This window comes from Heterodontus francisci, chromosome 32 (assembly GCF_036365525.1).
Source record: "Heterodontus francisci isolate sHetFra1 chromosome 32, sHetFra1.hap1, whole genome shotgun sequence".
Taxonomy (NCBI): domain Eukaryota; kingdom Metazoa; phylum Chordata; class Chondrichthyes; order Heterodontiformes; family Heterodontidae; genus Heterodontus; species Heterodontus francisci.
The window spans coordinates 62324600-62468778 of NC_090402.1; positions in this window are offsets into that span (position 1 = coordinate 62324600).

The window sequence follows — 144179 nt, forward strand, 5'->3', positions numbered from 1 at the left end:
CACTCAGTGCACAGATATCTCCCTGAGAGACAGGGACTGAGAGACACCACTCAGTGTACAGATATCTCCCTGAGAGACAGGGACTGAGAGACAACAGTAAGTGTACAGATATCTCCCTGAGAGAGAGGGACTGAGAGACACCAATCAGTGTATAGATATCTCCCTGACAGACAGGGACTGAGAGACACCAGTCAGTGTACAGATATCTCCCTGAGATACAGGGACTGAGAGACACCAGTCAGTGTACAGATATCTCCCTGAGAGAGAGGTACTGAGAGACACCACTCAGTGTACAGATATCTCCCTGAGAGACAGGGACTGAGAGACACCAGTCAGTGTACAGATATCTCCCTGAGAGAGAGGGACTGAGAGACACCAGTCAGTGTACATATATCTCCCTGAGAGACAGGGACTGAGAGACACCACTCAGTGTACAGATACCTCCCTGAGAGAGAGGGACTGAGAGGCACCAGTCAGTGTACATATATCTCCCTGAGAGAGAGGGACTGAGGGACACCACTCAGTGTACAGATATCTCCTTGAGAGAGAGGGACTGAGAGACACCACTCAGTGTACATATATCTCCCTGAGAGAGAGGGACTGAGAGACACCACTCAGTGTACAGATATCTCCCTGAGAGACAGGGACTGAGAGACACCACTCAGTGTACAGATATCTCCCTGAGAGACAGGGACTGAGAGACAACAGTCAGTGCACAGATATCTCCCTGAGAGAGAGGGACTGAGAGACACCACTCAGTGTATAGATATCTCCCTGACAGACAGGGACTGAGAGACACCAGTCAGTGTACAGATATCTCCCTGAGAGACAGGGACTGAGAGACACCAGTCAGTGTACAGATTATCCCTGAGAGAGAGGTACTGAGAGACACCACTCAGTGTACAGATATCTCCCTGAGAGAGAGGGACTGAGAGACACCACTCAGTGTACAGATATCTCCCTGAGAGACAGGGACTGAGAGACACCAGTCAGTGTACAGATATCTCCCTGAGAGACAGGGACTGAGAGACACCACTCAGTGTACAGATATCTCCCTGAGAGAGAGGGACTGAGAGACACCAGTCAGTGTACAGATATCTCCCTGAGAGAGAGGGACTGAGAGACACCAGTCAATGTACAGATATCTCCCTGAGAGACAGGGACTGAGAGACACCAGTCATTGTACAGATATCTCCCTGAGAGAGAGGGACTGAGAGACACCAGTCAGTGTACAGATATCTCCCTGAGAGAGAGGGACTGTGAGACACCACTCAGTGTACAGATATCTCCCTGAGAGACAGGGACTGAGAGACACCAGTCAGTGTACAGATATCTCCCTGAGAGAGAGGGACTGAGAGACACCACTCAGTGTACAGATTTCTCCCTGAGAGACAGGGACTGAGAGACACCACTCAGTGTACAGATATCTCCCTGAGAGAGAGGGACTGAGAGAAACCAGTCCGTGTACAGATATCTCCCTGAGAGAGAGGGACTGAGAGACACCACTCAGTGTATAGATATCTCCCTGAGAGAGAGGGACTGAGAGACACCAGTCAGTGTACAGATATCTCCCTGAGAGACAGGGGCTGTGAGACACCACTCAGTGTACAGATATCTCCCTGAGAGAGAGGGACTGAGAGACACCAGTCAGTGTACATATATCTCCCTGAGAGACAGGGACTGAGAGACAGCACTCAGTATACAGATACCTCCCTGAGAGAGAGGGACTGAGAGACACCAGTCAGTGTACATATATCTCACTGAGACACAGGGACTGAGAGACACCACTCAGTGTTCAGATATCTCCCTGAGAGAGAGGGACTCTGAGACACCAGTCAGCGTACAGATATGTTCCTGAGAGAGAGGGACTGTGAGAAACCACTCAGTGTACAGATATCTCCCTGAGAGACAGGGACTGAGAGACACCACTCAGTGTACAGATATCTCCCTGAGAGAGAGGGACTGAGAGACACCAGTTAGTGTACCGATATCTCTCTGAGAGAGAGGGACTGTGAGACACCAGTCAGTGTACAGATATCTCCCTGAGAGAGAGGGACTGAGAGACACCAGTCAGTGTACAGATATCTCCCTGAGAGAGAGGGACTGAGAGACACCAGTCAGTGTACAGATATCTCCCTGAGAGAGAGGTACTGAGAGACACCACTCAGTGTACAGATATCTCCCTGAGAGACAGGGACTGAGAGACACCACTCAGTGTACAGATATCTCCCTGAGAGACAGGGACTGAGAGACACCACTCAGTGTACAGATATCTCCCTGAGAGAGAGGGACTGAGAGACACCCGTCAGTGTCCATATATCTCCCTGAGAGACAGGGACTGAGAGACAACAGTCAGTGCACAGATATCTCCCTGAGAGAGAGGGACTGAGAGACACCACTCAGTGTATAGATATCTCCCTGACAGACAGGGACTGAGAGACACCAGTCAGTGTACAGATATCTCCCTGAGAGACAGCGACTGAGAGACACCAGTCAGTGTACAGATTATCCCTGAGAGAGAGGTACTGAGAGACACCACTCAGTGTACAGATATCTCCCTGAGCGACAGGGACTGAGAGACACCAGTCAGTGTACAGATATCTCCCTGAGAGAGAGGGACTGAGAGACACCAGTCAGTGTACAGATATCTCCCTGAGAGAGAGGGACTGAGAGACACCACTCAGTGTATAGATATCTCCCTGACAGACAGGGACTGAGAGACACCAGTCAGTGTACAGATATCTCCCTGAGAGACAGGGGCTGTGAGACACCACTCAGTGTACAGATATCTCCCTGAGAGAGAGGGACTGAGAGACACCAGTCAGTGTACAGATATCTCCCTGAGAGAGAGGGACTGAGAGACACCAGTCAGTGTACATATATCTCCCTGAGAGACAGGGACTGAGAGACAGCACTCAGTGTACAGATACCTCCCTGAGAGAGAGGGACTGAGAGACACCAGTCAGTGTACATATATCTCCCTGAGACACAGGGACTGAGAGACACCAGTCAGTGTTCAGATATCTCCCTGAGAGAGAGGAACTCTGAGACACCACTCAGTGTACAGATATCTCCCTGAGAGAGAGGGACTGAGAGACACCACTCAGTGTATAGATATCTCCCTGACAGACAGGGACTGAGAGACACCAGTCAGTGTACAGATATCTCCCTGAGAGACAGGGGCTGTGAGACACCACTCAGTGTACAGATATCTCCCTGAGAGAGAGGGACTGAGAGACACCAGTCAGTGTACAGATATCTCCCTGAGAGAGAGGGACTGAGAGACACCAGTCAGTGTACATATATCTCCCTGAGAGACAGGGACTGAGAGACAGCACTCAGTGTACAGATACCTCCCTGAGAGAGAGGGACTGAGAGACACCAGTCAGTGTACATATATCTCCCTGAGACACAGGGACTGAGAGACACCACTCAGTGTTCAGATATCTCCCTGAGAGAGAGGGACTCTGAGACACCACTCAGTGTACAGATATCTCCCTGAGAGAGAGGGACTCTGAGACACCACTCAGTGTACAGATATCTCCCTGAGAGACAGGGACTGAGAGACACCAGTCAGTGTACAGATATCTCCCTGAGAGAGAGGGACTGAGAGACACCACTCAGTGTACAGATATCTCCCTGAGAGAGAGGGACTGAGAGACACCAGTCAGTGTACAGATATCTCTCTGAGAGAGAGGGACTGTGAGACACCAGTCAGTGTACAGATATCTCCCTGAGAGAGAGGGACTGAGAGACACCAGTCAGTGTACAGATATCTCCCTGAGAGAGAGGGACTGAGAGACACCAGTCAGCGTACAGATATGTTCCTGAGAGAGAGGGACTGAGAGACACCAGTCAGTGTACAGATATCTCCCTGAGAGAGAGGGACTGAGAGACACCAGTCAGTGTACATATGTGTCATAGAAACATAGAAAATAGGAGCAGGAGTAGGCCATTCAGCCCTTCAAGCCTGCTCCGCCATTCATTATGATCATGGCTGATCATGGGCTGCAGAGGAACTTGGAGTGGGAGGGGAAAGATCCAGTTGTAGTGGTCCACGTAGGTACCAACGATATAGGTAGAATGAGGATAGAGGTTCTGCTGAGGGAATATGAGCAGCTAGGGGTTAAATTAAAAAGCAGAATTAAAAAGGTAATAATCTCCGGATTACTACCTGAGTCACGAGCAAATTGGCAAAGGATCAATAAGATTAAAGAGGTAAATGCGTGGCTGAAAGATTGGTGTGGGAGAAATGGGTTCGAATTCGTTGGACATTGGCACCAGTACTGGGGAAGGAGGGAACTGTTCTGATGGGACGGGCTCCACCTGAATCATGCTGGGACCAGAGTCCTAGCGAATCATATAACTAGGGCTGTAGATAGGGCTTTAAACTAAATAGTGGGAGGGAGGGTTCAGTTACATGGAAAAACAGGGAGTTAAAGGAGAAGGTAGGAGTGCAGGTTAGTGGTGAGGCTGATTGTTACCAAACTGCAAGAAGTTAACAAACTGGTTAAACCAGAAGAGAGAAATAATAAACAGGTGAATAAAGCATCAGTTCTGAGGGACAGGTTAAGGGGTATAGCCCAAATAAGAGTTCTATATACAAATGCACAGAGTGTAAGGAATAAACTAGATGAACTGCAGGCGTAAATTCAAATGGAAGATTATGATGTGGTGGCCATTGCGGAGACGTGGCTGCAGGATGGTCAGGACTGGGAACTAAATATACCTGGTTATAAAGTTTACAGGAGGGACAGGGAAAATGGCAGAGGGGGTGGAGTAGCCTTACTGATTAGAAATAATATCACCTCATTGGTGAGGGAGGATATAATGAGGGGAAAGCATCCAGAGGAGACCTTATGGGTGGAATTGAGGAACAGAAAAGGATCTAAAACTGTAATAGATGTTGTGTATAGACCCCCTGGCAACAGTTCTGAAGCGTTAGATTGTATAAATGCACAAATTAGGCAAGTGTGTAACAAAGGCAGAGTAGTATTAATGGGGGATTTTAACTTGCACATAGATTGGGAGAGGCAGACTAGCACCTGTCAGAAAGGTAGTGAATTTCTGGAATATGTCCAGGATAGTTTCCTACAGCAATATGTCCTAGATGTAACAAGGGGACAGGCAATATTAGATTTAGTTATGAGTAATGAGCCAAATTTAATTAGTAGCCTAACTGTGCGTGAACATTTATCAAATAGTGATCACAACATGATCGAATTCAAGGTAGTGTTTGAAAGTGAAAAGCACGAATCAGCTACTAGATACTAGTATTTGCTAGTTCCGAAGAAGGGTCACTGACCCAAAACGTTAACTCTGCTTCTCTTTCCACAGATGCTGCCAGACCTGCTGAGTGGTTCCAGCATTTCTTGTTTTTATTTCAGATTTCCAGCATCCTCAGTATTTTGCTTTTATTATACTAGAATTTTAGACTTGGGTAAGGCTGACTTTACCGGGATGAGACAGAGACTGTCCACAGTAAACTGGGTAGATCTGTTAATGGGTCAAATAACTGAAGAACAGTGGAGAATATTTAAAGAAACATTTAATGAAATACAGAGCGAGTATATACCCCTGAGAGGAAAAAGCTCCACTTCACAGAAAAAACAGCCATGGACAACGAAAGAGATTAGGGATAGCATAAAACAAAAAGAAAGGGCTTACAAAAAAGCAAAACGCAGCACAGATCTGGCCTAATGGGATCGATACAAAGACCAGCAAAGGGTCACAAAGCAGCTTATAAGAGCTACTAAAAGAGATTATGAAAGGAAACTTGCAAGGGACATCAAAATCAATAAGAAGAAATGTTATAGTTACATTAAGGGAAAGCAGGTGGTCAAGAACAATGTAGGCCCACTAAAAGCTGGAAATGAAGATATTGTCATTGATAATGGGGAAATGGCAGACATGTTGAACAATTACTTTGTCCCAGTATTTACAGTTGAAAAGGAGGATAACTTGCCGGAAGTCCCGAAAAAATAAATAGCCGATAGGTGGCAGGGACTTAATACAATTAACGTAAGTAAATCATCAGTAACAAAGAAATTAATGGAACTAAAGAGTGAGAAATCCCCAGGACCTGACAGTTTCCATCCCAGGGTGTTAAAGGAAGTAGGGGAGCACATTGTAGATGCCCTAACTTGTAGGCCTAACTAACGCCTTGTAGGGCGGCACAGTGGTTAGCACCGCAGCCTCACAGCTCCAGGGACCCGGGTTCAATTCAGGGTACTGCCTGTGTGGAGTTTGCAAGTTCTCCCTGTGTCTGCGTGGGTTTCCTCCGGGTGCTCCGGTTTCCTCCCACAGGCCAAAAGACTTGCCGGTTGATAGGTAAATTGGCCATTATAAATTGCCCCTAGTATAGGAAGGTGGTAGGGGAATATAGGGACAGGTGGGGATATGGGATTAGTGTAGGATTAGTATAAATGGATGGTTGATGGTCGGCACAGACTCGGTGGGCCGAAGGGCCTGTTTCAGTGCTGTATCTCTAAACTAAACTAAACCAGTCAGTGTACAGATATCTCCCTGAGAGAGAGGTACTGAGAGACACCACTCAGTGTACAGATATCTCCCTGAGAGACAGGGACTGAGAGACACCACTCAGTGTACAGATATCTCCCTGAGAGACAGGGACGGAGAGACACCACTCAGTGTACAGATATCTCCCTGAGAGAGAGGGACTGAGAGACACCAGTCAGTGTCCATATATCTCCCTGAGAGACAGGGACTGAGAGACACCAGTCAGTGTACAGATATCTCCCTGAGAGAGAGGGACTGAGAGACACCAGTCAGTGTACAGATATCTCCCTGAGAGAGAGGGACTGAGAGACACCACTCAGTGTATCGATATCTCCCTGAGAGAGAGGGACTGAGAGACACCAGTCAGGGTACAGATATCTCCCTGAGAGACAGGGGCTGTGAGACACCACTCAGTGTACAGATATCTCCCTGAGAGACAGGGACTGAGAGACACCACTCAGTGTACAGATATCTCCCTGAGAGACAGGGACGGAGAGACACCACTCAGTGTACAGATATCTCCCTGAGAGAGAGGGACTGAGAGACACCAGTCAGTGTCCATATATCTCCCTGAGAGACAGGGACTGAGAGACACCAGTCAGTGTACAGATATCTCCCTGAGAGAGAGGGACTGAGAGACACCAGTCAGTGTACAGATATCTCCCTGAGAGAGAGGGACTGAGAGACACCACTCAGTGTATCGATATCTCCCTGAGAGAGAGGGACTGAGAGACACCAGTCAGGGTACAGATATCTCCCTGAGAGACAGGGGCTGTGAGACACCACTCAGTGTACAGATATCTCCCTGAGAGAGAGGGACTGAGAGACACCAGTCAGTGTACATATATCTCCCTGAGAGACAGGGACTGAGAGACAGCACTCAGTGTACAGATACCTCCCTGAGAGAGAGGGACTGAGAGACACCAGTCAGTGTACATATATCTCCCTGAGACACAGGGACTGAGAGACACCACTCAGTGTTCAGATATCTCCCTGAGAGAGAGGGACTCTGAGACACAACTCAGTGTACAGATATCTCCCTGAGAGAGAGGGACTGAGAGACACCAGTCAGTGTACAGATATCTCCCTGAGAGAGAGGGACTGAGAGACACCAGTCAGTGTACATATATCTCCCTGAGAGACAGGGACTGAGAGACACCACTCAGTGTACAGATACCTCCCTGAGAGAGAGGGACTGAGAGACACCATTCAGTGTACATATATCTCCCTGAGAGACAGGGACTGAGAGACACCACTCAGTGTACAGATATCTCCCTGAGAGAGAGGGACTGAGAGACACCACTCAGTGCACAGATATCTCCCTGAGAGACAGGGACTGAGAGACACCACTCAGTGTACAGATATCTCCCTGAGAGACAGGGACTGAGAGACAACAGTAAGTGTACAGATATCTCCCTGAGAGAGAGGGACTGAGAGACACCAATCAGTGTATAGATATCTCCCTGACAGACAGGGACTGAGAGACACCAGTCAGTGTACAGATATCTCCCTGAGATACAGGGACTGAGAGACACCAGTCAGTGTACAGATATCTCCCTGAGAGAGAGGTACTGAGAGACACCACTCAGTGTACAGATATCTCCCTGAGAGACAGGGACTGAGAGACACCAGTCAGTGTAAAGATATCTCCCTGAGAGAGAGGGACTGAGAGACACCAGTCAGTGTACAGATATCTCCCTGAGAGAGAGGGACTGAGAGACACCAGTCAGTGTACAGATATCTCCCTGAGAGACAGGGGCTGTGAGACACCACTCAGTGTACAGATATCTCCCTGAGAGAGAGGGACTGAGAGACACCAGTCAGTGTACATATATCTCCCTGAGAGACAGGGACTGAGAGACAGCACTCAGTGTACAGATACCTCCCTGAGAGAGAGGGACTGAGAGACACCAGTCAGTGTACATATATCTCCCTGAGACACAGGGACTGAGAGACACCACTCAGTGTTCAGATATCTCCCTGAGAGAGAGGGACTCTGAGACACCAGTCAGCGTACAGATATGTTCCTGAGAGAGAGTGACTGAGAGACACCAGTCAGTGTACAGATATCTCCCTGAGAGAGAGGGACTGTGAGAAACCACTCAGTGTACAGATATCTCCCTGAGAGACAGGGACTGAGAGACACCAGTCAGTGTACAGATATCTCCCTGAGAGAGAGGGACTGAGAGACACCACTCAGTGTACAGATATCTCCCTGAGAGAGAGTGACTGAGAGACACCAGTCAGTGTACAGATATCTCTCTGAGAGAGAGGGACTGTGAGACACCAGTCAGTGTACAGATATCTCCCTGAGAGAGAGGGACTGAGAGACACCAGTCAGTGTACAGATATCTCCCTGAGAGAGAGGGACTGAGAGACACCAGTCAGTGTACAGATATCTCCCTGAGAGAGAGGTACTGAGAGACACCACTCAGTGTACAGATATCTCCCTGAGAGACAGGGACTGAGAGACACCACTCAGTGTACAGATATCTCCCTGAGAGACAGGGACTGAGAGACAGCACTCAGTGTACAGATACCTCCCTGAGAGAGAGGGACTGAGAGACACCAGTCAGTGTACATATATCTCCCTGAGACACAGGGACTGAGAGACACCACTCAGTGTTCAGATATCTCCCTGAGAGAGAGGGACTCTGAGACACCACTCAGTGTACAGATATCTCCCTGAGAGACAGGGACTGAGAGACACCAGTCAGTGTACAGATACCTCCCTGAGAGAGAGGGACCGAGAGACACCAGTCAGTGTACAGATATCTCCCTGAGAGAGAGGGACTGAGAGACACCACTCAGTGTACAGATATCTCCCTGATAGAGAGGGACTGAGAGACACCAGTCAGTGTACAGATATCTCTCTGAGAGAGAAGGACTGTGAGACACCAGTCAGTGTGCAGATATCTCCCTGAGAGAGAGGGACTGAGAGACACCAGTCAGTGTACAGATATCTCCCTGAGAGAGAGGGACTGAGAGACACCAGTCAGTGTACAGATATCTCCCTGAGAGAGAGGTACTGAGAGACACCACTCAGTGTACAGATATCTCCCTGAGAGACAGGGACTGAGAGACACCACTCAGTGTACAGATATCTCCCTGAGAGACAGGGACTGAGAGACACCACTCAGTGTACAGATATCTCCCTGAGAGAGAGGGACTGAGAGACACCAGTCAGTGTCCATATATCTCCCTGAGAGACAGGGACTGAGAGACACCACTCAGTGTACAGATACCTCCCTGAGAGAGAGGGACTGAGAGACACCAGTCAGTGTACATATATCTCCCTGAGAGACAGGGACTGAGAGACACCAGTCAGTGTACAGATATCTCCCTGAGAGAGAGGGACTGAGAGACACCACTCAGTGTACAGATAACTCCCTGAGAGAGAGTGACTGAGAGACACCAGTCAGCGTACAGCTATCTTCCTGAGAGAGAGGGACTGAGAGACACCAGTCAGTGTACAGATATCTCCCTGAGAGAGAGGGACTGTGAGAAACCACTCAGTGTACAGATATCTCCCTGAGAGACAGGGACTGAGAGACACCAGTCAGTGTACAGATATCTCCCTGAGAGAGAGGGACTGAGAGACACCAGTCAGTGTACAGATATCTCCCTGAGAGACAGGGACTGAGAGACACCAGTCAGTGTACATATATCTCCCTGAGAGACAGGGACTGAGAGACACCACTCAGTGTACAGATATCTCCTTGAGAGAGAGGGACTGAGAGACACCACTCAGTGTACAGATATCTCCCTGAGAGAGAGGGACTGAGAGACACCAGTCAGTGTACAGATATCTCTCTGAGAGAGAGGGACTGTGAGACACCAGTCAGTGTACAGATATCTCCCTGAGAGAGAGGGACTGAGAGACACCAGTCAGTGTACAGATATCTCCCTGAGAGACAGGGACTGAGAGACACCAGTCAGTGTACAGATATCTCCCTGAGAGAGAGGTACTGAGAGACACCACTCAGTGCACAGATATCTCCCTGAGAGAGAGGTACTGAGAGACACCACTCAGTGCACAGATATCTCCCTGAGAGACAGGGACTGAGAGACACCACTCAGTGTACAGATATCTCCCTGAGAGACAGGGACTGAGAGACAACAGTCAGTGTACAGATATCTCCCTGAGAGAGAGGGACTGAGAGACACCACTCAGTGTATAGATATCTCCCTGACAGACAGGGACTGAGAGACACCAGTCAGTGTACAGATATCTCCCTGAGAGACAGGGACTGAGAGACACGAGTCAGTGTACAGATATCTCTCTGAGAGAGAGGTACTGAGAGACACCACTCAGTGTACAGATATCTCCCTGAGAGACAGGGACTGAGAGACACCAGTCAGTGTACAGATATCTCCCTGAGAGAGAGGGACTGAGAGACACCACTCAGTGTATAGATATCTCCCTGACAGACAGGGACTGAGAGACACCAGTCAGTGTACAGATATCTCCCTGAGAGACAGGGGCTGTGAGACACCACTCAGTGTACAGATATCTCCCTGAGAGAGAGGGACTGAGAGACACCAGTCAGTGTACATATATCTCCCTGAGAGACAGGGACTGAGAGACAGCACTCAGTGTACAGATACCTCCCTGAGAGAGAGGGACTGAGAGACACCAGTCAGTGTACATATATCTCCCTGAGACACAGGGACTGAGAGACACCACTCAGTGTTCAGATATCTCTCTGAGAGAGAGGGACTCTGAGACACCACTCAGTGTCCAGATATCTCCCTGAGAGACAGGGACTGAGAGACACCTGTCAGTGTACAGATACCTCCCTGAGAGAGAGGGACTGAGAGACACCAGTCAGTGTACATATATCTCCCTGAGAGACAGGGACTGAGAGACACCACTCAGTGTACAGATATCTCCCTGAGAGAGAGGGACTGAGAGACACCACTCAGTGTACAGATATCTCCCTGAGAGAGAGGGACTGAGAGACACCAGTCAGTGTACAGATATCTCCCTGAGAGAGAGGGACTGAGAGACACCACTCAGTGTACAGATATCTCCCTGAGAGAGAGTGACTGAGAGACACCAGTCAGCGTACAGCTATCTTCCTGAGAGAGAGGGACTGAGAGACACCAGTCAGTGTACAGATATCTCCCTGAGAGAGAGGGACTGTGAGAAAACACTCAGTGTACAGATATCTCCCTGAGAGACAGGGACTGAGAGACACCAGTCAGTGTACAGATATCTCCCTGAGAGAGAGGGACTGAGAGACACCAGTCAGTGTACAGATATCTCCCTGAGAGACAGGGACTGAGAGACACCAGTCAGTGTACATATATCTCCCTGAGAGACAGGGACTGAGAGACACCACTCAGTGTACAGATATCTCCTTGAGAGAGAGGGACTGAGAGACACCACTCAGTGTACAGATATCTCCCTGAGAGAGAGGGACTGAGAGACACCAGTCAGTGTACAGATATCTCTCTGAGAGAGAGGGACTGTGAGACACCAGTCAGTGTACAGATATCTCCCTGAGAGAGAGGGACTGAGAGACACCAGTCAGTGTACAGATATCTCCCTGAGAGACAGGGACTGAGAGACACCAGTCAGTGTACAGATATCTCCCTGAGAGAGAGGTACTGAGAGACACCACTCAGTGCACAGATATCTCCCTGAGAGACAGGGACTGAGAGACACCACTCAGTGTACAGATATCTCCCTGAGAGACAGGGACTGAGAGACAACAGTCAGTGTACAGATATCTCCCTGAGAGAGAGGGACTGAGAGACACCACTCAGTGTATAGATATCTCCCTGACAGACAGGGACTGAGAGACACCAGTCAGTGTACAGATATCTCCCTGAGAGACAGGGACTGAGAGACACCAGTCAGTGTACAGATATCTCTCTGAGAGAGAGGGACTCTGAGACACCACTCAGTGTACAGATATCTCCCTGAGAGAGAGTGACTGAGAGACACCAGTCAGCGTACAGCTATCTTCCTGAGAGAGAGGGACTGAGAGACACCAGTCAGTGTACAGATATCTCCCTGAGAGAGAGGGACTGTGAGAAAACACTCAGTGTACAGATATCTCCCTGAGAGACAGGGACTGAGAGACACCAGTCAGTGTACAGATATCTCCCTGAGAGAGAGGGACTGAGAGACACCAGTCAGTGTACAGATATCTCCCTGAGAGACAGGGACTGAGAGACACCAGTCAGTGTACATATATCTCCCTGAGAGACAGGGACTGAGAGACACCACTCAGTGTACAGATATCTCCTTGAGAGAGAGGGACTGAGAGACACCACTCAGTGTACAGATATCTCCCTGAGAGAGAGGGACTGAGAGACACCAGTCAGTGTACAGATATCTCTCTGAGAGAGAGGGACTGTGAGACACCAGTCAGTGTACAGATATCTCCCTGAGAGAGAGGGACTGAGAGACACCAGTCAGTGTACAGATATCTCCCTGAGAGACAGGGACTGAGAGACACCAGTCAGTGTACAGATATCTCCCTGAGAGAGAGGTACTGAGAGACACCACTCAGTGCACTGATATCTCCCTGAGAGACAGGGACTGAGAGACAACAGTCAGTGTACAGATATCTCCCTGACAGACAGGGACTGAGAGACACCAGTCAGTGTACAGATATCTCCCTGAGAGACAGGGACTGAGAGACACCAGTCAGTGTACAGATATCTCTCTGAGAGAGAGGGACTCTGAGACACCACTCAGTGTCCAGATATCTCCCTGAGAGACAGGGACTGAGAGACACCAGTCAGTGTACAGATACCTCCCTGAGAGAGAGGGACTGAGAGACACCAGTCAGTGTACATATATCTCCCTGAGAGACAGGGACTGAGAGACACCACTCAGTGTACAGATATCTCCCTGAGAGACAGGGACTGAGAGACAACAGTAAGTGTACAGATATCTCCCTGAGAGAGAGGGACTGAGAGACACCAATCAGTGTATAGATATCTCCCTGACAGACAGGGACTGAGAGACACCAGTCAGTGTACAGATATCTCCCTGAGATACAGGGACTGAGAGACACCAGTCAGTGTACAGATATCTCCCTGAGAGAGAGGTACTGAGAGACACCACTCAGTGTACAGATATCTCCCTGAGAGAGAGGGACTGAGAGACACCAGTCAGTGTACAGATATCTCCCTGAGAGAGAGGGACTGAGAGACACCAGTCAGTGTACAGATATCTCCCTGAGAGAGAGGGACTGAGAGACACCAGTCAGTGTACAGATATCTCCCTGAGAGACAGGGGCTGTGAGACACCACTCAGTGTACAGATATCTCCCTGAGAGAGAGGGACTGAGAGACACCAGTCAGTGTACATATATCTCCCTGAGAGACAGGGACTGAGAGACAGCACTCAGTGTACAGATACCTCCCTGAGAGAGAGGGACTGAGAGACACCAGTCAGTGTACATATATCTCCCTGAGACACAGGGACTGAGAGACACCACTCAGTGTTCAGATATCTCCCTGAGAGAGAGGGACTCTGAGACACCAGTCAGCGTACAGATATGTTCCTGAGAGAGAGTGACTGAGAGACACCAGTCAGTTTACAGATATCTCCCTGAGAGAGAGGGACTGTGAGAAACCACTCAGTGTACAGATATCTCCCTGAGAGACAGGGACTGAGAGACACCAGTCAGTGTACAGATATCTCCCTGAGAGAGAGGGACTGAGAGACACCACTCAGTGTACAGATATCTCCCTGAGAGAGAGGGACTGAGAGACACCAGTCAGTGTACAGATATCTCTCTGAGAGAGAGGGACTGTGAGACACCAGTCAGTGTACAGATATCTCCCTGAGAGAGAGGGCATGAGAGACACCAGTCAGTGTACAGATATCTCCCTGAGAGAGAGGGACTGAGAGACACCAGTCAGTGTACAGATATCTCCCTGAGAGAGAGGTACTGAGAGACACCACTCAGTGTACAGATATCTCCCTGAGAGACAGGGACTGAGAGACACCACTCAGTGTACAGATATCTCCCTGAGAGACAGGGACTGAGAGACACCACTCAGTGTACAGATATCTCCCTGAGAGAGAGGGACGGAGAGACACCACTCAGTGTACAGATATCTCCCTGAGAGAGAGGGACTGAGAGACACCAGTCTGTGTACATATATCTCCCTGAGAGACAGGGACTGAGAGACACCAGTCAGTGTACAGATATCTCCCTGAGAGAGAGGTACTGAGAGACACCACTCAGTGTACAGATATCTCCCTGAGAGACAGGGACTGAGAGACACCAGTCAGTGTACAGATATCTCCCTGAGAGAGAGGGACTGAGAGACATCAGTCAGTGTACAGATATCTCCCTGAGAGAGAGGGACTGAGAGACACCACTCAGTGTATAGATATCTCCCTGACAGACAGGGACTGAGAGACACCAGTCAGTGTACAGATATCTCCCTGAGAGACAGGGGCTGTGAGACACCACTCAGTGTACAGATATCTCCCTGAGAGAGGGACTGAGAGACACCAGTCAGTGTACAGATATCTCCCTGAGAGAGAGGGACTGAGAGACACCAGTCAGTGTACATATATCTCTCTGAGAGACAGGGACTGAGAGACAGCACTCAGTGTACAGATACCTCCCTGAGAGAGAGGGACTGAGAGACACCAGTCAGTGTACATATATCTCCCTGAGACACAGGGACTGAGAGACACCACTCAGTGTTCAGATATCTCCCTGAGAGAGAGGGACTCTGAGACACCACTCAGTGTACAGATATCTCCCTGAGAGACAGGGACTGAGAGACACCAGTCAGTGTACAGATACCTCCCTGAGAGAGAGGGACCGAGAGACACCAGTCAGTGTACATATATCTCCCTGAGAGACAGGGACTCAGAGACACCACTCAGTGTACAGATATCTCCCTGAGAGAGAGGGACTGAGAGACACCACTCAGTGTACAGATATCTCCCTGAGAGACAGGGACTGAGAGACACCAGTCAGTGTACAGATATCTCTCTGAGAGAGAGGGACTGTGAGACACCAGTCAGTGTGCAGATATCTCCCTGAGAGAGAGGGACTGAGAGACACCAGTCAGTGTACAGATATCTCCCTGAGAGAGAGGGACTGAGAGACACCAGTCAGTGTACAGATATCTCCCTGAGAGAGAGGTACTGAGAGACACCACTCAGTGTACAGATATCTCCCTGAGAGACAGGGACTGAGAGACACCACTCAGTGTACAGATATCTCCCTGAGAGACAGGGACTGAGAGACACCACTCAGTGTACAGATATCTCCCTGAGAGAGAGGGACTGAGAGACACCAGTCAGTGTCCATATATCTCCCTGAGAGACAGGGACTGAGAGACACCACTCAGTGTACAGATACCTCCCTGAGAGACAGGGACTGAGAGACACCAGTCAGTGTACATATATCTCCCTGAGAGACAGGGACTGAGAGACACCAGTCAGTGTACATATATCTCCCTGAGAGACAGGGACTGAGAGACACCAGTCAGTGTACAGATATCTCCCTGAGAGAGAGGGACTGAGAGACACCACTCAGTGTACAGATAACTCCCTGAGAGAGAGTGACTGAGAGACACCAGTCAGCGTACAGCTATCTTCCTGAGAGAGAGGGACTGAGAGACACCAGTCAGTGTACAGATATCTCCCTGAGAGAGAGGGACTGTGAGAAACCACTCAGTGTACAGATATCTCCCTGAGAGACAGGGACTGAGAGACACCAGTCAGTGTACAGATATCTCCCTGAGAGAGAGGGACTGAGAGACACCAGTCAATGTACAGATATCTCCCTGAGAGACAGGGACTGAGAGACACCAGTCAGTGTACATATATCTCCCTGAGAGAGAGGGACTGAGAGACACCACTCAGTGTACAGATATCTCCTTGAGAGAGAGGGACTGAGAGACACCACTCAGTGTACAGATATCTCCCTGAGAGAGAGGGACTGAGAGACACCAGTCAGTGTACAGATATCTCTCTGAGAGAGAGGGACTGTGAGACACCAGTCAGTGTACAGATATCTCCCTGAGAGAGAGGGACTGAGAGACACCAGTCAGTGTACATATATCTCCCTGAGACACAGGGACTGAGAGACACCACTCAGTGTTCAGATATCTCCCTGAGAGAGAGGGACTCTGAGACACCAGTCAGCGTACAGATATGTTCCTGAGAGAGAGTGACTGAGACACACCAGTCAGTGTACAGATATCTCTCTGAGAGAGAGGTACTGAGAGACACCACTCAGTGTACAGATATCTCCCTGAGAGAGAGGGACTGAGAGACACCAGTCAGTGTACAGATATCTCCCTGAGAGAGAGGTACTGAGAGACACCACTCAGTGCACAGATATCTCCCTGAGAGAGAGGTACTGAGAGACACCACTCAGTGCACAGATATCTCCCTGAGAGACAGGGACTGAGAGACACCACTCAGTGTACAGATATCTCCCTGAGAGACAGGGACTGAGAGACAACAGTCAGTGTACAGATATCTCCCTGAGAGAGAGGGACTGAGAGACACCACTCAGTGTATAGATATCTCCCTGACAGACAGGGACTGAGAGACACCAGTCAGTGTACAGATATCTCCCTGAGAGACAGGGACTGAGAGACACCAGTCAGTGTACAGATATCTCTCTGAGAGAGAGGTACTGAGAGACACCAGTCAGTGTACAGATATCTCCCTGAGAGACAGGGACTGAGAGACACCAGTCAGTGTACAGATATCTCCCTGAGAGAGAGGTACTGAGAGACACCACTCAGTGCACAGATATCTCCCTGAGAGAGAGGTACTGAGAGACACCACTCAGTGCACAGATATCTCCCTGAGAGACAGGGACTGAGAGACACCACTCAGTGTACAGATATCTCCCTGAGAGACAGGGACTGAGAGACAACAGTCAGTGTACAGATATCTCCCTGAGAGAGAGGGACTGAGAGACACCACTCAGTGTATAGATATCTCCCTGACAGACAGGGACTGAGAGACACCAGTCAGTGTACAGATATCTCCCTGAGAGACAGGGACTGAGAGACACCAGTCAGTGTACAGATATCTCTCTGAGAGAGAGGTACTGAGAGACACCACTCAGTGTACAGATATCTCCCTGAGAGACAGGGACTGAGAGACACCAGTCAGTGTACAGATATCTCCCTGAGAGAGAGGGACTGAGAGACACCACTCAGTGTATAGATATCTCCCTGACAGACAGGGACTGAGAGACACCAGTCAGTGTACAGATATCTCCCTGAGAGACAGGGGCTGTGAGACACCACTCAGTGTACAGATATCTCCCTGAGAGAGAGGGACTGAGAGACACCAGTCAGTGTACATATATCTCCCTGAGACACAGGGACTGAGAGACACCACTCAGTGTTCAGATATCTCTCTGAGAGAGAGGGACTCTGAGACACCACTCAGTGTCCAGATATCTCCCTGAGAGACAGGGACTGAGAGACACCTGTCAGTGTACAGATACCTCCCTGAGAGAGAGGGACTGAGAGACACCAGTCAGTGTACATATATCTCCCTGAGAGACAGGGACTGAGAGACACCACTCAGTGTACAGATATCTCCCTGAGAGAGAGGGACTGAGAGACACCACTCAGTGTACAGATATCTCCCTGAGAGAGAGGGACTGAGAGACACCAGTCAGTGTACAGATATCTCCCTGAGAGAGAGGGACTGAGAGACACCACTCAGTGTACAGATATCTCCCTGAGAGAGAGTGACTGAGAGACACCAGTCAGCGTACAGCTATCTTCCTGAGAGAGAGGGACTGAGAGACACCAGTCAGTGTACAGATATCTCTCTGAGAGAGAGGGACTGTGAGACACCAGTCAGTGTGCAGATATCTCCCTGAGAGAGAGGGACTGAGAGACACCAGTCAGTGTACAGATATCTCCCTGAGAGAGAGGGACTGAGAGACACCAGTCAGTGTACAGATATCTCCCTGAGAGAGAGGTACTGAGAGACACCACTCAGTGTACAGATATCTCCCTGAGAGACAGGGACTGAGAGACACCACTCAGTGTACAGATATCTCCCTGAGAGACAGGGACTGAGAGACACCACTCAGTGTACAGATATCTCCCTGAGAGAGAGGGACTGAGAGACACCAGTCAGTGTCCATATATCTCCCTGAGAGACAGGGACTGAGAGACACCACTCAGTGTACAGATACCTCCCTGAGAGAGAGGGACTGAGAGACACCAGTCAGTGTACATATATCTCCCTGAGAGACAGGGACTGAGAGACACCAGTCAGTGTACAGATATCTCCCTGAGAGAGAGGGACTGAGAGACACCACTCAGTGTACAGATAACTCCCTGAGAGAGAGTGACTGAGAGACACCAGTCAGCGTACAGCTATCTTCCTGAGAGAGAGGGACTGAGAGACACCAGTCAGTGTACAGATATCTCCCTGAGAGAGAGGGACTGTGAGAAACCACTCAGTGTACAGATATCTCCCTGAGAGACAGGGACTGAGAGACACCAGTCAGTGTACAGATATCTCCCTGAGAGAGAGGGACTGAGAGACACCAGTCAGTGTACAGATATCTCCCTGAGAGACAGGGACTGAGAGACACCAGTCAGTGTACATATATCTCCCTGAGAGAGAGGGACTGAGAGACACCACTCAGTGTACAGATATCTCCTTGAGAGAGAGGGACTGAGAGACACCACTCAGTGTACAGATATCTCCCTGAGAGAGAGGGACTGAGAGACACCAGTCAGTGTACAGATATCTCTCTGAGAGAGAGGGACTGTGAGACACCAGTCAGTGTACAGATATCTCCCTGAGAGAGAGGGACTGAGAGACACCAGTCAGTGTACAGATATCTCCCTGAGAGACAGGGACTGAGAGACACCAGTCAGTGTACAGATATCTCCCTGAGAGAGAGGTACTGAGAGACACCACTCAGTGCACTGATATCTCCCTGAGAGAGAGGTACTGAGAGACACCACTCAGTGCACAGATATCTCCCTGAGAGACAGGGACTGAGAGACACCACTCAGTGTACAGATATCTCCCTGAGAGACAGGGACTGAGAGACAACAGTCAGTGTACAGATATCTCCCTGAGAGAGAGGGACTGAGAGACACCACTCAGTGTATAGATATCTCCCTGACAGACAGGGACTGAGAGACACCAGTCAGTGTACAGATATCTCCCTGAGAGACAGGGACTGAGAGACACCAGTCAGTGTACAGATATCTCTCTGAGAGAGAGGTACTGAGAGACACCACTCAGTGTACAGATATCTCCCTGAGAGACAGGGACTGAGAAACACCAGTCAGTGTACAGATATCTCCCTGAGAGAGAGGGACTGAGAGACACCACTCAGTGTATAGATATCTCCCTGACAGACAGGGACTGAGAGACACCAGTCAGTGTACAGATATCTCCCTGAGAGACAGGGGCTGTGAGACACCACTCAGTGTACAGATATCTCCCTGAGAGAGAGGGACTGAGAGACACCAGTCAGTGTACATATATCTCCCTGAGAGACAGGGACTGAGAGACAGCACTCAGTGTACAGATACCTCCCTGAGAGAGAGGGACTGAGAGACACCAGTCAGTGTACATATATCTCCCTGAGACACAGGGACTGAGAGACACCACTCAGTGTTCAGATATCTCTCTGAGAGAGAGGGACTCTGAGACACCACTCAGTGTCCAGATATCTCCCTGAGAGACAGGGACTGAGAGACACCTGTCAGTGTACAGATACCTCCCTGAGAGAGAGGGACTGAGAGACACCAGTCAGTGTACATATATCTCCCTGAGAGACAGGGACTGAGAGACACCACTCAGTGTACAGATATCTCCCTGAGAGAGAGGGACTGAGAGACACCAGTCAGCGTACAGCTATCTTCCTGAGAGAGAGGGACTGAGAGACACCAGTCAGTGTACAGATATCTCCCTGAGAGAGAGGGACTGTGAGAAACCACTCAGTGTACAGATATCTCCCTGAGAGACAGGGACTGAGAGACACCAGTCAGTGTACAGATATCTCCCTGAGAGAGAGGGACTGAGAGACACCAGTCAGTGTACATATATCTCCCTGAGAGACAGGGGCTGTGAGACACAACTCAGTGTACAGATATCTCCCTGAGAGAGAGGGACTGTGAGAAACCACTCAGTGTACAGATATCTCCCTGAGAGAGAGGGACTGTGAGAAACCACTCAGTGTACAGATATCTCCCTGAGAGACAGGGACTGAGAGACACCAGTCAGTGTACAGATATCTCCCTGAGAGAGAGGGACTGAGAGACACCAGTCAGTGTACATATATCTCCCTGAGAGAGAGGGACTGAGAGACACCAGTCAGTGTACAGATATCTCCCTGAGAGAGAGGGACTGTGAGAAACCACTCAGTGTACAGATATCTCCCTGAGAGACAGGGACTGAGAGACACCAGTCAGTGTACAGATATCTCCCTGAGAGACAGGGACTGAGAGACACCAGTCAGTGTACATATATCTCCCTGAGAGACAGGGGCTGTGAGACACAACTCAGTGTACAGATATCTCCCTGAGAGAGAGGGACTGAGAGACACCAGTCAGTGTACATATATCTCCCTGAGAGAGAGTGACTGAGAGACACTAGTCAGCGTACAGATATCTCCCTGAGAGAGAGGGACTGAGAGACACCAGTCAGTGTACAGATATCTCCCTGAGAGAGAGGGACTGAGAGACACCACTCAGTGTACAGATATCTCCCTGAGAGAGAGGGACTGAGAGAAACCAGTCAGTGTACAGATATCTCCCTGAGAGAGAGGGACTGAGAGACACCAGTCAGTGTACATATATCTCCCAGAGACACAGGGACTGAGAGACACCACTCAGTGTTCAGATATCTCCCTGAGAGAGAGGGACTGAGAGACACCACTCAGTGTACAGATATCTCCCTGAGAGACAGGGACTGAGAGACACCACTCAGTGTACAGATATCTCCCTGAGAGAGAGGGACTGAGAGACACCAGTCAGTGTACATATATCTCCTGAGACACAGGGACTGAGAGACACCACTCAGTGTTCAGATATCTCCCTGAGAGAGAGGGACTGTGAGACACCAGTCAGTGTACAGATATCTCCCTGAGAGACTTGGACTGAGAGACACCACTCAGTGTACATATATCTCCCTGAGAGACCGGGACTGAGAGACACCACTCAGTGTACAGATACCTCCCTGAGAGAGGTACTGAGAGACACCAGTCAGTGTACATATATCTCCCTGAGAGACAGGGACTGAGAGACACCAGTCAGTGTACAGATATCTCCCTGAGAGAGCGGGACTGAGAGACACCAGTCAGTGTACAGATATCTCTCTGAGAGAGAGGGACTGTGAGACACCAGTCAGTGTACATATATCTCCCTGAGAGAGAGGGACTGAGAGACACCAGTCAGTGTACAGATATCTCCCTGAGAGAGAGGGACTGAGAGACACCAGTCAGTGTACAGATATCTCCCTGAGAGAGAGGTACTGAGAGACACCACTCAGTGTACAGATATCTCCCTGAGAGACAGGGACTGAGAGACACAACTCAGTGTACAGATATCTCCCTGAGAGACAGGAACTGAGAGACACCACTCAGTGTACAGATATCTCCCTGAGAGAGAGGGACTGGCAGACACCACTCAGTGTACAGATATCTCCCTGAGAGAGAGAGACTGAGAGACACCACTCAGTGTACAGATATCTCCCTGAGAGACAGGGACTGAGAGACACCACTCAGTGTACAGATATCTCCCTGAGAGAGGGACTGAGAGACACCAGTCATTGTACAGATATCTCCCTGAGAGAGAGGGACTGAGAGACACCAGTCAGTGTACAGATATCTCCCTGAGCGAGAGGGACTGTGAGACACCACTCAGTGTACAGATATCTCCCTGAGAGACAGGGACTGAGAGACACCAGTCAGTGTACAGATATCTCCCTGAGAGAGAGGGACTGAGAGACACCACTCAGTGTACAGATTTCTCCCTGAGAGACAGGGACTGAGAGACACCAGTCAATGTACAGATATCTCCCTGAGAGACAGGGGCTGTGAGACACAACTCAGTGTACAGATATCTCCCTGAGAGAGAAGGACTGAGAGACACCAGTCAGTGTACAGATATCTCCCTGAGAGAGAGGGACTGAGAGACACCAGTCAGTGTACATATATCTCCCTGAGAGACAGGGACTGAGAGACACCACTCAGTGTACAGATAACTCCCTGAGAGAGAGGGACTGAGAGACACCATTCAGTGTACATATATCTCCCTGAGGGACAGGGACTGAGAGACACCACTCAGTGTACAGATATCTCCCTGAGAGAGAGGGACTGAGAGACACCACTCAGTGCACAGATATCTCCCTGAGAGACAGGGACTGAGAGACACCAGTCAGAGTACAGATATCTCCCTGAGAGAGAGGGACTGAGAGACACCATTCAGTCTACAGATGTCTCCCTGAGAGACAGGAACTGAGAGACACCACTCAGTGTACAGATATCTCCCTGAGAGAGAGGGACTGAGAGACACCACTCAGCGTACAGATATCTCCCTGAGAGACAAGGACTGAGAGACACCAGTCAGTGTACATATATCTCCCTGAGAGACAGGGACTGAGAGACACCACTCAGTGTACAGATACCTTCCTGAGAGAGGGACTGAGAGACACCACTCAGTGTACAGATATCTCCCTGAGAGAGAGGGACTGAGAGACACCACTCAGTGTACAGATATCTCCCTGAGAGAGAGGGACTGAGAGACACCAGTCAGTGTACAGATATCTCCCTGAGAGAGAGGGACTGAGAGACACCAATCAGTGTACATATATCTCCCTGAGAGACAGGGACAGAGAGACACCACTCAGTGTGCAGATTCCTCCCTGAGAGAGAGGGACTGAGAGACACCAGTCAGTGTACATATATCTCCCTGAGACACAGGGACTGAGAGACACCACTCAGTGTTCAGATATCTCCCTGAGAGAGAGGGACTGAGAGACACCAGTCAGTGTACAGATATCTCCCTGAGAGAGAGTGACTGAGAGACACTAGTCAGTGTACATATATCTCCCTGAGAGAGAGTGACTGAGAGACACTAGTCAGCGTACAGATATCTCCCTGAGAGAGAGGGACTGAGAGACACCAGTCAGTGTACAGATATCTCCCTGAGAGAGAGGGACTGAGAGACACCAGTCAGTGTACATATATCTCCCTGAGAGACAGGGACTGAGAGACACCACTCAGTGTACAGATATCTCCCTGAGAGAGAGGGACTGAGAGACACCAGTCAGTGTACAGATATCTCCCTGAGAGACAAGGACTGAGAGACACCAGTCAGTGTACATATATCTCCCTGAGAGACAGGGACTGAGAGACACCACTCAGTGTACAGATATCTCCCTGAGAGACAGGGATGAGAGACACCAGTCAGTGTACAGATATCTCCGTGAGAGAGAGGTACTGAGAGACACCACTCAGTGTACAGATATCTCCCTGAGAGACAGGGACTGAGAGACACCACTCAGTGTACAGATATCTCCCTGAGAGACAGGGACTGAGAGACACCACTCAGTGTACAGATATCTCCCTGAGAGAAAGGGACTGAGAGACACCACTCAGTGTACAGATATCTCCCTGAGAGAGAGGGACTGAGAGACACCAGTCAGTGTACATATATCTCCCTGTGAGAGGGACTGAGAGACACCACTCAGTGTACATATATCTCCCTGAGAGACAGGGACTGAGAGACACCACTCAGTGTACAGATATCTCCCTGAGAGACAGGGACTGAGAGACACCACTCAGTGTACAGATATCTCCCTGAGAGAGAGGGACTGAGAGACACCAGTCAGTGTACAGATATCTCCCTGAGAGAGAGGGACTGAGAGACACCAGTCAGTGTCCATATATCTCCCTGAGAGACAGGGACTGAGAGACACCACTCAGTGTACAGATACCTCTCTGAGAGAGAGGGACTGAGAGACACCGGTCAGTGTACAGATATCTCCCTGAGAGAGAGGGACTGAGAGACACCACTCAGTGTACAGATATCTCCTTGAGAGACAGGGACTGAGAGACACCACTCAGTGTACAGATACCTCTCTGAGAGAGAGGGACTGAGAGACACCGGTCAGTGTACATATATCTCCCTGAGAGAGAGGGACTGTGAGACACAACTCAGCGTACAGATATCTCCCTGAGAGACAAGGACTGAGAGACACCAGTCAGTGTACATATATCTCCCTGAGAGGCAGGGACTGAGAGACACCACTCAGTGTACAGATACCTTCCTGAGAGAGGGACTGAGAGACACCAGTCAGTGTACATCTATCTCCCTGAGTGACAGGGACTGAGAGACACCAGTCAGTGCACAGATATCTCCCTGAGATAGAGGGACTGAGATACACCACTCAGTGTACAGATATCTCCCTGAGAGAGAGGGACTGAGAGACACTAGTCAGCGTACAGATATCTCCCTGAGAGAGGGGGACTGAGAGACACCAGTCAGTGTACAGATATCTCCCTGAGAGAGAGGGACTGAGAGACACCACTCAGTGTACAGATATCTCCCTGAGAGAGAGGGACTGAGAGACACCAGTCAGTGTACAGATATCTCCCTGAGAGAGAGGGACTGAGAGACACCAATCAGTGTACATATATCTCCCTGAGAGACAGGGACTGAGAGACACCACTCAGTGTGCAGATACCTCCCTGAGAGAGAGGGACTGAGAGACACCAGTCAGTGTACATATATCTCCCTGAGACACAGGGACTGAGAGACACCACTCAGTGTTCAGATATCTCCCTGAGAGACAGGGACTGAGAGACACCAGTCAGTGTACAGATATCTCCCTGAGAGACAGGGACTGAGAGACACCAGTCAGTGTACAGATATCTCCCTGAGAGACAGGGACTGAGAGACACCACTTCGTGTACAGATATCTCTCTGAGAGAGAGGGACTGCGAGACACCACTCAGTGGACAGATACCTCCCTGAGAGAGAGGGACTGAGAGACACCATTCAGTGTACAGATATCTCCCTGAGAGAGAGGGACTGAGAGACACCACTCAGTGCACAGATATCTCCCTGAGAGACAGGGACTGAGAGACACCAGTCAGAGTACAGATATCTCCCTGAGAGAGAGGGACTGAGAGACACCATTCAGTGTACAGATATCTCCCTGAGAGACAGGAACTGAGAGACGCCACTCAGTGTACAGATATCTCCCTGAGAGAGAGGGACTGAGAGACACCACTCAGTGTACAGATATCTCCCTGAGAGACAAGGACGGAGAGACACCAGTCAGTGTACATATATCTCCCTGAGAGACAGGGACTGAGAGAAACCACTCAGTGTACAGATACCTCCCCGAGAGAGGGACTGAGAGACACCAGTCAGTGTACATATATCTCCCTGAGAGACAGGGACTGAGAGACACCAGTCAGTGTACAGATATCTCCCTGAGAGAGAGGGACTGAGAGACACCACTCAGTGTACAGATATCTCCCTGAGAGAGAGGGACTGAGAGACACTAGTCAGCGTTCAGATATCTCCCTGAGAGAGAGGGACTGAGAGACACCAGTCAGTGTACAGATACCTCCCCGAGAGAGGGACTGAGAGACACCAGTCAGTGTACATATCTCTCCCTGAGAGACAGGGACTGAGAGACACCAGTCAGTGTACAGATATCTCCCTGACAGACAGGGACTGAGAGACACCAGTCAGTGTACAGATATCTCCCTGAGAGAGAGGGGCTGAGAGACACCACTCAGTGTACAGATTTCTCCCTGAGAGACAGGGACTGAGAGACACCAGTCAGTGTACAGATATCTCCCTGAGAGACAGGGGCTGTGAGACACCACTCAGTGTACAGATATCTCCCTGAGAGAGAGGGACTGAGAGACACCAGTCAGTGTACAGATATCTCCCTGAGAGAGAGGGACTGAGAGACACCAGTCAGTGTTCAGATATCTCCCTGAGAGACAGGGACTGAGAGACACCACTCAGTGTACAGATATCTCCCTGAGAGACAGGGACTGAGAGACACCAGTCAGTGTACAGATATCTCCCTGAGAGAGAGGGACTGTGAGACACCACTCAGAGTACAGATATCTCCCTGAGAGACAGGGACTGAGAGACACCAGTCAGTGTACAGATATCTCCCTGAGAGAGAGGGACTGAGAGACACCACTCAGTGTACAGATATCTCCCTGAGAGAGAGGGGCTGAGAGACACCAGTCAGTGTACAGATATCTCGCTGAGAGAGAGGGACTGAGAGACACCACTCAGTGTACAGATATCTCCCTGAGAGAAACCACTCAGTGTACAGATATCTCCCTGAGAGACAGGGACTGAGAGACACCACTCAGTGTACAGATACCTCCCTGAGAGAGAGGGACTGAGAGACACCAGTCAGTGTACAGATATCTCCCTGAGAGAGAGGGACTGAGAGACACCACTCAGTGTACAGATATCTCCCTGAGAGACAGGGACTGAGAGACACCACTCAGTGTACAGATATCTCCCTGAGAGAGAGGGACTGAGAGACACTAGTCAGCGTTCAGATATCTCCCTGAGAGAGAGGGACTGAGAGACACCAGTCAGTGTACAGATACCTCCCCGAGAGAGGGACTGAGAGACACCAGTCAGTGTACATATCTCTCCCTGAGAGACAGGGACTGAGAGACACCAGTCAGTGTACAGATATCTCCCTGACAGACAGGGACTGAGAGACACCAGTCAGTGTACAGATATCTCCCTGAGAGAGAGGGACTGAGAGACACCACTCAGTGTACAGATTTCTCCCTGAGAGACAGGGACTGAGAGACACCAGTCAGTGTACAGATATCTCCCTGAGAGACAGGGGCTGTGAGACACCACTCAGTGTACAGATATCTCCCTGAGAGAGAGGGACTGAGAGACACCAGTCAGTGTACAGATATCTCCCTGAGAGAGAGGGACTGAGAGACACCAGTCAGTGTTCAGATATCTCCCTGAGAGACAGGGACTGAGAGACACCACTCAGTGTACAGATATCTCCCTGAGAGACAGGGACTGAGAGACACCAGTCAGTGTACAGATATCTCCCTGAGAGAGAGGGACTGTGAGACACCACTCAGAGTACAGATATCTCCCTGAGAGACAGGGACTGAGAGACACCAGTCAGTGTACAGATATCTCCCTGAGAGAGAGGGACTGAGAGACACCACTCAGTGTACAGATATCTCCCTGAGAGAGAGGGGCTGAGAGACACCAGTCAGTGTACAGATATCTCGCTGAGAGAGAGGGACTGAGAGACACCACTCAGTGTACAGATATCTCCCTGAGAGAAACCACTCAGTGTACAGATATCTCCCTGAGAGACAGGGACTGAGAGACACCACTCAGTGTACAGATACCTCCCTGAGAGAGAGGGACTGAGAGACACCAGTCAGTGTACAGATATCTCCCTGAGAGAGAGGGACTGAGAGACACCACTCAGTGTACAGATATCTCCCTGAGAGACACAACTCAGTGTACATAAAGCTCCCTGAGAGACAGGGACTGAGAGACACCAGTCAGTGTACAGATATCTCCCTGAGAGACAGGGACTGAGAGACACCAGTCAGTGTACAGATATCTCCCTGAGAGAGAGGGACTGAGAGACACCACTCAGTGTACATATATGTCCCTGAGAGACAGGGACTGAGAGACACCACTCAGTGGACAGATACCTCCCTGAGAGAGAGGGACTGAGAGACACCAGTCAGTGTACAGATATCTCCCTGAGAGAGAGGGACTGAGAGACACCACTCAGTGCACAGATATCTCCCTGAGAGACAGGGACTGAGAGACACCAGTCAGAGTACAGATATCTCCCTGAGAGAGAGGGACTGAGAGACACCATTCAGTGTACAGATATCTCCCTGAGAGACAGGAACTGAGAGACGCCACTCAGTGTACAGATATCTCCCTGAGAGAGAGGGACTGAGAGACACCACTCAGTGTACAGATATCTCCCTGAGAGACAGGGACTGAGAGAAACCACTCAGTGTACAGATACCTCCCCGAGAGAGGGACTGAGAGACACCAGTCAGTGTACATATATCTCCCTGAGAGACAGGGACTGAGAGACACCACTCAGTGTACAGATATCTCCCTGAGAGACAGGGACTGAGAGACACCACTCAGTGTACAGATATCTCCCTGAGAGAGAGGGACTGAGAGACACTAGTCAGCGTTCAGATATCTCCCTGAGAGAGAGGGACTGAGAGACACCAGTCAGTGTACAGATACCTCCCCGAGAGAGGGACTGAGAGACACCAGTCAGTGTACATATCTCTCCCTGAGAGACAGGGACTGAGAGACACCAGTCAGTGTACAGATATCTCCCTGAGAGAGAGGGACTGAGAGACACCACTCAGTGTACAGATATCTCCCTGAGAGACAGGGACTGAGAGACACCAGTCAGTGTACATATATCTCCCTGAGAGACAGGGGCTGAGAGACACCACTCAGTGTACAGATACCTCCCTGAGAGAGAGGGACTGAGAGACACCAGTCAGTGTACATATATCTCCCTGAGAGACAGGGACTGAGAGACACCAGTCAGTGTACAGATATCTCCATGAGAGAGAGGGACTGAGAGACACCACTCAGTGTACAGATATCTCCCTGAGAGAGAGGGACTGAGAGACACCAGTCAGTGTACAGATATCTCCCTGAGAGAGAGGGACTGAGAGACACCACTCAGTGTATAGATATCTCCCTGACAGACAGGGACTGAGAGACACCAGTCAGTGTACAGATATCTCCCTGAGTGACAGGGGCTGTGAGACACCACTCAGTGTACAGATATCTCCCTGAGAGAGAGGGACTGAGAGACACCAGTCAGTGTGCAGATATCTCCCTGAGAGAGAGGGACTGTGAGACACCGCTCAGTGTACAGTTATCTCCCTGAGAGACAGGGACTGAGAGACACCAGTCAGTGTACAGATATCTCCCTGAGAGAGAGGGACTGAGAGACACCACTCAGTGTACAGATATCTCCCTGAGAGACAGGGACTGAGAGACACCAGTCAGTGTACAGATATATCCCTGAGAGAGAGGGACTGTGAGACACCTCTCAGTGTACAGATATCTCCCTGAGAGACAGGGACTGAGAGACACCACTCAGTGTATAGATATCTCCCTGACAGACAGGGACTGAGAGACACCAGTCAGTGTACAGATATCTCCCTGAGAGACAGGGGCTGTGAGACACCACTCAGTGTACAGATATCTCCCTGAGAGAGAGGGACTGAGAGACACCAGTCAGTGTACAGATATCTCCCTGAGAGAGAGGGACTGAGAGACACCAGTCAGTGTACATATATCTCCCTGAGAGACAGGGACTGAGAGACACCACTCAGTGTACATATACCTCCCTGAGGGAGAGGGACTGAGAGACACCAGTCAGTGTACATATATCTCCCTGAGACACAGGGACTGAGAGACACCACTCAGTGTTCAGATATCTCCCTGAGAGAGAGGGACTGAGAGACACCAGTCAGTGTACAGATATCTCCCTGAGAGAGAGGGACTGAGAGACACCAGTCAGTGTACATATATCTCCCTGAGAGACAGGGACTGAGAGACACCACTCCGTGTACAGATACCTCCCTGAGAGAGAGGGACTGAGAGACACCAGTCAGTGTACAGATATCTCCCTGAGAGTCAGGGACTGAGAGACACCAGTCAGTGTACAGATATCTCCCTGAGAGAGAGGGACTGAGAGACACCACTCAGTGTACAGATATCTCCCTGAGAGAGAGGGACTGTGAGACACCACTCAGTGTACAGATATCTCCCTGAGAGACAGGGACTGAGAGGCACCGGTCAGTGTACAGATATCTCCCTGAGAGAGAGGGACTGAGAGACACCACTCAGTGTACAGATTTCTCCCTGAGAGACAGGGACTGAGAGAAACCAGTCAGTGTACAGATATCTCCCTGAGAGACAGGGGCTGTGAGACACCACTCAGTGTACAGATATCTCCCTGAGAGAGAGGGACTGAGAGACACCAGTCAGTGTACAGATATCTCCCTGAGAGAGAGGGACTGAGAGACACCAGTCAGTGTTCAGATATCTCCCTGAGAGACAGGGACTGAGAGACACCACTCAGTGTATAGATATCTGCCTGAGAGACAGGGACTGAGAGACACCAGTCAGTGTACAGATATCTCCCTGAGAGAGAGGGACTGAGAGACACCACTCAGTGTACAGATATCTCCCTGAGAGACAGGGACTGAGAGACACCAGTCAGTGTACAGATATCTCCGAGAGAGAGGGACTGTGAGACACCACTCAGAGTACAGATATCTCCCTGAGAGAGAGGGACTGAGAGACACTAGTCAGCGTTCAGATATCTCCCTGAGAGAGAGGGACTGAGAGACACCAGTCAGTGTACAGATACCTCCCCGAGAGAGGGACTGAGAGACACCAGTCAGTGTACATATCTCTCCCTGAGAGACAGGGACTGAGAGACACCAGTCAGTGTACAGATATCTGCCTGAGAGAGAGGGACTGAGAGACACCACTCAGTGTACAGATATCTCCCTGAGAGACAGGGACTGAGAGACACCAGTCAGTGTACATATATCTCCCTGAGAGACAGGGACTGAGAGACACCACTCAGTGTACAGATACCTCCCTGAGAGAGAGGGACTGAGAGACACCAGTCAGTGTACATATATCTCCCTGAGAGACAGGGACTGAGAGACACCAGTCAGTGTACAGATATCTCCCTGAGAGAGAGGGACTGAGAGACACCACTCAGTGTACAGATATCTCCCTGAGAGAGAGGGACTGAGAGACACCAGTCAGTGTACAGATATCTCCCTGAGAGAGAGGGACTGAGAGACACCACTCAGTGTATAGATATCTCCCTGACAGACAGGGACTGAGAGACACCACTCAGTGTACAGATATCTCCCTGAGTGACAGGGGCTGTGAGACACCACTCAGTGTACAGATATCTCCCTGAGAGAGAGGGACTGAGAGACACCAGTCAGTGTACAGATATCTCCCTGAGAGAGAGGGACTGTGAGCCACCGCTCAGTGTACAGTTATCTCCCTGAGAGACAGGGACTGAGAGACACCAGTCAGTGTACAGATATCTCCCTGAGAGAGAGGGACTGAGAGACACCACTCAGTGTACAGATATCTCCCTGAGAGACAGGGACTGAGAGACACCAGTCAGTGTACAGATATATCCCTGAGAGAGAGGGACTGTGAGACACCACTCAGTGTACAGATATCTCCCTGAGAGACACCACTCAGTGTACATAAAGCTCCCTGAGAGACAGGGACTGAGAGACACCAGTCAGTGTACAGATATCTCCCTGAGAGACAGGGACTGAGAGACACCACTCAGTGTACAGATACCTCCCTGAGAGAGAGGGACTGAGAGACACCAGTCAGTGTACAGATATCTCCTTGAGTGAGAGGGACTGACTGACACCACTATGTGTACAGATATCTCCCTGAGAGACAGGGACTGAGAGACACCAGTCAGAGTACAGATATCTCCCTGAGAGAGAGGGACTGAGAGACACCACTCACTGTACAGATATCTCCCTGAGAGACAGGGACTGAGAGACACCACTCAGTGTACAGGTATCTCCCTGAGAGACAGGGACTGAGAGACACCAGTCAGTGTACAGATATCTCCCTGAGAGACAGGGACTGTGAGACACCACTCAGTGTCCAGATACCTCCCTGAGAGAGAGGGACTGAGAGACACCAGTCAGTGTACATATATCTCCCTGAGAGACAGGGACTGAGAGACACCACTCAGTGTACAGATATCTCCCTGAGAGAGAGGGACTGAGAGACACCACTCAGTGTACAGATATCTCCCTGAGAGAGAGGGACTGAGAGACACCAGTCAGTGTACAGATATCTCTCTGAGAGAGAGGGACTGTGAGACACCAGTCAGTGTACAGATATCTCCCTGAGAGAGAGGGACTGAGAGACACCAGTCAGTGTACAGATATCTCCCTGAGAGAGAGGGACTGAGAGACACCAGTCAGTGTACAGATATCTCCCTGAGAGAGAGGTACTGAGAGACACCACTCAGTGTACAGATATCTCCCTGAGAGACAGGGACTGAGAGACACCAGTCAGTGTACAGATATCTCCCTGAGCAACAGGGACTGAGAGACACCACTCAGTGTACAGATATCTCCCTGAGAGAGAGGGACTGAGAGACACCACTCAGTGTACAGATATCTCCCTGAGAGAGAGGGACTGAGAGACACCAGTCAGTGTACAGATATCTCCCTGAGAGACAGGGGCTGTGAGACACCACTCAGTGTCCAGATACCTCCCTGAGAGAGAGGGACTGAGAGACACCAGTCAGTGTACATATATCTCCCTGAGAGACAGGGACTGAGAGACACCACTCAGTGTACAGATATCTCCCTGAGAGAGAGGGACTGAGAGACACCACTCAGTGTACAGATATCTCCCTGAGAGAGAGGGACTGAGAGACACCAGTCAGTGTACAGATATCTCTCTGAGAGAGAGGGACTGTGAGACACCAGTCAGTGTACAGATATCTCCCTGAGAGAGAGGGACTGAGAGACACCAGTCAGTGTACAGATATCTCCCTGAGAGAGAGGGACTGAGAGACACCAGTCAGCGTTCAGATATCTCCCTGAGAGAGAGGGACTGGGAGACACCAGTCAGTGTACAGATACCTCCCCGAGAGAGGGACTGAGAGACACCAGTCAGTGTACATATCTCTCCCTGAGAGACAGGGACTGAGAGACACCAGTCAGTGTACAGATATCTCCCTGAGAGAGAGGGACTGAGAGACACCACTCAGTGTACAGATATCTCCCTGAGAGACAGGGACTGAGAGACACCAGTCAGTGTACATATATCTCCCTGAGAGACAGGGACTGAGAGACACCACTCAGTGTACAGATACCTCCCTGAGAGAGAGGGACTGAGAGACACCAGTCAGTGTACATATATCTCCCTGAGAGACAGGGACTGAGAGACACCAGTCAGTGTACAGATATCTCCCTGAGAGAGAGGGACTGAGAGACACCACTCAGTGTACAGATATCTCCCTGAGAGAGAGGGACTGAGAGACACCAGTCAGTGTACAGATATCTCCCTGAGAGAGAGGGACTGAGAGACACCACTCAGTGTATAGATATCTCCCTGACAGACAGGGACTGAGAGACACCAGTCAGTGTACAGATATCTCCCTGAGTGACAGGGGCTGTGAGACACCACTCAGTGTACAGATATCTCCCTGAGAGAGAGGGACTGAGAGACACCAGTCAGTGTACAGATATCTCCCTGAGAGAGAGGGACTGTGAGACACCGCTCAGTGTACAGTTATCTCCCTGAGAGACAGGGACTGAGAGACACCAGTCAGTGTACAGATATCTCCCTGAGAGAGAGGGACTGAGAGACACCACTCAGTGTACAGATATCTCCCTGAGAGACAGGGACTGAGAGACACCAGTCAGTGTACAGATATATCCCTGAGAGAGAGGGACTGTGAGACACCACTCAGTGTACAGATATCTCCCTGAGAGACAGGGACTGAGAGACACCAGTCAGTGTACAGATATCTCCCTGAGAGAGAGGGACTGAGAGACACCACTCAGTGTATAGATATCTCCCTGACAGACAGGGACTGAGAGACACCAGTCAGTGTACAGATATCTCCCTGAGAGAGAGGGACTGAGATACACCACTCAGTGTACAGATTTCTCCCTGAGAGACAGGGACTGAGAGACACCAGTCAGTGTACAGATATCTCCCTGAGAGACAGGGGCTGTGAGACACCACTCAGTGTACAGATATCTCCCTGAGAGAGAGGGACTGAGAGACACCAGTCAGTGTACAGATATCTCCCTGAGAGAGAGGGACTGAGAGACACCAGTCAGTGTACAGATATCTCCCTGAGAGACAGGGACTGAGAGACACCACTCAGTGTATAGATATCTCCCTGAGAGACAGGGACTGAGAGACACCAGTCAGTGTACAGATATCTCCCTGAGAGAGAGGGACTGAGAGACACCACTCAGTGTACAGATATCTCCCTGAGAGACGGGGACTGAGAGACACCAGTCAGTGTACAGATATCTCCCTGAGAGAGAGGGACTGTGAGACACCACTCAGAGTACAGATATCTCCCTGAGAGACAGGGACTGAGAGACACCAGTCAGTGTACAGATATCTCCCTGAGAGAGAGGGACTGTGAGACACCACTCAGTGCACAGATATCTGCCTGAGAGAGAGGGGCTGAGAGACACCAGTCAGTGTACAGATATCTCCCTGAGAGAGAGGGACTGAGAGACACCACTCAGTGTACAGATATCTCCCTGAGAGACACCACTCAGTGTACATAAAGCTCCCTGAGAGACAGGGACTGAGAGACACCAGTCAGTGTACAGATATCTCCCTGAGAGACAGGGACTGAGAGACACCAGTCAGTGTACAGATATCTCCCTGAGAGACAGGGACTGAGAGACACCACTCATTGTGCAGATATCTCCCTGAGAGATAGGGACTGAGAGACACCACTCAGTGTACAGATATCTCCCTGAGAGACAGGGACTGAGAGACACCAGTCAGTGTACATATATCTCCCTGAGAGACAGGGACTGAGAGACACCACTCAGTGTACAGATACCTCCCTGAGAGATAGGGACTGAGAGACACCACTCAGTGTACAGATATCTCCCTGAGAGACAGGGACTGAGAGACACCAGTCAGTGTACATATATCTCCCTGAGAGACAGGGACTGAGAGACACCACTCAGTGTACAGATACCTCCCTGAGAGAGAGGGACTGAGAGACACCACTCAGTGTACATATATCTCCCTGAGTGACAGGGACTGAGAGACACCAGTCAGTGCACAGATATCTCCCTGAGAGAGAGGGACTGAGAGACACCACTCAGTGTACAGATATCTCCCTGAGAGAGAGGGACTGAGAGACACTAGTCAGCGTACAGATATCTCCCTGAGAGAGAGGGACTGAGAGACACCAGTCAGTGTACAGATATCTCCCTGAGAGAGAGGGACTGTGAGACACCACTCAGTGTACAGATATCTCCCTGAGAGACAGGGACTGAGAGACACCAGTCAGTGTACAGATATCTCCCTGAGAGAGAGGGACTGAGAGACACCACTCAGTGTACAGATATCTCCCTGAGAGACAGGGACTGAGAGACACCAGTCAGTGTACAGATATCTCCCTGAGAGACAGGGACTGAGAGACACCACTCAGTGTATAGATATCTCCCTGAGAGAGAGGGACTGAGAGACACCAGTCAGTGTACAGATATCTCCCTGAGAGACAGGGGCTGTGAGAAACCACTCAGTGTACAGATATCTCCCTGAGAGAGAGGGACTGAGAGACACCAGTCAGTGTACAGATATCTCCCTGAGAGAAAGGGACTGAGAGACACCACTCAGTGTACATATACCTCCCTGAGAGAGAGGGACTGAGAGAGACCAGTCAGTGTACATATATCTCCCTGAGACACAGGGACTGAGAGACACCACTCAGTGTTCAGATATCTCCCTGAGAGAGAGGGACTCTGAGACACCACTCAGTGTACAGATATCTCCCTGAGAGACAGGGACTGAGAGACACCAGTCAGTGTACAGATATCTCCCTGAGAGAGAGGTACTGAGAGACACCACTCAGTGTACAGATATCTCTCTGAGAGACAGGGACTGAGAGACACCACTCAGTGGACAGATATCTCCCTGAGAGACAGGGACTGAGAGACACCACTCAGTGTACAGATTTCTCCCTGAGAGAGAGGGACTGAGAGACACCACTCAGTGTACAGATATCTCCCTGAGAGAGAGGGACTGAGAGACACCAGTCAGTGTACATATATCTCCCTGAGAGACAGGGACTGAGAGACACCACTCAGTGTACAGATACCTCCCTGAGAGAGAGGGACTGAGAGACACCAGTCAGTGTACATATATCTCCCTGAGAGACAGGGACTGAGAGACACCAGTCAGTGTCCAGATATCTCCCTGAGAGAGAGGGACTGAGAGACACCACTCAGTGTACAGATATCTCCCTGAGAGAGAGGGACTGAGAGACACCAGTCAGCGTACAGATATCTCCCTGAGAGAGAGGGACTGAGAGACACCAGTCAGTGTACAGATATCTCCCTGAGAGAGAGGGACTGTGAGACACCACTCAGTGTACAGATATCTCCCTGAGAGACAGGGACTGAGAGACACCAGTCAGTGTACATATATCTCCCTGAGAGACAGGGACTGAGAGACACCAGTCAGTGTCCAGATATCTCCCTGAGAGAGAGGGACTGAGAGACACCACTCAGTGTACAGATATCTCCCTGAGAGAGAGGGACTGAGAGACACCAGTCAGCGTACAGATATCTCCCTGAGAGAGAGGGACTGAGAGACACCAGTCAGTGTACAGATATCTCCCTGAGAGAGAGGGACTGAGAGACACCAGTCAGTGTACAGATATCTCCTTGAGTGAGAGGGACTGACTGACACCACTATGTGTACAGATATCTCCCTGAGAGACAGGGACTGAGAGACACCAGTCAGAGTACAGATATCTCCCTGAGAGAGAGGGACTGAGAGACACCACTCACTGTACAGATATCTCCCTGAGAGACTGGGACTGAGAGACACCACTCAGTGTACAGGTATCTCCCTGAGAGACAGGGACTGAGAGACACCAGTCAGTGTACAGATATCTCCCTGAGAGACAGGGACTGTGAGACACCACTCAGTGTCCAGATACCTCCCTGAGAGAGAGGGACTGAGAGACACCAGTCAGTGTACATATATCTCCCTGAGAGACAGGGACTGAGAGACACCACTCAGTGTACAGATATCTCCCTGAGAGAGAGGGACTGAGAGACACCACTCAGTGTACAGATATCTCCCTGAGAGAGAGGGACTGAGAGACACCAGTCAGTGTACAGATATCTCTCTGAGAGAGAGGGACTGTGAGACACCAGTCAGTGTACAGATATCTCCCTGAGAGAGAGGGACTGAGAGACACCAGTCAGTGTACAGATATCTCCCTGAGAGAGAGGGACTGAGAGACACCAGTCAGTGTACAGATATCTCCCTGAGAGAGAGGTACTGAGAGACACCACTCAGTGTACAGATATCTCCCTGAGAGACAGGGACTGAGAGACACCAGTCAGTGTACAGATATCTCCCTGAGCAACAGGGACTGAGAGACACCACTCAGTGTACAGATATCTCCCTGAGAGAGAGGGACTGAGAGACACCAGTCAGTGTACAGATATCTCCCTGAGAGAGAGGGACTGAGAGACACCAGTCAGTGTACAGATATCTCCCTGAGAGACAGGGGCTGTGAGACACCACTCAGTGTCCAGATACCTCCCTGAGAGAGAGGGACTGAGAGACACCAGTCAGTGTACATATATCTCCCTGAGAGACAGGGACTGAGAGACACCAGTCAGTGTACAGATATCTCCCTGAGAGAGAGGGACTGAGAGACACCACTCAGTGTACAGATATCTCCCTGAGAGACAGGGACTGAGAGACACCAGTCAGTGTACATATATCTCCCTGAGAGACAGGGACTGAGAGACACCACTCAGTGTACAGATACCTCCCTGAGAGAGAGGGACTGAGAGACACCAGTCAGTGTACATATATCTCCCTGAGAGACAGGGACTGAGAGACACCAGTCAGTGTACAGATATCTCCCTGAGAGAGAGGGACTGAGAGACACCACTCAGTGTACAGATATCTCCCTGAGAGAGAGGGACTGAGAGACACCAGTCAGTGTACAGATATCTCCCTGAGAGAGAGGGACTGAGAGACACCACTCAGTGTATAGATATCTCCCTGACAGACAGGGACTGAGAGACACCAGTCAGTGTACAGATATCTCCCTGAGTGACAGGGGCTGTGAGACACCACTCAGTGTACAGATATCTCCCTGAGAGAGAGGGACTGAGAGACACCAGTCAGTGTACAGATATCTCCCTGAGAGAGAGGGACTGTGAGACACCGCTCAGTGTACAGTTATCTCCCTGAGAGACAGGGACTGAGAGACACCAGTCAGTGTACAGATATCTCCCTGAGAGAGAGGGACTGAGAGACACCACTCAGTGTACAGATATCTCCCTGAGAGACAGGGACTGAGAGACACCAGTCAGTGTACAGATATATCCCTGAGAGAGAGGGACTGTGAGACACCACTCAGTGTACAGATATCTCCCTGATAGACAGGGACTGAGAGACACCAGTCAGTGTACAGATATCTCCCTGAGAGAGAGGGACTGAGAGACACCACTCAGTGTATAGATATCTCCCTGACAGACAGGGACTGAGAGACACCAGTCAGTGTACAGATATCTCCCTGAGAGACAGGGGCTGTGAGACACCACTCAGTGTACAGATATCTCCCTGAGAGAGAGGGACTGAGAGACACCAGTCAGTGTACAGATATCTCCCTGAGAGAGAGGGACTGAGAGACACCAGTCAGTGTACATATACCTCCCTGAGAGAGAGGGACTGAGAGACACCAGTCAGTGTACAGATATCTCCCTGAGAGAGAGGGACTGAGAGACACCAGTCAGCGTACAGATATCTCCCTGAGAGAGAGGGACTGAGAGACACCAGTCAGTGCACAGATATCTCCCTGAGAGAGAGGGACTGTGAGACACCACTCAGTGTACAGATATCTCCCTGAGAGACAGGGACTGAGAGACACCAGTCAGTGTACAGATATCTCCCTGAGAGAGAGGGACTGAGAGACACCACTCAGTGTATAGATATCTCCCTGACAGACAGGGACTGAGAGACACCAGTCAGTGTACAGATATCTCCCTGAGAGAGAGGGACTGAGAGACACCACTCAGTGTACAGATTTCTCCCTGAGAGACAGGGACTGAGAGACACCAGTCAGTGTACAGATATCTCCCTGAGAGACAGGGGCTGTGAGACACCACTCAGTGTACAGATATCTCCCTGAGAGAGAGGGACTGAGAGACACCAGTCAGTGTACAGATATCTCCCTGAGAGAGAGGGACTGAGAGACACCAGTCAGTGTACAGATATCTCCCTGAGAGACAGGGACTGAGAGACACCACTCAGTGTATAGATATCTCCCTGAGAGACAGGGACTGAGAGACACCAGTCAGTGTACAGATATCTCCCTGAGAGAGAGGGACTGAGAGACACCACTCAGTGTACAGATATCTCCCTGAGAGACGGGGACTGAGAGACACCAGTCAGTGTACAGATATCTCCCTGAGAGAGAGGGACTGTGAGACACCACTCAGAGTACAGATATCTCCCTGAGAGACAGGGACTGAGAGACACCAGTCAGTGTACAGATATCTCCCTGAGAGAGAGGGACTGTGAGACACCACTCAGTGCACAGATATCTCCCTGAGAGAGAGGGGCTGAGAGACACCAGTCAGTGTACAGATATCTCCCTGAGAGAGAGGGACTGAGAGACACCACTCAGTGTACAGATATCTCCCTGAGAGACACCACTCAGTGTACATAAAGCTCCCTGAGAGACAGGGACTGAGAGACACCAGTCAGTGTACAGATATCTCCCTGAGAGACAGGGACTGAGAGACACCAGTCAGTGTACAGATATCTCCCTGAGAGACAGGGACTGAGAGACACCACTCATTGTGCAGATATCTCCCTGAGAGATAGGGACTGAGAGACACCACTCAGTGTACAGATATCTCCCTGAGAGACAGGGACTGAGAGACACCAGTCAGTGTACATATATCTCCCTGAGAGACAGGGACTGAGAGACACCACTCAGTGTACAGATACCTCCCTGAGAGATAGGGACTGAGAGACACCACTCAGTGTACAGATATCTCCCTGAGAGACAGGGACTGAGAGACACCAGTCAGTGTACATATATCTCCCTGAGAGACAGGGACTGAGAGACACCACTCAGTGTACAGATACCTCCCTGAGAGAGAGGGACTGAGAGACACCACTCAGTGTACATATATCTCCCTGAGTGACAGGGACTGAGAGACACCAGTCAGTGCACAGATATCTCCCTGAGAGAGAGGGACTGAGAGACACCACTCAGTGTACAGATATCTCCCTGAGAGAGAGGGACTGAGAGACACTAGTCAGCGTACAGATATCTCCCTGAGAGAGAGGGACTGAGAGACACCAGTCAGTGTACAGATATCTCCCTGAGAGAGAGGGACTGTGAGACACCACTCAGTGTACAGATATCTCCCTGAGAGACAGGGACTGAGAGACACCAGTCAGTGTACAGATATCTCCCTGAGAGAGAGGGGCTGAGAGACACCACTCAGTGTACAGATATCTCCCTGAGAGACAGGGACTGAGAGACACCAGTCAGTGTACAGATATCTCCCTGAGAGACAGGGACTGAGAGACACCACTCAGTGTATAGATATCTCCCTGAGAGAGAGGGACTGAGAGACACCAGTCAGTGTACAGATATCTCCCTGAGAGACAGGGGCTGTGAGAAACCACTCAGTGTACAGATATCTCCCTGAGAGAGAGGGACTGAGAGACACCAGTCAGTGTACAGATATCTCCCTGAGAGAAAGGGACTGAGAGACACCACTCAGTGTACATATACCTCCCTGAGAGAGAGGGACTGAGAGAGACCAGTCAGTGTACATATATCTCCCTGAGACACAGGGACTGAGAGACACCACTCAGTGTTCAGATATCTCCCTGAGAGAGAGGGACTCTGAGACACCACTCAGTGTACAGATATCTCCCTGAGAGACAGGGACTGAGAGACACCAGTCAGTGTACAGATATCTCCCTGAGAGAGAGGTACTGAGAGACACCACTCAGTGTACAGATATCTCTCTGAGAGACAGGGACTGAGAGACACCACTCAGTGGACAGATATCTCCCTGAGAGACAGGGACTGAGAGACACCACTCAGTGTACAGATTTCTCCCTGAGAGAGAGGGACTGAGAGACACCACTCAGTGTACAGATATCTCCCTGAGAGAGAGGGACTGAGAGACACCAGTCAGTGTACATATATCTCCCTGAGAGACAGGGACTGAGAGACACCACTCAGTGTACAGATACCTCCCTGAGAGAGAGGGACTGAGAGACACCAGTCAGTGTACATATATCTCCCTGAGAGACAGGGACTGAGAGACACCAGTCAGTGTCCAGATATCTCCCTGAGAGAGAGGGACTGAGAGACACCACTCAGTGTACAGATATCTCCCTGAGAGAGAGGGACTGAGAGACACCAGTCAGCGTACAGATATCTCCCTGAGAGAGAGGGACTGAGAGACACCAGTCAGTGTACAGATATCTCCCTGAGAGAGAGGGACTGTGAGACACCACTCAGTGTACAGATATCTCCCTGAGAGACAGGGACTGAGAGACACCACTCAGTGTACAGATATCTCCCTGAGAGAGAGGGACTGAGAGACACCACTCAGTGTACAGATATCTCCCTGAGAGAGAGGGACTGTGAGACACCACTCAGTGTATAGATATCTCCCTGACAGACAGGGACTGAGAGACACCAGTCAGTGTACAGATATCTCCCTGAGAGAGAGGGACTGAGAGACACCACTCAGTGTACAGATTTCTCCCTGAGAGACAGGGACTGAGAGACACCAGTCAGTGTACAGATATCTCCCTGAGAGACAGGGGCTGTGAGACACCACTCAGTGTACAGATATCTCCCTGAGAGACAGGGACTGAGAGACACCAGTCAGTGTACAGATATCTCCCTGAGAGACACGACTCAGTGTTCATAAAGCTCCCTGAGAGACAGGGACTGAGAGACACCAGTCAGTGTACAGATATCTCCCTGAGAGAGAGGGACTGTGAGACACCACTCAGTGTATAGATATCTCCCTGAGAGACAGGGACTGAGAGACACCAGTCAGTGTACAGATATCTCCCTGAGAGACAGGGGCTGTGAGACACCACTCAGTGTACAGATATCTCCCTGAGAGAGAGGGACTGAGAGACACCAGTCAGAGTACATATATCTCCCTGAGAGACAGGGACTGAGAGACACCACTCAGTGTACAGATATCTCCCTGAGAGAGAGGGACTGAGAGACACCACTCAGTGTACAGATATCTCCCTGAGAGACAGGGACTGAGAGACAGCAGTCAGTATACAGATATCTCCCTGAGAGAGAGGGACTGTGAGACACCACTCAGTGCACAGATATCTCCCTGAGAGAGAGGGGCTGAGAGACACCAGTCAGTGTACAGATATCTCCCTGAGAGAGAGGGACTGAGAGACACCACTCAGTGTACAGATATCTCCCTGAGAGACACCACTCAGTGTACATAAAGCTCCCTGAGAGACAGGGACTGAGAGACACCAGTCAGTGTACAGATATCTCCCTGAGAGACAGGGACTGAGACACCACTCAGTGTACAGATACCTCCCTGAGAGAGAGGGACTGAGAGACACCAGTCAGTGTACAGATATCTCCTTGAGTGAGAGGGACTGACTGACACCACTATGTGTACAGATATCTCCCTGAGAGACAGGGACTGAGAGACACCAGTCAGAGTACAGATATCTCCCTGAGAGAGAGGGACTGAGAGACACCACTCACTGTACAGATATCTCCCTGAGAGACAGGGACTGAGAGACACCACTCAGTGTACAGGTATCTCCCTGAGAGACAGGGACTGAGAGACACCAGTCAGTGTACAGATATCTCCCTGAGAGACAGGGGCTGTGAGACAGCACTCAGTGTCCAGATACCTCCCTGAGAGAGAGGGACTGAGAGACACCAGTCAGTGTACATATATCTCCCTGAGAGACAGGGACTGAGAGACACCACTCAGTGTACAGATATCTCCCTGAGAGAGAGGGACTGAGAGACACCACTCAGTGTACAGATATCTCCCTGAGAGAGAGGGACTGAGAGACACCAGTCAGTGTACAGATATCTCTCTGAGAGAGAGGGACTGTGAGACACCAGTCAGTGTACAGATATCTCCCTGAGAGAGAGGGACTGAGAGACACCAGTCATTGTACAGATATCTCCCTGAGAGAGAGGGACTGAGAGACACCAGTCAGTGTACAGATATCTCCCTGAGAGAGAGGTACTGAGAGACACCACTCAGTGTACAGATATCTCCCTGAGAGACAGGGACTGAGAGACACCAGTCAGTGTACAGATATCTCCCTGAGCAACAGGGACTGAGAGACACCACTCAGTGTACAGATATCTCCCTGAGAGAGAGGGACTGAGCACACCACTCAGTGTACAGATATCTCCCTGAGAGAGAGGGACTGAGAGACACCAGTCAGTGTACATAAATCTCCCTGAGAGACAGGGACTGAGAGACACCACTCAGTGTACAGATACCTCCCTGAGAGAGAGGGACTGAGAGACACCAGTCAGTGTACATATATCTCCCTGAGAGACAGGGACTGAGAGACACCAGTCAGCGTACAGATATCTCCCTGAGAGAGAGGGACTGAGAGACACCAGTCAGTGTACAGATATCTCCCTGAGAGAGAGGGACTGTGAGACACCACTCAGTGTACAGATATCTCCCTGAGAGACAGGGACTGAGAGACACCAGTCAGTGTACAGATATCTCCCTGAGAGAGAGGGACTGAGAGACACCAGTCATTGTACAGATATCTCCCTGAGAGAGAGGGACTGAGAGACACCAGTCAGTGTACAGATATCTCCCTGAGAGAGAGGGACTGTGAGACACCACTCAGTGTACAGATATCTCCCTGAGAGACAGGGACTGAGAGACACCAGTCAGTGTACAGATATCTCCCTGAGAGAGAGGGACTGAGAGACACCAGTCAGTGTACAGATATCTCCATGAGAGAGAGGGACTGTGAGAAACCACTCAGTGTACAGATATCTCCCTGAGAGACAGGGACTGAGAGACACCAGTCAGTGTACAGATATCTCCCTGAGAGAGAGGGACTGAGAGACACCAGTCAGTGTACAGATATCTCCCTGAGAGACAGGGACTGAGAGACACCAGTCATTCGACAGATATCTCCCTGAGAGAGAGGGACTGAGAGACACCAGTCAGTGTACAGATATCTCCCTGAGAGAGAGGGACTGAGAGACACCACTCAGTGTACAGATTTCTCCCTGAGAGACAGGGACTGAGAGACACCAGTCAGTGTACAGATATCTCCCTGAGAGACAGGGGCTGTGAGACACCACTCAGTGTACAGATATCTCCCTGAGAGAGAGGGACTGAGAGACACCAGTCAGTGTACAGATATCTCCCTGAGAGAGAGGGACTGAGAGACACCAGTCAGTGTACATATATCTCCCTGAGAGACATGGACTGAGAGACACCACTCAGTGTACAGATACCTCCCTGAGAGAGAGGGACTGAGAGACACCATTCAGTGTACATAGATCTCCCTGAGAGACAGGGACTGAGAGACACCACTCAGTGTACAGATATCTCCCTGAGAGAGAGGGTCTGTGAGACACCACTCAGTGCACAGGTATCTCCCTGAGAGACAGGGACTGAGAGACACCAGTCAGAGTACAGATATCTCCCTGAGAGAGAGGGACTGAGAGACACCATTCAGTCTACAGATATCTCCCTGAGAGACAGGAACTGAGAGACACCAATCAGTGTACAGATATCTCCCTGAGAGAGAGGGACTGAGAGACACCACTCAGCGTACAGATATCTCCCTGAGAGAGGAACTGAGAGACACCAGTCTGTGTACATATATCTCCCTGAGAGACAGGGACTGAGAGACACCAGTCAGTGTACAGATATCTCCCCGAGAGAGATGGACTGAGAGACACCACTCAGTGTCCAGATATCTCCCTGAGAGAGAGGGACTGAGAGACACTAGTCAGCGTACAGATATCTCCCTGAGAGACAGGGACTGAGAGACACCAGTCAGTGTACAGATATCTCCCTGAGAGACAGGGACTGAGAGACACCACTCAGTGTACAGATATCTCCCTGAGAGAGAGGGACTGAGAGACACCACTCAGTGTACAGATATCTCCCTGAGAGAGAGGGACTGAGAGACACCACTCAGTGTACAGATATCTCCCTGAGAGACAGGGACTGAGAGACACCACTCAGTGTATAGATATCTCCCTGACAGACAGGGGCTGTGAGACACCACTCAGTGTACAGATATCTCCCTGAGAGAGAGGGACTGAGAGACACCAATCAGTGTACAGATATCTCCCTGAGAGACAGGGACTGAGAGACACCAGTCAGTGTACAGATATCTCCCTGAGAGACAGGGGCTGTGAGACACCACTCAGTGTACAGATATCTCCCTGAGAGATAGGGACTGAGAGACACCAGTCAGTGTACAGATATCTCCCTGAGAGAGAGGGACTGAGAGACACCAGTCAGTGTACATATATCTCCCTGAGAGACATGGACTGAGAGACACCACTCAGTGTACAGATACCTCCCTGAGAGAGAGGGACTGAGAGATACCATTCAGTGTACATATATCTCCCTGAGAGACAGGGACTGAGAGACACCACTCAGTGTACAGATATCTCCCTGAGAGAGAGGGACTGAGAGACACCACTCAGTGCACAGGTATCTCCCTGAGAGACAGGGACTGAGAGACACCAGTCAGAGTACAGATATCTCCCTGAGAGAGAGGGACTGAGAGACACCAGTCAGTGTACAGATATCTCCCTGAGAGACAGGGACTGAGAGACACCAGTCATTCTACAGATATCTCCCTGAGAGAGAGGGACTGAGAGACACCAGTCAGTGTACAGATATCTCCCTGAGAGAGAAGGACTGTGAGACACCACTCAGTGTACAGATATCTCCCTGAGAGACAGGGACTGAGAGACACCAGTCAGTGTGCAGATATCTCCCTGAGAGAGAGGGACTGAGAGACAACACTCTGTGTACAGATTTCTCCCTGAGAGACAGGGACTGAGAGACACCAGTCAGTGTACAGATATCTCCCTGAGAGACAGGGGCTGTGAGACACCACTCAGTGTACAGATATCTCCCTGAGAGAGAGGGACTGAGAGACACCAGTCAGTGTACAGATATCTCCCTGAGAGAGAGGGACTGAGAGACACCAGTCAGTGTACATATATCTCCCTGAGAGACATGGACTGAGAGACACCACTCAGTGTACAGATACCTCCCTGAGAGAGAGGGACTGAGAGACACCATTCAGTGTACATATATCTCCCTGAGAGACAGGGACTGAGAGACACCACTCAGTGTACAGATATCTCCCTGAGAGAGAGGGACTGAGAGACACCAGTCAGTGTACAGATACCTCCCTGAGAGAGAGGGACTGAGAGACACCAGTCAGAGTACAGATATCTCCCTGAGAGAGAGGGACTGAGAGACACCATTCAGTCTACAGATATCTCCCTGAGAGACAGGAACTGAGAGACACCACTCAGTGTACAGATATCTCCCTGAGAGAGAGGGACTGAGAGACACCACTCAGCGTACAGATATCTCCCTGAGAGACAAGGACTGAGAGACACCAGTCAGTGTACATATATCTCACTGAGAGACAGGGACTGAGAGACACCACTCAGTGTACAGATACCTTCCTGAGAGAGATGGACTGAGAGACACCACTCAGTGTACAGATATCTCCCTGAGAGAGAGGGACTGAGAGACACTAGTCAGCGGACAGATATCTCCCTGAGAGACAGGGACTGAGAGACACCAGTCAGTGTACAGATATCTCCCTGAGAGACAGGGACTGAGAGACACCACTCAGTGTACCGATATCTCCCTGAGAGAGAGGGACTGAGAGACACCAGTCAGTGTACAGATATCTCCCTGAGAGAGAGGGACTGAGAGACACCAGTCAGTGTACATATATCTCCCTGAGACACAGGGACTGAGAGACACCACTCAGTGTTCAGATATCTCCCTGAGAGAGAAGGACTGAGAGACACCACTCAGTGTACAGATATCTCCCTGAGAGACAGGGACTGAGAGACACCACTCAGTGTATAGATATCTCCCTGACAGACAGCGACTGAGGGACACCAGTCAGTGTACAGATATCTCCCTGAGAGACAGGGGCTGTGAGACACCACTCAGTGTACAGATATCTCCCTGAGAGAGAGGGACTGAGAGACACCAGTCAGTGTACAGATATCTCCCTGAGAGACAGGGACTGAGAGACACCAGTCAGTGTACAGATATCTCCCTGAGAGACAGGGGCTGTGAGACACCACTCAGTGTACAGATATCTCCCTGAGAGAGAGGGACTGAGAGACACCAGTCAGTGTACAGATATCTCCCTGAGAGAGAGGGACTGAGAGACACCAGTCAGTGTACATATATCTCCCTGAGAGACATGGACTGAGAGACACCACTCAGTGTACAGATACCTCCCTGAGAGAGAGGGACTGAGAGACACCATTCAGTGTACATATATCTCCCTGAGAGACAGGGACTGAGAGACACCACTCAGTGTACAGATATCTCCCTGAGAGAGAGGGACTGAGAGACACCACTCAGTGCACAGGTATCTCCCTGAGAGACAGGGACTGAGAGACACCAGTCAGAGTACAGATATCTCCCTGAGAGAGAGGGACTGAGAGACACCATTCAGTCTACAGATATCTCCCTGAGAGACAGGAACTGAGAGACACCACTCAGTGTACAGATATCTCCCTGAGAGAGAGGGACTGAGAGACACCACTCAGTGTACAGATATCTCCCTGAGAGACAGGGACTGAGAGACACCACTCAGTGTATAGATATCTCCCTGACAGACAGCGACTGAGGGACACCAATCAGTGTACAGATATCTCCCTGAGAGAGAGGGACTGAGAGACACCAGTCAGTGTACAGATATCTCCCTGAGAGAGAGGGACTGAGAGACACCAGTCAGTGTACATATATCTCCCTGAGAGACAGGGACTGAGAGACACCACTCAGTGTACAGATACCTCCCTGAGAGAGAGGGACTGAGAGGCACCAGTCAGTGTACATATATCTCCCTGAGAGAGAGGGACTGAGAGACACCACTCAGTGTACAGATATCTCCCTGAGAGAGAGGGACTGAGAGACACCACTCAGTGTACAGATATCTCCCTGAGAGACACCACTCAGTGTACATAAAGCTCCCTGAGAGACAGGGACTGAGAGACACCAGTCAGTGTACAGATATCTCCCTGAGAGACAGGGACTGAGAGACACCACTCACTGTACAGATATCTCCCTGAGAGACAGGGACTGAGAGACACCACTCATTGTGCAGATATCTCCCTGAGAGGGAGGGACTGAGAGACACCACTCAGTGTACAGATATCTCCCTGAGAGACAGGGACTGAGAGACACCAGTCAGTGTACATATATCTCCCTGAGAGACAGGGACTGAGAGACACCACTCAGTGTACAGATACCTCCCTGAGAGAGAGGGACTGAGAGACACCACTCAGTGTACATATATCTCCCTGAGAGACAGGGACTGAGAGACACCAGTCAGTGTACAGATATCTCCCTGAGAGACAGGGACTGAGAGACACCAGTCAGTGTACAGATATCTCCCTGCGAGAGAGGGACTGAGAGACACCAGTCAGTGTACATATATCTCCCTGAGACACAGGGACTGAGAGACACCACTCAGTGTTCACATATCTCCCTGAGAGAGAGGGACTCTGAGACACCACTCAGTGTACAGATATCTCCCTAAGAGACAGGGACTGAGAGACACCAGTCAGTGTACAGATACCTCCCTGAGAGAGAGGGACTGAGAGACACCAGTCAGTGTACAGATATCTCCCTGAGAGACAGGGGCTGTGAGACACCACTCAGTGTACAGATATCTCCCTGAGAGAGAGGGACTGAGAGACACCAGTCAGTGTACAGATATCTCCCTGAGAGAGAGGGACTGAGAGACACCAGTCAGTGTACAGATATCTCCCTGAGAGAGAGGGACTGTGAGACACCACTCAGTGTACAGATATCTCCCTGAGAGACAGGGACTGAGAGACACCAGTCAGTGTACAGATATCTCCCTGAGAGAGAGGGACTGAGAGACACCACTCAGTGTACAGATATCTCCCTGAGAGACAGGGACTGAGACACCAGTCAGTGTACAGATATCTCCCTGAGAGAGAGGGACTGAGAGACACCATTCAGTGTACATAAAGCTCCCCGAGAGACAGGGACTGAGAGACACCAGTCAGTGTACAGATATCTCCCTGAGAGACACCACTCAGTGTACATAAAGCTCCCTGAGAGACAGGGACTGAGAGACACCAGTCAGTGTACAGATATCTCCCTGAGAGAGAGGGACTGTGAGACACCACTCAGTGTATAGATATCTCCCTGAGAGACAGGGACTGAGAGACACCAGTCAGTGTACAGATATCTCCCTGAGAGACAGGGGCTGTGAGACACCACTCAGTGTACAGATATCTCCCTGAGAGAGAGGGACTGAGAGACACCAGTCAGAGTACATATATCTCCCTGAGAGACAGGGACTGAGAGACACCACTCAGTGTACAGATATCTCCCTGAGAGAGAGGGACTGAGAGACACCACTCAGTGTACAGATATCTCCCTGAGAGAGAGGGACTGAGAGACACCAGTCAGTGTCCAGATATCTCCCTGAGAGAGAGCAACTGAGAGACACCACTCAGTGTACAGATATCTCCCTCAGAGACAGGGAGTGAGAGACACCAGTCAGAGTACAGATATCTCCCTGAGAGAGAGGGACTGAGAGACACCACTCAGTGTACAGATATCTCCCTGAGAGACAGGGACTGAGAGACACCAGTCAGTATACAGATATCTCCCTGAGAGAGAGGGACTGTGAGACACCACTCAGTGCACAGATATCTCCCTGAGAGAGAGGGGCTGAGAGACACCAGTCAGTGTACAGATATCTCCCTGAGAGAGAGGGACTAAGAGACACCACTCAGTGTACAGATATCTCCCTGAGAGACACCACTCAGTGTACATAAAGCTCCCTGAGAGACAGGGACTGAGAGACACCAGTCAGAGTACAGATATCTCCCTGAGAGAGAGGGACTGAGAGACACCACTCACTGTACAGATATCTCCCTGAGAGACAGGGACTGAGAGACACCACTCATTGTACAGATATCTCCCTGAGAGAGAGGGACTGAGAGACACCACTCAGTGTACAGATATCTCCCTGAGAGACAGGGACTGAGAGACACCAGTCAGTGTACATATATCTCCCTGAGAGACAGGGACTGAGAGACACCACTCAGTGTACAGATACATCCCTGAGAGAGAGGGACTGAGAGACACCACTCAGTGTACATATATCACCCTGAGAGACAGGGACTGAGAGACACCAGTCAGTGTACAGATATCTCCCTGAGAGACACCACTCAGTGTACAGATATCTCCCTGAGAGAGAGGGACTGAGAGACACTAGTCAGCGTACAGATATCTCCCTGAGAGAGTGGGACTGAGAGACACCAGTCAGTGTACAGATATCTCCCTGAGAGAGAGGGACTGTGAGACACCACTCAGTGTACAGATATCTCCCTGAGAGACAGGGACTGAGAGACACCAGTCAGTGTACAGATATCTGCCTGAGAGAGAGGGACTGAGAGACACCACTCAGTGTACAGATATCTCCCTGAGAGACAGGGACTGAGAGACACCAGTCAGTGTACAGATATCTCCCTGAGAGAGAGGGACTGTGAGACACCACTCAGTGTACAGATATCTCCCTGAGAGACAGGGACTGAGAGACACCAGTCAGTGTACAGATATCTCCCTGAGGGAGAGGGACTGAGAGACACCACTCAGTGTATAGATATCTCCCTGACAGACAGGGACTGAGAGACACCACTCAGTGTCCAGATATCTCCCTGAGAGAGAGGGACTGAGAGACACCAGTCAGTGTACAGATATCTCCCTGAGAGAGAGGGACTGAGAGACACCAGTCAGTGTACATATATCTCCCTGAGAGACAGGGACTGAGAGACAGCACTCAGTGTACAGATACCTCCCTGAGAGAGAGGGACTGAGAGACACCAGTCAGTGTACATATATCTCCCTGAGACACAGGGACTGAGAGACACCACTCAGTATTCAGATATCTCCCTGAGAGAGAGGGACTCTGAGACACCACTCAGTGTACAGATATCTCCCTGAGAGACAGGGACTGAGAGACACCAGTCAGTGTACAGATACCTCCCTGAGAGAGAGGGACTGAGAGACACCAGTCAGTGTACATATATCTCCCTGAGAGACAGGGACTGAGAGACACCACTCAGTGTACAGATATCTCCCTGAGAGAGAGGGACTGAGAGACACCACTCAGTGTACAGATATCTCCCTGAAAGACAGGGACTGAGAGACACCAGTCAGTGTACAGATATCTCCCTGAGCAACAGGGACTGAGAGACACCACTCAGTGTACAGATATCTCCCTGAGAGAGAGGGACTGAGAGACACCAGTCAGTGCACAGATATCTCCCTGAGAGACAGGGACTGAGAGACACCAGTCATTGTACAGATATCTCCCTGAGAGAGAGGGACTGAGAGACACCAGTCAGTGTACAGATATCTCCCTGAGAGAGAAGGACTGTGAGACAGCACTCAGTGTACAAATATCTCCCTGAGAGACAGGGACTGAGAGACACCAGTCAGTGTACAGATATCTCCCTGAGAGAGAGGGACTGAGAGACACCAGTCAGTGTACAGATATCTCCCTGAGAGAGAGGGACTGAGAGACACCAGTCAGTGTACATATATCTCCCTGAGAGACATGGACTGAGAGACACCACTCAGTGTACAGATACCTCCCTGAGAGAGAGGGACTGAGAGACACCATTCAGTGTACATATATCTCCCTGAGCGAAAGGGACTGAGAGACACCACTCAGTGTACAGATATCTCCCTGAGAGAGAGGGACTGAGAGACACCACTCAGTGCACAGGTATCTCCCTGAGAGACAGGGACTGAGAGACACCAGTCAGAGTACAGATATCTCCCTGAGAGAGAGGGACTGAGAGACACCATTCAGTCTACAGATATCTCCCTGAGAGACAGGAACTGAGAGACACCACTCAGTGTACAGATATCTCCCTGAGAGAGAGGGACTGAGAGACACCACTCAGCGTACAGATATCTCCCTGAGAGACAAGGACTGAGAGACACCAGTCTGTGTACATATATCTCCCTGAGAGACAGGGACTGAGAGACACCAGTCAGTGTACAGATATCTCCCCGAGAGAGATGGACTGAGAGACACCACTCAGTGTACAGATATCTCCCTGAGAGAGAGGGACTGAGAGACACTAGTCAGCGTACAGATATCTCCCTGAGAGACAGGGACTGAGAGACACCATTCAGTGTACAGATATCTCCCTGAGAGACAGGGACTGAGAGACACCACTCAGTGTACAGATATCTCCCTGAGAGAGAGGGACTGAGAGACACCAGTCAGTGTACAGATATCTCCCTGAGAGAGAGGGACTGAGAGACACCAGTCAGTGTACATATATCTCCCTGAGACACAGGGACTGAGAGACACCACTCAGTGTTCAGATATCTCCCTGAGAGAGAGGGACTGAGAGACACCACTCAGTGTACAGATATCTCCCTGAGAGACAGGGACTGAGAGACACCACTCAGTGTACAGATATCTCCCTGAGAGACAGGGACTGAGAGACACCAGTCAGTGTACAGATATCTCCCTGAGAGACAGGGGCTGTGAGACACCACTCAGTGTACAGATATCTCCCTGAGAGAGAGGGACTGTGAGAAACCACTCAGTGTACAGATATCTCCCTGAGAGACAGGGACTGAGAGACACCAGTCAGTGTACAGATATCTCCCTGAGAGAGAGGGACTGAGAGACACCAGTCAGTGTACAGATATCTCCCGGAGAGACAGGGACTGAGAGACACCAGTCATTCTACAGATATCTCCCTGAGAGAGAGGGACTGAGAGACACCTGTCAGTGTACAGATATCTCCCTGAGAGACAGGGACTGAGAGACACCAGTCAGAGTACAGATATCTCCCTGAGAGAGAGGGACTGAGAGACACCACTCACTGTACAGATATCTCCCTGAGAGACAGGGACTGAGAGACACCACTCATTGTACAGATATCTCCCTGAGAGAGAGGGACTGAGAGACACCACTAAGTGTACAGATATCTCCCTGAGAGACAGGGACTGAGAGACACCAGTCAGTGTACAGATATCTCCCTGAGGGAGAGGGACTGAGAGACACCACTCAGTGTATAGATATCTCCCTGAGAGAGAGGGACTGAGAGACACTAGTCAGCGTACAGATATCTCCCTGAGAGAGTGGGACTGAGAGACACCAGTCAGTGTACAGATATCTCCCTGAGAGAGAGGGACTGTGAGACACCACTCAGTGTACAGATATCTCCCTGAGAGACAGGGACTGAGAGACACCAGTCAGTGTACAGATATCTCCCTGAGGGAGAGGGACTGAGAGACACCACTCAGTGTATAGATATCTCCCTGACAGACAGGGACTGAGAGACACCAGTCAGTGTACAGATATCTCCCTGAGAGACAGGGGCTGTGAGACACCACTCAGTGTCCAGATATCTCCCTGAGAGAGAGGGACTGAGAGACACCAGTGAGTGTACAGATACCTCCCTGAGAGAGAGGGACTGAGAGACACCAGTCAGTGTACATATATCTCCCTGAGACACAGGGACTGAGAGACACCACTCAGTATTCAGATATCTCCCTGAGAGAGAGGGACTCTGAGACACCACTCAGTGTACAGATATCTCCCTGAGAGACAGGGACTGAGAGACACCAGTCAGTGTACAGATACCTCCCTGAGAGAGAGGGACTGAGAGACACCAGTCAGCGTACAGATATCTCCCTGAGAGACAGGGACTGAGAGACACCAGTCAGTGTACAGATATCTCCCTGAGAGAGAGGGACTGTGAGACACCACTCAGTGTACAGATATCTCCCTGAGAGACAGGGACTGAGAGACACCAGTCAGTGTACAGATATCTCCCTGAGAGAGAGGGACTGAGAGACACCAGTCAGTGCACAGATATCTCCCTGAGAGACAGGGACTGAGAGACACCAGTCATTGTACAGATATCTCCCTGAGAGAGAGGGACTGAGAGACACCAGTCAGTGTACAGATATCTCCCTGAGAGAGAGGGACTGTGAGACACCACTCAGTGTACAGATATCTCCCTGAGAGACAGGGACTGAGAGACACCAGTCAGTGTACAGATATCTCCCTGAGAGAGAGGGACTGAGAGACACCAGTCAGTGTACAGATATCTCCATGAGAGAGAGGGACTGTGAGAAACCACTCAGTGTACAGATACCTCCCTGAGAGAGAGGGACTGAGAGGCACCAGTCAGTGTACATATATCTCCCTGAGAGAGAGGGACTGAGAGACACCACTCAGTGTTCAGATATCTCCCTGAGAGAGAGGGACTGAGAGACACCACTCAGTGTACAGATATCTCCCTGAGAGACAGGGACTGAGAGACACCAGTCAGTGTACAGATACCTCCCTGAGAGAGAGGGACTGAGAGACACCAGTCAGTGTACATATATCTCCCTGAGAGACAGGGACTGAGAGACACCACTCAGTGTACAGATATCTCCCTGAGAGAGAGGGACTGAGAGACACCACTCAGTGTACAGATATCTCCCTGAGAGAGAGGGACTGAGAGACACCACTCAGTGTACAGATATCTCCCTGAGAGAGAGGGACTGAGAGACACCAGTCAGAGTACAGATATCTCCCTGAGAGAGAGGGACTGAGAGACACCAGTCAGTGTACAGATATCTCCCTGAGAGAGAGGGACTGTGAGACACCACTCAGTGTACAGATATCTCCCTGAGAGACAGGGACTGAGAGACACCACTCAGTGTACAGATATCTGCCTGAGAGAGAGGGACTGAGAGACACCACTCAGTGTACAGATATCTCCCTGAGAGAGAGGGACTGAGAGACACCAGTCAGTGTACAGATATCTCCCTGAGAGAGAGGGACTGAGAGACACCAGTCAGTGTACATATATCTCCCTGAGAGACAGGGACTGAGAGACACCAGTCAGTGTACAGATATCTGCCTGAGAGAGAGGGACTGTGAGACACCACTCAGTGTACAGATATCTCCCTGAGAGACAGGGACTGAGAGACACCACTCAGTGTACAGATATCTGCCTGAGAGAGAGGGACTGAGAGACACCACTCAGTGTACAGATATCTCCCTGAGAGAGAGGGACTGAGAGACACCAGTCAGTGTACAGATATCTCCCTGAGAGAGAGGGACTGTGAGACACCACTCAGTGTACAGATATCTCCCTGAGAGACAGGGACTGAGAGACACCAGTCAGTGTACAGATATCTGCCTGAGAGAGAGGGACTGAGAGACACCACTCAGTGTACAGATATCTCCCTGAGAGACAGGGACTGAGAGACACCAGTCAGTGTACAGATATCTCCCTGAGAGAGAGGGACTGTGAGACACCACTCAGTGTACAGATATCTCCCTGAGAGAGAGGGACTGAGAGACACCAGTCAGAGTACATATATCTCCCTGAGAGACAGGGACTGAGAGACACCACTCAGTGTACAGATATCTCCCTGAGAGAGAGGGACTGAGAGACACCACTCAGTGTACAGATATCTCCCTGAGAGAGAGGGACTGAGAGACACCAGTCAGTGTCCAGATATCTCCCTGAGAGAGAGCAACTGAGAGACACCACTCAGTGTACAGATATCTCCCTCAGAGACAGGGAGTGAGAGACACCAGTCAGAGTACAGATATCTCCCTGAGAGAGAGGGACTGAGAGACACCACTCAGTGTACAGATATCTCCCTGAGAGACAGGGACTGAGAGACACCAGTCAGTATACAGATATCTCCCTGAGAGAGAGGGACTGTGAGACACCACTCAGTGCACAGATATCTCCCTGAGAGAGAGGGGCTGAGAGACACCAGTCAGTGTACAGATATCTCCCTGAGAGAGAGGGACTAAGAGACACCACTCAGTGTACAGATATCTCCCTGAGAGACACCACTCAGTGTACATAAAGCTCCCTGAGAGACAGGGACTGAGAGACACCAGTCAGAGTACAGATATCTCCCTGAGAGAGAGGGACTGAGAGACACCACTCACTGTACAGATATCTCCCTGAGAGACAGGGACTGAGAGACACCACTCATTGTACAGATATCTCCCTGAGAGAGAGGGACTGAGAGACACCACTCAGTGTACAGACATCTCCCTGAGAGACAGGGACTGAGAGACACCAGTCAGTGTACATATATCTCCCTGAGAGACAGGGACTGAGAGACACCACTCAGTGTACAGATACATCCCTGAGAGAGAGGGACTGAGAGACACCACTCAGTGTACATATATCACCCTGAGAGACAGGGACTGAGAGACACCAGTCAGTGTACAGATATCTCCCTGAGAGACACCACTCAGTGTACAGATATCTGCCTGAGAGAGAGGGACTGAGAGACACCACTCAGTGTACAGATATCTCCCTGAGAGAGAGGGACTGAGAGACACCAGTCAGTGTACAGATATCTCCCTGAGAGAGAGGGACTGTGAGACACCACTCAGTGTACAGATATCTCCCTGAGAGACAGGGACTGAGAGACACCAGTCAGAGTACAGATATCTCCCTGAGAGAGAGGGACTGAGAGACACCATTCAGTCTACAGATATCTCCCTGAGAGACAGGAACTGAGAGACACCACTCAGTGTACAGATATCTCCCTGAGAGAGAGGGACTGAGAGACACCACTCAGCGTACAGATATCTCCCTGAGAGACAAGGACTGAGAGACACCAGTCTGTGTACATATATCTCCCTGAGAGACAGGGACTGAGAGACACCAGTCAGTGTACAGATATCTCCCCGAGAGAGATGGACTGAGAGACACCACTCAGTGTACAGATATCTCCCTGAGAGAGAGGGACTGAGAGACACTAGTCAGCGTACAGATATCTCCCTGAGAGACAGGGACTGAGAGACACCAGTCAGTGTACAGATATCTCCCTGAGAGACAGGGACTGAGAGACACCACTCAGTGTACAGATATCTCCCTGAGAGAGAGGGACTGAGAGCCACCAGTCAGTGTACAGATATCTCCCTGAGAGAGAGGGACTGAGAGACACCAGTCAGTGTACATATATCTCCCTGAGACACAGGGACTGAGAGACACCACTCAGTGTTCAGATATCTCCCTGAGAGAGAGGGACTGAGAGACACCACTCAGTGTACAGATATCTCCCTGAGAGACAGGGACTGAGAGACACCACTCAGTGTACAGATATCTCCCTGAGAGACAGGGACTGAGAGACACCAGTCAGTGTACAGATATCTCCCTGAGAGACAGGGGCTGTGAGACACCACTCAGTGTACAGATATCTCCCTGAGAGAGAGGGACTGTGAGAAACCACTCAGTGTACAGATATCTCCCTGAGAGACAGGGACTGAGAGACACCAGTCAGTGTACAGATATCTCCCTGAGAGAGAGGGACTGAGAGACACCAGTCAGTGTACAGATATCTCCCGGAGAGACAGGGACTGAGAGACACCAGTCATTCTACAGATATCTCCCTGAGAGAGAGGGACTGAGAGACACCTGTCAGTGTACAGATATCTCCCTGAGAGACAGGGACTGAGAGACACCAGTCAGAGTACAGATATCTCCCTGAGAGAGAGGGACTGAGAGACACCACTCACTGTACAGATATCTCCCTGAGAGACAGGGACTGAGAGACACCACTCATTGTACAGATATCTCCCTGAGAGAGAGGGACTGAGAGACACCACTAAGTGTACAGATATCTCCCTGAGAGACAGGGACTGAGAGACACCAGTCAGTGTACATATATCTCCCTGAGAGACAGGGACTGAGAGACACCACTCAGTGTACAGATACATCCCTGAGAGAGAGGGACTGAGAGACACCACTCAGTGTACATATATCACCCTGAGAGACAGGGACTGAGAGACACCAGTCAGTGTACAGATATCTCCCTGAGAGACACCACTCAGTGTACAGATATCTCCCTGAGAGAGAGGGACTGAGAGACACTAGTCAGCGTACAGATATCTCCCTGAGAGAGTGGGACTGAGAGACACCAGTCAGTGTACAGATATCTCCCTGAGAGAGAGGGACTGTGAGACACCACTCAGTGTACAGATATCTCCCTGAGAGACAGGGACTGAGAGACACCAGTCAGTGTACAGATATCTGCCTGAGAGAGAGGGACTGAGAGACACCACTCAGTGTACAGATATCTCCCTGAGAGACAGGGACTGAGAGACACCAGTCAGTGTACAGATATCTCCCTGAGAGAGAGGGACTGTGAGACACCACTCAGTGTACAGATATCTCCCTGAGAGACAGGGACTGAGAGACACCAGTCAGTGTACAGATATCTCCCTGAGGGAGAGGGACTGAGAGACACCACTCAGTGTATAGATATCTCCCTGACAGACAGGGACTGAGAGACACCTGTCAGCGTACAGATATCTCCCTGAGAGAGAGGGACTGAGAGACACCAGTCAGTGTACAGATATCTCCCTGAGAGAGAGGGACTGAGAGACACCAGTCAGTGTACAGATATCTCCCAGAGAGAGAGGGACTGAGAGACACCAGTCAGTGTACAGATATCTCCATGAGAGAGAGGGACTGAGAGACACCAGTCAGTGTACAGATATCTCCCTGAGAGACAGGGACTGAGAGACACCAGTCATTCTACAGATATCTCCCTGAGAGAGAGGGACTGAGAGACACCAGTCAGTGTACAGATATCTCCCTGAGAGAGAAGGACTGTGAGACACCACTCAGTGTACAGATATCTCCCTGAGAGACAGGGACTGAGAGACACCAGTCAGAGTACAGATATCACCCTGAGAGAGAGGGACTGAGAGACACCACTCACTGTACAGATATCTCCCTGAGAGACAGGGACTGAGAGACACCACTCATTGTACAGATATCTCCCTGAGAGAGAGGGACTGAGAGACACAACTAAGTGTACAGATATCTCCCTGAGAGACAGGGACTGAGAGACACCACTCAGTGTACAGATATCTCCCTGAGAGACAGGGACTGAGAGACACCACTCAGTCTACAGATTTCTCCCTGAGAGACAGGGACTGAGAGACACCAGTCAGAGTACAGATATCTCCCTGAGAGAGAGGGACTGAGAGACACCACTCACTGTACAGATATCTCCCTGAGAGACAGGGACTGAGAGACACCACTCATTGTACAGATATCTCCCTGAGAGAGAGGGACTGAGAGACACCACTAAGTGTACAGATATCTCCCTGAGAGACAGGGACTGAGAGACACCACTCAGTGTACAGATATCTCCCTGAGAGACAGGGACTGAGAGACACCACTCAGTCTACAGATTTCTCCCTGAGAGACAGGGACTGAGAGACACCAGTCAGTGTACAGATATCTCCCTGAGAGACACCACTCAGTGTACAGATATCTCCCTGAGAGAGAGGGACTGAGAGACACTAGTCAGCGTACAGATATCTCCCTGAGAGAGTGGGACTGAGAGACACCAGTCAGTGTACAGATATCTCCCTGAGAGAGAGGGACTGTGAGACACCACTCAGTGTACAGATATCTCCCTGAGAGACAGGGACTGAGAGACACCAGTCAGTGTACAGATATCTGCCTGAGAGAGAGGGACTGAGAGACACCACTCAGTGTACAGATATCTCCCTGAGAGACAGGGACTGAGAGACACCAGTCAGTGTACAGATATCTCCCTGAGGGAGAGGGACTGAGAGACACCACTCAGTGTATAGATATCTCCCTGACAGACAGGGACTGAGAGACACCAGTCAGTGTACAGATATCTCCCTGAGAGACAGGGGCTGTGAGACACCACTCAGTGTCCAGATATCTCCCTGAGAGAGAGGGACTGAGAGACACCAGTGAGTGTACAGATATCTCCCTGAGAGAGAGGGACTGAGAGACACCAGTCAGTGTACATATATCTCCCTGAGACACAGGGACTGAGAGACAGCACTCAGTGTACAGATACCTCCCTGAGAGAGAGGGACTGAGAGACACCAGTCAGTGTACATATATCTCCCTGAGACACAGGGACTGAGAGACACCACTCAGTATTCAGATATCTCCCTGAGAGAGAGGGACTCTGAGACACCACTCAGTGTACAGATATCTCCCTGAGACAGAGGGACTGAGAGACTCCAGTCAGCGTACAGATATCTCCCTGAGAGACAGGGACTGAGAGACACCAGTCAGTGTACAGATATCTCCCTGAGAGAGAGGGACTGTGAGACACCACTCAGTGTACAGATATCTCCCTGAGAGACAGGGACTGAGAGACACCAGTCAGTGTACAGATATCTCCCTGAGAGAGAGGGACTGAGAGACACCAGTCAGTGCACAGATATCTCCCTGAGAGACAGGGACTGAGAGACACCAGTCATTGTACAGATATCTCCCTGAGAGAGAGGGACTGAGAGACACCAGTCAGAGTACAGATATCTCCCTGAGAGAGAGGGACTGAGAGACACCAGTCAGTGTACAGATATCTCCCTGAGAGAGAGGGACTGTGAGACACCACTCAGTGTACAGATATCTCCCTGAGAGACAGGGACTGAGAGACACCAGTCAGTGTACAGATATCTCCCTGAGAGAGAGGGACTGAGAGACACCAGTCAGTGCACAGATATCTCCCTGAGAGACAGGGACTGAGAGACACCAGTCATTGTACAGATATCTCCCTGAGAGAGAGGGACTGAGAGACACCAGTCAGTGTACAGATATCTCCCTGAGAGAGAGGGACTGTGAGACACCACTCAGTGTACAGATATCTCCCTGAGAGACAGGGACTGAGAGACACCAGTCAGTGTACAGATATCTCCCTGAGAGAGAGGGACTGAGAGACACCAGTCAGTGTACAGATATCTCCATGAGAGAGAGGGACTGTGAGAAACCACTCAGTGTACAGATATCTCCCTGAGTGACAGGGACTGAGAGACACCAGTCAGTGTACAGATATCTCCCTGAGAGAGAGGGACTGAGAGACACCAGTCAGTGTACAGATATCTCCCTGAGAGACAGGGACTGAGAGACACCAGTCATTCTACAGATATCTCCCTGAGACAGAGGGACTGAGAGACACCAGTCAGTGTACAGATATCTCCCTGAGAGAGAAGGACTGTGAGACACCACTCAGTGTACAGATATCTCCCTGAGAGACAGGGACTGAGAGACACCAGTCAGAGTACAGATATCTCCCTGAGAGAGAGGGACTGAGAGACTCCACTCACTGTACAGATATCTCCCTGAGAGACAGGGACTGAGAGACACCACTCATTGTACAGATATCTCCCTGAGAGAGAGGGACTGAGAGACACCACTAAGTGTACAGATATCTCCCTGAGAGACAGGGACTGAGAGACACCAGTCAGTGTACATATATCTCCCTGAGAGACAGGGACTGAGAGACACCACTCAGTGTACAGATACATCCCTGAGAGAGAGGGACTGAGAGACACCACTCAGTGTACATATATCACGCTGAGAGACAGGGACTGAGAGACACCAGTCAGTGTACAGATATCTCCCTGAGAGACACCACTCAGTGTACAGATATCTCCCTGAGAGAGAGGGACTGAGAGACACTAGTCAGCGTACAGATATCTCCCTGAGAGAGTGGGACTGAGAGACACCAGTCAGTGTACAGATATCTCCCTGAGAGAGAGGGACTGTGAGACACCACTCAGTGTACAGATATCTCCCTGAGAGACAGGGACTGAGAGACACCAGTCAGTGTACAGATATCTGCCTGAGAGAGAGGGACTGAGAGACACCACTCAGTGTACAGATATCTGCCTGAGAGAGAGGGACTGAGAGACACCACTCAGTGTACAGATATCTCCCTGAGAGACAGGGACTGAGAGACACCAGTCAGTGTACAGATATCTCCCTGAGAGAGAGGGACTGTGAGACACCACTCAGTGTACAGATATCTCCCTGAGAGACAGGGACTGAGAGACACCAGTCAGTGTACAGATATCTCCCTGAGGGAGAGGGACTGAGAGACACCACTCAGTGTATAGATATCTCCCTGACAGACAGGGACTGAGAGACACCAGTCAGTGTACAGATATCTCCCTGAGAGACAGGGGCTGTGAGACACCACTCAGTGTCCAGATATCTCCCTGAGAGAGAGGGACTGAGAGACACCAGTCAGTGTACAGATATCTCCCTGACAGAGAGGGACTGAGAGACACCAGTCAGTGTACATATATCTCCCTGAGAGACAGGGACTGAGAGACAGCACTCAGTGTACAGATACCTCCCTGAGAGAGAGGGACTGAGAGACACCAGTCAGTGTACATATATCTCCCTGAGACACAGGGACTGAGAGACACCACTCAGTATTCAGATATCTCCCTGAGAGAGAGGGACTCTGAGACACCACTCAGTGTACAGATATCTCCCTGAGAGACAGGGACTGAGAGACACCAGTCAGTGTACAGATACCTCCCTGAGAGAGAGGGACTGAGAGACACCACTCAGTGTACAGATACCTCCCTGAGAGAGAGGGACTGAGAGACACCAGTCAGTGTACATATATCTCCCTGAGAGACAGGGACTGAGAGACACCACTCAGTGTACAGATATCTCCCTGAGAGAGGGACTGAGAGACACCACTCAGTGTACAGATATCTCCCTGAGAGAGAGGGACTGAGAGACACCACTCAGTGTACAGATACCTCCCTGAGAGAGAGGGACTGAGAGACACCAGTCAGTGTACATATATCTCCCTGAGAGACAGGGACTGAGAGACACCAGTCAGTGTACAGATATCTCCCTGAGAGAGAGGGACTGAGAGACACCACTCAGTGTACAGATATCTCCCTGAGAGAGAGGGACTGAGAGACAGCAGTCAGCGTACAGATATCTCCCTGAGAGAAAGGGACTGAGAGACACCAGTCAGTGTACAGATATCTCCCTGAGAGAGAGGGACTGTGAGACACCACTCAGTGTACAGATATCTCCCTGAGAGACAGGGACTGAGAGACACCAGTCAGTGTACAGATATCTCCCTGAGAGAGAGGGACTGAGAGACACCAGTCAGTGCACAGATATCTCCCTGAGAGACAGGGACTGAGAGACACCAGTCATTGTACAGATATCTCCCTGAGAGAGAGGGACTGAGAGACACCAGTCAGTGTACAGATATCTCCCTGAGAGAGAGGGACTGTGAGACACCACTCAGTGTACAGATATCTCCCTGAGAGACAGGGACTGAGAGACACCAGTCAGTGTACAGATATCTCCCTGAGAGAGAGGGACTGAGAGACACCAGTCAGTGTACAGATATCTCCATGAGAGAGAGGGACTGTGAGAAACCACTCAGTGTACAGATATCTCCCTGAGAGACACCAGTCAGTGTACAGATATCTCCCTGAGAGAGAGGGACTGAGAGACACCAGTCAGTGTACAGATATCTCCCTGACAGACAGGGACTGAGAGACACCAGTCATTCTACAGATATCTCCCTGAGAGAGAGGGACTGAGAGACACCAGTCAGTGTACAGATATCTCCCTGAGAGAGAAGGACTGTGAGACACCACTCAGTGTACAGATATCTCCCTGAGAGACAGGGACTGAGAGACACCACTCAGTGTACAGATTTCTCCCTGAGAGACAGGGACTGAGAGACACCAGTCAGTGTACAGATATCTCCCTGAGAGACAGGGGCTGTGAGACACCACTCAGTGTACAGATATCTCCCTGAGAGAGAGGGACTGAGAGACACCAGTCAGTGTACAGATATCTCCCTGAGAGAGAGGGACTGAGAGACACCAGTCAGTGTACATATATCTCCCTGAGAGACATGGACTGAGAGACACCACTCAGTGTACAGATACCTCCCTGAGAGAGAGGGACTGAGAGACACCATTCAGTGTACATATATCTCCCTGAGAGACAGGGACTGAGAGACACCACTCAGTGTACAGATATCTCCCTGAGAGAGAGGGACTGAGAGACACCACTCAGTGCACAGGTATCTCCCTGAGAGACAGGGACTGAGAGACACCAGTCAGTGTACAGATATCTCCCTGAGAGAGAGGGACTGAGAGACACCAGTCAGTGTACATATATCTCCCTGAGACACAGGGACTGAGAGACACCACTCAGTGTTCAGATATCTCCCTGAGAGAGAGGGACTGAGAGACACCACTCAGTGTACAGATATCTCCCTGAGAGACAGGGACTGAGAGACACCACTCAGTGTATAGATATCTCCCTGACAGACAGCGACTGAGGGACACCAGTCAGTGTACAGATATCTCCCTGAGAGAGAGGGACTGAGAGACACCACTCAGTGTACAGATTTCTCCCTGAGAGACAGGGACTGAGAGACACCAGTCAGTGTACAGATATCTCCCTGAGAGAGAGGGACTGAGAGACACCAGTCAGTGTACAGATATCTCCCTGAGAGACAGGGACTGAGAGACACCAGTCATTCTACAGATATCTCCCTGAGAGAGAGGGACTGAGAGACACCAGTCAGTGTACAGATATCTCCCTGAGAGAGAAGGACTGTGAGACAACACTCAGTGTACAGATATCTCCCTGAGAGACAGGGACTGAGAGACACCAGTGAGAGTACAGATATCTCCCTGAGAGAGAGGGACTGAGAGACACCACTCACTGTACAGATATCTCCCTGAGAGACAGGGACTGAGAGACAACACTCATTGTACAGATATCTCCCTGAGAGAGAGGGACTGAGAGACACCACTAAGTGTACAGATATCTCCCTGAGAGACAGGGACTGAGAGACACCAGTCAGTGTACATATATCTCCCTGAGAGACAGGGACTGAGAGACACCACTCAGTGTACAGATACATCCCTGAGAGAGAGGGACTGAGAGACACCAGTCAGTGTACATATATCACCCTGAGAGACAGGGACTGAGAGACACCAGTCAGTGTACAGATATCTCCCTGAGAGACACCACTCAGTGTACAGATATCTCCCTGAGAGAGAGGGACTGAGAGACACTAGTCAGCGTACAGATATCTCCCTGAGAGAGTGGGACTGAGAGACACCAGTCAGTGTACAGATATCTCCCTGAGAGAGAGGGACTGTGAGACACCACTCAGTGTACAGATATCTCCCTGAGAGACAGGGACTGAGAGACACCAGTCAGTGTACAGATATCTCCCTGAGAGAGAGGGACTGAGAGACACCACTCAGCGTACAGATATCTCCCTGAGAGACAAGGACTGAGAGACACCAGTCAGTGTACATATATCTCCCTGAGAGACAGGGACTGAGAGACACCACTCAGTGTACAGATACCTTCCTGAGAGAGGGACTGAGAGACACCAGTCTGTGTACATATATCTCCCTGAGAGACAGGGACTGAGAGACACCAGTCAGTGTACAGATATCTCCCCGAGAGAGATGGACTGAGAGACACCACTCAGTGTACAGATATCTCCCTGAGAGAGAGGGACTGAGAGACACTAGTCAGCGTACAGATATCTCCCTGAGAGAGTGGGACTGAGAGACACCAGTCAGTGTACAGATATCTCCCTGAGAGAGAGGGACTGTGAGACACCACTCAGTGTACAGATATCTCCCTGAGAGACAGGGACTGAGAGACACCAGTCAGTGTACAGATATCTGCCTGAGAGAGAGGGACTGAGAGACACCACTCAGTGTACAGATATCTGCCTGAGAGAGAGGGACTGAGAGACACCACTCAGTGTACAGATATCTCCCTGAGAGACAGGGACTGAGAGACACCAGTCAGTGTACAGATATCTCCCTGAGAGAGAGGGACTGTGAGACACCACTCAGTGTACAGATATCTCCCTGAGAGACAGGGACTGAGAGACACCAGTCAGTGTACAGATATCTCCCTGAGGGAGAGGGACTGAGAGACACCACTCAGTGTATAGATATCTCCCTGACAGACAGGGACTGAGAGACACCAGTCAGTGTACAGATATCTCCCTGAGAGACAGGGGCTGTGAGACACCACTCAGTGTCCAGATATCTCCCTGAGAGAGAGGGACTGAGAGACACCAGTCAGTGTACAGATATCTCCCTGAGAGAGAGGGACTGAGAGACACCAGTCAGTGTACATATATCTCCCTGAGAGACAGGGACTGAGAGACAGCACTCAGTGTACAGATACCTCCCTGAGAGAGAGGGACTGAGAGACACCAGTCAGTGTACATATATCTCCCTGAGACACAGGGACTGAGAGACACCACTCAGTATTCAGATATCTCCCTGAGAGAGAGGGACTCTGAGACACCACTCAGTGTACAGATATCTCCCTGAGAGACAGGGACTGAGAGACACCAGTCAGTGTACAGATACCTCCCTGAGAGAGAGGGACTGAGAGACACCACTCAGTGTACAGATACCTCCCTGAGAGAGAGGGACTGAGAGACACCAGTCAGTTTACATATATCTCCCTGAGAGACAGGGACTGAGAGACACCACTCAGTGTACAGATATCTCCCTGAGAGAGGGACTGAGAGACACCACTCAGTGTACAGATATCTCCCTGAGAGAGAGGGACTGAGAGACACCACTCAGTGTACAGATACCTCCCTGAGAGAGAGGGACTGAGAGACACCAGTCAGTGTACATATATCTCCCTGAGAGACAGGGACTGAGAGACACCAGTCAGTGTACAGATATCTCCCTGAGAGAGAGGGACTGAGAGACACCACTCAGTGTACAGATATCTCCCTGAGAGAGAGGGACTGAGAGACAGCAGTCAGCGTACAGATATCTCCCTGAGAGAGAGGGACTGAGAGACACCAGTCAGTGTACAGATATCTCCCTGAGAGAGAGGGACTGTGAGACACCACTCAGTGTACAGATATCTCCCTGAGAGACAGGGACTGAGAGACACCAGTCAGTGTACAGATATCTCCCTGAGAGAGAGGGACTGAGAGACACCAGTCAGTGCACAGATATCTCCCTGAGAGACAGGGACTGAGAGACACCAGTCATTGTACAGATATCTCCCTGAGAGAGAGGGACTGAGAGACACCAGTCAGTGTACAGATATCTCCCTGAGAGAGAGGGACTGTGAGACACCACTCAGTGTACAGATATCTCCCTGAGAGACAGGGACTGAGAGACACCAGTCAGTGTACAGATATCTCCCTGAGAGAGAGGGACTGAGAGACACCAGTCAGTGTACAGATATCTCCATGAGAGAGAGGGACTGTGAGAAACCACTCAGTGTACAGATATCTCCCTGAGAGACAGGGACTGAGAGACACCAGTCAGTGTACAGATATCTCCCTGAGAGAGAGGGACTGAGAGACACCAGTCAGTGTACAGATATCTCCCTGACAGACAGGGACTGAGAGACACCAGTCATTCTACAGATATCTCCCTGAGAGAGAGGGACTGAGAGACACCAGTCAGTGTACAGATATCTCCCTGAGAGAGAAGGACTGTGAGACACCACTCAGTGTACAGATATCTCCCTGAGAGACAGGGACTGAGAGACACCAGTCAGTGTACAGATATCTCCCTGAGAGAGAGGGACTGAGAGAACCACTCAGTGTACAGATTTCTCCCTGAGAGACAGGGACTGAGAGACACCAGTCAGTGTACAGATATCTCCCTGAGAGACAGGGGCTGTGAGACACCACTCAGTGTACAGATATCTCCCTGAGAGAGAGGGACTGAGAGACACCAGTCAGTGTACAGATATCTCGCTGAGAGAGAGGGACTGAGAGACACCAGTCAGTGTACATATATCTCCCTGAGAGACATGGACTGAGAGACACCACTCAGTGTACAGATACCTCCCTGAGAGAGAGGGACTGAGAGACACCATTCAGTGTACATATATCTCCCTGAGAGAGAGGGACTGAGAGACACCACTCAGTGCACAGGTATCTCCCTGAGAGACAGGGACTGAGAGACACCAGTCAGTGTACAGATATCTCCCTGAGAGAGAGGGACTGAGAGACACCAGTCAGTGTACATATATCTCCCTGAGACACAGGGACTGAGAGACACCACTCAGTGTTCAGATATCTGCCTGAGAGAGAGGGACTGAGAGACACCACTCAGTGTACAGATATCTCCCTGAGAGACAGGGACTGAGAGACACCACTCAGTGTATAGATATCTCCCTGACAGACAGCGACTGAGGGACACCAGTCAGTGTACAGATATCTCCCTGAGAGAGAGGGACTGAGAGACACCACTCAGTGTACAGATTTCTCCCTGAGAGACAGGGACTGAGAGACACCAGTCAGTGTACAGATATCTCCCTGAGAGAGAGGGACTGAGAGACACCAGTCAGTGTACAGATATCTCCCTGAGAGACAGGGACTGAGAGACACCAGTCATTCTACAGTTATCTCCCTGAGAGAGAGGGACTGAGAGACACCAATCAGTGTACAGATATCTCCCTGAGAGAGAAGGACTGTGAGACACCACTCAGTGTACAGATATCTCCCTGAGAGACAGGGACTGAGAGACACCAGTCAGAGTACAGATATCTCCCTGAGAGAGAGGGACTGAGAGACACCACTCACTGTACAGATATCTCCCTGAGAGACAGGGACTGAGAGACACCACTCATTGTACAGATATCTCCCTGAGAGAGAGGGACTGAGAGACACCACTAAGTGTACAGATATCTCCCTGAGAGACAGGGACTGAGAGACACCAGTCAGTGTACATATATCTCCCTGAGAGACAGGGACTGAGAGACACCACTCAGTGTACAGATACATCCCTGAGAGAGAGGGACTGAGAGACACCACTCAGTGTACATATATCACCCTGAGAGACAGGGACTGAGAGACACCAGTCAGTGTACAGATATCTCCCTGAGAGACACCACTCAGTGTACAGATATCTCCCTGAGAGAGAGGGACTGAGAGACACTAGTCAGCGTACAGATATCTCCCTGAGAGAGTGGGACTGAGAGACACCAGTCAGTGTACAGATATCTCCCTGAGAGAGAGGGACTGTGAGACACCACTCAGTGTACAGATATCTCCCTGAGAGACAGGGACTGAGAGACACCAGTCAGTGTACAGATATCTCCCTGAGAGAGAGGGACTGAGAGACACCACTCAGCGTACAGATATCTCCCTGAGAGACAAGGACTGAGAGACACCAGTCAGTGTACATATATCTCCCTGAGAGACAGGGACTGAGAGACACCACTCAGTGTACAGATACCTTCCTGAGAGAGGGACTGAGAGACACCAGTCTGTGTACATATATCTCCCTGAGAGACAGGGACTGAGAGACACCAGTCAGTGTACAGATATCTCCCCGAGAGAGATGGACTGAGAGACACCACTCAGTGTACAGATATCTCCCTGAGAAAGAGGGACTGAGAGACACTAGTCAGCGTACAGATATCTCCCTGAGAGACAGGGACTGAGAGACACCAGTCAGTGTACAGATATCTCCCTGAGAGACAGGGACTGAGAGACACCACTCAGTGTACAGATATCTCCCTGAGAGAGAGGGACTGAGAGACACCAGTCAGTGTACAGATATCTCCCTGAGAGAGAGGGACTGAGAGACACCAGTCAGTGTACATATATCTCCCTGAGACACAGGGACTGAGAGACACCACTCAGTGTTCAGATATCTCCCTGAGAGAGAGGGACTGAGAGACACCACTCAGTGTACAGATATCTCCCTGAGAGACAGGGACTGAGAGACACCACTCAGTGTATAGATATCTCCCTGACAGACAGCGACTGAGGGACACCAGTCAGTGTACAGATATCTCCCTGAGAGAGAGGGACTGAGAGACACCACTCAATGTACAGATACCTCCCTGAGAGAGAGGGACTGAGAGGCACCAGTCAGTGTACATATATCTCCCTGAGACAGAGGGACTGAGAGACACCACTCAGTGTTCACATATCTCCCTGAGAGAGAGGGACTGAGAGACACCACTCAGTGTACAGATATCTCCCTGAGAGACAGGGACTGAGAGACACCAGTCAGTGTACAGATACCTCCCTGAGAGAGAGGGACTGAGAGACACCAGTCAGTGTACATATATCTCCCTGAGAGACAGGGACTGAGAGACACCACTCAGTGTACAGATATCTCCCTGAGAGAGAGGGACTGAGAGACACCACTCAGTGTACAGATATCTCCCTGAGAGAGAGGGACTGAGAGACACCACTCAGTGTACAGATATCTCCCTGAGAGAGAGGGACTGAGAGACACCAGTCAGCGTACAGATATCTCCCTGAGAGAGAGGGACTGAGAGACACCAGTCAGTGTACAGATATCTCCCTGAGAGAGAGGGACTGTGAGACACCACTCAGTGTACAGATATCTCCCTGAGAGACAGGGACTGAGAGACACCAGTCAGTGTACAGATATCTCCCTGAGAGAGAGGGACTGAGAGACACCAGTCAGTGCACAGATATCTCCCTGAGAGACAGGGACTGAGAGACACCAGTCATTGTACAGATATCTCCCTGAGAGACAGGGACTGAGAGACACCAGTCAGTGTACAGATATCTCCCTGAGAGAGAGGGACTGAGAGACACCAGTCAGTGTACAGATATCTCCATGAGAGCGAGGGACTGTGAGAAACCACTCAGTGTACAGATATCTCCCTGAGAGACAGGGACTGAGAGACACCAGTCAGTGTACAGATATCTCCTTGAGAGACAGGGACTGAGAGACACCAGTCAGTGTACAGATATCTCCCTGAGAGACAGGGACTGAGAGACACCAGTCATTGTACAGATATCTCCCTGAGAGAGAGGGACTGAGAGACACCAGTCAGTGTACAGATATCTCCCTGAGAGAGAGGTACTGAGAGACACCACTCAGTGTACAGATATCTCCCTGAGAGACAGGGACTGAGAGACACCAGTCAGTGTACAGATATCTCCCTGAGAGAGAGGGACTGAGAGACACCAGTCAGTGTACAGATATCTCCCTGAGAGAGAGGGACTGAGAGACACCAGTCAGTGTACAGATATCTCCCTGAGAGAGAGGTACTGAGAGACACCACTCAGTGTACAGATATCTCCCTGAGAGACAGGGACTGAGAGACACCACTCAGTGTACAGATATCTCCCTGAGAGACAGGGACTGAGAGACACCACTCAGTGTACAGATATCTCCCTGAGAGAGAGGGACTGAGAGACACCAGTCAGTGTCCATATATCTCCCTGAGAGACAGGGACTGAGAGACACCACTCAGTGTACAGATACCTCCCTGAGAGAGAGGGACTGAGAGACACCAGTCAGTGTACATATATCTCCCTGAGAGACAGGGACTGAGAGACACCAGTCAGTGTACAGATATCTCCCTGAGAGAGAGGGACTGAGAGACACCACTCAGTGTACAGATATCTCCCTGAGAGACAGGGACTGAGAGACACCACTCAGTGTACAGATATCTCCTTGAGAGACAGGGACTGAGAGACACCAGTCAGTGTACAGATATCTCCCTGAGAGACAGGGACTGAGAGACACCAGTCAGCAGAAAGGAAGGAACGGATTCTAACCCCTTCCTACAGTTTACATATGTGCTGAATGCATCTCCAGATGCACTAGATGTCCCATTGACACAGTTTATGGTGGGCTGCAGGATACTCAGTTTTAAAAGACAAGAAGTATTAAACCACATAACATAGAATGTAATATTCAGCGACTGAAGTTCAGGTGTCTGTGGCTTTAACATAGAACATGGAACATACAGCACAGAACAGGCCCTTCGGCCCACAATGTTGTGCCGATCCTTTGTCCTCTGTCAAGGACAATTTAATCTATACCCCATCATTCTCCTTTATCCATATACCTATCCAAAAGCCTTTTGAAAGTCCCTAAAGTTTCTGACTCAACAACTTCCCCGGGCAAGGCATTCCATGCCTCGACCACTCTCTGGGTAAAGAACCTTCCCCTGACATCCCCCTTATATCTCCCACCCTTCACCTTAAATTTATGACCCCTTGTAACGCTTTGCTCCACCCGGGGAAAAAGTTTCTGACTGTCTACCCTATCTATTCCCCTGATCATCTTATAAACCTCTATCATGTCACCCCTCATCCTTCTCCTTTCTAATGAGAAGAGGCCTAGAATGTTCAGCCTTTCCTCGTAAGACTTATTCTCCATTCCAGGCAACATCCTGGTAAATCTCCTCTGCACCCTCTCCAAGGCTTCCACATCCTTCCTAAAATGAGGCGACCAGAACTGCACACAGTACTCCAAATGAGGCCTTACCAAGGTCCTGTACAGCTGCATCATCACCTCACGGCTCTTAAATTCAATCCCTCTGCTAATGAACGCTAACACCCCATATGCCTTCTTCACAGCCCTATCCACTTGAGTTGCAACTTTCAATGATCTATGCACATAGACCCCAAGGTCTCTCTGCTCCTCCACATGCCCAAGAACCCTACCGTTAACCCAGTATTTTGCATTCATGTTTGTCCTTCCAAAATGGACGACCTCACACTTTTCAGGGTTAAACTCCATCTGCCACTTTTCAGCCCAGCACTGCAACCTATCCAAGTCCCTTTGCAGACGACAATAGCCCTCCTCGGTATCCACAACTCCACCAACCTTTGTATCATCTGCAAATTTACTGACCCACCCTTCGACTTCCTCATCCAAGTCGTTAATAAAAATCACAAACAGGAGAGGACCCAGAACTGATCCCTGCGGCACGCCACTGGTAACTGGGCTCCAGGCTGAGTATTTACCATCTAAGACCACTCTCTGCCTTCTATCAGTTAGCCAATTCTTAATCCAACTGGCCACATTCCCCACTATCCCATGCCTCCTGACTTTCTCCATAAGTCTACCATGGGGGACCTTATCAAATGCCTTACTAAAATCCATGTACACCACATCCACTGGTTTACCCTCATCCACTTGCTTGGTCACCTGCTCAAAGAATTCAATCAGGCTTGTGAGGCAAGACCTACCCCTCACAAAACCGTGCTGACTGTCCCGAATCAAGCAGTGTCTTTCCAGATGCTCAGAAATCCTATCCCTCAGCACCTTTTCCATCAACTTGCCTACCACCGAAGTAAGACTAACTGGCCTGTAATTCCCAGGGTTGTTCCTATTCCCTTTCTTGAACAGGGGCACAACATTTGCCACCCTCCAATCACCTGGTACCACCCCCGTCAGCAGAGAAGATGAAAAGATCATTGCCAGCGGCTCTGCAATTTCATCCCTTGCTTCCCATAACATCCTTGGATATACCCCGTCAGGCCCGGGAGACTTGTCTATCTTCAAGTTATTCAAAAACCCCAACACATCTTCCCTCCTAACGAGCACTTCCTCGAGCTTACCAGTCTGTTTCACACCGTCCTCTTCAGTAATACACCCCTTCTCATTCGTAAATACCGAAGAGAAGTACTCATTCAAAACCTCACTTATCTCTTCCGGCTCAACACACAGTCTCCCGCTATTGTCCTTGACCGGACCTATGGTCCCCCTAGTCATCCTCATATTTCTGACATACGCGTAAAAGGCCTTGGGGTTTTCTTTTATCCTACCCGCCAAGCATTTTTCATGCCCTCTCTTAGCTCTCCTAATCCCTTTCCTCAGATCCTTCCTGGCCATCTTGTATCCCTCCAGAGCTATGCCTGTGCCCTTTTTCCTCAACTTTATATACGCATCCTTCTTCTTCCTAACAAGACTCTCAACCTCTCTTGTCAACCACGGTTCCCTCACATGACCATCCCTTCCCTGTCTGACAGGGACATGCTTATCAATGGCCCCTACTATCTGCTCCTTGAAAAAGTTCCACATTTCGACCGTGCCCTTCCCTGCCAGCATATGCTCCCAACTTATGCTCCTCAGTTCCTGCCTGACAGCATCATATCTACCCTTCCCCCAATTGTAAACCTTGCCCTGTTGCACATACCTATCCCTCTCCATTACCACAGTGAATGCTACAGAATTGTGATCACTATCTCCAAAGTGCTCGCCCACCAACAGCTCTATCACTTGCCCTGGTTCATTACCTAGTACCAAATCCAATATTGCCTCCCCTCTGGTCGGGCAGTCTACATACTGAGTCAGAAAAGCTTCCTGGACATACTGCACAAACACTACCCCATCCAAACTATTCGATCTAAAGAGTTGCCAATCAATATTTGGGAAGTTGAAATCCCCCATAATTACTACCCTGTGACTTCTGCTCCTTTCCAAAATCTGTTTCCCAATCTGCTCTTCCACCTCCCTGCTGCTATTGGGGGGCCTATAGAAAACTCCCATCAAGGTGACTGCTCCTTTCCTGTTCCTGACCTCAACCCACAGTGCCTCAGTCGGCAGATCCTCCTCGAAAATTCTTTCAGCAGTTGTTACACTATTTCTAACTAACAATGCCACCCCCCCACCTCTTTTACCACCATTCCTAATCTTATGAAAACATCTATAACCAGGTACCTCCAAAAACCATTCCTCCCCCTCACCTATCCACGTTTCAGTGATGGCCACAACATCGTAGTCCCAAGTGCCCATCCACGCCTTCAATTCACTCACCTTATTCCTGATGCTTCTTGCGTTGAAGTATACGCACTTTAACCCTTCTCCGTGCCCATCTGTCCTCTGTGACAGTGCTACCTTCCCCAATACCTCACTACACTCTTTGTCTTTCTGAGTGGACCCACTGGTCCCTGGATTACAAGTCCGGTTCCCATCCCCCTCCCAAACTAGTTTAAACCCTCCCGAACAGTACTAGCAAACCTCCCTCCCAGGATATTGGTGCCCCTCTGGTTCAGATGCAGCCCGTCCTGTTTGAACAGGTCCCATCTTCCCCAGAAGGCAGTCCAATTATCCAAGAACTGGAAGCCCTCCCTCCTACACCATTCCTGCAGCCACGTGTTCAGCTGTGCTCTCTCCCTATTCCTAGCCTCACTATCACGTGGCGCCGGCAACAAACCAGAGATAACAACTCTGTCCGTCCGAGCTTTCAGCTTCCAGCCTAACTCCCTAAACTCACTTCTAACATCTGTGCCACCCTTCCTTCCTACGTCGTTGGTGCCAATGTGCACCACGACCTCTGGCTGCTCCCCCTCCCCTTTAAGGATCCTGAAGACGCGATCACAAACATCACGGACCCTGGCACCAGGGAGGCAACAAACCATCCGTGCGTCTCGCCTGCGCCCACAGAACCGCCTGTCCGTACTCCTCACCATCGAGTCCCCGATGACTAGTGCTCTCCCATTCTCCCTCCTTCCCTTCTGAGCCACAGTGCAGGACCCCGTGCCAGAGGCCCGGTCACTGCAGCCTGCCCCCGATAGGCCGTCCCCCCCAACAGTATCTAAAACTGTATACTTGTTGAGGGGAACGACCACAGGAGATCCCTGCACTGACCTCTTCCCACCTCTAACTGTTACCCAGCTGTCTTTGATTTGTGGAGTAACGACCTCCGTGTAGCTTCTATCTATCAACCCCTCAGCTTCCCGAATGATCCTCAGTTCATCCAGCTCCAGCTCCAATTCCCTAACACGGTCTGATAGGAGCTGGAGACGGATGCACTTCCAGCAGGTGAAGTCGGCAGGGCCACCGGAGGTTTCCCTCACCTCGAACATTCTGCAGGAGGAGCAATACACTACACTGGCTGCCATTTCTTTTATTCAATTACCCCTTAGTTAAGTACAACTATAGATATTAACAAAAACAGTAAATAGCTTACCTGCTCAGTCCTTTTTGGTTAGAGGAGGAGGGTAAAAAGGGTCTTATTATTAGGTTAGAGGAGGAGGATGGGTGGGAGACACTACATGTGTAGTGGCTCGGGTTTACTCAGCTCCGCACCTTTAAGGAAAATACCTACCCAGGAGTCCTCGCTGCCGACCAGCTTCCGGTTCCTCCGGCGCCAAAAGAAACTCAAAGACAAGGAAAACAGTAAGTAAAACAGTAAGTACTTACTTTTAAAACACAGCTCCTGATGCCTTCACTCACCCACCGAAGAGTCGCTACCTTCTCCTGCTGCTCCGCCGGGAAATGAGGCCGAGTCCACGGAGCTCCGCACCTTTAAGGAAAATACCTACCCAGGAGTCCTCGCTGCCGACCAGCTTCCGGTTCCTCCGGCGCCAAAAGAAACTCAAAGACAAGGAAAACAGTAAGTAAAACAGTAAGTACTTACTTTTAAAACACAGCTCCTGATGCCTTCACTCACCCACCGAAGAGTCGCTACCTTCTCCTGCTGCTCCGCCGGGAAATGAGGCCGAGTCCACGGAGCTCCGCACCTTTAAGGAAAATACCTACCCAGGAGTCCTCGCTGCCGACCAGCTTCCGGTTCCTCCGGCGCCAAAAGAAACTCAAAGACAAGGAAAACAGTAAGTAAAACAGTAAGTACTTACTTTTAAAACACAGCTCCTGATGCCTTCACTCACCCACCGAAGAGTCGCTACCTTCTCCTGCTGCTCCGCCGGGAAATGAGGCCGAGTCCACGGAGCTCCGCACCTTTAAGGAAAATACCTACCCAGGAGTCCTCGCTGCCGACCAGCTTCCGGTTCCTCCGGCGCCAAAAGAAACTCAAAGACAAGGAAAACAGTAAGTAAAACAGTAAGTACTTACTTTTAAAACACAGCTCCTGATGCCTTCACTCACCCACCGAAGAGTCGCTACCTTCTCCTGCTGCTCCGCTGGGAAATGAGGCCGAGTCCACGGAGCTCCGCACCTTTAAGGAAAATACCTACCCAGGGGTCCTCGCTGCCGACCAGCTTCCGGTTCCTCCGGCGCCAAAAGAAACTCAAAGACAAGGAAAACAGTAAGTAAAACAGTAAGTACTTACTTTTAAAACACAGCTCCTGATGCCTTCACTCACCCACCGAAGAGTCGCTACCTTCTCCTGCTGCTCCGCCGGGAAATGAGGCCGAGTCCACGGAGCTCCGCACCTTTAAGGAAAATACCTACCCAGGAGTCCTCGCTGCCGACCAGCTTCCGGTTCCTCCGGCGCCAAAAGAAACTCAAAGACAAGGAAAACAGTAAGTAAAACAGTAAGTACTTACTTTTACAACACAGCTCCTGATGCCTTCACTCACCCACCGAAGAGTCGCTACCTTCTCCTGCTGCTCCGCCGGGAAATGAGGCCGAGTCCACGGAGCTCCGCACCTTTAAGGAAAATACCTACCCAGGAGTCCTCGCTGCCGACCAGCTTCCGGTTCCTCCGGCGCCAAAAGAAACTCAAAGACAAGGAAAACAGTAAGTAAAACAGTAAGTACTTACTTTTAAAACACAGCTCCTGATGCCTTCACTCACCCACCGAAGAGTCGCTACCTTCTCCTGCTGCTCCGCCGGGAAATGAGGCCGAGTCCACGGAGCTCCGCACCTTTAAGGAAAATACCTACCCAGGAGTCCTCGCTGCCGACCAGCTTCCGGTTCCTCCGGCGCCAAAAGAAACTCAAAGACAAGGAAAACAGTAAGTAAAACAGTAAGTACTTACTTTTAAAACACAGCTCCTGATGCCTTCACTCACCCACCGAAGAGTCGCTACCTTCTCCTGCTGCTCCGCCGGGAAATGGTGCAAGGTGTAATTTCTCTGCAGCTTTGAATTCAATTACATGCTGATTGCTCACAATTAAATGATCAACGCAGTTAGAGGCCAGAGTAGCTTTCTTTCCTTGTGTGAGTCTTTGAAGTCAAATAAAAGAAAGCTTGAATGCCTTTCTGAACTCAATTAGAGACTGATAGCAGTCAGTAGATTCTTAGTTCAACTAGAGGTCAGACTGGCTTTCTTTTATCGAAATTTACAGTTGTGTCCATGTGACACTTAAAGTGTCATGACTACAGGCAGCAGGGTATTTGTTTTAATTCTCTTTGTAAGATAACCAGAGGTGAGATCGACCAAGACTTTAAACTTATCCAAATAATGGTTTTACAAACATTAAGACACAATAGGCTTGCACATAGAGGTGCATACAACCTCAGTGGTATCACTGAAACTCAAGATGGTCAATTCCTCTCCTTTGTGAACATGGAAAAGTTAATAATCCATTGACATCCTGCGTCGTGTTCTTCTGCTCTGTTTCGTGCACCGTGCCTGCCTTTCACTTGGGGATGGCCGTTCTTGTACCATTCTTGCTGAACATTCCATGTTCAGTAAATTTCCGCCCTCTCCCTCCCATGTTTGCACTGACTGGTGTTACAAAAACAACACCTGGGCAGGAGAAATCGGTTCGCGAAGCAGCGCTATGCAGACTTACCTCAGTTGCCCAGGGGCTGCGGGCTGCTTCCTGCGGACCTGTGTGGCGCTCTTCGATGATACATGAGTGAATTTCTTCCCGCTGGTGTTTTAAAGCATTCTCACAGTCCCCTAAGGCCTCTTCGTTTGTAGCCTTCCACATGGCCTGCACCACAATTTTACAAATCCAGCCAATCTTCACAGCATGCCATTTTGAACAGTTGGTTCTTTTAACCAAACTCAGCTTCCTTTGCTGGTAAATAATCCAGGGTTCCAGTCAACCCGTCAGCTTCTTTAAAACTTCTTGAAAAGTCTACAAAATCCTTCAAAGAGATATCGAAAGATTGTGAATGAGGCAGATGGATCTTAATGTAGGCAAATGTGAGGTCATCCACTTTGAACCTGAAAGGTTAAAACAGAGTACTTTCTAAAGGGTAAAAGCGAGAAACAGTAGAGGTCCAAACAGACTTGGGGGTCCGGGTATCTAGACCATCAAAATGCCATGAACAGGTGCAGAAAATAATTTAAAAGTTTAATGGAATGCTGGCTTTATATCTGGAGGACGAGAATACAAGGGGGCAGTTATACAAAGCCCTGGTTAGACCACACCTGGAGTACTGTGAGCCGTTCCGGGGATCACACCTTAGTAAGGATATATTGACCCTGGAGGGAAAGCAGCATGGATTTACCAGAATGATACCTGACAGGAAAAGCTGTATCGGAACAATGTGTTATCTTTAAGGAAGAGATGCTTCAGGTACAGGGTAGGTACATTCCAATAACGCAAAAGGTAGAGGAACCAAAAACAGGACTCCTTGGATGATGAGGGAGATAGAGATTATGATTAAACAAGAAATGAGGGTGTATGATGCATGTCAGGTGAATTCTTCAAGCGAGAACCAGGCTATATACAATAAGTTGAGACGAGATTAATCTTCAATTCCTGGAGACTCCGGGACAATCCTGAAGGATTTGGAACCCTACGTCCTTTCCTATTCAAATTTGCCATCAAGTGCCAGTTTCCATAGACCAGCTGGGCACCACTGCGTAATCAGGTCAGATAATTGCAGAAGAGTGAAGACCCATTGGACCACTACTCATTTAGCTTGTAGGACGCGAGTCACTTGATGATAGATGTCTATTTAGGCCCAGGGTTTTCATGGGTCTGTGATGATAGTGGTTCTGTACATGAGACTTGGGAGTGACAGAGGGACAATCACGATACCCATGTTCAAAAGGCGGCCCCTCAAATGGCCCCTTATGTAACCTCTGGTCGGCAGGCAGAAGCTACGCTTCAGGTCCCACTGCTAGTGGCGAAACTATGTCAGGCAGCCATCTTGACATGGCTCCCCAACATTTTACTGCCCCCCCCCCTTCCTCCTAGCCTTCCACCCAGGGGCTAGTAAAATTCTGCCCCATATCTTGTTTTTATATATATATATCTAGACATTCATTATCGGGGTACAGACATCATGGGCAAATCCCACATTTACTGCCTATCGCAAGTTTCCCCTGAGAAGCTGGCTTTCTCCTTGAACTGCAGCAGATGATGCTGAAATAGGAGGCATAGTAAATAATTCTGAAGACCGTAGGAAAATGCAAAGGGATAGTAATAAGTTTGGGGGAATGGGTGAAAAGATGGCAGAAAGTGTGATGCAATACATTTGTTTACAAGTACACAACTCAGAATGAGGTAGTCTTGTCGCTGTGGAGGCGAGCAGAAAGAAAAGCCTGCAAGTGTATAACGCCTTTCACAACTACAGGACATCCCAAAGTGCTTTACAGCCAATTAAGTACTTCAGAAATGTACTCAGTGTCATAATGTTGAAACGCAGCAGCCAATTTGAGCACAGCAAGCTCCCACAAACAGCAATGTGATAATGACCTGATAATCTGTGTTTGTGATGTTGATTGCAGGATGAATAAATATTGACCAGGAAACCAGAGATAACCCGCCTGCTCATCTTCAAAATAGTGCCATGAAATCTTTCACATCCACTTGAGAGAGGAGATAGGGCCTCTGTTTAACATCTCATCCAAAAGGCAGCAACTCTAACAGTGCAGCAATCCCTCAACACTGTACCTTTTTGACATTTGTGTTCAAGTCTTGAAGTGGGACTTGAATCCACAACCTTCTGACTCAGAGGTAAGATTGCTGCCAACTGAGCCATGGCTGAAGTCCAGATACTCGGGAGGGGGAGGGGGAGGGGAGGGGAGGGGGGATGGATAAACAGCATGTTAACAACAGATAAGGACATTGAAAAAGCCACCTTAATTAGGCCTTGCTTGCCATTTTAATTCACCACCTTGTTCCCATGCCCACATTTCTGTCCTCGGCCTGCTGCGGTGTTCCAGTGAACATCAACGCAAGCTCAAGGAATAGCATCTCATCTTCCAATTAGCCACTCTACAGCCTTATGGACTCAATATTGAGTTCAATAATTTCAATATATATATATTTATTTTTTATTTTTTAACCATGTGCTGGTCTTAAACCTATTTTTCATGTTTTTGTTTTTGGACAGAGCTGTTCACTATTTTGCCATTAACACTCTCTCTGGTCTCGTGCTTTGTCTTTCAGTACAACTATTTAGCACTCCATTTGCATTCTGTTCCATGACATTTGTCATTTAATCTCTCTCCCCCTCCATCCTATCACAGTCCTTCCTTCTTGTTCTTCTTCCCCCACTCCCCCCTTTCACTTGCTCAAAGATTGTTACATTTCTAACTTTTGCCAATTCTGATGAAAGGTCACAGACCTGAAACATTAACTCTGTTTCTCTCTACATAGATGCTGCCAGACATGCTGAGTATTTCCAGCACTTTCTGTTCTCATTAATCAGACCGTAGTTAGTTACAGTACTGTGTGCAGTTTTGGGCTCCACACCAAAGGATGTTGATGTTTTCAAGAGGATGCAATGCAAATTCACCAGGATACTGCCTGATAGGAGGAAATGCAAATATGAATAAAGATGAAAAATTGGCTCTGTTTTCGTTAGAACGGGAAGTTACAGGATGATTTGAAAGAAGTGTTTAAAATTATGAAAGGAAGGGACAAAGTATAAAGAAACAGAATATTTCCATTGATAAGTGGTCTAGAGGACACTGAGGTAAAATTAAACGTAAGTGATTTAGGATAGAAAGCAGCAGAATTTTGTTTTTACACAAAGGGTTGCCAAGCTGGGGAATTCACTTCCAACATTAATGATTGAAGCAGAGAACATTTAAGAATAGTTTGAAGGGACGGTGAATAAAGGTAGCAGGTAGGTACATGGGGCAAGATTTTCCATCCAGGGGCTGGAAACAGTGGTGGGGACTGTTTCCGGTTGCTGAATCTGCCCTGAGGGGGAAACAGTCACTCATTGTGATTTTCACGGGGTGTCCCCTTAATTGGCCTGGAGACAGGTTCACCATCCAATTAGCGATGGCAGGTAGGCTCGCTAAGCTGGTGGGCCAATCAGAGGCCTTCCAGCTTGAAAGCAGCAGCAGTCTGCAATAGAAAGTAAGTAAGAGAGAGGGTGCTTCAATATGGAGGCACTCTCTCCCCAACTTGTTCAAATCTAAAGAAATAAATGGCTTTTACAGCCAGGCCACTGTTGTGCGGGGAGTGGGGGGGGGGGGGGGGGGAGGGGAGGGGAACCCCTCTACAGGTTGGCCTGTAGCTGCTCCTGTCCTCAGGCAGGCAGGCAGGGCCTCTAGGCCTGCCTGGAGTGCTGGCCCCTTGGCCTGCTGCCAGGAGGACACCTCAAGCCATCTACAATGCCCCCTCCCACCTGCAGGAATCTGGAGGCCGACTGGAAAATTCCAGTCGGCCTCCTTTAATTTGCCTTAAGGAGCCTGATAGGCTACCCACCACATACAGGCTGGTAGCCCTGCCTGCTCTTGATCCCACCTCCACAAAAATGGCCTGGAGGCAGGATGGAGCCGGGGAACAGGCAAGCCAGCAGGCGGGGCTCTTTTTAGCTCCCAGCTGCCTGGGGCTGAAAATCCAGCCCATGAGATTAGAGTTACTGCTCATGTGGCCTGTTTGGCTCCAACAGCCTGTTTCAGTCTTATAATTTCTATGTTATTCTATGTTCAGTCAGTGTAAGCCTCATGGTGGGTTATAATTCTTTTGGATTGAAATTATGCTTTGTAATATTAGTAAGGAAAGTGTTAGTGCATTCAAATAAAATTCCTCTATGTACTATTGTGGCAAAGCATGGGTGCAAACCCTTTACTGGGGTTGGTTAAAATAATGGGCATAATTAACTTGTTCACTATTAGTGCTGCATAGGTTCGATTTCAACTCATTTTAACTGCATTTATAATTACTGATTATAAGCACCAACACAGCAGGTGCTCAGCATGTACATACTGACTAACCTGATTATAGTTCATGCAACAAAATATGGAATGTGGTGGAAAAGCTACTGAAGGTCATCTTGGCTCAGTTCATAAAACTCTCATCACTGATTGAGAGTTTGACATTTTAAGACGCACAAGAGGCCTTGAGCTCCAACAGAGACTGACACGCAGGCAATATTGAGGGTGCTGCTGTGTTATTGGAGGTGTTTCTTTCGGATGAGATGCCAAACTAAGGCTTGTCTGCCTGTTCTAGATCCAGGTAAATGCTGTGCAAGATTCCATTTGGAGAAGTCTTGGCCAACATTCCTCCCTCAACCAACACAACCAAAAACAGATTAATTAGCCAATCATCTCATTTGCCAATTGCGGGAGTTGGCCTTGTACAAATTGACTGCCCTGTTTATCTCCCTAACAGCTATGACTGCAATTCAAAAAGAATTTGTTGGGAATATGAGTCACTGTGGGACGTCCTCACCATGTGATAGGATGCTAGATAAATGCAAATTATTTCTTTGTTTGCTGGATTGCTCAATGCCCATCAATTGCACAGCCACTTTGGCAATGCTGGCACATATTCTCTCAGGGCAAACTTGCCAAGTACATACTGGCAGTGAGAAGGGTTAAACACTGGCAGTGAAAAGTATTATACACTGATGGTGAGAAGTGTTAAACACTAGCAGTGAGAAATGTTACACAGTAACAGTGAGAAGCATTATGCACTGGCAGTGAGAATGAGAGCTGTTACACGCTGGCAGTGAGATATTTTACACACTGGCAGTGAGAAATTTTACATTCTGATTATGCTTATTGGAAAATCACTCAACATCTATAGCCAGTGGGCAATGCCCCCTTGCTGCCAACACATACTGGAAAATCAGCTCCTTGTAGGGGATAATCCAGCCAGGAAGTTCCACAGATTTGTTCATTTGAAGGAATAAATCATCTTTTAAAAAAAATTACTTATATGAATTAAACATTTCCCTTTGCAACTACTGTGTATTGTTGTGTTAGTAGAGATAAATTAACAAGATTATTTGATCAGGAAGCAATTTTACAAGGTAATAGATCAGAAAATCAGAAATGATTTACATTTAAATATACCCTGGAGAAATGGCAAAAATGAATAAATGACAAAACATGTTTAATTCAAGGTAAGCTGTTCTCTTTCTTTTTTTTTATTCATTCATTCATGGGATGTGGGCGTCGCTGGCCAGGCCAGCATTTATTGCCCATCCCTAATTGCCCTAACTGAGTGGCTTGCTAGGCCATTTCAGAGGGCATGTAAGAGTCGACCACATTGCTGTGGGTCTGGAGTCACATGTAGGCCAGACCAGCTAAGGACAGCAGATTTCCTTCCCTAAAGGACATTAGTGAACCAGATGGGTTTTTACAATCGACAATGGTTTCATGACCATCAATAGACTAGCTTTTTAATTCCAGATTTTTAAAATTGAATTCAAATTCCACCTTCTGCTGTGGTGGGATTTGAGCCCATGTCCCCAGAGCAATACCCTGGGTCTCTGGGTTACTAGTCCAGTGACAATACCACTACGCCACCGCCACCCCTTATAGTTACTCACATGAGTGGCTTGTAATTTGTCACCCGATTTCTTTTCATTTTAGTTTTAGTTCATTCCATAGCACTGTAAAAGAATACAGCATTGGCCAAAAGCTTTATTTTCATTTCAAATCTTTCTCCCAACACAGAGTCTAGTTTGTTGGCGGAACGCATAATCTGGGCCCAGGCTGTGGTGCAGGCCTGTGGGAGTGCCACATTGTTGGAGGTGCTGTCAGCTCACGTGAGGCCTGACAGGTCATGTCTGCCTATCCTGCTGGTACAGATATTAAAGATGCTGTGGCACAACTGGAAGAAGAGCAGAGAGTTCCCCCTTAATCGTGGCCAATATTCCCACCCCACTCAACCCTGCACCACCTGAATGAATTAAATTGGTCCTTGATGCCTGTGGGATCTTGTGTGCAAAATGGCTGCCAGATTTGCCAATATAAAATAATTCTTTTGTGTGTGAAGCACTTTGGAAATGTTTGCGACCCGATACAGTATGATACAAATATAAATCTTTGTTTCAAGTTACACCAGATCCCTTCGTTAAATAGCTCTATGGGCAAAGGGCAAAGTTTAAAGGGCCTAAGACTGGAAAAGAGATAAAACTGTCAACAAGCTGAAGACTGTCAGGTATTCTGAGTCCAGTGTGCAGGCAACATGAGTGCATGCTATCAGATGGCAATGAGTTCAATACTAATTAGCAGGCACCATTAGGGCCAGTTTGCCGCCAGAGATCATCAAGTTAATGATTTAATGGAGTTTCTTCTTCATGGAAAGTCCTTGGATAATCTTTGTTTATAAATCTGTTGATGTGAATGTTCCTCGATTATTATACCCTAAATGTCGTGGGAATTTAGCAGCAAAAATAACACAGACAGTCGGGTGTTGGCACCTACCACTAGCCATCTTGGCATCAATGTCCTCCCCCTCCCCGTCCCCCAGGTTTGCTGCCCCTTCCCCTCCCACTGCATAATGCTGACAGGGAGGTGGCACCTGGGTTCCTGGCCCATTTCCCTCTTTTGCCATCTTACTGCTGCTCCCCAGTGTGACAGGTGAATCCTGATAGCAGTACATGAGCTGTGCTCCTTCAATTCCTCAGTTTAATCCTTCCACCACTGGCAGCCGTGTCTTCATCTGCTTTGGCCCTACGCTGTGGAATTCTCTCCCTGAACCTCTTCAGCTCTCTATCTCTCCCTCTCTCCTTGTAGTATCAGCTGTGGCTCAGTTGGTCGCACTGTTGTCTCTGAGCCAACGGTTATGAGTTCAAGTTCCTCTCCAGGACTTGAGCATAACAAATTGTAGTTGACACCCAGTGGTCATAAGAACTAGGAGCAGGAATAGGCAATTCAGCCCCTCGAGCCTGCTCTGCCATTCAATACGATCATGGCTGATCTCATCTCAACCTCAACTCCACTTTCCTGCCCGTCCTCCATAACATTTACTAATTAAAAATCTGTCTATCTCCTCCTTAAATTTACTCAATGTCCCAGCATCCACTGCACTCTGGGGTAGTGAATTCCACAGACACTATACGGAGGGAGTGCAGCACTGTCAGAGGTGCTATCTTTTAGATGATCAAAGTCTTGCCTTCCCTCTTAAGTAGACATAAAGATCCCATGGCACTATTTTAAGAAGAGCAGGGGAGGTGCCCTGGCCAATATTTATCCCTCAATCAACATCACAAAAGCAGACTATCTGTTCACTAACACATTGTTGTTTGTGGGAGCTTGCTGTGCATAAATTGGCTGCTGCGTTTCCTACAGTGACTACACTTAAAAAGTACTTCATTGGCTGTAAAGTACGTTGAGACATTCAGTGGTCATGAAAGGCACTATATAAATGCAAGTCTTTCTTTCTTTAAAACCCACTTTTTTGACCCTCGCCTGATCTAATATCGCCTTATGTGGCTCGATGTGAAAGTTTGTTTGATAATCATTCCTGCGAAGTGCCTTTGGATGTTTTACTTTGTTAAAGGTGCCATATCAATGCAAGTTGTTGTTATTGTAGCAACAGAAAGGCCCTGAAGTCTTCCGATGGAGGCAATCCCCGTGAGGCCTTCAGTGAAAAGAAATCTGCTGTGTCTTAGGGTTCTTTTGCCCCTTTTTTCTTGCATCCTACCTCTTCTGGTACTACATCAGCCATCCCGTCGGATTCTCCTGGGGGTCATTGGCAGGCGCTCGCTGGCAGCACACTATAAACATATTAAATATGTATGGCAGTTGCATATTGTTAACTGAACACTGGATTAAGCGCAATGTGGCAATGACCCTTCTCTTGTATTACTTCTGTTATTCTTTGACAGGAAGGTTTTAAGGGGTCTTGGAAACAAAAGCAGTTATTACCCCATCAAAACAAGCGCTTATTCAGATATGACATAGATAATAATGTCTGATCCAGGAATCTCGGCTGGGGTCATGGCAGAATAGGGGCAGTAGGTTAGAATGGACTGTGTAGGGACAGAATAAGGAAATCCAGCCCATTGGGTCACTTATGCATTATGTCACTGCCTTGCTGTCTGTGGGACCATATTGTGCACAGCATGACTTCAGCCTTTGCTTAAAGAACTCTGGTGACTGCATATCAAAAGTATTTCATTGTGTGAAATGCCTTGCCATATTTCTGAGCGAAGAGATTAGTCTTTATAAAAATGGAAGGCCTTAAGTTCTTGCTGCTTTCCATCTCCCTCTCTTCCCCTGCACCAGAAAACACAGTGGCAACCCAACCCTAGGCTGCCGTGGCATCCCACCTACTGAGGTGGGCCTGAGAACCTCTGAAGGCAACAACACTCCCTCGTGTTCCACCAACGTCAGGGCTGCCATCGGCAACAGTGCTGTAAGAATAAAAGGGGCCAAAGCCTTATGCTTAGAAGTGTAAAGTGGGGCGAAATGGGCTTTAGCACATCAGCAACTGTTTTACACTCCCCCCAATAACTCACGGAGAAGAAAATCGAGCGGAGTATTAAATGGGCGGCCACTGCGCTATTGCTTGTTTCTCATTACCGCCAAGATGAATTTCACCCCCCCAATCCGTTCATGCGAAATGATCACAGAGTGGCTACATCTAATATTTAAACAGAGACGCTAAGCCATTTTTATGCACAGAAACAGGCCATTCAGCCCAATAGGTCTCTGCCAGTGTTTATGCTCCATATGAGCTTACTTCATCTCACTCTATCAGCGTATCCTTCTATTCCTTTCTCCCTCATGTGTATCTAGTTGCTCCTTAACTGCATCTACGCAATGCACATCAAACACTCCCTGTGGTAGCGAGTTCCACATTCTCATCGCTTTCTGGGCAAAGAGGTTGGTCCTCAATTCTTTATTGGATATTAGTTACTATCATATTTAGGACAATGTAATTTCATCGGGGCATATTAAGTATTCATGTGCCATAATTGCTCAGTAATATTAAGGCTATATAAAGTGCACATTTTCTTTAAAGCACTGGGCAGCTCTTTCCACCCAGCTGGTTTCTAATGTGTAGACAAAGATCTATTTTGTCTACACATGACAATGGGAAATGATCACTGGGTCAGTCACACACGCTGAATTAAACCCTTATGACTCTGCAGCTCTAATTGCAGGCTTTGGGCTTGAGTTAATCAGCTGTAATATGAGTCTATCAATATTTTCCAGTGAACCACTTAATTCATCTTCGCAATTAACAGGGGAGTTTCAGTAACATCATATTTAAATCCATCGAGAGACTACAGTAACTATACTCCAACAACAGTGCAATATCAGCTTTCCTTTCCTTATTCTTAAATTGCTGAGATTATTAAAAGTCACCCATAAAGTTGCTTGGGGCAAGCATGTTAAGACAATGATCCAGCTATGGCCTTGCACCGACTTCTTGTCCCCATTAGACGCAAAGATCTTCCCAGCGTACACTAACTTTAAACTGTTTCATCTTCTTTCCCTGATAATGGCGCAGAATTTGCCAACAAAATAATGGTGCGTTTAATGGGGCCCGCCATTATTAATGTGTAAATTGTCAAGCAATGTGTGGCGAGGAAGAGATAGCCCATGAGTTGGCTGGTGCCGCAAATCGCCGGACAATTTGCACCACTTGCAGTAGCACTTGCAGTGTTTGTGCCCTAAATACTCATTGCACTTGCCACAGGAAGTTAGGGCTGGTACTCGACAGCGTAAGAGGTCTTTAAATGATGAGATTTATGTTCTTGAAACACCAATCAACCTCTCTGGGCCAGAAAGGAAACAATTGAAATTGTGGAATCTCATTCCTGCAGGTAGTAAATTATTCTTAGAGATTTTTAAAATGCAAAATTAAAATTGACATTTTTTCCTTGCTTTTAATTTTTGTCTCTTTTTTTCTCTCTCTTAATGCAAACTTTCTTTGTCTCGCTCTATTTCTCTTTCTGTACTTGATTTGACTCTAATTCATCCTATTTTTTTCTCCGTTATTCCTGTTTGTTTCTCAGTCCCTCAGTCTCATTGGTTAATGAGATTGATTGTTGGTCCTGTCATTCAACCAAGTCCCAGATGCCCCATTGCCCCGTTATAGCTCGTACTTCAAGCAACCTTCCATGCAAAACAACTGTTGTGGTAGAAGTGGGTTCCGGTTCTTGGGGCACTGGCACCAATACTGGGAAAGTGGTGGCTGTACCGTTGGGATGGACTACACCCGAACAGTGCTGGGGCTGGAGTTCTAGCGAGCCACATAACTAGGGAAGTAGAGAGGGTTTTAAACTGAATAGTGGGGGGAAAGGGATCATATTTGGGAAGATATGGTAAATCAAGGAGTAGAGACAAGGCAAGAGAGAAAGGTATTAAAAGGGAAATGATAAACATACTGTTACAGGAAGGGACAGAGCATACAAGTCTAAGAATAAATCAACAGATAAGGTTAGAGGTTACAATAATAATAAAAGGACAAAACTAAAGGCTCTGTATTTGAATGCACGTAGCATTCAAAACAAAACAGATGAACTGAGAGCAGAAATAGAAATAAATAAGTACGATCTGATAGTCATTACAGAGACATGGCTGCAGGACGACATCGATTGGTACCTGAATATTGAAGGGTGCATGGCATTTAGGAAGGACAGGACGTTAGGAAAAGGTGAAGGGGTAACTCCATTAATTAATGATGGTATTAGCGCAATAGAGAGGGATGACCTAAGTCAGGACACCAGGATGTAGAAGCAGTTTGCTAGAGATGAGCAATCATAAAGACAAGAAGTCATTTGGGGGAGTGGTGTACAGGCCACTTGACATTAACCACACTGTAGGATGGGGTATAAAGGAAGAAATAATGGCAGCTTGTCAGAAATGTACAGCGTTAATTACGAGGGATTTTAACCTCCATATAGACTGGAAAAATCAGATGGGCAGAGGTAGCCGAGATGAAGAGTACATAGAATGTTTTCGGGATAATTTCTTGGAACAATACATTCTGGATCCAACCAGAGAGCAGGCTATACTAGACCTGGTATTGTGAAACGAGATAGGATTAATTAATGACCTCATTGTTAAGGCGCCCCGAGGTAGCAGCGATCATAATATGACTGAATTTTACATTCAGTTTGAGGTAGAGAAGAGTGAATCCAAGACTAGTATTTTAAACTTAAATAAGGCCAATTATGAGGGCATGAAAGCAGAGCTAGCTAAAGTGAACTGGCAAATCAGGTTAAGGAATGGGTCAATAGAGATGCAGTAGCAGACATTTAAGGGAATATTTCAGAGTACACGGAATAGTTACATTTCAACAAGAAAGAAAAATTCCAAGGGTGGGATCCGCCATCCCTGGTTAACTAAAACCGTTAAAGATAGTATCAAACTTAAAGAAAAAGCCTATAATTATGCAAAGATGGGAGGCAGGTCAGAAGATTGGACAGAATATAAAAAAACAGCAAAGAATGACTAAAAGATTGATAAGAAAGGTAAAATTAGAGTACAAGAGGAAGCTAGCTAGAAATATAACGATAGATAGTAAGAGTTTCTACAGATATTTAAAAAAGAAAAGAGTTAACAAAGTGAGCATTGATCCTATGTAAAGTGAGTCTGGGAATTAATAATGGATAATAAGGAGATGCAGATGAATTGAACAGATATTTTACATCGGTCTTCACTATTGAGCATACAAGTAACATACAAGTATACAGTATTAGCTGTAAGTCAGGAAGTGGGAGGGAGGGAGGAACACAATAAAATTACAATCACCAGGGAAGTGGTATTGAACAAAATTGTTGGAGCTGTGGGCTGACAAGTCCCCGGATCCTGATGGACATCATCCTAGGGTGTTAAAAGAAGTGGCTAATAAGATAGTTGATGCGTTACTTTTAATTTTCCAAAACTCCCTAGATTCGGGGAAGGTTCCTTTAGATTGGAAAATAGCAAATGTAACTCCTATATTCAAAAAGTGAGGGAGACAGAAAGCAAGAAACTACAGGCCAGTTAGCTTAACATCTGTCTTAGGGAAAATGTTAGACGCTATTATTAAAGACATTATAGAAGGGCATTTCGAAAAATTCAACGTAATAAGGCAGAGTCAACATGGTTTTGTGAAAGGGAAATCATGTTTAACCAATGTATTGGAGTTTTTTGAGGGAGTTACATGTGCTGTGGATAAAGGGGAACCGGTGGATGTATTGTACTTAGATTTCCAGAAGGCACTTGATAACGTGCCACATCAAAGGTTATTGCAGAAAATAAAAGCTCATGGTGTAGGGGGTAACATATTGGCATGGATAGAAGATTGGCTGGCTAACAGGAAAGAGACAGTAGGCAAATAAATGGGTCATTTTCTGGTTGGCAAGATGTAACAAGTGGTGTGCCACAGGGATCTGTGCTGGGGTTTCAACTTTTTACAATTTATATAAATGACTTAGATGAAGGGACTGAAGGTTTGGTAGCTAAATTTGCTGATGACACAAAGATAGGTAGGAAAGTAACTTGTGAAGAGGACATAAGGAGGCTAGAAAGGAATATAGATAGGTTAAGTGAGTGGGCAAAGACCTGGCAAATGGAGTATAATATGGGAAAGTGTGAAATTATCCACTTTGGCAGGAAGAATAAAAAAGAAGCATATTATCTAAATGGTGAGAGATTGCAGAGCTCTGAGATCTAGAGGGATCTGGGTGCCCTAGTGTATGAATCGCAAAAGGTTAGTATCCAGGTACAGCACGTAATTAGGAAAGCTAATAGAATGTTATTGTTTATCATGAAGGGAATTGAATACAAAAGTAGGGAGGTTATACTTCAGCTATACATGGCATTGTGAGACCACATCTGGAGTACTGTGTACAGTACTGGTCTCCTTATTTAAGGATGGATGTAAATGCATTCGAGGCAGTACAGAGAAGGTTTACTAGACTAATATCAGGAATGGGTGGGCTGTCTTATGAGGAAAGATTGGACAGGCTAGGTTTGTATCTGCTGGAATTTAGAAGAGTAAAAGGTGACTTGATTGAAACATATAAGATCCTGAGGGATCTTGACAGGGTGGATGTGGAAAGGATGTTTCCCCTTGTGGGAGAATCTAGAACTAGGGGTCACTGTTTAAAAATAAGGGGTCGCCCATTTAAGACAGAAATGAGAAGAATTTATTTCTCTCAGAGGGTTGTGAGTCTTTGGAATTCTCTTCCTCAAAAGGCAGTGGAAGCAGAGTCTTTGAATATTTTTAAGGCAGAGGTAGATAGACTCTTGATAAGCAAAGGGGTGGAAGGTTATCGGGGGAAATGTGGAGTAATCAGTTCAGCCATGAATTTATTGAATGGCGGAGCAGGCTCGAAGGGCCGAGTGGCCTACTCCTGCTCCTAATTCGTATGTTTGTATGTAAGCTGAAGGCTGAGGGAAGACATTTTAATTAACAGGGCACATTACAAAGTGCCCCACTCCAGCACAATCTGTGTCAATATTATTTTAGATTTTCAGATTCATCCAATGGCTAGTGACCAGCCAGAGCAAAGAGGATATTATTTCAAATAATCTTTACTTAACAATTTCATTGACAGTTTACCAGACAAAGCAATTGTACAATTTTGCTGCGTGCAAATTTGCTGCCACGCTTTCTACATAACAGTGACTGCACATCAGAAGTAATTCATTGACCGTAAAGCACTTTGGGATGTCCTGAGTTGGTGAAAGGCACTATGGCACATGTTGGCACTCAAACAAAGTGTACCACATGAATGTGATTCATATTCAAAATCCAATACTGAGTCACCGACCTCTGCTGTGGCCTAAGATGGTTGTTAGGAGGTCAATGCAGAGGGTCAAGTAGTTCATGGAAGTAGGAGACCAAGAAAAAATTACATTTAAAAATATATTTAAATGGTTATTAAGACTATATCCCTAATATTATAATATCCATGTTGATTTCAGTGTGCACCAAAAATGTACACTTTTGTTTGAGATGTCAATGTGATCATCCATTCCTTTTGGGTGGGTTTGTCAACTGGTTCTCGATCTTAACCCTTTTGCATTTATTGGTACTACAATGTCTGCAGTTGTTGCAACTTGAATGAACTTGGCAGCTCCTTCTTTAGTCCCCTCTGGCAGACCCAGAAGATTGCTTCTGGAAGCTAAGAGGCTTCCAGTTCAGACCCCATCCCTTGCAAATTGTAAGTCTGGTTCCTTTGCCACAGACTAGTGATCCTTGTATGTTGAGCTGCTGTAAAGTCTTTAAAAAGTTGGCTTGAATTATCAGAGTCATTTAAATGATTTTACGTTGTCTGCTGAAGTCCTTGGATATTGACTCAAATGTTTCCTGCTACTTGGCACACAAAACAAAATCCATTGAACAGTTAAAAAGATCTCTGAGTGACTTAAACTGCTTGCGAGACAATAAATTCTAACAAAATAAAAAAATCTGCGTGAGCAGCAAATCTAAAATCAGCTTGCTGGGCTAAGATTTGGAAATTCAACAACTGACCTTCAAATTTGGGTTGCTCCAGTGATAGGCTTTCTGCCCAATGGAGAACAGTGGGACATGCAGAAACACATAGATGTTACAATATGAAAACAGGTTACTCAGCACAACCAACCCATGCAACCAAATAGTTCTAATCATTTTTATCCATATCCCTTCATGCTTTTTTCTGCCTCAATCACTAAACCTGTATATGAATCCCAGAGCCTCACAACTCTCTACATTGGAAATTATCTCTTGCTCTCAGTTCCAGCTCTCCTGCATTTAATCTGGTATCCATGCTGCCTTGTTCTAAAATGCTTTGATCACTGGATACATTCCGCCTCTATTTATCCATTCCCAACCTTTCATAAAATAAAAGCAAAATACTGCGGATGCTGGAAATCTGAAACAAAAACAAGAAATGCTTTCATAGGTTGTCCCATAAATTGCATTGTTCTAATGAAAAAAGTCCCCATTTTTCAAACTTTCTTCATATTTTTAGATTTTTTTAGATTTAGAGATACAGCACTGAAACAGGCCCTTCGGCCCACCGAGTCTGTGCCGACCATTAACCACCTATTTATACTAATCCTACACTAATTCCATATTCCTACCACATCCTCACCTGTCCTTATGTTCCCCTACCACCTACCTATACTAGGGGCAATTTATAATGGCCAATTTACCTATCAACCTGCAAGTCTTTTGGCTGTGGGAGGAAACCGGAGCACCCGGTGAAAAAACAAAGTAGCCACTGACCTTCAGGTCAGCTTGATAAGCAAACCAGTCAGGAATCTCAAGCCACTAATGGGAATGAAGCCTTAAAATCAATTGCTGGAGAAAAAAAATGTAAAAAATTTTGAACTAAAACATTACTTGATATAATTAAATGAAATAGATGTGCTTTACTCTATAACAGAAATCAGTTCCATAAAAGCCCTCAGAAAATAGAGACAGAACCTTTGAAACAGCTTGTTTTTTTTTTGCTAGTCTTCAGTGTATATTAGATTATGAGTGGATTAGTGTCTATAGTGCAGATAAGAACTGTTGTAATACAGGGATTTACAACCCAAAACCACAGACTTGGAGAAGTAACTCAAAAGAACAGGTTTTTGCAAATATAACCAGCATTGATCTGGCTTTGACCCAGCGTAGAATTAAAAGTAACTTAGAAGTGGACCAGGAATATGATTAAGATTATCTTGAGAAGAAAAGTTGTAACTTTTCAGCTTAGACTAGAGATTAAAGCCTGGCTGGGGTGTAAAATTAAAACCTGACCTGGGCCCAACCCGACAACAGCCAATCTGAAGCCCACCCAAGCCCGAGTCCTTTAATTTTTTTAGATGCCTGACCCGACCTGAAAATAAAATACGTATTATTGAAACAGCAAAAAATTGTAGATTAAAATGAAAACAATATGAAACAAAACAGTACAGTCCAGTCCAACTGGACCCGAGCCTGAATGCTGGACATAGAATACAGACCCGACCCGAACCCAACACATGTAGTTGGGTTTGGTCGGGTAGCCAGGTTTTACCAGAGGTAGAGAAACTGAGAGAATGGAATAAAGCCCTCACAGGAAGCTGAGGTGAGGAACTATGATTGAGGTAGCTGTGGGAATCGGAGGATGGAGTTGGTGGGGGTGCGGGGGGGGGGGGGGGGTGGCGATATTCTTGTAGTAGACATTAGTGGAAATCCTTTTTGTTCTCACAATATAGCATTTTGATAAAAGTTTTGCTCCAAGTATGATTGCTCCAAGACTTCAAGTGGAGATGAGACATTTATCAATATAAAGGAAGGGAGGAAAAGTTAGACAACTGAAGTCAATCAAAGGCTCCTTTATGCACCTCCTAATAGCTGGCTTAGAAGCAATTTTGACAGAGCCCGATGATGTATGGTATAGTGCATTAGGAATGGGTGTTCCTATGTGAATTATCAAAACAAACCTCTTATTATTTATAACTCTGCACTCAGAAAATATTGCATCAAATTTTGTCTCAGTATCCTAAGACTTCCCCATTCTGGCAAAATATTCTGTGTACCCTTCATGTGTTCGCAGGTGATGTCGTTCCTTCTGGTGTTGTTCCTGGGCCTTTTGCCCAGTTATGCACTTGTTGGATTATGAAGACAGATGAGTTTTTTCGTCCCTCATTGCCGTTTCGAAATTGCTTGTACCAGCATAGAAATAGGAAAGACGTCCTCAAAGAGTGGCTAGAGACTCAATAATATTATCTCAGAGCACTGATCCATCAGATCCATGGGGATACTCTACTGACACATCTGCGAGAGGCTTCTCGGAAGTGACAGATGGGGTCAGGAATCAAAAATGACAAATTTAAAATCCTGCTTTCTACTGACCTGGGATTTTAGAATCCTATCAGAGAGTAAGTCTTAATTATTCTTTCAAAAGATGGATATTATAGATGCTGTACAAATTGAGTTTCTACTCTTTCACAATGTTTCAGAATAAAAAGACATGTTCTGCACTTACAGGACCAGAAAAGAAAAAGAATTCGTAGGAACATCGGAAGGAGTCGGTCATTTAGTCCCTCGAATCTGTTCTGCCATTCAATGAGGTCATGGCTGATCTTTGAACTAACTCCATATACCTTCCTTTGCTCCATATCCCTTGAGACACTTGGTTAATAAAAATTTTCCATTGCAGTACTGAGAGAGTGCTGCACTATTCAAGGTGCTATCTTTTAAATGAAATGTTCAACTGAGGCATTGTCTGCCCTCTCAGATGGATGTAAAAGATCCCCTGGGAGTATTTTGAGGAGGAACAGAGAAGTTATCCCCACTGTCCTGGCCTATATTTATCCATAAATCAACATGACCAAAAAAATCTGGTCATTATCACTTTGTTGTTTGTGGGAGCCTGTTGTGTGCAAAGTGGTTGCCATATTTCCTACAGTACAACACTTCAAAAAGTACTTAATTGGCTGTAAAGCACTTTGGAACATCCTGTGGTCATGAAAGGTGCTATATAAATGCAAGTCTTTCATTCTTTTCCTGATTTTTATTTCCACATTGGAAATGGAAATCCGGAAAGATGTGTAACAAGCGGTTGAGACCATATTGTCCATTTTGCACTATTGCTCAAAGCCCAAAATACTCATATAAAAAATTGTAACAGGACACTATAGAGTATAATATCAAATCAGAAAAAATAGGCAGCTATGGATCTAAATTCTGAAAGACTCGCAGCTTTTTCAATGGCGAGTGTGATGACAAAAGTTGAGCTTAATCTGAAGAGATTCTATACTAAAGAGCAATTAATGTCTATCTCAGTATCAAATGCAGAATTACGAACCAAAACCATCAATCCAAACAGAACTTCAAGCGTGCTCATCGTCTAACCCAGGACAAGAACCTGCAACACATATACAGTGAATTTGCACGTCAAAGGTACCCATTAGGTTTCAACACCTTGTCACTCAAGCATATTGAAGCATGGTGAGAGACCTTCAAATGGTGATCTAAATGTGACATTTATTGAAACCTAGTCAGAAGGTAAGGACTAGTTGAGGCAATGATTTGGAACGCCCTGGAAGGAATTCTACACATCACTGAAGACAGGGCTGAGACAGAAATGTCATTCATCATCTATAATTCACCAAGAAACTCTCTTTCAACAGATATTTCACTGTTCCCTTTATTGGTAATGGTGGATGTTGTGATTATGTTACCATCCAAGGCAGACTGTGTAATATATAAAACAGTTCATGTTCAAACTTAATACAGTTTTACAGTCAAAACTGTGAACAAGATCTGTGGAGTGTATGTGGCGACAGGGGATTATCTCGTGTGCAATGTGATAGGACTGTAAGAGATTCTTACTTTAGGTAACATCTGTAGCTCTGTCTCCTTATTTATAATGGCCCGGTTGCTTTATAAAAATGTATTTTTCAAGATTTTAGTATTCTGACAAAATGGTAGTGTAGCCAACTTGTTTTGGTGCACAAGGGAAAAGCCAATAAAGAGTCTTAAAATGTACATATATCCTTTTGTACATCATGGTATATAAATCTTACAAACTCATCCAGTTAAGTAAGTTACTGACTTCATAGTCTTGCTAATTCCAATATTCCTCACCAAAATACCATACTTAGAAGACCAAATATTCTGAATGGATGGATTGTACAGCCCAATTTGGAATGGAGCTGCAGTGTATACTTCAGGTGTGAAAGTGTGCTATATATATCAGGAGTGAAGGTGCACTGGATAGATCAGGAATGATGATGTGCTGTGTAGATCAGGAGTGCTGTATAAATTGGTATTGGTGTTGTGCTCTATACATCTGGAGCGGCAAAGCGATGTACATCTGATTTTAAGATGGTAACCCGACATGGCAGAAATAAGACCTACCTAAGCTCAACTATCACCAGTAACCTGTCTCTCGATGCAGAAATCAACAAGCGCATGGGAAAGGCTTCCACTGCTATGTCCATACTGGCCAAGAGAGTGTGGGAAAATGGCGCACTGACACGGAACACAAAAGTCCGAGTGTATCAAGCCTGTGTCCTCAGTACCTTGCTCTATGGCAGCGAGGCCTGGACAACGTATGTCAGCCAAGAGCGACATCTCAATTCATTCCATCTTCGCTGCCTCCGGAGAATCCTTGGCATCAGGTGGCAGTACCGTATCTCCAACACAGAAGTTCTCGAGGCGGCCAACATCCCCAGCATATACACCCTACTGAGCCCGTGGCGCTTGAGATGGCTTGGCCATGTGAGCCGCATGGAAGATGGCAGGATCCCCAAGGACACATTGTACAGCGAGCTCGCCACTGCTATCAGAACCACCGGCCGTCCATGTCTCCACTTTAAAGACGACTGCAAACGCGACATGAAGTCCTGTGACATTGATCACAAGTCGTGGGAGTCAGTTGCCAGTGATCACCAGAGCTGGCGGGCAGCCATAAAGGCGGGGCTAAAGTGTGGCGAGTCGAAGAGACTTAGTAGTTGGCAGGAAAAAAGACAGAAGCGCAAGGAGAGAGCCAACTGTGTAACAGCCCGGCAACCAATTTTATCTGCAGCACCTGTGGAAGAGTCTGTCACTCTAGAATTGGCCTTTATAGCCACTCCAGGCACTGCTTCACAAACCACTGACCACCTCCAGGCACTTACCCATTGTCTCTCGAGATAAGGAGGCCAAAGAAGAAGAAGAAGAGGCTTGCCAATTCCAATATTCCTCACCAATATACCATACTTAGAAGACCAAATATTCTGAATGGATGGATTGTACAGCCCAATTTGGAATGGAGCTGCAGTGTATACTTCAGGTGTGAAAGTGTGCTATATATATCAGGAGTGAAGGTGCACTGGATAGATCAGGAATGATGGTGTGCTGTGTAGATCAGGAGTGCTGTATAAATTGGTATTGGTGTTGTGCTCTATACATCTGGAGTGGCAAAGTGATGTACATCTGATTTTAAGATGGTGACCCGACATGGCAGAAATAAGCCCCCTAAAATTATTGGAAGGTATCATTAAGCTGAAGAAAGTGTTTAAACGAGTGTCAAACATCACAGATAAAATAGGAAGGTTCTGGAAGGATGAAATGCAATGGGTCAAAGGCCCTCTGCTTCAAAACCTATCTCATGATCTTGTAAATCTTCCTCTGCCCCTCTATCAAGAGTTATGAAAAAAACATGACATTTTATAATTTTTAACTGTGCGTGAAGTGATCTTATAATCTATGGAAATTGGACATGGAAAGTTAGCAATAGATAAACAGAACACATTGCCCATTAACAACTTTCCAGACTCAACACTGAGTTCAAAAATTTCAGATCACAACCAATGCTTCCATTTTGTCGGAGAGCAGGTGCTGGTAATCGTTCTGCCGTTGCCGTTTACATTTTCTGTAGATCAACGGTTCTCAAAGGGTGGTCTCCACGAGGGTCCTCCAGGTGTTCCACGGGCTTGTTCAAAATGCAAGTCACTATTGTGCAACGCCACAGCCGAGGACATACGAGAGCACAGACCAGAACCCTCATCCCCACTACTCGCATGACGTCCACATAGCCAGACCTTCTCCTGCACGCATGGCATGAGTCGTCTTAAGTGCAAACAACAACAATGTAGTTTTATAAGCAAGATTTATGTGTCTGTTACAACATACAACTGCGAGATCAGATTTCCAACACTTGTGGGGCTGAAAACAAAGAAGAAGAACTGGTTGAATGTGGAGCCCGACATGAGACGGAAGCTCTCCAGCTTGGAACCAGACATCACCTCATTGATGTCTCATCAAAAGCAGCACCCCATTAATTCTGATGAGTTTTTTTACAGTGGCAAATAAAAATGGGTGGGGTAGGACCGGTAGTTGATCCGCAGGGTCTTGTGCCTCAGCTAAGTGGTCCGTGGACGAAGAGGTTTGGGAAACACCACTCTAGACACATATTTTGTTTCCTTTCTTGTCCCATTACCATCCTCTATTGCCTTGCACCATCATCCCTTTTCTCATTTAATCTCTCCTGTCTTCCACCCTATCACAGTACTTTCCTTTTTGTTCTCCCCCACCACCATCCCCCTCTCCCGCCTCCCTTTAACTGCTTCTGTACTTGCTTAAGGAACTGTTCCATCTCTAACTTCTTCCATATCCAATGAAATGTCATCGATCTGAAACGTTGGGTCGCATTTTAAGCCTCCGCTGCCGGAATAGGCGGCATGCGTAAAACAATGCGACCCGCACGGTGACCACTACGCGGACTGGCCGCGATTCCAAATGCGGCAGCTCATTACCATGTCCAGGGTGGCTGCCCCACCCCCCACCCCCGATCACGTGGAGGGGGCGGGCGAGCCCCCACGGCCAATGGCATCGGGCGCCAATGCGCTGGCGCCATTTTTAAAGGGCTTGCGGCCCTCAATGAGCATTTGAAATTTAAAGGGCCAGTTACTGTAAAGTTTCGTAAAAATGAATAAAATAACCTTTCCATGCACTCTCCCACCCCCAATGGTATATCAGAACATTCTGCCCTTTTCCCCCTCGGAATACCTAACCTTGAAAATTTGACATTTGCATGACCCCTAAAGTTCAGAACCTTTGTCTTTTACCCCTTCCCTACACCCTCCCCCGACAAATCCGAAGCGTTGCAAACTCGCTCCCCGCCTCCCACACAGAGAAAATCACCTCCTCCCCCCCCCACTCCCCACTCCCCACACTCGCGTTGCGCCTCATTTCCCCGAATGGGGATTCAAAGGCGTGGTATTGCCGGCCGCCAGAATAAAGATTGCAACGTGATGGCTGAATCACTGCGACCTGCATGGTAAGTAGGCATTTATATATTTTAATGCGGGTCTCGTCGCCGAGCAGTGGGGCGGTCGCCACGAGGCCTCGCCACTGCCACCGATGTCAGTACGGGGCCTGCTGCCGTCGGGGTCGGTGGCGGATCTCCTCCATGGCAATCTTCATTGCTCCCCTGCCAGAGGGAGGGGCTTTCAAATCCACCCGTTAACTCTGTTTCTCTCTCCACAGATGTTGCTTGAACTGCTGAGAGTGTTCAGCATTTTCTATTTTCATTACACGTTGCCCATTAGCTGGTGCTGAGGGTACTATAATGGGGCATGGTGCAGGGGTCATGACCCTTCCCCCTAATCTGATTGAATGCTGTTATTTATTTTTGCTCATTGTCCTATCTTCATCAAGGATTACATTTTTATCTTCTGCACTCTTGGAGGGGCACCCTCTTAATGTATTCATAGGCATTGCTGGCACAGAACCATCTGTATTGATAGGACTCAAGGTGAAATGCTATCCTCCACATCTTTTGTCACTAGGCAATTTACCGTTGCTGCCTTTTACTTGCCCTGGCTGTTCAAGTATCTGAAATGCATCGAAACCCATGGGTGGGTATATGCGTTCCCCAAACCAAACCACTGAAAAATTGCTTTTTGCCTGGCATGGAGTGCGCCATCTCTCTGAGAATAGACAAGGATCTCATTCAGCTAAAACCGGAGGATGTGGACATGGGATAGCAAGGACTGAAGCTTAGGGACCGCCCCCCCACCCCCAGTCCCCACCAAATATTCCCCCCCCCTTCCTTCCAAGTCCGCACATTTTGATGTGACAGCTCCTGCACAGATGAGGAAACAGCTGCACCTTATCAATAATATAACCTCTTTGTTTTAGCCCCGTTTCCCTGCAGCAATAAAATCAGCCAAAATGCATCAGTTGGGTCTTACTTGCAGCCAAGGGAGCAATATTTGTTAGTGCTCTTCGGGGGGGGTTTAAACTAAATCAGCAGGGGAATGGGAACCTAAATTGTAGTTCCAGTGTACAGGCTGTTGAGAGTAGTGAGGTAGGGGATAAGGTTACAGGGACGCAAGAGGGCACTGGCAAGCAAGAACTTGGTTTAAAGTGTGTCTATTTCAACGCCAGGAGCATCCGGAATAAGGTGGGTGAGCTTGCAGCATGTGTTGGTACCTGGGATCCTGATGTTGTGGCCATTTCAGAGACATGGGTAGAGCAGGGGCAGGAATGGATGTTGCAGGTTCCGGGATTTAGATGTTTCAGTAAGAACAGAGAAGAGGGTAAAAGAGGGGGGGGGGGGTGTGGCATTGTTAATCAAGGAAAGTATTACAGCGGCAGAAAGGACGTTTGAGGACTCGTCTACTGAGGTAGTATGGGCCGAGGTTAGAAACAGGAGAGGAGAGGTCACCCTGTTGGGAGTTTTCTATAGACCTCCGAATAGTTCCAGAGATGTAGAGGAAAGGATAGCGAAGATGATTCTCGACAGGAGCGAGAGTAACAGGGTAGTGGTTATGGGGGACTTTAACTTTCCAAATATTGACTGGAAATACTATAGTTTGAGTACTTTAGATAGGTCTGTTTTTGTCCAGTGTGTGCAGGAGGGTTTTCCGACACAGTATGTGGACAGGCCAACCAGGGGCGATGCCACATTGGATTTGGTACTGGGTAATGAACCCGGCCACTCAGTGTACAGATATCTCCCTGAGAGACAGGGACTGAGAGACACCAGTCAGTGTACAGATATCTCCCTGAGAGAGAGGGACTGAGAGACACCACTCAGTGTACATAAAGCTCCCTGAGAGACAGGGAATGAGAGACACCAGTCAGTGTACAGATATCTCCCTGAGAGACACCACTCAGTGTACATAAAGCTCCCTGAGAGACAGGGACTGAGAGACACCAGTCAGTGTACAGATATCTCCCTGAGAGAGAGGGACTGTGAGACACCAGTCAGTGTACAGATATCTCCCTGAGAGAGAGGGACTGAGAGACACCACTCAGTGTATAGATATCTCCCTGACAGACAGGGACTGAGAGACACCAGACAGAGTACAGATATCTCCCTGAGAGAGAGGGACTGAGAGACACCACTCAGTGTACAGATATCTCCCTGAGAGAGAGGGACTGAGAGACACCAGTCAGTGTACAGATATCTCCCTGAGAGAGAGGGACTGAGAGACACCACTCAGTGTACAGATATCTCCCTCAGTGACAGGGACTGAGAGACAACAGTCAGAGTACAGATATCTCCCTGAGAGAGAGGGACTGAGAGACACCACTCAGTGTACAGATATCTCCCTGAGAGACAGGGACTGAGAGACACCAGTCAGTGTACATATATCTCCCTGAGAGACAGGGACTGAGAGACACCACTCAGTGTACAGATACCTCCCTGAGAGACACCAGTCAGTGTACATATATCTCCCTGAGAGAGTGGGACTGAGAGACACCAGTCAGTGTACAGATATCTCCCTGAGAGAGAGGGACTGAGAGACACCACTCAGTGTATAGATATCTCCCTGACAGACAGGGACTGAGAGACACCAGTCAGTGTACAGATATCTCCCTGAGAGACAGGGGCTGTGAGACACCACTCAGTGTACAGATATCTCCCTGAGAGAGAGGGACTGAGAGACACCAGTCAGTGTACAGATATCTCCCTGAGAGAGAGGGACTGAGAGACACCAGTCAGTGTACAGATATCTCCCTGAGAGAGAGGGACTGAGAGACACCACTCAGTGTACAGATACCTCCCTGAGAGAGAGAGACTGAGAGACACCAGTCAGTGTACATATATCTCCCTGAGAGACAGGGACTGAGAGACACCACTCAGTGTACAGATATCTCCCTGAGAGAGAGGGACTGAGAGACACTAGTCAGCATTCAGATATCTCCCTGAGAGAGAGGGACTGAGAGACACCAGTCAGTGTACAGATATCTCCCTGACAGACAGGGACTGAGCGACACCACTCAGTGTATATATATCTCCCTGAGAGACAGGGACTGAGAGACACCAGTCAGTGTACAGATATCTCCCTGAGAGAGAGGGACTGAGAGACACCACTCAGTGTACAGATATCTCCCTGAGAGACAGGGACTGAGAGACACCAGTCAGTGTACAGATGCCTCCCTGAGAGAGAGGGACTGTGAGACACCACTCAGTGTACAGATATCTCCCTGAGAGAAAGGGACTGAGAGACACCAGTCAGTGTACAGATATCTCCATGAGAGAGAGGGACTGAGAGACACCACTCAGTGTACAGATATCTCCCTGAGAGACAGGGACTGAGAGACACCAGTCAGTGTACAAATATCTCCCTGAGAGAGAGGGACTGAGAGACACCACTTAGTGTACATAAAGCTCCCTGAGAGACAGGGACTGAGAGACACCAGTCAGTGTACAGATATTTCCCTGAGAGACACCACTCAGTGTACATAAAGCTCCCTGAGAGACAGGGACTGAGAGACACCACTCAGTGTGTAGATATCTCCCTGACAGACAGGGACTGAGAGACACCAGACAGTGTACAGATATCTCCCTGAGAGACAGGGGCTGTGAGACACCAGTCAGTGTACATATATCTCCCTGAGAGACAGGGACTGAGAGACACCACTCAGTGTACAGATACCTCCCTGAGAGACACCAGTCAGTGTACATATATCTCCCTGAGAGACAGGGACTGAGAGACACCACTCAGTGTACAGATATCTCCCTGAGAGAGAGGGACTGAGAGACACCACTCAGTGTACAGATATCTCCCTGAGAGAGAGGGACTGAGAGACACCACTCAGTGTACAGATATCTCCCTGAGAGACAGGGACTGAGAGACACCAGTCAGTGTACAGATATCTCCCTGAGAGAGAGGGACTGAGAGACACCACTCAGTGTACAGATATCTCCCTCAGTGACAGGGACTGAGAGACAACAGTCAGAGTACAGATATCTCCCTGAGAGAGAGGGACTGAGAGACACCACTCAGTGTACAGATATCTCCCTGAGAGACAGGGACTGAGAGACACCAGTCAGTGTACATATATCTCCCTGAGAGACAGGGACTGAGAGACACCACTCAGTGTACAGATACCTCCCTGAGAGACACCAGTCAGTGTACATATATCTCCCTGAGAGAGTGGGACTGAGAGACACCAGTCAGTGTACAGATATCTCCCTGAGAGAGAGGGACTGAGAGACACCACTCAGTGTATAGATATCTCCCTGACAGACAGGGACTGAGAGACACCAGTCAGTGTACAGATATCTCCCTGAGAGACAGGGGCTGTGAGACACCACTCAGTGTACAGATATCTCCCTGAGAGAGAGGGACTGAGAGACACCAGTCAGTGTACAGATATCTCCCTGAGAGAGAGGGACTGAGAGACACCAGTCAGTGTACAGATATCTCCCTGAGAGAGAGGGACTGAGAGACACCACTCAGTGTACAGATATCTCCCTGAGAGAGAGGGACTGAGAGACACCACTCAGTGTACAGATATCTCCCTGAGAGAGAGGGACTGAGAGACACCAGTCAGTGTACAGATATCTCCCTGAGAGAGAGGGACTGAGAGACACCACTCAGTGTACATAAAGCTCCCTGAGAGACAGGGAATGAGAGACACCAGTCAGTGTACAGATATCTCCCTGAGAGACACCACTCAGTGTACATAAAGCTCCCTGAGAGACAGGGACTGAGAGACACCAGTCAGTGTACAGATATCTCCCTGAGAGAGAGGGACTGCGAGACACCAGTCAGTGTACAGATATCTCCCTGAGAGAGAGGGACTGAGAGACACCACTCAGTGTATAGATATCTCCCTGACAGACAGGGACTGAGAGACACCAGACAGAGTACAGATATCTCCCTGAGAGAGAGGGACTGAGAGACACTAGTCAGCATTCAGATATCTCCCTGAGAGAGAGGGACTGAGAGACACCAGTCAGTGTACAGATATCTCCCTGACAGACAGGGACTGAGCGACACCACTCAGTGTATATATATCTCCCTGAGAGACAGGGACTGAGAGACACCAGTCAGTGTACAGATATCTCCCTGAGAGAGAGGGACTGAGAGACACCACTCAGTGTACAGATATCTCCCTGAGAGACAGGGACTGAGAGACACCAGTCAGTGTACAGATGTCTCCCTGAGAGAGAGGGACTGTGAGACACCACTCAGTGTACAGATATCTCCCTGAGAGAAAGGGACTGAGAGACACCAGTCAGTGTACAGATATCTCCATGAGAGAGAGGGACTGAGAGACACCACTCAGTGTACAGATATCTCCCTGAGAGACAGGGACTGAGAGACACCAGTCAGTGTACAAATATCTCCCTGAGAGAGAGGGACTGAGAGACACCACTTAGTGTACATAAAGCTCCCTGAGAGACAGGGACTGAGAGACACCAGTCAGTGTACAGATATTTCCCTGAGAGACACCACTCAGTGTACATAAAGCTCCCTGACAGACAGGGACTGAGAGACACCACTCAGTGTGTAGATATCTCCCTGACAGACAGGGACTGAGAGACACCAGACAGTGTACAGATATCTCCCTGAGAGACAGGGGCTGTGAGACACCACTCAGTGTACAGATATCTCCCTGAGAGAGAGGGACTGAGAGACACCAGTCAGTGTACAGATATCTCCCTGAGAGAGAGGGACTGAGAGACACCAGTCAGTGTACATATATCTCCCTGAGAGACAGGGACTGAGAGACACCACTCAGTGTACAGATATCTCCCTGAGAGAGAGGGACTGAGAGACACCACTCAGTGTACAGATATCTCCCTGAGGGAGAGGGACTGAGAGACACCACTCAGTGTACAGATACCTCCCTGAGAGAGAGGGACTGAGAGACACCAGTCAGTGTACAGATATCTGCCTGAGAGACAGGGACTGAGAGACACCAGTCAGTGTACAGATATCTCCCTGAGAGACAGGGACTGAGAGACACCACTCAGTGTACAGATATCTCCCTGAGAGAGAGGGACTGAGAGACACCAGTCAGTGTACAGATATCTCTCTGAGAGAGAGGGACTGTGAGACACCAGTCAGTGTACAGATATCTCCCTGAGCGAGAGGGACTGAGAGACATCAGTCAGTGCACAGATATCTCCCTGAGAGACAGGGACTGAGAGACGCCACTCAGTGTATAGATATCTCCCTGAGAGACAGGGACTGAGAGACACCAGTCAGTGTACAGATATCTCCCTGAGAGAGAGGGACTGAGAGACACCACTCAGTGTACAGATATCTCCCTGAGAGACAGGGACTGAGAGACACCAGACAGAGTACAGATATCTCCCTGAGAGAGAGGGACTGAGAGACACTAGTCAGCATTCAGATATCTCCCTGAGAGAGAGGGACTGAGAGACACCAGTCAGTGTACAGATATCTCCCTGACAGACAGGGACTGAGCGACACCACTCAGTGTATATATATCTCCCTGAGAGACAGGGACTGAGAGACACCAGTCAGTGTACAGATATCTCCCTGAGAGAGAGGGACTGAGAGACACCACTCAGTGTACAGATATCTCCCTGAGAGACAGGGACTGAGAGACACCAGTCAGTGTACAGATGTCTCCCTGAGAGAGAGGGACTGTGAGACACCACTCAGTGTACAGATATCTCCCTGAGAGAAAGGGACTGAGAGACACCAGTCAGTGTACAGATATCTCCATGAGAGAGAGGGACTGAGAGACACCACTCAGTGTACAGATATCTCCCTGAGAGAGAGGGACTGAGAGACACCACTCAGTGTATAGATATCTCCCTGACAGACAGGGACTGAGAGACACCAGTCAGTGTACAGATATCTCCCTGAGAGACAGGGGCTGTGAGACACCACTCAGTGTACAGATATCTCCCTGAGAGAGAGGGACTGAGAGACACCAGTCAGTGTACAGATATCTCCCTGAGAGAGAGGGACTGAGAGACACCAGTCAGTGTACAGATATCTCCCTGAGAGAGAGGGACTGAGAGACACCACTCAGTGTACAGATATCTCCCTGAGAGAGAGGGACTGAGAGACACCACTCAGTGTACAGATATCTCCCTGAGAGAGAGGGACTGAGAGACACCAGTCAGTGTACAGATATCTCCCTGAGAGAGAGGGACTGAGAGACACCACTCAGTGTACATAAAGCTCCCTGAGAGACAGGGAATGAGAGACACCAGTCAGTGTACAGATATCTCCCTGAGAGACACCACTCAGTGTACATAAAGCTCCCTGAGAGACAGGGACTGAGAGACACCAGTCAGTGTACAGATATCTCCCTGAGAGAGAGGGACTGCGAGACACCAGTCAGTGTACAGATATCTCCCTGAGAGAGAGGGACTGAGAGACACCACTCAGTGTATAGATATCTCCCTGACAGACAGGGACTGAGAGACACCAGACAGAGTACAGATATCTCCCTGAGAGAGAGGGACTGAGAGACACTAGTCAGCATTCAGATATCTCCCTGAGAGAGAGGGACTGAGAGACACCAGTCAGTGTACAGATATCTCCCTGACAGACAGGGACTGAGCGACACCACTCAGTGTATATATATCTCCCTGAGAGACAGGGACTGAGAGACACCAGTCAGTGTACAGATATCTCCCTGAGAGAGAGGGACTGAGAGACACCACTCAGTGTACAGATATCTCCCTGAGAGACAGGGACTGAGAGACACCAGTCAGTGTACAGATGTCTCCCTGAGAGAGAGGGACTGTGAGACACCACTCAGTGTACAGATATCTCCCTGAGAGAAAGGGACTGAGAGACACCAGTCAGTGTACAGATATCTCCATGAGAGAGAGGGACTGAGAGACACCACTCAGTGTACAGATATCTCCCTGAGAGACAGGGACTGAGAGACACCAGTCAGTGTACAAATATCTCCCTGAGAGAGAGGGACTGAGAGACACCACTTAGTGTACATAAAGCTCCCTGAGAGACAGGGACTGAGAGACACCAGTCAGTGTACAGATATTTCCCTGAGAGACACCACTCAGTGTACATAAAGCTCCCTGACAGACAGGGACTGAGAGACACCACTCAGTGTGTAGATATCTCCCTGACAGACAGGGACTGAGAGACACCAGACAGTGTACAGATATCTCCCTGAGAGACAGGGGCTGTGAGACACCACTCAGTGTACAGATATCTCCCTGAGAGAGAGGGACTGAGAGACACCAGTCAGTGTACAGATATCTCCCTGAGAGAGAGGGACTGAGAGACACCAGTCAGTGTACATATATCTCCCTGAGAGACAGGGACTGAGAGACACCACTCAGTGTACAGATATCTCCCTGAGAGAGAGGGACTGAGAGACACCACTCAGTGTACAGATATCTCCCTGAGGGAGAGGGACTGAGAGACACCACTCAGTGTACAGATACCTCCCTGAGAGAGAGGGACTGAGAGACACCAGTCAGTGTACAGATATCTGCCTGAGAGACAGGGACTGAGAGACACCAGTCAGTGTACAGATATCTCCCTGAGAGACAGGGACTGAGAGACACCACTCAGTGTACAGATATCTCCCTGAGAGAGAGGGACTGAGAGACACCAGTCAGTGTACAGATATCTCTCTGAGAGAGAGGGACTGTGAGACACCAGTCAGTGTACAGATATCTCCCTGAGCGAGAGGGACTGAGAGACATCAGTCAGTGCACAGATATCTCCCTGAGAGACAGGGACTGAGAGACGCCACTCAGTGTATAGATATCTCCCTGAGAGACAGGGACTGAGAGACACCAGTCAGTGTACAGATATCTCCCTGAGAGAGAGGGACTGAGAGACACCACTCAGTGTACAGATATCTCCCTGAGAGACAGGGACTGAGAGACACCAGACAGAGTACAGATATCTCCCTGAGAGAGAGGGACTGAGAGACACTAGTCAGCATTCAGATATCTCCCTGAGAGAGAGGGACTGAGAGACACCAGTCAGTGTACAGATATCTCCCTGACAGACAGGGACTGAGCGACACCACTCAGTGTATATATATCTCCCTGAGAGACAGGGACTGAGAGACACCAGTCAGTGTACAGATATCTCCCTGAGAGAGAGGGACTGAGAGACACCACTCAGTGTACAGATATCTCCCTGAGAGACAGGGACTGAGAGACACCAGTCAGTGTACAGATGTCTCCCTGAGAGAGAGGGACTGTGAGACACCACTCAGTGTACAGATATCTCCCTGAGAGAAAGGGACTGAGAGACACCAGTCAGTGTACAGATATCTCCATGAGAGAGAGGGACTGAGAGACACCACTCAGTGTACAGATATCTCCCTGAGAGACAGGGACTGAGAGACACCAGTCAGTGTACAAATATCTCCCTGAGAGAGAGGGACTGAGAGACACCACTTAGTGTACATAAAGCTCCCTGAGAGACAGGGACTGAGAGACACCAGTCAGTGTACAGATATTTCCCTGAGAGACACCACTCAGTGTACATAAAGCTCCCTGACAGACAGGGACTGAGAGACACCACTCAGTGTGTAGATATCTCCCTGACAGACAGGGACTGAGAGACACCAGACAGTGTACAGATATCTCCCTGAGAGACAGGGGCTGTGAGACACCACTCAGTGTACAGATATCTCCCTGAGAGAGAGGGACTGAGAGACACCAGTCAGTGTACAGATATCTCCCTGAGAGAGAGGGACTGAGAGACACCAGTCAGTGTACATATATCTCCCTGAGAGACAGGGACTGAGAGACACCACTCAGTGTACAGATATCTCCCTGAGAGAGAGGGACTGAGAGACACCACTCAGTGTACAGATATCTCCCTGAGGGAGAGGGACTGAGAGACACCACTCAGTGTACAGATACCTCCCTGAGAGAGAGGGACTGAGAGACACCAGTCAGTGTACAGATATCTGCCTGAGAGACAGGGACTGAGAGACACCAGTCAGTGTACAGATATCTCCCTGAGAGACAGGGACTGAGAGACACCACTCAGTGTACAGATATCTCCCTGAGAGAGAGGGACTGAGAGACACCAGTCAGTGTACAGATATCTCTCTGAGAGAGAGGGACTGTGAGACACCAGTCAGTGTACAGATATCTCCCTGAGCGAGAGGGACTGAGAGACATCAGTCAGTGCACAGATATCTCCCTGAGAGACAGGGACTGAGAGACGCCACTCTGTGTACGGATATCTCCCTGAGAGAGAGGGACTGAGAGACACCAGTCAGTGTACAGATATCTCCCTGAGAGAGAGGGACTGAGAGACACCAGTCAGTGTACAGATATCTCCCTGAGAGAGAGGGACTGAGAGACACCAGTCAGTGTACATATATGTCCCTGAGAGACAGGGACTGAGAGACACCACTCAGTGTACAGATACCTCCCTGAGAGAGAGGGACTGAGAGACACCAGTCAGTGTACAGATATCTCCCTGAGAGACAGGGACTGAGAGACACCAGTCAGAGTACAGATATCTCCCTGAGAGAGAGGGGCTGAGAGACACCATTCAGTGTACAGATATCTCCCTGAGAGACAGGAACTGAGAGACACCACTCAGTGTACAGATATCTCCCTGAGAGAGAGGGACTGAAAGATACCACTCAGTGTACAGATATCTCCCTGAGAGACAAGGACTGAGAGACACCAGTCAGTGCACATATATCTCCCTGAGAGACAGGGACTGAGAGACACCACTCAGTGTACAGATACCTCCCTGAGAGAGGGACTGTGAGACACCAGTCAGTGTACATATATCTCCCTGAGAGACAGGGACTGAGAGACACCAGTCAGTGTACAGATATCTCCCTGAGACAGAGGGACTGAGACACCACTCAGTGTACAGATATCTCCCTGAGAGAGAGGGACTGAGAGACACCACTCAGTGTACAGATATCTCCCTGAGAGACAGGGACTGAGAGACACCAGTCAGTGTACAGATATCTCCCTGAGAGAGAGGGACTGTGAGACACCACTCAGTGTACATAAAGCTCCCTGAGAGACAGGGACTGAGAGACACCAGTCAGTGTACAGATATCTCCCTGAGAGACACCACTCAGTGTACATAAAGCTCCCTGAGAGAGAGGGACTGAGAGACACCACTCAGTGTACAGATATCTCCCTGAGAGAGAGGGACTGAGAGACACCAGTCAGTGTACAGATATCTCTCTCAGAGAGAGGGACTGTGAGACACCAGTCAGTGTACAGATATCTCCCTGAGAGTGAGGGACTGAGAGACACCAGTCAGTGTACAGATATCTCCGTGAGAGAGAGGTACTGAGAGACACCAGTCAGTGTACAGATATCTCCGTGAGAGAGAGGTACTGAGAGACACCACTCAGTGTACAGATATCTCCCTGAGAGACAGGGACTGAGAGACACCACTCAGTGTACAGATATCTCCCTGAGAGACAGGGACTGAGAGACACCACTCAGTGTACAGATATCTCCCTGAGAGAGAGGGACTGAGAGACACCACTCAGTGTACAGATATCTCCCTGAGAGACAGGGACTGAGAGACACCACTCAGTGTACAGATACCTCGCTGAGAGAGAGGGACTGAGAGACACCAGTCAGTGTACATATATCTCCCTGAGAGACAGGGACTGAGAGACACCACTCAGTGTACAGATACCTCCCTGAGAGAGAGGGACTGAGAGACACCAGTCAGTGTACATATATCTCCCTGAGAGAGAGGGACTGATAGACACCAGTCAGTGTACAGATATCTCCCTGAGACACAGGGACTGAGAGACACCAGTCAGTGTACAGATATCTCCCTGAGAGAGAGGGACTGTGAGACACCACTCAGTGCACAGATATCTGCCTGAGAGAGAGGGGCTGAGAGACACCACTCAGTGTACAGATATCTCCCTGAGAGACAGGGACTGAGAGACGCCACTCTGTGTACAGATATCTCCCTGAGAGAGAGGGACTGAGAGACACCAGTCAGTGTACAGATATCTCCCTGAGAGAGAGGGACTGAGAGACACCACTCAGTGTACAGATATCTCCCTGAGAGACAGGGACTGAGAGACACCACTCAGTGTAAAGATATCTCCCTGAGAGACAGGGACTGAGAGACACCACTCAATGTACAGATATCTCCCTGAGAGACAGGGACTGAGAGACATCACTCATTGTACAGATATCTCCCTGAGAGAGAGGGACTGAGAGACACCACTCAGTGTACAGATATCTCCCTGAGAGAGAGGGACTGAGAGACACCAGTCAGTGTACAGATATCTCCCTGAGAGACAGGGACTGAGAGACACCAGTCAGTGTACAGATATTTCCCTGAGAGACACCACTCAGTGTACATAAAGCTCCCTGAGAGACAGGGACTGAGAGACACCACTCAGTGTGTAGATATCTCCCTGACAGACAGGGACTGAGAGACACCAGACAGTGTACAGATATCTCCCTGAGAGACAGGGGCTGTGAGACACCACTCAGTGTACAGATATCTCCCTGAGAGAGAGGGACTGAGAGACACCAGTCAGTGTACAGATATCTCCGTGAGAGAGAGGTACTGAGAGACACCACTCAGTGTACAGATATCTCCCTGAGAGACAGGGACTGAGAGACACCACTCAGTGTCCAGATATCTCCCTGAGAGACAGGGACTGAGAGACACCACTCAGTGTACAGATATCTCCTTGAGAGAGAGGGACTGAGAGACACCACTCAGTGTACAGATATCTCCCTGAGAGAGAGGGACTGAGAGACACCAGTCAGTGTACATATATCTCCCTGAGAGACAGGGACTGAGAGACACCACTCAATGTACAGATACCTCGCTGAGAGAGAGGGACTGAGAGACACCAGTCAGTGTACATATATCTCCCTGAGAGACAGGGACTGAGAGACACCACTCAGTGTACAGATACCGCCCTGAGAGAGAGGGACTGAGAGACACCAGTCAGTGTACATATATCTCCCTGAGAGACAGGGACTGATAGACACCACTCAGTGTTCAGATATCTCCCTGAGAGAGAGGGACTGAGAGACACCACTCAGTGTACAGATATCTCCCTGAGAGACAGGGACTGAGAGACACCACTCTGTGTACAGATATCTCCCTGAGAGAGAGGGACTGAGAGACACCAGTCAGTGTACAGATATCTCCCTGAGAGAGAGGGACTGAGAGACACCAATCAGTGTACAGATATCTCCCTGAGAGACAGGGGCTGAGAGACACCAGTCAGTGTACAGATATCTCCGTGAGAGAGAGGTACTGAGAGACACCACTCAGTGTACAGATATCTCCCTGAGAGACAGGGACTGAGAGACACCACTCAGTGTACAGATATCTCCCTGAGAGAGAGGGACTGAGAGACACCACTCAGTGTCCAGATATCTCCCTGAGAGAGAGGGACTGAGAGACACCAGTCAGTGTACAGATATCTCCCTGAGAGACAGGGGCTGTGAGACACCACTCAGTGTACAGATATCTCCCTGAGAGAGAGGGACTGAGAGACACCAGTCAGTGTACAGATATCTCCCTGAGAGAGAGGGACTGAGAGACACCAGTCAGTGTACATATATGTCCCTGAGAGAGAGGGACTGAGAGACACCACTCAGTGGACAGATACCTCCCTGAGAGAGAGGGACTGAGAGACACCAGTCAGTGTACAGATATCTCCCTGAGAGAGAGGGACTGAGAGACACCACTCAGTGCACAGATATCTCCCTGAGAGACAGGGACTGAGAGACACCAGTCAGAGTACAGATATCTCCCTGAGAGAGAGGGACTGAGAGACACCATTCAGTGTACAGATATCTCCCTGAGAGACAGGAACTGAGAGACGCCACTCAGTGTACAGATATCTCCCTGAGAGAGAGGGACTGAGAGACACCACTCAGTGTGCAGATATCTCCCTGAGAGACAAGGACTGAGAGACACCAGTCAGTGTCCATATATCTCCCTGAGAGACAGGGACTGAGAGACACCACTCAGTGTACAGATACCTCCCCGAGAGAGGGACTGAGAGACACCAGTCAGTGTACATATATCTCCCTGAGAGACAGGGACTGAGAGACACCAGTCAGTGTACAGATATCTCCCTGAGAGAGAGTGACTGAGAGACACCAGTCAGTGTACAGATATCTCCCTGAGAGAGAGGGACTGAGAGACACTAGTCAGCGTTCAGATATCTCCCTGAGAGAGAGGGACTGAGAGACACCAGTCAGTGTACAGATATCTCCCTGACAGACAGGGACTGAGCGACACCACTCAGTGTATAGATATCTCCCTGAGAGACAGGGACTGAGAGACACCAGTCAGTGTACAGATATCTCCCTGAGAGAGAGGGACTGAGAGACACCACTCAGTGTACAGATATCTCCCTGAGAGACAGGGACTGAGAGACACCAGTCAGTGTACAGATGTCTCCCTGAGAGAGAGGGACTGTGAGACACCACTCAGTGTACAGATATCTCCCTGAGAGAAAGGGACTGAGAGACACCAGTCAGTGTACAGATATCTCCCTGAGAGAGAGGGACTGAGAGACACCACTCAGTGTACAGATATCTCCCTGAGAGACAGGGACTGAGAGACACCAGTCAGTGTACAAATATCTCCCTGAGAGAGAGGGACTGAGAGACACCACTTAGTGTACATAAAGCTCCCTGAGAGACAGGGACTGAGAGACACCAGTCAGTGTACAGATATTTCCCTGAGAGACACCACTCAGTGTACATAAAGCTCCCTGAGAGACAGGGACTGAGAGACACCACTCAGTGTGTAGATATCTCCCTGACAGACAGGGACTGAGAGACACCAGACAGTGTACAGATATCTCCCTGAGAGACAGGGGCTGTGAGACACCACTCAGTGTACAGATATCTCCCTGAGAGAGAGGGACTGAGAGACACCAGTCAGTGTACAGATATCTCCCTGAGAGAGAGGGACTGAGAGACACCAGTCAGTGTACATATATCTCCCTGAGAGACAGGGACTGAGAGACACCACTCAGTGTACAGATATCTCCCTGAGAGAGAGGGACTGAGAGACACCACTCAGTGTACAGATATCTCCCTGAGAGAGAGGGACTGAGAGACACCACTCAGTGCACAGATACCTCCCTGAGAGAGAGGGACTGAGAGACACCAGTCAGTGTACAGATATCTCCCTGAGAGACAGGGGCTGTGAGACACCACTCAGTGTACAGATATCTCCCTGAGAGAGAGGGACTGAGAGACACCAGTCAGTGTACAGATATCTCCCTGAGAGAGAGGGACTGAGAGACACCAGTCAGTGTACATATATGTCCCTGAGAGAGAGGGACTGAGAGACACCACTCAGTGTACAGATACCTCCCTGAGAGAGAGGGACTGAGAGACACCAGTCAGTGTACAGATATCTCCCTGAGAGACAGGGACTGAGAGACACCAGTCAGAGTACAGATATCTCCCTGAGAGAGAGGGACTGAGACACACCATTCAGTGTACAGATATCTCCCTGAGAGACAGGAACTGAGAGACACCACTCAGTGTACAGATATCTCCCTGAGAGAGAGGGACTGAAAGACACCACTCAGTGTACAGATATCTCCCTGAGAGACAAGGACTGAGAGACACCAGTCAGTGCACATATATCTCCCTGAGAGACAGGGACTGAGAGACACCACTCAGTGTACAGATACCTCCCTGAGAGAGGGACTGAGAGACACCAGTCAGTGTACATTTATCTCCCTGAGACACAGGGACTGAGAGACACCAGTCAGTGTACAGATATCTCCCTGAGACAGAGGGACTGAGAGACACCACTCAGTGTACAGATATCTCCCTGAGAGAGAGGGACTGAGAGACACCACTCAGTGCACAGATATCTCCCTGAGAGACAGGGACTGAGAGACACCAGTCAGTGTACAGATATCTCCCTGAGAGAGAGGGACTGTGAGACACCACTCAGTGTACATAAAGCTCCCTGAGAGACAGGGACTGAGAGACACCAGTCAGTGTACAGATATCTCCCTGAGAGACACCACTCAGTGTACATAAAGCTCCCTGAGAGACAGGGACTGAGAGACACCAGTCAGTGTACAGATATCTCCCTGAGAGAGAGGGACTGAGAGACACCACTCAGTGTACAGATATCTCCCTGAGAGACAGGGACTGAGAGACACCAGTCAGTGTACAGATATCTCCCTGAGAGAGAGGGACTGAGAGACACCACTCAGTGTACAGATACCTCCCCGAGAGAGGGACTGAGAGACACCAGTCAGTGTACATATATCTCCCTGAGAGACAGGGACTGAGAGACACCAGTCAGTGTACAGATATCTCCCTGAGAGAGAGTGACTGAGAGACACCACTCAGTGTACAGATATCTCCTGAGAGAGAGGGACTGAGAGACACTAGTCAGCGTTCAGATATCTCCCTGAGAGAGAGGGACTGAGAGACACCAGTCAGTGTACAGATATCTCCCTGACAGACAGGGACTGAGCGACACCACTCAGTGTACAGATATCTCCCTGAGAGAGAGGGACTGAGAGACACCAGTCAGTGTACAGATATCTCCCTGAGAGAGAGGGACTGAGAGACACCAGTCAGTGTACATATATGTCCCTGAGAGAGAGGGACTGAGAGTCACCACTCAGTGTACAGATACCTCCCTGAGAGAGAGGGACTGAGAGACACCAGTCAGTGTACAGATATCTCCCTGAGAGACAGGGACTGAGAGACACCAGTCAGAGTACAGATATCTCCCTGAGAGAGAGGGACTGAGAGACACCACTCAGTGTACAGATATCTCCCTGAGAGAGAGGGACTGAAAGACACCACTCAGTGTACAGATATCTCCCTGAGAGACAAGGACTGAGAGACACCAGTCAGTGCACATATATCTCCCTGAGAGAGAGGGACTGAGAGACACCAGTCAGTGTACATATATGTCCCTGAGAGAGAGGGACTGAGAGACACCACTCAGTGTACAGATACCTCCCTGAGAGAGAGGGACTGAGAGACACCAGTCAGTGTACAGATATCTCCCTGAGAGACAGGGACTGAGAGACACCAGTCAGAGTACAGATATCTCCCTGAGAGAGAGGGACTGAGAGACACCACTCAGTGTACAGATATCTCCCTGAGAGAGAGGGACTGAAAGACACCACTCAGTGTACAGATATCTCCCTGAGAGACAAGGACTGAGAGACACCATTCAGTGTACAGATATCTCCCTGAGAGACAGGAACTGAGAGACACCACTCAGTGTACAGATATCTCCCTGAGAGAGAGGGACTGAAAGACACCACTCAGTGTACAGATATCTCCCTGAGAGACAAGGTCTGAGAGACACCAGTCAGTGCACATATATCTCCCTGAGAGACAGGGACTGAGAGACACCACTCAGTGTACAGATACCTCCCTGAGAGAGGGACTGAGAGACACCAGTCAGTGTACATATATCTCCCTGAGAGACAGGGACTGAGAGACACCAGTCAGTGTACAGACATCTCCCTGAGACAGAGGGACTGAGAGACACCACTCAGTGTACAGATACCTCCCCGAGAGAGGGACTGAGAGACACCAGTCAGTGTACATATATCTCCCTGAGAGACAGGGACTGAGAGACACCAGTCAGTGTACAGATATCTCCCTGAGAGAGAGTGACTGAGAGACACCACTCAGTGTACAGATATCTCCTGAGAGAGAGGGACTGAGAGACACTAGTCAGCGTTCAGATATCTCCCTGAGAGAGAGGGACTGAGAGACACCAGTCAGTGTACAGATATCTCCCTGACAGACAGGGACTGAGCGACACCACTCAGTGTATAGATATCTCCCTGAGAGACAGGGACTGAGAGACACCAGTCAGTGTACAGATATCTCCCTGAGAGAGAGGGACTGAGAGACACCACTCAGTGTACAGATATCTCCCTGAGAGACAGGGACTGAGAGACACCAGTCAGTGTACAGATGTCTCCCTGAGAGAGAGGGACTGTGAGACACCACTCAGTGTACAGATATCTCCCTGAGAGAAGGGGACTGAGAGACACCAGTCAGTGTACAGATATCTCCCTGAGAGAGAGGGACTGAGAGACACCACTCAGTGTACAGATATCTCCCTGAGAGACAGGGACTGAGAGACACCAGTCAGTGTACAAATATCTCCCTGAGAGAGAGGGACTGAGAGACACCACTTAGTGTACATAAAGCTCCCTGAGAGATAGGGACTGAGAGACACCAGTCAGTGTACAGATATTTCCCTGAGAGACACCACTCAGTGTACATAAATCTCCCTGAGAGACAGGGACTGAGAGACACCACTCAGTGTGTAGATATCTCCCTGACAGACAGGGACTGAGAGACACCAGACAGTGTACAGATATCTCCCTGAGAGACAGGGGCTGTGAGACACCACTCAGTGTACAGATATCTCCCTGAGAGAGAGGGACTGAGAGACACCAGTCAGTGTACAGATATCTCCCTGAGAGAGAGGGACTGAGAGACACCAGTCAGTGTACATATATCTCCCTGGGAGACAGGGACTGAGAGACACCACTCAGTGTACAGATATCTCCCTGAGAGAGAGGGACTGAGAGACACCACTCAGTGTACAGATATCTCCCTGAGAGAGAGGGACTGAGAGACACCACTCAGTGTACAGATACCTCCCTGAGAGAGAGGGACTGAGAGACACCAGTCAGTGTACAGATATCTCCCTGAGAGACAGGGGCTGTGAGACACCACTCAGTGTACAGATATCTCCCTGAGAGAGAGGGACTGAGAGACACCAGTCAGTGTACAGATATCTCCCTGAGAGAGAGGGACTGAGAGACACCAGTCAGTGTACATATATGTCCCTGAGAGAGAGGGACTGAGAGTCACCACTCAGTGTACAGATACCTCCCTGAGAGAGAGGGACTGAGAGACACCAGTCAGTGTACAGATATCTCCCTGAGAGACAGGGACTGAGAGACACCAGTCAGAGTACAGATATCTCCCTGAGAGAGAGGGACTGAGAGACACCACTCAGTGTACAGATATCTCCCTGAGAGAGAGGGACTGAAAGACACCACTCAGTGTACAGATATCTCCCTGAGAGACAAGGACTGAGAGACACCAGTCAGTGCACATATATCTCCCTGAGAGAGAGGGACTGAGAGACACCAGTCAGTGTACATATATGTCCCTGAGAGAGAGGGACTGAGAGACACCACTCAGTGTACAGATACCTCCCTGAGAGAGAGGGACTGAGAGACACCAGTCAGTGTACAGATATCTCCCTGAGAGACAGGGACTGAGAGACACCAGTCAGAGTACAGATATCTCCCTGAGAGAGAGGGACTGAGAGACACCACTCAGTGTACAGATATCTCCCTGAGAGAGAGGGACTGAAAGACACCACTCAGTGTACAGATATCTCCCTGAGAGACAAGGACTGAGAGACACCATTCAGTGTACAGATATCTCCCTGAGAGACAGGAACTGAGAGACACCACTCAGTGTACAGATATCTCCCTGAGAGAGAGGGACTGAAAGACACCACTCAGTGTACAGATATCTCCCTGAGAGACAAGGTCTGAGAGACACCAGTCAGTGCACATATATCTCCCTGAGAGACAGGGACTGAGAGACACCACTCAGTGTACAGATACCTCCCTGAGAGAGGGACTGAGAGACACCAGTCAGTGTACATATATCTCCCTGAGAGACAGGGACTGAGAGACACCAGTCAGTGTACAGACATCTCCCTGAGACAGAGGGACTGAGAGACACCACTCAGTGTACAGATATCTCCCTGAGAGAGAGGGACTGAGAGACACCACTCAGTGCACAGATATCTCCCTGAGAGACAGGGACTGAGAGACACCAGTCAGTGTACAGATATCTCCCTGAGAGAGAGGGACTGTGAGACACCACTCAGTGTACATAAAGCTCCCTGAGAGACAGGGACTGAGAGACACCAGTCAGTGTACAGATATCTCCCTGAGAGACACCACTCAGTGTACATAAAGCTCCCTGAGAGACAGGGACTGAGAGACACCAGTCAGTGTACAGATATCTCCCTGAGAGAGAGGGACTGTGAGACACCAGTCAGTGTACAGATATCTCCCTGAGAGAGAGGGACTGAGAGACACCACTCAGTGTATAGATATCTCCCTGACAGACAGGGACTGAGAGTCACCAGACAGTGTACAGATACCTCCCTGAGAGAGAGGGACTGAGAGACACCAGTCAGTGTACATATATCTCCCTGAGACACAGGGACTGAGAGACACCACTCAGTGTTCAGATATGTCCCTGAGAGAGAGGGACTGAGAGACACCAGTCAGTGTACATATATCTCCCTGAGAGACAGGGACTGAGAGACACCACTCAGTGTACAGATATCTCCCTGAGAGAGAGGGACTGAGAGACACCACTCAGTGTACAGATATCTCCCTGAGAGAGAGGGACTGAGAGACACCAGTCAGTGTACAGATATCTCTCTGAGAGAGAGGGACTGTGAGACACCAGTCAGTGTACAGATATCTCCCTGAGAGAGAGGGACTGAGAGACACCAGTCAGTGTACAGATATCTCCCTGAGAGACAGGGACTGAGAGACACCAGTCAGTGTACAGATATCTCCGTGAGAGAGAGGTACTGAGAGACACCACTCAGTGTACAGATATCTCCCTGAGAGACAGGGACTGAGAGACACCACTCAGTGTACAGATATCTCCCTGAGAGACAGGGACTGAGAGACACCACTCAGTGTACAGATATCACCCTGAGAGACAGGGACTGAGAGACACCAGTCAGTGTACAGATATCTCCCTGAGAGAGAGGGACTGAGAGACACCAGTCAGTGTACATATATCTCCCTGAGAGACAGGGACTGAGAGACACCACTCAGTGTACAGATACCTCGCTGAGAGAGAGGGACTGAGAGACACCAGTCAGTGTACATATATCTCCCTGAGAGACAGGGACTGAGAGACACCACTCAGTGTACAGATACCTCCCTGAGAGAGAGGGACTGAGAGACACCAGTCAGTGTACAGATATCTCCGTGAGAGAGAGGTACTGAGAGACACCAGTCAGTGTACAGATATCTCCCTGAGAGACAGGGACTGAGAGACACCACTCAGTGTACAGATATCTCCCTGAGAGACAGGGACTGAGAGACACCACTCAGTGTACAGATATCTCCCTGAGAGAGAGGGACTGAGAGACACCACTCAGTGTACAGATATCTCCCTGAGAGAGAGGGACTGAGAGACACCAGTCAGTGTACAGATATCTCCCTGAGAGACAGGGACTGAGAGACACCACTCAGTGTACAGATACCTCGCTGAGAGAGAGGGACTGAGAGACACCAGTCAGTGTACATATATCTCCCTGAGAGACAGGGACTGAGAGACACCACTCAGTGTACAGATACCTCCCTGAGAGAGAGGGACTGAGAGACACCAGTCAGTGTACATATATCTCCCTGAGAGACAGGGACTGATAGACACCAGTCAGTGTACAGATATCTCCCTGAGACACAGGGACTGAGAGACACCACTCAGTGTTCAGATATCTCCCTGAGAGAGAGGGACTGAGAGACACCACTCAGTGTACAGATATCTCCCTGAGAGACAGGGACTGAGAGACACCACTCAATGTACAGATATCTCCCTGAGAGACACCACTCAGTGCACAGATATCTCCCTGAGAGAGAGGGACTGAGAGACACCACTCAGTGTACAGATATCTCCCTGAGAGAGAGGGACTGAGAGACACCAGTCAGTGTACAGATATCTCCCTGAGAGACAGGGGCTGTGAGACACCACTCAGTGTACAGATATCTCCCTGAGAGAGAGGGACTGAGAGACACCAGTCAGTGTACAGATATCTCCCTGAGAGAGAGGGACTGAGAGACACCAGTCAGTGTACATATATGTCCCTGAGAGACAGGGACTGAGAGACACCACTCAGTGGACAGATACCTCCCTGAGAGAGAGGGACTGAGAGACACCAGTCAGTGTACAGATATCTCCCTGAGAGAGAGGGACTGAGAGACACCACTCAGTGCACAGATATCTCCCTGAGAGACAGGGACTGAGAGACACCAGTCAGAGTACAGATATCTCCCTGAGAGAGAGCGACTGAGAGACACCATTCAGTGTACAGATATCTCCCTGAGAGACAGGAACTGAGAGACGCCACTCAGTGTACAGATATCTCCCTGAGAGAGAGGGACTGAGAGACACCACTCAGTGTGCAGATATCTCCCTGAGAGACAAGGACTGAGAGACACCAGTCACTGTCCATATATCTCCCTGAGAGACAGGGACTGAGAGACACCACTCAGTGTACAGATATCTCCCCGAGAGAGGGACTGAGAGACACCAGTCAGTGTACATATATCTCCCTGAGAGACAGGGACTGAGAGACACCAGTCAGTGTACAGATATCTCCCTGAGAGAGAGTGACTGAGAGACACCACTCAGTGTACAGATATCTCCCTGAGAGAGAGGGACTGAGAGACACTAGTCAGCGTTCAGATATCTCCCTGAGAGAGAGGGACTGAGAGACACCAGTCAGTGTACAGATATCTCCCTGACAGACAGGGACTGAGAGACACCACTCAGTGTATAGATATCTCCCTGAGAGAGAGGGACTGAGAGACACCACTCAGTGTACAGATATCTCCCTGAGAGACAGGGACTGAGAGACACCAGTCAGTGTACAGATGTCTCTCTGAGAGAGAGGGACTGTGAGACACCACTCAGTGTCCAGATATCTCCCTGAGAGAAAGGGACTGAGAGACACCAGTCAGTGTACAGATATCTCCCTGAGAGAGAGGGACTGAGAGACACCACTCAGTGTACAGATATCTCCCTGAGAGACAGGGACTGAGAGACACCAGTCAGTGTACAAATATCTCCCTGAGAGAGAGGGACTGAGAGACACCAGTCAGTGTACATATATCTCCCTGAGAGACATGGACTGAGAGACACCACTCAGTGTACAGATGCCTCCCTGAGAGAGAGGGACTGAGAGACACCATTCAGTGTACATATATCTCCCTGAGAGACAGGGACTGAGAGACACCACTCATTGTACAGATATCTCCCTGAGAGAGAGGGACTGAGAGACACCACTCAGTGCACAGATATCTCCCTGAGAGACAGGGACTGAGAGACACCAGTCAGAGTACAGATATCTCCCTGAGAGAGAGGGACTGAGAGACACCATTCAGTCTACAGATATCTCCCTGAGAGAGAGGGACTGAGAGACACCAGTCAGTGTACAGATATCTCCCTGAGAGACAGGGACTGAGAGACACCACTCAGTGTTCAGATATCTCCCTGAGAGAGAGGGACTGAGAGACACCACTCAGTGTCCAGATATCTCCCTGAGAGACAGGGACTGAGAGACACCACTCAGTGTACAGATATCTCCCTGAGAGAGAGGGACTGAGAGACACCAGTCAGTGTACAGATATCTCCCTGAGAGACAGGGACTGAGAGACACCAATCAGTGTACATATATCTCCCTGAGAGACAGGGACTGAGAGACACCACTCAGTGTACAGATACCTCCCTGAGAGAGAGGGACTGAGAGACACCAGTCAGTGTACATATATCTCCCTGAGACACAGGGACTGAGAGACACCACTCAGTGTTCAGATATGTCCCTGAGAGAGAGGGACTGAGAGACACCAGTCAGTGTACATATATCTCCCTGAGAGACAGGGACTGAGAGACACCACTCAGTGTACAGATATCTCCCTGAGAGAGAGGGACTGAGAGACACCACTCAGTGTACAGATATCTCCCTGAGAGAGAGGGACTGAGAGACTCCAGTCAGTGTACAGATATCTCTCTGAGAGAGAGGGACTGTGAGACACCAGTCAGTGTACAGATATCTCCCTGAGAGAGAGGGACTGAGAGACACCAGTCAGTGTACAGATATCTCCCTGAGAGACAGGGACTGAGAGACACCAGTCAGTGTACAGATATCTCCGTGAGAGAGAGGTACTGAGAGACACCACTCAGTGTACAGATATCTCCCTGAGAGACAGGGACTGAGAGACACCACTCAGTGTACAGATATCTCCCTGAGAGACAGGGACTGAGAGACACCACTCAGTGTACAGATATCACCCTGAGAGAGAGGGACTGAGAGACACCAGTCAGTGTACAGATATCTCCCTGAGAGAGAGGGACTGAGAGACACCAGTCAGTGTACATATGTCTCCCTGAGAGACAGGGACTGAGAGACACCACTCAGTGTACAGATACCTCGCTGAGAGAGAGGGACTGAGAGACACCAGTCAGTGTACATATATCTCCCTGAGAGACAGGGACTGAGAGACACCACTCAGTGTACAGATACCTCCCTGAGAGAGAGGGACTGAGAGACACCAGTCAGTGTACATATATCTCCCTGAGAGACATGGACTGAGAGACACCACTCAGTGTACAGATACCTCCCTGAGAGAGAGGGACTGAGAGACACCATTCAGTGTACATATATCTCCCTGAGAGACAGGGACTGAGAGACACCACTCATTGTACAGATATCTCCCTGAGAGAGCGGGACTGAGAGACACCACTCAGTGCACAGATATCTCCCTGAGAGAGAGGGACTGAGAGACACCATTCAGTCTACAGATATCTCCCTGAGAGACAGGAACTGAGAGACACCACTCAGTGTACAGATATCTCCCTGAGAGAGAGGGACTGAGAGACACCACTCAGCGTACAGATATCTCCCTGAGAGACAAGGACTGAGAGACACCAGTCAGTGTACATATATCTCCCTGAGAGACAGGGACTGAGAGACACCACTCAGTGTACAGATACCTTCCTGAGAGAGGGACTGAGAGACACCAGTCTGTGTACATATATCTCCCTGAGAGAGAGGGACTGAGAGACACCAGTCAGTGTACAGATATCTCCCTGAGAGAGAGGGACTGAGAGACACCACTCAGTGTACAGATATCTCCCTGAGAGAGAGGGACTGAGAGACACTAGTCAGCGTACAGATATCTCCCTGAGAGAGAGGGGCTGAGAGACACCAGTCAGTGTACAGATATCTCCCTGAGAGACAGGGACTGAGAGACACCACTCAGTGTACAGATATCTCCCTGAGAGAGAGGGACTGAGAGACACCAGTCAGTGTACAGATATCTCCCTGAGAGAGAGGGACTGAGAGACACCAGTCAGTGTACAGATATCTCCCTGAGAGACAGGGACTGAGAGACACCACTCAGTGTTCAGATATCTCCCTGAGAGAGAGGGACTCAGAGACACCACTCAGTGTACAGATATCTCCCTGAGAGACAGGGACTGAGAGACACCACTCAGTGTACAGATATCTCCCTGAGAGAGAGGGACTGTGAGACACCAGTCAGTGTACAGATATCTCCCTGAGAGAGAGGGACTGAGAGACACCAATCAGTGTACATATATCTCCCTGAGAGACAGGGACTGAGAGACACCACTCAGTGTACAGATACCTCCCTGAGAGAGAGGGACTGAGAGACACCAGTCAGTGTACATATATCTCCCTGAGACACAGGGACTGAGAGACACCACTCAGTGTTCAGATATGACCCTGAGAGAGAGGGACTGAGAGACACCAGTCAGTGTACAGATATCTCCCTGAGAGACAGGGACTGAGAGACACCAGTCAGTGTACAGATACCTCCCTGAGAGAGAGGGACAGAGAGACACCAGTCAGTGTACATATATCTCCCTGAGAGACAGGGACTGAGAGACACCACTCAGTGTACAGATATCTCCCTGAGAGAGAGGGACTGAGAGACACCACTCAGTGTACAGATATCTCCCTGAGAGAGAGGGACTGAGAGACACCAGTCAGTGTACAGATATCTCTCTGAGAGAGAGGGACTGTGAGACACCGGTCAGTGTACAGATATCTCCCTGAGAGAGAGGGACTGAGAGACACCAGTCAGTGTACAGATATCTCCCTGAGAGACAGGGACTGAGAGACGCCAGTCAGTGTACAGATATCTCCGTGAGAGAGAGGTACTGAGAGACACCACTCAGTGTACAGATATCTCCCTGAGAGACAGGGACTGAGAGACACCACTCAGTGTACAGATATCTCCCTGAGAGACAGGGACTGAGAGACACCACTCAGTGTACAGATATCACCCTGAGAGAGAGGGACTGAGAGACACAGTCAGTGTACAGATATCTCCCTGAGAGAGAGGGACTGAGAGACACCAGTCAGTGTACATATATCTCCCTGAGAGACAGGGACTGAGAGACACCACTCAGTGTACAGATACCTCGCTGAGAGAGAGGGACTGAGAGACACCAGTCAGTGTACATATATCTCCCTGAGAGACAGGGACTGAGAGACACCACTCAGTGTACAGATACCTCCCTGAGAGAGAGGGACTGAGAGACACCAGTCAGTGTACATATATCTCCCTGAGAGACAGGGACTGATAGACACCAGTCAGTGTACAGATATCTCCCTGAGACACAGGGACTGAGAGACACCACTCAGTGTTCAGATATCTCCCTGAGAGAGAGGGACTGAGAGACACCACTCAGTGTACAGATATCTCCCTGAGAGACAGGGACTGAGAGACACCACTCAGTGTACAGATATCTCCCTGAGAGAGAGGGACTGAGAGACACCAGTCAGTGTACAGATATCTCCCTGAGAGAGAGGGACTGAGAGACACCAATCAGTGTACAGATATCTCCCTGAGACACAGGGACTGAGAGACACCACTCAGTGTTCAGATATCTCCCTGAGAGAGAGGGACTGAGAGACACCACTCAGTGTACAGATATCTCCCTGAGAGACAGGGACTGAGAGACACCACTCAGTGTACAGATATCTCCCTGAGAGAGAGGGACTGAGAGACACCAGTCAGTATACAGATATCTCCCTGAGAGAGAGGGACTGAGAGACACCAATCAGTGTACAGATATCTCCCTGAGAGACAGGGACTGAGAGACACCAGTCAGTGTACAGATATCTCCGTGAGAGAGAGGGACTGAGAGACACCACTCAGTGTACAGATATCTCCCTGAGAGACAAGGACTGAGAGACACCAGTCAGTGTCCATATATCTCCCTGAGAGACAGGGACTGAGAGACACCAGTCAGTGTACAGATATCTCCCTGAGAGAGAGTGACTGAGAGACACCACTCAGTGTACAGATATCTCCCTGAGAGAGAGGGACTGAGAGACACCAGTCAGTGTACAGATATCTCCCTGAGAGAGAGGGACTGAGAGACACCAATCAGTGTACATATATCTCCCTGAGAGACAGGGACTGAGAGACACCACTCAGTGTTCAGATATGTCCCTGAGAGAGAGGGACTGAGAGACACCAGTCAGTGTACAGATATCTCCCTGAGAGACAGGGACTGAGAGACACCAGTCAGTGTACAGATACCTCCCTGAGAGAGAGGGACTGAGAGACACCAGTCAGTGTACATATATCTCCCTGAGAGACAGGGACTGAGAGACACCACTCAGTGTACAGATATCTCCCTGAGAGAGAGGGACTGTGAGACACCAGTCAGTGTACAGATATCTCCCTGAGAGAGAGGGACTGAGAGACACCAGTCAGTGTACAGATATCTCCCTGAGAGACAGGGACTGAGAGACACCAGTCAGTGTACAGATATCTCCGTGAGAGAGAGGTACTGAGAGACACCACTCAGTGTACAGATATCTCCCTGAGAGACAGGGACTGAGAGACACCACTCAGTGTACAGATATCTCCCTGAGAGACAGGGACTGAGAGACACCACTCAGTGTACAGATATCACCCTGAGAGAGAGGGACTGAGAGACACCAGTCAGTGTACAGATATCTCCCTGAGAGAGAGGGACTGAGAGACACCAGTCAGTGTACATATATCTCCCTGAGAGACAGGGACTGAGAGACACCACTCAGTGTACAGATACCTCGCTGAGAGAGAGGGACTGAGAGACACCAGTCAGTGTACATATATCTCCCTGAGAGACAGGGACTGAGAGACACCACTCAGTGTACAGATACCTCCCTGAGAGAGAGGGACTGATAGACACCAGTCAGTGTACAGATATCTCCCTGAGACACAGGGACTGAGAGACACCACTCAGTGTTCAGATATCTCCCTGAGAGAGAGGGACTGAGAGACACCACTCAGTGTACAGATATCTCCCTGAGAGACAGGGACTGAGAGACACCACTCAGTGTACAGATATCTCCCTGAGAGAGAGGGACTGAGAGACACCAGTCAGTGTACAGATATCTCCCTGAGAGAGAGGGACTGAGAGACACCAATCAGTGTACAGATATCTCCCTGAGACACAGGGACTGAGAGACACCACTCAGTGTTCAGATATCTCCCTGAGAGAGAGGGACTGAGAGACACCACTCAGTGTACAGATATCTCCCTGAGAGACAGGGACTGAGAGACACCACTCAGTGTACAGATATCTCCCTGAGAGAGAGGGACTGAGAGACACCAGTCAGTGTACAGATATCTCCCTGAGAGAGAGGGACTGAGAGACACCAATCAGTGTACAGATATCTCCCTGAGAGACAGGGACTGAGAGACACCAGTCAGTGTACAGATATCTCCGTGAGAGAGAGGGACTGAGAGACACCACTCAGTGTACAGATATCTCCCTGAGAGACAAGGACTGAGAGACACCAGTCAGTGTCCATATATCTCCCTGAGAGACAGGGACTGAGAGACACCACTCAGTGTACAGATACCTCCCCGAGAGAGGGACTGAGAGACACCAGTCAGTGTACATATATCTCCCTGAGAGACAGGGACTGAGAGACACCAGTCAGTGTACAGATATCTCCCTGAGAGAGAGTGACTGAGAGACACCACTCAGTGTACAGATATCTCCCTGAGAGAGAGGGACTGAGAGACACTAGTCAGCGTTCAGATATCTCCCTGAGAGAGAGGGACTGAGAGACACCAGTCAGTGTACAGATATCTCCCTGACAGACAGGGACTGAGCGACACCACTCAGTGTATAGATATCTCCCTGAGAGACAGGGACTGAGAGACACCAGTCAGTGTACAGATATCTCCCTGAGAGAGAGGGACTGAGAGACACCACTCAGTGTACAGATATCTCCCTGAGAGACAGGGACTGAGAGACACCAGTCAGTGTACAGATGTCTCCCTGAGAGAGAGGGACTGTGAGACACCACTCAGTGTACAGATATCTCCCTGAGAGAAAGGGACTGAGAGACACCAGTCAGTGTACAGATATCTCCCTGAGAGAGAGGGACTGAGAGACACCACTCAGTGTACAGATATCTCCCTGAGAGACAGGGACTGAGAGACACCAGTCAGTGTACAAATATCTCCCTGAGAGAGAGGGACTGAGAGACACCACTTAGTGTACATAAAGCTCCCTGAGAGACAGGGACTGAGAGACACCAGCCAGTGTACAGATATTTCCTTGAGAGACACCACTCAGTGCACATAAAGCTCCCTGAGAGACAGGGACTGAGAGACACCACTCAGTGTGTAGATATCTCCCTGACAGACAGGGACTGAGAGACACCAGACAGTGTACAGATATCTCCCTGAGAGTCAGGGGCTGTGAGACACCACTCAGTGTACAGATATCTCCCTGAGAGAGAGGGACTGAGAGACACCAGTCAGTGTACAGATATCTCCCTGAGAGAGGGACTGAGAGACACCAGTCAGTGTACATATATCTCCCTGAGAGAGAGGGACTGAGAGACACCACTCAGTGTACAGATATCTCCCTGAGAGAGAGGGACTGAGAGACACCACTCAGTGTACAGATATCTCCCTGACAGACAGGGACTGAGAGACACCAGACAGTGTACAGATATCTCCCTGAGAGTCAGGGGCTGTGAGACACCACTCAGTGTACAGATATCTCCCTGAGAGAGAGGGACTGAGAGACACCAGTCAGTGTACAGATATCTCCCTGAGAGAGGGACTGAGAGACACCAGTCAGTGTACATATATCTCCCTGAGAGACAGGGACTGAGAGACACCACTCAGTGTACAGATATCTCCCTGAGAGAGAGGGACTGAGAGACACCACTCAGTGTACAGATATCTCCCTGAGAGAGAGGGACTGAGAGACACCACTCAGTGTACAGATACCTCCCTGAGAGAGAGGGACTGAGAGACACCAGTCAGTGTACAGATATGTCCCTGAGAGACAGGGGCTGTGAGACACCACTCAGTGTACAGATATCTCCCTGAGAGAGAGGGACTGAGAGACACCAGTCAGTGTACAGATATCTCCCTGAGAGAGAGGGACTGAGAGACACCAGTCAGTGTACATATATGTCCCTGAGAGAGAGGGACTGAGAGACACCACTCAGTGTACAGATACCTCCCTGAGACAGAGGGACTGAGAGACACCAGTCAGTGTACAGATATCTCCCTGAGAGACAGGGACTGAGAGACACCAGTCAGAGTACAGATATCTCCCTGAGAGAGAGGGACTGAGACACACCATTCAGTGTACAGATATCTCCCTGAGAGACAGGAACTGAGAGACACCACTCAGTGTACAGATATCTCCCTGAGAGAGAGGGACTGAAAGACACCACTCAGTGTACAGATATCTCCCTGAGAGACAAGGACTGAGAGACACCAGTCAGTGCACATATATCTCCCTGAGAGACAGGGACTGAGAGACACCACTCAGTGTACAGATACCTCCCTGAGAGAGGGACTGAGAGACACCAGTCAGTGTACATATATCTCCCTGAGAGACAGGGACTGAGAGACACCAGTCAGTGTCCAGATATCTCCCTGAGACAGAGGGACTGAGAGACACCACTCAGTGTACAGATATCTCCCTGAGAGAGAGGGACTGAGAGACACCACTCAGTGCACAGATATCTCCCTGAGAGACAGGGACTGAGAGACAGCAGTCAGTGTACAGATATCTCCCTGAGAGAGAGGGACTGTGAGACACCACTCAGTGTACATAAAGCTCCCTGAGAGACAGGGACTGAGAGACACCAGTCAGTGTACAGATATCTCCCTGAGAGACACCACTCAGTGTACATAAAGCTCCCTGAGAGACAGGGACTGAGAGACACCACTCAGTGTACAGATATCTCCCTGAGAGAGAGGGACTGAGAGACACCACTCAGTGTATAGATATCTCCCTGACAGACAGGGACTGAGAGACACCAGACAGTGTCCAGATATCTCCCTGAGAGACAGGGGCTGTGAGACACCACTCAGTGTACAGATATCTCCCTGAGAGAGAGGGACTGAGAGACACCAGTCAGTGTACAGATATCTCCCTGAGAGAGAGGGACTGAGAGACACCAGTCAGTGTACATATATCTCCCTGAGAGACAGGGACTGAGAGACACCACTCAGTGTACAGATATCTCCCTGAGAGAGAGGGACTGAGAGACACCACTCAGTGTACAGATATCTCCCTGAGAGAGAGGGACTGAGAGACACCAGTCAGTGTACAGATATCTCCCTGAGAGAGAGGGACTGAGAGACACCACTCAGTGTACAGATATCTCCCTCAGAGACAGGGACTGAGAGACACCAGTCAGAGTACAGATATCTCCCTGAGAGAGAGGGACTGAGAGACACCACTCAGTGTACAGATATCTACCTGAGAGACAGGGACTGAGAGACACCAGTCAGTGTACAGATATCTCCCTGAGAGGGAGGGACTGTGAGACACCACTCAGTGCACAGATATCTCCCTGAGAGAGAGGGGCTGAGAGACACCACTCAGTGTACAGATATCTCCCTGAGAGACCCCACTCAGTGTACATAAAGCTCACTGAGAGACAGGGACTGAGAGACACCAGTCAGTGTACAGATATCTCCCTGAGAGACAGGGACTGAGAGACACCAGTCAGTGTACATATATCTCCCTGAGAGACAGGGGCTGAGAGACACCAGTCAGTGTACAGATACCTCCCTGAGAGAGAGGGACTGAGAGACACCAGTCAGTGTACATATATCTCCCGGAGAGAGAGGGACTGAGAGACACCAGTCAGTGTACAGATATCTCCCTGAGAGAGAGGGACTGAGAGACACCAGTCAGTGTACAGATATCTCCCTGAGAGAGAGGGACTGAGAGACACCACTCAGTGTACAGATATCTCCCTGAGAGACAGGGACTGAGAGACACCAGTCAGTGTACAGATATCTCCCTGAGAGAGAGGGACTGTGAGACACCACTCAGTGTACATAAAGCTCCCTGAGAGACAGGGACTGAGAGACACCACTCAGTGAAAAGATATCTCCGTGACAGACAGGGACTGAGAGACACCAGTCAGTGTACAGATATCTCCCTGAGAGACAGGGGCTGTGAGACACCACTCAGTGTACAGATATCTCCCTGAGAGAGAGGGACTGAGAGACACCAGTCAGTGTACAGATATCTCCGTGAGAGAGAGGTACTGAGAGACACCACTCAGTGTACAGATATCTCCCTGAGAGACAGGGACTGAGAGACACCACTCAGTGTACAGATATCTCCCTGAGAGAGAGGGACTGAGAGACACCACTCAGTGTACAGATATCTCCCTGAGAGTGAGGGACTGAGAGACACCACTCAGTGTACAGATATCTCCCTGAGAGAGAGGGACTGAGAGACACCAGTCAGTGTACAGATATCTCCCTGAGAAACAGGGACTGAGAGACACCACTCAGTGTACAGATACCTCGCTGAGAGAGAGGGACTGAGAGACACCAGTCAGTGTACATATATCTCCCTGAGAGACAGGGACTGAGAGACACCACTCAGTGTACAGATACCTCCCTGAGAGAGAGGGACTGAGAGACATCAGTCAGTGTACATAAAGCTCCCTGAGAGACAGGGACTGATAGACACCAGTCAGTGTACAGATATCTCCCTGAGACACAGGGACTGAGAGACACCACTCAGTGTTCAGATATCTCCCTGAGAGAGAGGGACTGAGAGACACCACACAGTGTACAGATATCTCCCTGAGAGACAGGGACTGAGAGACACCACTCAATGTACAGATATCTCCCTGAGAGACACCACTCAGTGTACAGATATCTCCCTGAGAGAGAGGGACTGAGAGACACCACTCAGTGTACAGATATCTCCCTGAGAGAGAGGGACTGAGAGACACCAGTCAGTGTACAGATATCTCCCTGAGAGACAGGGGCTGTGAGACACCACTCAGTGTACAGATATCTCCCTGAGAGAGAGGGACTGAGAGACACCAGTCAGTGTACAGATATCTCCCTGAGAGAGAGGGACTGAGAGACACCAGTCAGTGTACATATATGTCCCTGAGAGACAGGGACTGAGAGACACCACTCAGTGGACAGATACCTCCCTGAGAGAGAGGGACTGAGAGACACCAGTCAGTGTACAGATATCTCCCTGAGAGAGAGGGACTGAGAGACACCACTCAGTGCACAGATATCTCCCTGAGAGACAGGGACTGAGAGACACCAGTCAGAGTACAGATATCTCCCTGAGAGAGAGGGACTGAGAGACACCATTCAGTGTACAGATATCTCCCTGAGAGACAGGAACTGAGAGACGCCACTCAGTGTACAGATATCTCCCTGAGAGAGAGGGACTGAGAGACACCACTCAGTGTGCAGATATCTCCCTGAGAGACAAGGACTGAGAGACACCAGTCAGTGCACATATATCTCCCTGAGAGACAGGGACTGAGAGACACCACTCAGTGTACAGATACCTCCCTGAGAGAGGGACTGAGAGACACCAGTCAGTGTACATATATCTCCCTGAGAGACAGGGACTGAGAGACACCAGTCAGTGTACAGATATCTCTCTGAGACAGAGGGACGGAGAGACACCACTCAGTGTACAGATATCTCCCTGAGAGAGAGGGACTGAGAGACACCACTCAGTGCACAGATATCTCCCTGAGAGACAGGGACTGAGAGACACCAGTCAGTGTACAGATATCTCCCTGAGAGAGAGGGACTGTGAGACACCACTCAGTGTACATAAAGCTCCCTGAGAGACAGGGACTGAGAGACACCAGTCAGTGTACAGATATCTCCCTGAGAGACACCACTCAGTGTACATAAAGCTCCCTGAGAGACAGGGACTGAGAGACACCAGTCAGTGTACAGATATCTCCCTGAGAGAGAGGGACTGTGAGACACCAGTCAGTGTACAGATATCTCCCTGAGAGAGAGGGACTGAGAGACACCACTCAGTGTATAGATATCTCCCTGACAGACAGGGACTGAGAGACACCAGACAGTGTCCAGATATCTCCCTGAGAGAGAGGGACTGAGAGACACCACTCAGTGTACAGATATCTCCCTGAGAGACAGGGACTGAGAGACACCAGTCAGAGTACAGATATCTCCCTGAGAGAGAGGGACTGTGAGACACCACTCAGTGCACAGATATCTCCCTGAGAGAGAGGGGCTGAGAGACACCACTCAGTGTACAGATATCTCCCTGAGAGACCCCACTCAGTGTACATAAAGCTCACTGAGAGACAGGGACTGAGAGACACCAGTCAGTGTACAGATATCTCCCTGAGAGACAGGGACTGAGAGACACCACTCAGTGTACAGATATCCCCCTGAGAGACAGGGGCTGAGAGACACCAGTCAGTGTACAGATACCTCCCTGAGAGAGAGGGACTGAGAGACACCAGTCAGTGTACATATATCTCCCGGAGAGAGAGGGACTGAGAGACACCAGTCAGTGTACAGATATCTCCCTGAGAGAGGGACTGAGAGACACCAGTCAGTGTACATATATCTCCCTGAGAGACAGGGACTGAGAGACACCACTCAGTGTACAGATATCTCCCTGAGAGAGAGGGACTGAGAGACACCACTCAGTGTACAGATATCTCCCTGAGAGAGAGGGACTGAGAGACACCACTCAGTGTACAGATACCTCCCTGAGAGAGAGGGACTGAGAGACACCAGTCAGTGTACAGATATGTCCCTGAGAGACAGGGGCTGTGAGACACCACTCAGTGTACAGATATCTCCCTGAGAGAGAGGGACTGAGAGACACCAGTCAGTGTACAGATATCTCCCTGAGAGAGAGGGACTGAGAGACACCAGTCAGTGTACATATATGTCCCTGAGAGAGAGGGACTGAGAGACACCACTCAGTGTACAGATACCTCCCTGAGACAGAGGGACTGAGAGACACCAGTCAGTGTACAGATATCTCCCTGAGAGACAGGGACTGAGAGACACCAGTCAGAGTACAGATATCTCCCTGAGAGAGAGGGACTGAGACACACCATTCAGTGTACAGATATCTCCCTGAGAGACAGGAACTGAGAGACACCACTCAGTGTACAGATATCTCCCTGAGAGAGAGGGACTGAAAGACACCACTCAGTGTACAGATATCTCCCTGAGAGACAAGGACTGAGAGACACCAGTCAGTGCACATATATCTCCCTGAGAGACAGGGACTGAGAGACACCACTCAGTGTACAGATACCTCCCTGAGAGAGGGACTGAGAGACACCAGTCAGTGTACATATATCTCCCTGAGAGACAGGGACTGAGAGACACCAGTCAGTGTCCAGATATCTCCCTGAGACAGAGGGACTGAGAGACACCACTCAGTGTACAGATATCTCCCTGAGAGAGAGGGACTGAGAGACACCACTCAGTGCACAGATATCTCCCTGAGAGACAGGGACTGAGAGACAGCAGTCAGTGTACAGATATCTCCCTGAGAGAGAGGGACTGTGAGACACCACTCAGTGTACATAAAGCTCCCTGAGAGACAGGGACTGAGAGACACCAGTCAGTGTACAGATATCTCCCTGAGAGACACCACTCAGTGTACATAAAGCTCCCTGAGAGACAGGGACTGAGAGACACCACTCAGTGTACAGATATCTCCCTGAGAGAGAGGGACTGAGAGACACCACTCAGTGTATAGATATCTCCCTGACAGACAGGGACTGAGAGACACCAGACAGTGTCCAGATATCTCCCTGAGAGACAGGGGCTGTGAGACACCACTCAGTGTACAGATATCTCCCTGAGAGAGAGGGACTGAGAGACACCAGTCAGTGTACAGATATCTCCCTGAGAGAGAGGGACTGAGAGACACCAGTCAGTGTACATATATCTCCCTGAGAGACAGGGACTGAGAGACACCACTCAGTGTACAGATATCTCCCTGAGAGAGAGGGACTGAGAGACACCACTCAGTGTACAGATATCTCCCTGAGAGAGAGGGACTGAGAGACACCAGTCAGTGTACAGATATCTCCCTGAGAGAGAGGGACTGAGAGACACCACTCAGTGTACAGATATCTCCCTCAGAGACAGGGACTGAGAGACACCAGTCAGAGTACAGATATCTCCCTGAGAGAGAGGGACTGAGAGACACCACTCAGTGTACAGATATCTACCTGAGAGACAGGGACTGAGAGACACCAGTCAGTGTACAGATATCTCCCTGAGAGGGAGGGACTGTGAGACACCACTCAGTGCACAGATATCTCCCTGAGAGAGAGGGGCTGAGAGACACCACTCAGTGTACAGATATCTCCCTGAGAGACCCCACTCAGTGTACATAAAGCTCACTGAGAGACAGGGACTGAGAGACACCAGTCAGTGTACAGATATCTCCCTGAGAGACAGGGACTGAGAGACACCAGTCAGTGTACATATATCTCCCTGAGAGACAGGGGCTGAGAGACACCAGTCAGTGTACAGATACCTCCCTGAGAGAGAGGGACTGAGAGACACCAGTCAGTGTACATATATCTCCCGGAGAGAGAGGGACTGAGAGACACCAGTCAGTGTACAGATATCTCCCTGAGAGAGAGGGACTGAGAGACACCAGTCAGTGTACAGATATCTCCCTGAGAGAGAGGGACTGAGAGACACCACTCAGTGTACAGATATCTCCCTGAGAGACAGGGACTGAGAGACACCAGTCAGTGTACAGATATCTCCCTGAGAGAGAGGGACTGTGAGACACCACTCAGTGTACATAAAGCTCCCTGAGAGACAGGGACTGAGAGACACCACTCAGTGAAAAGATATCTCCGTGACAGACAGGGACTGAGAGACACCAGTCAGTGTACAGATATCTCCCTGAGAGACAGGGGCTGTGAGACACCACTCAGTGTACAGATATCTCCCTGAGAGAGAGGGACTGAGAGACACCAGTCAGTGTACAGATATCTCCGTGAGAGAGAGGTACTGAGAGACACCACTCAGTGTACAGATATCTCCCTGAGAGACAGGGACTGAGAGACACCACTCAGTGTACAGATATCTCCCTGAGAGAGAGGGACTGAGAGACACCACTCAGTGTACAGATATCTCCCTGAGAGTGAGGGACTGAGAGACACCACTCAGTGTACAGATATCTCCCTGAGAGAGAGGGACTGAGAGACACCAGTCAGTGTACAGATATCTCCCTGAGAAACAGGGACTGAGAGACACCACTCAGTGTACAGATACCTCGCTGAGAGAGAGGGACTGAGAGACACCAGTCAGTGTACATATATCTCCCTGAGAGACAGGGACTGAGAGACACCACTCAGTGTACAGATACCTCCCTGAGAGAGAGGGACTGAGAGACATCAGTCAGTGTACATAAAGCTCCCTGAGAGACAGGGACTGATAGACACCAGTCAGTGTACAGATATCTCCCTGAGACACAGGGACTGAGAGACACCACTCAGTGTTCAGATATCTCCCTGAGAGAGAGGGACTGAGAGACACCACACAGTGTACAGATATCTCCCTGAGAGACAGGGACTGAGAGACACCACTCAATGTACAGATATCTCCCTGAGAGACACCACTCAGTGTACAGATATCTCCCTGAGAGAGAGGGACTGAGAGACACCACTCAGTGTACAGATATCTCCCTGAGAGAGAGGGACTGAGAGACACCAGTCAGTGTACAGATATCTCCCTGAGAGACAGGGGCTGTGAGACACCACTCAGTGTACAGATATCTCCCTGAGAGAGAGGGACTGAGAGACACCAGTCAGTGTACAGATATCTCCCTGAGAGAGAGGGACTGAGAGACACCAGTCAGTGTACATATATGTCCCTGAGAGACAGGGACTGAGAGACACCACTCAGTGGACAGATACCTCCCTGAGAGAGAGGGACTGAGAGACACCAGTCAGTGTACAGATATCTCCCTGAGAGAGAGGGACTGAGAGACACCACTCAGTGCACAGATATCTCCCTGAGAGACAGGGACTGAGAGACACCAGTCAGAGTACAGATATCTCCCTGAGAGAGAGGGACTGAGAGACACCATTCAGTGTACAGATATCTCCCTGAGAGACAGGAACTGAGAGACGCCACTCAGTGTACAGATATCTCCCTGAGAGAGAGGGACTGAGAGACACCACTCAGTGTGCAGATATCTCCCTGAGAGACAAGGACTGAGAGACACCAGTCAGTGCACATATATCTCCCTGAGAGACAGGGACTGAGAGACACCACTCAGTGTACAGATACCTCCCTGAGAGAGGGACTGAGAGACACCAGTCAGTGTACATATATCTCCCTGAGAGACAGGGACTGAGAGACACCAGTCAGTGTACAGATATCTCTCTGAGACAGAGGGACGGAGAGACACCACTCAGTGTACAGATATCTCCCTGAGAGAGAGGGACTGAGAGACACCACTCAGTGCACAGATATCTCCCTGAGAGACAGGGACTGAGAGACACCAGTCAGTGTACAGATATCTCCCTGAGAGAGAGGGACTGTGAGACACCACTCAGTGTACATAAAGCTCCCTGAGAGACAGGGACTGAGAGACACCAGTCAGTGTACAGATATCTCCCTGAGAGACACCACTCAGTGTACATAAAGCTCCCTGAGAGACAGGGACTGAGAGACACCAGTCAGTGTACAGATATCTCCCTGAGAGAGAGGGACTGTGAGACACCAGTCAGTGTACAGATATCTCCCTGAGAGAGAGGGACTGAGAGACACCACTCAGTGTATAGATATCTCCCTGACAGACAGGGACTGAGAGACACCAGACAGTGTCCAGATATCTCCCTGAGAGACAGGGGCTGTGAGACACCACTCAGTGTACAGATATCTCCCTGAGAGAGAGGGACTGAGAGACACCAGTCAGTGTACAGATATCTCCCTGAGAGAGAGGGACTGAGAGACACCAGTCAGTGTACATATATCTCCCTGAGAGACAGGGACTGAGAGACACCACTCAGTGTACAGATATCTCCCTGAGAGAGAGGGACTGAGAGACACCACTCAGTGTACAGATATCTCCCTGAGAGAGAGGGACTGAGAGACACCAGTCAGTGTACAGATATCTCCCTGAGAGAGAGGGACTGAGAGACACCACTCAGTGTACAGATATCTCCCTCAGAGACAGGGACTGAGAGACACCAGTCAGAGTACAGATATCTCCCTGAGAGAGAGGGACTGAGAGACACCACTCAGTGTACAGATATCTCCCTGAGAGACAGGGACTGAGAGACACCAGTCAGAGTACAGATATCTCCCTGAGAGAGAGGGACTGTGAGACACCACTCAGTGCACAGATATCTCCCTGAGAGAGAGGGGCTGAGAGACACCACTCAGTGTACAGATATCTCCCTGAGAGACCCCACTCAGTGTACATAAAGCTCACTGAGAGACAGGGACTGAGAGACACCAGTCAGTGTACAGATATCTCCCTGAGAGACAGGGACTGAGAGACACCACTCAGTGTACAGATATCCCCCTGAGAGACAGGGGCTGAGAGACACCAGTCAGTGTACAGATACCTCCCTGAGAGAGAGGGACTGAGAGACACCAGTCAGTGTACATATATCTCCCGGAGAGAGAGGGACTGAGAGACACCAGTCAGTGTACAGATATCTCCCTGAGAGAGAGGGACTGAGAGACACCAGTCAGTGTACAGATATCTCCCTGAGAGAGAGGGACTGAGAGACACCACTCAGTGTACAGATATCTCCCTGAGAGACAGGGACTGAGAGACACCAGTCAGTGTACAGATATCTCCCTGAGAGAGAGGGACTGTGAGACACCACTCAGTGTACATAAAGCTCCCTGAGAGACAGGGACTGAGAGACACCACTCAGTGAAAAGATATCTCCGTGACAGACAGGGACTGAGAGACACCAGTCAGTGTACAGATATCTCCCTGAGAGACAGGGGCTGTGAGACACCACTCAGTGTACAGATATCTCCCTGAGAGAGAGGGACTGAGAGACACCACTCAGTGTACAGATATCTCCCTGAGAGAGAGGTACTGAGAGACACCACTCAGTGTACAGATATCTCCCTGAGAGACAGGGACTGAGAGACACCACTCAGTGTACAGATATCTCCCTGAGAGAGAGGGACTGAGAGACACCACTCAGTGTACAGATATCTCCCTGAGAGAGAGGGACTGAGAGACACCAGTCAGTGTACAGATATCTCCCTGAGAAACAGGGACTGAGAGACACCACTCAGTGTACAGATACCTCGCTGAGAGAGAGGGACTGAGAGACACCAGTCAGTGTACATATATCTCCCTGAGAGACAGGGACTGAGAGACACCACTCAGTGTACAGATACCTCCCTGAGAGAGAGGGACTGAGAGACCCCAGTCAGTGTACATAAAGCTCCCTGAGAGACAGGGACTGATAGACACCAGTCAGTGTACAGATATCTCCCTGAGACACAGGGACTGAGAGACCTTGGTAAGGCCTCATTTGGAGTACTGTGTGCAGTTCTGGTCGCCTCATTTTAGGAAGGATGTGGAAGCCTTGGAGAGGGTGCAGAGGAGATTTACCAGGATGTTGCCTGGAATGGAGAATAAGTCTTACGAGGAAAGGCTGAACATTCTAGGCCTCTTCTCATTAGAACGGAGAAGGATGAGGGGTGACATGATAGAGGTTTATAAGATGATCAGGGGAATAGATAGGGTAGACAGTCAGAAACTTTTTCCCCGGGTGGAGCAAAGCGTTACAAGGGGTCATAAATTTAAGGTGAAGGGTGGGAGATATAAGGGGGATGTCAGGGGAAGGTTCTTTACCCAGAGAGTGGTCGAGGCATGGAATGCCTTGCCCGGGGAAGTTGTTGAGTCAGAAACTTTAGGGACTTTCAAAAGGCTTTTGGATAGGTATATGGATAAAAGAGAATGATGGGGTATAGATTAAATTGTCCTTGACAGAGGACAAAGGATCGGCACAACATTGTGGGCCGAAGGGCCTGTTCTGTGCTGTATGTTCTATGTTCTATGTTCTACACCACTCAGTGTTCAGATATCTCCCTGAGAGAGAGGGACTGAGAGACACCACACAGTGTACAGATATCTCCCTGAGAGACAGGGACTGAGAGACACCACTCAATGTACAGATATCTCCCTGAGAGACACCACTCAGTGTACAGATATCTCCCTGAGAGAGAGGGACTGAGAGACACCACTCAGTGTACAGATATCTCCCTGAGAGAGAGGGACTGAGAGACACCAGTCAGTGTACAGATATCTCCCTGAGAGACAGGGGCTGTGAGACACCACTCAGTGTACAGATATCTCCCTGAGAGAGAGGGACTGAGAGACACCAGTCAGTGTACAGATATCTCCCTGAGAGAGAGGGACTGAGAGACACCAGTCAGTGTACATATATGTCCCTGAGAGACAGGGACTGAGAGACACCACTCAGTGGACAGATACCTCCCTGAGAGAGAGGGACTGAGAGACACCAGTCAGTGTACAGATATCTCCCTGAGAGAGAGGGACTGAGAGACACCACTCAGTGCACAGATATCTCCCTGAGAGACAGGGACTGAGAGACACCAGTCAGAGTACAGATATCTCCCTGAGAGAGAGGGACTGAGAGACACCATTCAGTGTACAGATATCTCCCTGAGAGACAGGAACTGAGAGACGCCACTCAGTGTACAGATATCTCCCTGAGAGAGAGGGACTGTGAGACACCACTCAGTGCACAGATATCTCCCTGAGAGAGAGGGGCTGAGAGACACCACTCAGTGTACAGATATCTCCCTGAGAGACCCCACTCAGTGTACATAAAGCTCACTGAGAGACAGGGACTGAGAGACACCAGTCAGTGTACAGATATCTCCCTGAGAGACAGGGACTGAGAGACACCACTCAGTGTACAGATATCTCCCTGAGAGACCATGGCTGAGAGACACCAGTCAGTGTACAGATACCTCCCTGAGAGAGAGGGACTGAGAGACACCAGTCAGTGTACATATATCTCCCGGAGAGAGAGGGACTGAGAGACACCAGTCAGTGTACAGATATCTCCCTGAGAGAGAGGGACTGAGAGACACCAGTCAGTGTACAGATATCTCCCTGAGAGAGAGGGACTGAGAGACACCACTCAGTGTACAGATATCTCCCTGAGAGACAGGGACTGAGAGACACCAGTCAGTGTACAGATATCTCCCTGAGAGAGAGGGACTGTGAGACACCACTCAGTGTACATAAAGCTCCCTGAGAGACAGGGACTGAGAGACACCACTCAGTGAAAAGATATCTCCGTGACAGACAGGGACTGAGAGACACCAGTCAGTGTACAGATATCTCCCTGAGAGACAGGGGCTGTGAGACACCACTCAGTGTACAGATATCTCCCTGAGAGAGAGGGACTGAGAGACACCAGTCAGTGTACAGATATCTCCGTGAGAGAGAGGTACTGAGAGACACCACTCAGTGTACAGATATCTCCCTGAGAGACAGGGACTGAGAGACACCACTCAGTGTACAGATATCTCCCTGAGAGACAGGGACTGAGAGACACCACTCAGTGTACAGATATCTCCCTGAGAGAGAGGGACTGAGAGAGACCACTCAGTGTACAGATATCTCCCTGAGAGAGAGGGACTGAGAGACACCAGTCAGTGTACAGATATCTCCCTGAGAAACAGGGACTGAGAGACACCACTCAGTGTACAGATACCTCGCTGAGAGAGAGGGACTGAGAGACACCAGTCAGTGTACATATATCTCCCTGAGAGACAGGGACTGAGAGACACCACTCAGTGTACAGATACCTCCCTGAGAGAGAGGGACTGAGAGACACCAGTCAGTGTACATAAAGCTCCCTGAGAGACAGGGACTGATAGACACCAGTCAGTGTACAGATATCTCCCTGAGACACAGGGACTGAGAGACACCACTCAGTGTTCAGATATCTCCCTGAGAGAGAGGGACTGAGAGACACCACACAGTGTACAGATATCTCCCTGAGAGACAGGGACTGAGAGACACCACTCAATGTACAGATATCTCCCTGAGAGACACCACTCAGTGTACAGATATCTCCCTGAGAGAGAGGGACTGAGAGACACCACTCAGTGTACAGATATCTCCCTGAGAGAGAGGGACTGAGAGACACCAGTCAGTGTACAGATATCTCCCTGAGAGACAGGGGCTGTGAGACACCACTCAGTGTACAGATATCTCCCTGAGAGAGAGGGACTGAGAGACACCAGTCAGTGTACAGATATCTCCCTGAGAGAGAGGGACTGAGAGACACCAGTCAGTGTACATATATGTCCCTGAGAGACAGGGACTGAGAG